Source organism: Mus musculus, chromosome 1, assembly GCF_000001635.26.
Source record: "Mus musculus strain C57BL/6J chromosome 1, GRCm38.p6 C57BL/6J".
Taxonomy (NCBI): domain Eukaryota; kingdom Metazoa; phylum Chordata; class Mammalia; order Rodentia; family Muridae; genus Mus; species Mus musculus.
In genome coordinates this window covers 171,511,446-171,629,095 of record NC_000067.6, presented here as the reverse complement: position 1 = coordinate 171,629,095, position 117,650 = coordinate 171,511,446, and the positions used below count along the sequence as shown (strand labels likewise).

General features: G+C 43.9%; 3 protein-coding genes, 1 long non-coding RNA gene and 1 pseudogene across 9 annotated transcripts; 3 read left to right on the top strand and 2 right to left on the bottom strand.

The window, feature by feature from the left end:
• The first annotated feature begins 21,685 nt into the window (after positions 1 to 21,685).
• Positions 21,686 to 40,483, top strand: Ly9 (lymphocyte antigen 9). Of its 3 annotated transcripts, none has more exons than NM_008534.3 (10): positions 21,686 to 21,896; positions 23,777 to 24,106; positions 27,034 to 27,309; positions 27,776 to 28,114; positions 29,180 to 29,449; positions 31,314 to 31,412; positions 32,553 to 32,606; positions 34,907 to 35,241; positions 35,602 to 35,673; positions 39,971 to 40,483. In NM_008534.3, exons 1-10 carry the CDS (start codon positions 21,773 to 21,775, stop codon positions 40,034 to 40,036), a joined length of 1,965 nt encoding a protein of 654 aa, NP_032560.2. In that variant the 5' UTR covers positions 21,686 to 21,772; the 3' UTR covers positions 40,037 to 40,483. The 3 variants fall into 3 exon arrangements, 2 of the variants coding, with proteins under 2 accessions (NP_032560.2, NP_001264897.1); NR_102726.1 differs by having other exon boundaries at positions 21,762 to 21,988; NM_001277968.1 differs by lacking the exon at positions 23,777 to 24,106.
• A 3,296-nt stretch (positions 40,484 to 43,779) lies between these two features.
• Positions 43,780 to 70,378, bottom strand: Cd244a (CD244 molecule A). Of its 2 annotated transcripts, NM_018729.2 has the most exons (9): positions 69,711 to 69,903; positions 55,092 to 55,415; positions 54,728 to 55,003; positions 51,749 to 51,853; positions 51,127 to 51,281; positions 49,926 to 49,997; positions 48,276 to 48,338; positions 47,397 to 47,453; positions 43,780 to 46,292 (listed from the first exon to the last, which is right to left on the bottom strand). In NM_018729.2, the coding sequence occupies exons 1-9, from the start codon at positions 69,769 to 69,771 to the stop codon at positions 46,212 to 46,214; spliced, it is 1,194 nt and encodes a 397-aa protein (NP_061199.2). In that variant the 5' UTR covers positions 69,772 to 69,903; the 3' UTR covers positions 43,780 to 46,211. The 2 variants fall into 2 exon arrangements, with proteins under 2 accessions (NP_061199.2, XP_006496758.1); XM_006496695.4 differs by lacking the exon at positions 49,926 to 49,997 and having other exon boundaries at positions 45,537 to 46,292; positions 69,711 to 70,378.
• Gm35200 lies at positions 67,023 to 75,570 on the top strand. Of its 2 annotated transcripts, XR_373705.3 has the most exons (5): positions 67,023 to 67,123; positions 67,740 to 67,807; positions 70,651 to 72,800; positions 72,929 to 73,145; positions 74,514 to 75,570. It is a non-coding gene; the product is annotated as a predicted gene, 35200 (long non-coding RNA). The 2 variants fall into 2 exon arrangements; XR_003948771.1 differs by having other exon boundaries at positions 70,651 to 73,145.
• Positions 75,571 to 87,209: 11,639 nt separating this feature from the next.
• On the bottom strand, positions 87,210 to 87,413 carry Gm37450 (annotated as a pseudogene).
• Positions 87,414 to 93,770: 6,357 nt separating this feature from the next.
• Positions 93,771 to 110,973, top strand: Itln1 (intelectin 1 (galactofuranose binding)). 2 transcript variants are annotated; one of them, XM_006496676.1, is made up of 9 exons: positions 93,771 to 93,875; positions 94,279 to 94,342; positions 95,632 to 95,730; positions 97,343 to 97,590; positions 97,904 to 98,062; positions 98,482 to 98,602; positions 99,872 to 99,975; positions 105,477 to 105,505; positions 110,703 to 110,973. In XM_006496676.1, exons 2-9 carry the CDS (start codon positions 94,285 to 94,287, stop codon positions 110,821 to 110,823), a joined length of 939 nt encoding a protein of 312 aa, XP_006496739.1. In that variant the 5' UTR covers positions 93,771 to 93,875; positions 94,279 to 94,284; the 3' UTR covers positions 110,824 to 110,973. The 2 variants fall into 2 exon arrangements, with proteins under 2 accessions (XP_006496739.1, NP_034714.1); NM_010584.3 differs by lacking the exon at positions 105,477 to 105,505 and having other exon boundaries at positions 93,802 to 93,875.
• Positions 110,974 to 117,650: the final 6,677 nt, after the last annotated feature.

The window sequence follows — 117,650 nt, the reverse complement described above, 5'->3', positions numbered from 1 at the left end:
ACCATTCAAATAACATGACTGAAGTCATGACTGCTAAGAATGAGAGGCATCCGGTGCTGTAGTCACCTATGACAGGGGGCTTTCCTAGGGTAAGGGAATATTCAGAGGATCTCCAATAACGACTGATCTGGCCCACCACAACATCTACTTGGTCTGTGAACTTCTGGAAGAGGTGAAGGGGCCAGTCCTGCAGATCCAAAGCTACAGGATCTCCATGACACAAGGCAACAACCAGGTTATCAAAGAGTCCCAGTAAGGATCCAGTATTGATAGTGCAGCAGAAACAAAGTCCTTGAACCAGACCAGTGACTTATAATGAACATGTTTGAGGCAAAAGGATACACTGTGCGACACACCATGACACATCACAACTTCCATGACAAGATGTGTTTTTAAATTTTTGTTTGTTTGTTTGTTTGTTTATTGTTTTCTTTTGGGGGAAGGTTGCAAGGGCAGAGGGGGCTGAGTGAGATTGGGGTGCATGATGTGAAATTTACAACGAACCAATAAAAAGTTTTTTAAAAAGTCTCCTCATGATAATTATTACAATAAAGCTTAAGGTACAACTACATTGACACTCCTTTAAATACCTACGACTTCTTCCACAAGAATAGATTCTATTGACTGAGAAGCAAGGCTGAGGAGTCTGAAGGATTTGGGTGAACCCTGGCCCCACAAAATAGCAAAGAGTGCCAGGCTATAAACAATATCCACTCAGGCCTTCTGTGTGGGGAAACAGGTATGAATCCTTTCCATGGAAGAGAAAAGCCTGTGTGTATAACATTCTGGTTTCTCTAGTGCTTCTCTATCAGCACAAAGACCTTGACTCCTTCTGCAACTTATATGCAGACATGGAGTAAGACTGTACACATATCCAGGAGGTGGGGCTAGGGAGAAAACTACAGTAGCATGAGAAAACCAACCTTGCTTTCTAAAAGCTCAGTCTTATGACCAGTTTAGTCTTGGGAGCTCTAACTCATCCACAAAAGGCAAAGATGAATGTCTTCCAAGGGTAGTACCCACAATGACTAAATCACTTCCCACGAGGCTCCCTTATTACTTGGTAATTCATTTACGCTGTAAAACAAGCCTCTAGAACATGAGCCTACGGAAGGCAAACCACATCCAAACCACAGAGAAGTTCTCTGGCTCAGCATAACCTAAATAGTTTAAGCTGGTGTACTAAGGTGTATCTGTAAAGTCAGCCATACAGCAAGAGGGCCACTGAGTCCAAGAGTTCAAGACTAGCCTGAGAATCATAACAAGACCCTAACTCATGAAAAGAGAAGGAGGATGGAGAGAAGGAAAAGAGTTGACAGTGAGCTGAGGGATGAGTAGAGTCGCTCCCATTTCCACCCTGAATCTAAGCTATGGAGAAACAGCAATCTACATTTGATATGGGTTCAGAGCATATACAACCTTCTGGAGAGCCTTAGCCTTGAAAGTTATTTGCTACAGTCTGTCCCTTAAAACTCACATGTTGAAATCCTGGCTTGCAACATGATGAAGTCAGGGGAAGTCTTTGAGAAGTAAGTAGGTCTTACATGTTCTCTTAAGTGAAATTTGTGCTCTTATCAAAGGGGTTGAGGGTGCCAGTTTGTCCCTTTTCACCATGTGACAACACAGCAGCCATGCTCCATCTGTATGTAAGAGAGATCCCTCATCAGACAGCACACTTTCCAACACCTTTCTTAGAGGTCCCAGTTACCAAGCTATGAGCAATAATTTTCTGATTACAAAGTGTTCGTCTTTTATAAAGTGTTAGTATTTTTGGTATAAAGTGTTAGTATTTTAGTTTGGTTTTATTGCTGTGAAGAGACACCATGACCAAGCCAACACTTATAAGGGACATCATTTAATTGGGGCTGGCTTACAGTTTCAGAGGTTCAGTCTGTCGCGCGCGCCCCCAACTCGCCAGCAAGAACGACGCCACAGCAGGATCCTTCTGCACACGTTTATTCAGTCCTATTTCTTCTTTCTCTATATATCTCCCTTGTTTATATCTCCCCTGTTTATATCTTCCTTGTTTATATCTCCCTCGAACCCTGGGCCTCTCACTCTTTTATACTCTCAGTTCCCATCCACGCACAGCAGGCCACGCCACCTCACCAGGCACGCAGCTTCAGCTAATCAGGGCAGCAGGGGCAAATCTCCACCAAATTGGATTCACCTGAATCCTGGTACACCTGCTCAGCACTCAAGATGTTTGTGGCTTATATGAGGAAGTCAGGTGCAAGTCATATGACTTAGCTGCAGTCTCTGGCGCCTTTGGGACTGCCGCCACACCCGCTCCCCACAATTCCCCCTTTTTTCTTTTTTGGCAGAGAGAATGTCTGTAGATAGCCCCCCACAGCCATGTCCCTTACCCGTCCTTGGGTGACAAACAGCATTGGTTTGATCCCTGTCTTAGGTTGGTGACATGCCCAGGGAGTCTTATCACTGACTATCTCTCAATCATGCCAAGCCACTCCTGGGGAGATTGTGTTTTGCTTGCAGCAGGTGCATCAAAAGGCCAGGATGTTAATTAACTTATGGCCAGATCTTAATTGCTGCAAGCAAGCCTCATGGGTGAAGGTAGAGGTCTGATCCCCAGTGTGCAAGCATAGGGGCCCTACACAAAACCATCCCTTAGGCTCATCACCCAGAGAGGTCTTGGCCAGCTCCCGTGTCGTTTTTCCTGGGGAAAGGGAACTAGGACACTGAACCTTCATGCAATCAGACGTGCCTTCCACAGGATGCCAACAGCAAGCTATCCTCTGTGCAGTGCTTAGCCTCGCACCCCACGGCATAACGCAGCATAATTTCTTTTAGAGCGGCAAACCGAATCTGAGGAGATTGTCCCGCCTCCACTGCAGCAAAAGCCTATGCTACCATGGCGAAAGTGCGGGCCGCACACTCTGCACCTAACACATGTGCCAAACACAAAAAACACACACACTATAACAAGCATACATCCCAGGGCTCTCATCCCCGCTCATCTTCCCTAAAGCAAGGGATAGATGGCCAGCGAGGCTATCTCTTTAAGGGGAATTCAGGGATCAAAAAGCGTGGAAAATTTTGAATGTCATGTCGAGCTGGTATCGGCTTCTGGAATACCGAAAGGATCTCCCATCTCTGCTCCATCGTTTGTGCTTGTGGGACCATCCACCACATCCACAGGGGCAACTGGATCAGGAGCCTCATTCTTGCAGCGTCTCACCAATCTCTCCGGCACCCAAAGAGGTTCCGTCTGGTCCTGTGGAAACACACAAACAGACCCTCTCGCCCACGTCAACACCAGATCTGGTCGATCCTCTCCAAATCTCCAGACAGAAGGTCCACCTACAGGTGGCTGCTGAGGAGGCATAGGGAGGCGGCGCAAAAGCTAATTCTCCTTCCTCCTCCGCCTCAGCTCTGTTGTCCTGTCCTTTCTGTCCACCTGATAACACCGTGTCTCCTTTCTTTTTCCTTTTTCTTTTTAAGCCCTTTTCCTCTTCCGACATACTTTCTTGTTGCTCTGTAAGGATTTTCTGACCTGTCTTGACTGCCTCTACACACAGTTTCAAACAGTAACAGAGTCCATATATCAGAACAAACAAGACCAAAACTATCAGACCTACCCACAAAGGGTCAATGGAAGAAAAAAGCATAACTACACAGCGAGGATCTATTGATCACTACACTGAGGTTATCATAGTTCCTTAACTTGTCCCCAAACCAGGAACCTTAACTTGTCCCAAAACCAGGAACCTTAACTTGTCCCAAAGCTGGGAACCTTTCGTTACCTTGTACCTGCTTCCTGGCAACGTTATATTCGCCTCTATTTTATCGGAGGTCCTTCCCAAACTCCTGGGTTACTTTGTGCCTACTTCCTGGCAACTTTATGCTCACCTCTATTTTATCCGAGGTCCTTCCCAAACTCCTGGGGTTGCAAGTTTCACTCACCGTGAACTTACCCTGCTGGCAACCACTGACTGCTGAAAGTTCTGAACTCGGTGGGGGAGTCGGTTCCCCGTACGGGCCACCAATTGTCGCGCCTGCTCTCGACCAGCAAGAACGATGCGACCACTAGTCCTTCTAACAGCAGTTTATTCAGTCTTCATCTTTCTTCTTTCTCTTCATCAGTACCGTTCCCCAGCTGAAGAGTTCTGAATCCACGCCGGATCCTTCTCAACAGTCTGTTTTACGGGAACACTTTATTAACCACTTCTTCCCCGTGATGCAGTTCTGAATCCTCCCTGTAGCAGGGGGTCTTCGCTCGTGCCTGAAGATGTTTCTTGTCCCGGGTTTCGGCACCAACTGTCGAGCGCGCCCCCAACTCGCCAGGAAGAACGACGCCACAGCAGGATCCTTCTGCACACGTTTATTCAGTCCTATTTCTTCTTTCTCTATATATCTCCCTTGTTTATATCTCCCCTGTTTATATCTTCCTTGTTTATATCTCCCTCGAACCCTGGGCCTCTCACTCTTTTATACTCTCAGTTCCCATCCACGCACAGCAGGCCACGCCACCTCACCAGGCACGCAGCTTCAGCTAATCAGGGCAGCAGGGGCAAATCTCCACCAAATTGGATTCACCTGAATCCTGGTACACCTGCTCAGCACTCAAGATGTTTGTGGCTTATATGAGGAAGTCAGGTGCAAGTCATATGACTTAGCTGCAGTCTCTGGCGCCTTTGGGACTGCCGCCACACCCGCTCCCCACATCAGTCCATTATCATCACGGAAGAAATCATGGCAGCGTGCAGGCAGACATGACGCTGGAGGAGCCCAGAGTTCTACAGTTTGATCTGAAGCAGCCAAGAGGAGAGTGGCTTCTCTTCCATTCTCTACACTAGGCAGAGCTTGAGCACTAGGAGCATCCCTCAAAGTCCACCTCCACAGTGACACACTTCCTCCAACAAGGCCATACCTCCCGATAGTATCACCCCCTGGGCCAAGCATATTTAAAGCACCACACTAGCAGAAGTAGACTATGTATTGTCAAGTCCTCAAAAACCATCCCACTGTTCGGTCAAGTCACCTGCTTCAAGATGGCATGGAACATAGACAGTGAGATAACTTGTACCCATTGTACAGCCAAGTAAGACTAACTGGTAGCACTCTATGGACAGCCATAACTGTGAAAGAGGCATTCTCTAGGTCCAAACATGATAGCATGTGTAGAATTATTGTGTCTACGAAAAGCACATTCATATCTAAATTGTATCTTCCAGCAAGAACACAGTGCTGCCCCTTCCATGGCTAAAGCTGCAAGGGCATCGGCCACCACAGGGCTGGCTTGTCAACTCAGAAAATGTCAGTTAGCTCATGTCCCACTCAACAAATCAAACTGCCAGAGACCTTTTGTTTGAACACGGAGTAGCCATGTTCAGTGCAGAATCTCAGTTTGTGCCACCGTCTCCTTACAGTTAACTTATCCAATTTCATTCTCCTTCCACAATTACCCTATATGTAGAGAGAATCTCTCATAAGCATCGCCTGCAATTAAAAAGCCAATATTTTCTACACGATCATAGAAGAAAATGATGCCTGACATCTGACAAACACATCAGAGAAACCTAAACAGAAATGCTACACTGGGACCAAAATGACTGCCAGAAACAACTCAAGGGAGAAAGATCTACTGGTCTCATGGTTTCAGAAACGTCGGTCCACTGCAAGGGATAGCATCATGTGATGGAGGAGAGTTATTCATAGCATGGCTCACCAGAAGCAGAGAGAATGGAGTTAGAACCAGGAGCCAAGCTATAAGCTCCAAAGGCCAGGCCATTGAGTGCAGCTTTCACCAGCTGTGCCCCACCACGTAAAGGTTCCACGGCCTCTGAGCTAAGGAAGCAATGCTCAAAACATGAGCCCATGGTCATGGGAGACCATTTCATGTTGAAATCATAATGCCCTCTCTTGTGTTCCTAGATCTTCTTACTGTCATGATTCGGTTGGTTTGGGGATTCTCCTTCACATTAGACCCTGTCCTCAAATACCTGCTGTTCTGGCTGTCCCTTTTTAAAAATATTTATTTATTTATTTGTTTGTTTGTTTATTATATGTAACTACACTGTAGCTGTCTTCAGACACTCCAGAAGAGGGAGTCAGATCTCATGACAGATGGTTGTGAGCCACCATGTGGTTGCTGGGATTTGAACTCTGGACCTTTGGAAGAGCAGTCTGGTGCTCTTACCCACTGAGCCATCTCACCATCTCACCCCTCTGTCTGTCCTTTTACATCTCAAAATAACCACCACTAAGTGCTGATTGGAAGTTTCCTGTGTAGTGGTAGATTATGTCAATTTTCATTTCAAGAAAAGTAGGAAAGAAGGGAGAGAGAGAGAGAGAGAGAGAGAGAGAGAGAGAGAGAGAGAGAGAGAGAGAGAGAGAGAGAGAGAGAGAGAAAGAGAGAGAGAATGAAAGAAGTTTCTCCCCGGCTGAATTTGCTTTGGGTTCAGTTGTTCCTGTAGGGCTTCAGTTCTAGAACAGCCTTGCCCTAAGCAAAAGGTTGTCAGTACAAAGCACAGATGACCACCTACTTATTGTAACCCTTCCTCAAAGTCTCTTCTTTTTTTTTTAAAGATTTATTTATTTTATGTATGTGAGTACACTGTAGCTGTACAGATGGTTGTAAGCCTTCATGTGGTTGTTGAGAATTGAATTTTAGGACCTCTACTTGCTCCTGTCAACCCTGCTTGCTCTGATCAGCCCTGCTCCCTCAGTCCCTGCTCACTCTGGCCCAAAGATTTATTTATTATTATATATAAGTACACTGTAGCTGTCTTCTGACACACCAGAAGAGGGTGTCAGACCTCATTACAGGTGGTTGTGAGCCACCGTGTGGTTGCTGGGATTTGAACTCAGGATCTTCGGAAGAGTAGTCAGTGTTCTCTTACCCATCTTGCTGAGCCATCTTGCCAGCCTCATTGTAACCAGTTACTCAGGTATTCAAGGAAACGTTAGAATAAAGTTTCTGTTCTATTCTTTCCTATCAAAAGCAGACATAGAAAACATACAATGGTTATGTCTTAGGTCTTCCTAAAACTCCAGATAGTCTTCAAACCTTAGGAAAGATAAATCTCAACTGCTACTCACCCAGTCATTCATTCTTGCAATATTGACATTTGACATCCCCAAGGGTTTGGCATTTGTATAAAACAAACAAAAAGTAACAAACTAGCAGTTCTTATCTTCTTGGAGCCAATAAAGGAGACAGACAGTAGTCATAACAACCAGTGTCTAGTCCACTTATGAATTGGGGCTTCAAAAGACATAAGCTGGCAACTGTGAAAAGATAAACGTTAACAAGATGATGTTTTAGAGCATGTATTTGAGTCAACAGTGATTTATGAGTTTGGCAATACCAGTCCTCAGTGATCCAGGGCATCCCAGAAGATAAAGGGGGAAAATATTTATAAGCTGCTAATAAAAGCAAGAAAAAACAGTTGATTGGTCAAAGTGGAGAGTTCCTAGGTAGAGCTTATTCTGTGATTTTTTTTTCATTAGTTAGAATCTGAGTTAGACTCTGTTTGCTTAGGTAAAAACCCATTTAGCCATTTCAGCCTAAATGCTCTCCTACCTAAAATTTTAAAACAGTACACTTATTAAGAATAAGAGCACAGGTCTATTTAAATGTGATAATTAAAGCTGCCCCCACCACAATGACATGTAAAGTGATTTGGGCCATTTGAAGTAAATCATTTACACAGTAACACAAATTAATGATGTAGGTGTATTATACTCAATGAGTTATTAATTTTATGTTTCAAACTATTTCATTTTTCTTAAACGAATACAATTCCTTTTCTGAGCTCTTTAAAAATAAGCAGGTTATGTTTAGAGGTAAGCTCTTCATGCGTTTCTTAGGCATTTTGAGCTCAGTTTGCTAATGAAATGGCTTTTATGCCCCAATCAAAGTCAATGTCCCTCTGTCACTCACACCAGGGCTCCCCTTACAGAGTTCCTCATTTCTGAGACCCCAGGGTGCCAGCTTGTATTCTTCTGATCTTCTCTAAAGTCACCAGTCAGATCAACTTAACCTCCAGAACTCCCAGGATGAAAAGGAAAAGAATTCCTGCCTCATCAGGATGCAGAGTAGGAAGGAAGGTGGATGAACAATGACACAGATTAGGAATTGGGCGAGAAGGAAACGGAAAAAAATGAGAAGATGGAGAAAGAGGGAAAGATATTGAAGACAGAAAAGCCAGAGGTATGAGCGAGTGGCAGGTCCCCTTAGAAAGAAGTGGATGCTCACAGTCATCTATTGGTTGGATCACAGGGCCCCCAATGGAGGAGCTAGAGAAAGTATCCAAGGAGCTAAAGGGATCTGCAACCCTATAGGTGGAACAACAATATGAACTAACCAGTACCCCCTGGAGCTCGTGTCTCTAGCTGCATATGTATCAGAAGATGGCCTAGTCGGCCATCAGTGGAAAGAGAGGTCCATTGGACTTGCAAACTTTATCTGCCTCAGTAAAGGGGGACACCAAGGCCAAGAAGTGGGAGTGGGTGGGTTGGGGAGTGGGTGGGGGAGCATGTGGGGGAGCGTGTGGGGGACTTTTGGGAAATGTAAATGAAATAAATAACCTAATAAAAAAATTAATTAATTAAAAAAATAAAAAAAATTTAAAAAGAAAGAGGAATCTGGGAACTGCAGATGCTCAGGAACTGGAATATGCAGGCTCCACAGAGAGGAAAAGAGAATGTGAATGCATGAAGTCAGTTACCATGTCTCCTCACATCCCATATACCCAGCACAGGCGCCCCATCAACACTTGCTGTCAGGCTAACCTTTGTTAGCTTAGGTATTACATGTTATGTATTGGAGCTGCAGAGAAAAGGAGACAGGCTTTGCTCACAAGAAAGCCCAACACTTGAGCCCGCAATGCAGCGCAGTCACTGCCGTACGTGGACAACACAGCATCCTGCTAAAGCTCAAATGAAAGACGAAGTGACCAATACACTCATGAGGAGCAGGTTGTAATGACTGTAACTGAGTTCCTGAAGGCATGGGCTCTCAGCCACACCTCTTCTGCACAGTGTCTGCACTAAAACTTATAGAATGTTAGGATATACTTAGTGTACATGTTTGCTAAAATGGATCAAAGATGCTAAAATCGTTACACCTCAGGCAGATACCACAAGGGGTTTCTAGTTTTTAAATTTTATTTCCAGTGAAGAAACTCAACACCGTGCCAAACCTGGCAGTCTGTCACTCGGCTACATCCCAGTCTTGATAATGTGGTTTTAGTTTCTATTATTTTCTGCTTCCTTTTATTTTTAGCCTCATTTTGATTGACACATAACTGTATACATTTAAGGGCTAAAATGTAATGTTGTATGCATGTGCAATCAGTGGTACATGATTAATTCAAATTAACATATCCCTTACCATGCTTACTATAATTTTCATAGAGGGACATCTGTGGATTATTATTAGTTGTTTTGAAATATTTTTCTATGTGGTCTCACACATGCTAGCCAACCAAGCCATGACCCTATACCACATTGCTATTGGCTATAGTCACACTGCTGTCTAATAGATCCCCAAACCCATACCCTCTTCTATCTGAAGTTTTACACCATTAGGTCTGCATCTCCCGTTTCCCTGCAGCATCGGGGGGTATTAAGCATGAAATTAGTGCATGCATATCTTCATTTAAAAGTACACCTCTGACAATTCAAGCTGGATAGAGACAAGTGAGTGTGGTTGACAGGCCATAATGGTGTCTTGAAACAGCAATAAAGAGAATGTAAGCAAGAGCAGGTAGAGGTGAGGACTGTACTGGTTTCCCCGTGTTTCTAACCATGCCAAATTGAAAGGAGAAGTCAAAGGAGTCCGCCCTTGGCAGTGCAGAAACGAAACCAACAAAGTGTTGCAAGCCTAGCTATGCAAGCCCGCCATCACTGTCTACTGAGTCCTATTTATACTCTCCCCAAACACCACGTGTCCTCCCACGGCTCTCGCCTCAGCAAGACACCATGTGAATCTGCATCACATGCCACTACCAGAAACTTCCACTTCAAGTCCCTGTCAGAAGCGGGGCAGGAGAATTCTGCAAGATGGAGTGAGGATGGGGAAGGGTCTCCTCTCACAGAGTCCCAGGAACCAGCAGGAGCCTAGTTGAGTCTGGGCAAGGGGAGGTTTGGCAGATCTGAGGCTAACAGAGAAGGATAGGCCCAGGCCCAGGGATGGTAGCTCCAGAGACTACATCTCTTGCTACCTTAAATACTCCTTGCTACAAACCAGTGTCCCCACTTTTCTTCAGCTGCTTTTGGATCCAAGAGGAAGGCAGGTCAAGGATAGATGGTGTAATATCCAAAATAAATTCAAGACTACCCTGTACCTTCCCCCTTCAAAAGGACTTTCCAAACTATACTAGCAGGCCAAGTACAGAGCCAGATAAAAAGCTGGCTAACTAAACAAATATAGAAACATAGTTTTAAAGGTTGAAATGACTTAGCTTCCAAAACAAGATTGACAATTCCCCTGCCCCACCTCACTCTAAAAAAAAAAAAAACCCACAAGGACAGACAAAATAAGAGTCACCCTATACAAACCAACCAATGTCTAAAAAGGTTATTGGCTACACCAATTAAAATAAGCCAGGCTACCCTGGTGCCTATATCTGGCCCTTACAAAGGTATACAAAGTGTGTTCTTTCTTTGTTCTGGGTCTCTCTTTCGGCTTGCGGCTGAGAGGGGGTTCCCCAACATGTTGGATAAGTAAAATCCTCATGCATTTTGCAACGATGGCGGTCTCTGTGCTCTTTGTGGGTGAGGGTCTTTTAACAAGCTACAACAATGGACCAAGAATGCCCAGAAATAAGAGAAACACAGGAAGAAGACATCACCTGAGCAGGAGAGGCTGGTGAGACCAGAGCTGGAGCTCTGGCTGACAGGATTCTTGGCAGTGCAGTGGTCACTGTCACCACATCTCCATAAAACATTGAGAGTAGTCCCCCCACGGGAGACAACTGCCCCCTGGCCATGGAGGTCCTAGTGGTACTAACATCCTCTCCAGCCTGCTCCAGAGAGCAGACTGGGGCAAGCATGAAGGTCCCATTCCTCACAATCTCTGAGCTGGCAGTGATACTGGGCTCTTCTTCAGCATCTCTGTATCGAGAAGTTTCAAGCTGTAAGGAAGCCTGGGATTGGCCAAGCAGAGCAGAGGTAAAGCAAAGGACCAAATGCTGGTCTCTCCACTCTCCTCACCATAGACTCGCTGATGTTCATCAGGGGACTACAGAGAGTTTCCCAGGCTCTGTAGGGCCTAGCATCCTTCAGCCCTAAGGGGTTGGGGTTGTTCTGAAGAGAATGGCCATGGTTTAATCAGTCCCTGTAGTGCTTGGGAATATCCCAGTCCTAGCTGCAGAACAACAACCAGCCCTTCGGAGCTCCAAGTAACATTTCCCACCTCCTACACTTCCTGGAGCTCCAGTAAGACAGGCCAACTCCCCCAGGGTGTCAATCACTGTCTCACCTTCTGTGGTTTGCAGTAGGGTTCTTGACCCTGAAGCCAGAGGAAGAAAAACAGAGCTTTTGTGTCCATTCCTCCTACGCACACGGGGAAGCCTCAAGCCCTGCTATTCCTGCCTACCTATGATCACACAGGCCCAGGCCCATCTGTCCCGACAGCACCTTGCTCTTGCAAAGGTGTTAAACCTCTTTCTCAGGCTTCCTTGGGGGTGGATTTGGGGAGGGGGGCAGGATTCCTTCTCCAGCATCTCTCTCCGTCCACACCAAAGCTGCTGTGAAAGGGGCATGCTCAGATTTCTGGGCAGCCAGGCACCCATGCAGGGGGTTGGCACAATGACAGGGTTGGCGCTACTGTTACTGACTAGATTCTTAACAGGACACGCAAAGCTCCAGCACCGTCCTCAGGACTCACACGGGGACACTGAGAACAGACCCTCTGTGGGACAATACAGTCCTGGCACTCAGCAGTGTCCAGCTGCCTCCTCTGCTTTCTGCCACACGTCAGGGTGACAGTGCAATGTCCCTTGTCACGGGTGCCAGATCTCGGGGTCACATCATGAGGCTGGGCCAACTTCTCTCTGTGGGCAAAGGGGAACAAGGCGGGGACTGGGGAAAGTTTTGGGGCCTCCACATACAGGAAAGATGGTGCAAGGAAGTGTCACTCAAGACCCTGCACATACACAAGGAACAAGGGGACGATCTGCCTACATCTTTTCTAGACCTTGGACCACTTGATCTTTTACCAGCCTATACCACTTAGTATCTCATTTGCATTCCATGGCTCATAAGCAGGGCATTTCCATTTCTCAAGCTCATACTGCTCCAGTAACTTGCCCAAGGTCTCATCTCTCTTAATGGTGAATGCCAAACTCAAAAGACATGGATCTGTTCCTATTCCCGGGTTTTGTTTGTTTGTTTGTTTGTTTGTGTGTTTTGTCCTGTTCTGTGGGGGGGTTTCTTGTTTTATTTTTATTTTTTTAATTAATCATTTTATTCATTTACATTTCAAATGGTGTCCCCCTTCTTGGTTACCCCTCCACATCCCTCTCATCTCCATCCCTTCCCCCTCCCCTTTGCTTCTTGAGGGTGCTCCTTCACCCACTCTCCCACTCCTGCCTTACTGCTCTAGCATCCCTCTATGCTGGGGTATCAAGCCTCCCCAAGACCAATCGCTTCCCCTCCCACTGATGTCACATAAGGTCATCCTCTGCTATATATGTATCTGGAGTGATGGGGCCCTTTGGAGCTCTGTGTGGTCCAGTTAGTTGATATTGTTTATCCCATGGGGTTGCAATCCCCTTCAGCTCCTTCAGTCCTTCCCATAACTCTTCCATTGGGGTCTCTGGACTCAATCCAATGGTTGGGAGTGATCATCTGCATCTGTACTGGTCAGGCGCTGGTAGAACCTCTCAGGGAACAGCCATACCAGGCTCCTGTCAGCAAGTGCTTCTTGGCACCAGCAATAGTGTCTAGGTCTGGTGTCTGCAGATGGGATGGATCCCTAGGATGGCCCTTCCTTCAGTCTCTGTTCGATTTTTTGTCCCTGGTTTTCCTTTGGGAAGGAACATTTCTGGATTAAAAATTTTGAAATGAGTGGGTGGCCCCATCCCTCAACTGGGAGCCGTGCCTATCTACTAGAAGTGGTCTTTACAGGTTCTATCTACCCTTGTTGGGTATTTCGGCTAATGTCATCCCTGTTGGGTCCTGGAAGCCTCTTGCTTCCCTTGCATGTCAGACTTTCTAGTAGCTACCCCAGTTCCTCATCACCTACTGCTACATATTTCTATTTGATTTCCTGACCCTCTGTACTTCTCTCCTGTCCCTTCCAATACCTGATCCTGGACTCCCTTTTTTACCCTCCCCCTCCTCTCTCTTTCCCAGCTCCCTCCCTCCCTCTATCTTATGTGATTATTTTGTTCCCCCTTCTAAGTAGGATTGAAGCATAAACACTTTCATTTTCTTTCTTTTTAAGCTTCATATGGTTTGTGGGTTGTATCATGGGTATTCTGAGCTTTAGGCTAATATCCTCTTATCAGTGGGTACATACCATGTCTGTTCTTTTGTGTCTGGGTTACCTCACTCAAGATGATATTTTCTAGATCCATCCATTTGCCTGCGAATTTCATGAAGCCATTGTTTTTAATAGCAGAGTAGCACCCATTGTGTAAATGTACCACATTTTCTGTATCCATTCTTCTGTTGGAGGACATCTAGCAATCTACAGATTCAATGCAATCCCCATCAAAATTCCAGCTCAATTCTTCACAGAGATGGAAAGAGCAATTCTCAAATTTATCTGGAATAACAAAAAACCCAGGCTAGAGAAAACTATTCTCAAAAATAAAAGAACTTCTAAGGGAATCACCATCCCTGACCTCAAGCTGTACTACAGAGCAATAGTGATAAAAAAAAAAAAACTATATGGTATTGATACAAAGACAGGCTGGTAGATCAATGGAATAGAATTGAAGACCCAGAAATGAACCACACAGTATGGTCACTTGATCTTTGACAAAGAAGACAAAACCATCCAGTGGGGAAAAAAAAAGAAAGCATCTTCAACAAATGGTGCTGGTTCAACTGGAGGTCAGCATGTAGAAGAATTCAATCTGTTCTTATATCCTTGTACAAAGCTCAAGTCCAAGTAGATCAAGGACCTCCACATAAAACCAGATATGCTGAACCTAATAGAAGAGACACTGGGGAAGACCCTCGAACACATCGGCACAGGAGAAAAATTCCTGGACAGAACACCAATAGGTCAGGCTCTAAGATCAACAATCGACAAATGGAACCTTATAAAATTGAAAAGCTTCTGTAAGGCAAAGGACACCGTCAATAGGACAAAACAGTAACCCACAACTTGGGAAAAGATCTTTACTAACCCTACATCTGATAGAGGGTTAATATCAAAAATATACAAAGAACTCAAGAAGTTAGACTCCAGAGAAACAAATAACTCTATTTTTAAAATGGGACACAGTGCTAAACAAAGAATTCTCAACTGAGGAATCCCAAATGGCTGAGAAGCACTTAAAGAAATGTTCAACATACTTAGTCATCAGGGAAATGCAAATCAAAACGACCCTGAGAGTCCACACCACACCAATCAGAATAGCTAAGTTCAAAAACGCAGGTGACAACAGATGTTGGTGAGGATGTGGAGAAAGGGAAACACTCCTCCACTGCTGGTGGGATTGCAAGCTGGTACAACCACTTTGGAAATCAATCTGGTAGTTCCTCAGAGAACTGGAAATAGTTCTACCCAAAGACCCAGCTATACCACTAATGGGCATATACCACCCCCCACAAAGATGCTCCAACATATAACAAGGATGCATGCTCTACTATGTTTATAGCAGCCTTATTTATAATAGCCAGAACCTGGAAACAACCCAGATATTCCCGGGTTCTTAATCCCTACCCAGATTATTTAATAAAAGCATGGAACTGTATTGTAATTATGCCTTTCTCCCAGCAGGGGGCTCTGTGTCATACCCTGGGCTTCAGTATAGTGACAGAGGTTTCTGGAGAACTTGACTGTGCAGTTTAGGTTTCTCCCCATCCTTTCCCTCCCTTTGACCTACCTGCCCTCTCTTCTTCCAGTTTCCATTTTCTCATTATTTATTAGAACCAGGAACGTTTTGGGAGGCAGCAAGAGCAGCTACAAAAATGAACCAACTAGGCTGGACAAAGCCAGCGCCTACAGAAGGCTGCTCTGCTGCCTACCCTGTAGCTTAGTCACCAGCAGGAGCAGATGGTCAGTTGCGCCCAATGTGTCCTCTGGCTGGACTTCTACTGCCAGGAAACTCTCCACTGCTTCTTCACAGGGGGAATCTTCTGTAAGATGGGTTCTGGAGAAAACCCTCTTTTTCTACTTCTTCAGTCCCCCTTCTCCGTGTCTTCACTGGGGCAGGTGGGCGTGTCAGCAACCCAGAAAAGCAAGCCATCCCAGAGTGCGGGGCTTTGAGGAAGATGCAGGGTATCCCAGAGTGCAGTGCGGCCTTTGAGGAAGCCAGACCCTGACTGGTCAGCAAGCTTGTCTATGCTACTAATGTTGTTATCCTTGAGTTCATCTTGTTGGGTCACCTATCAGCACGGCAAGAGGCCTCCTCTTCAGCTGCAACCTCACCCTAGATGAACAACCCTATCCAGGTTCCTGCAGCCTCAAGCCCAGCGCTTCAGGGATCTGACCATTAACAGCCTAGGCCAATTTCCCAATCAAAATGCTTTCCACCGTCATGTGCACCTGGAAGAGAGCTATCTCATCAGTGCCTTCATCTAGGGAGCATTTCCTGTCATATAACCCAGAGAAAATAAGAAGACTGGCTGTCTTCCCTCTCAGTATTAGTTTTCCCTCATCTATTTCCAACCTACTCCAGAAGACCTCTGCCGTGGCCCCTTGGGACCTTGCCCACCACCCTCAGGAAAAGCTGGAGCCACAGCCAACCTGAGTCACGACCATGGTCAAATCCCAGAACAAGAGAGGACAGGTGGGGAGGCCGATGAGACACTGCCTGGAGGCCATCTTCCTTGCTTCTCCGTCCCTTGGATGCTCTCCCAGACAGTTCCTCCTGGTTTGAGGCTCCTGAACCCCAAAGAGCATAGATGCAACGCATAAGCCATCCCTGACTCCCCATCAGTTCCATCCCAATCCCCTACATCCCTCCCCTCCCCCCAGCTGCAGCCTAGACCAGAATCCTCACAGGTGCATGTTCCTCCGTTTTCAGATCCATCGCCTGGGCCCATTTATTTCAGTACCATCTTTGCCCTTGCAGCCCTGGACCTTTGCCCCCCTTCCGTTCTATATAAGTGATAAACTAACTGATCCCGAAAGTGGTTCATGGCCTCCTTACTGGCCAGGTGAGTCCGGTTCTGGACTTTCCAAGTTAGTGTGTACTTTACACCACACCTAGAGTTTCCTTGGTAATTCCCCTGCTAAAGATTTCTAATTTTTCTTTGAAGAAATTAAGAGGCTCCCTCCATCTGCTTAGCCCATTTATTCTCAGAGAAAGCTATCGCTTCTGTTTTAGCAATGAGGAAGCACAGAGCCTCAGAAATAGGTTGTGGCAAAACCCAGTTCTCAGGTCCTGAAATCATCTGGTGTCTGCAGCCTACCTAGGAGTTCTGCTTAAGTTGGTTCAAAGCCGATTCTGGCCCTTCATGTCTTTTAACCACTCTTCTTTATAAATCTTTTACAGTAAGCGTATGTTAATCTTGTGATCAGAAAGAACATTGTAAATGTGACTAAACACTGTGGCAAGAACCATAATCTGACACTCCCCCACCTGCCTTCCCAGACACTCACCAATACCACTGGGTGGTACTTCCCAGGGGTGGGTGATAGGAGAGTCCCTCAGGTTAATGTGGTCCCCAAAGTCCCTGCGTCCTCTAGGCTTGGGCTGCTAACCTGCAGAGAGAAGTCAGGACTAACAGCACTTACTCAATCTCAGTATGGAGGTTTTGCCTGGTAAAAAGTGTCTAGCTCTCCAGGTTCTACCATGGCGATAGAGGCAACTGTCCTTGGTTCTGAAGAGGGTGTTCAGAAGGTACTGTCCAGACAGCAGCTGCAGGGGGAGAGTCCCTAGGACCACAGTTACTCCCAGGGATTCTGGGTCCTTTCTGGAAGCTCCCAGCCCATAAGCTTCAGGGCATCCTGAGTAAGCAGAAGGTCTCGGCATATCTGAGAGCAAACCAGGAACTTATTAGCTCTTATGAGTTGAAGAAAATACAGATCCAAAGGATGTAAGCAGTTATGGTATGCATTCACTGATTAGTGGATATTAGCCCAAAAGTTCGGAATACCCAAGATACAATTCACAGACCACATGAAGCGCAAGAAGAAGGGAGACCAAAGTGTAGGTGCTTCCGTGCTTCTTAGAAGGGGGAATAAAATACTCATGGGAGGAGATACAGAGACAAAGTGTGGAGCAGAGACTGAAGAAAAGGCCATCCAGAGACTGCACCCACCTGGGGATCCATCCAATATAAAGTCACCAAACCCAGACACTATTATGGATACCAAGAAGTGCTTGCTGACAGGAGCCGGATATAGCTGTCCCATAAGAGGCTCTGCAAGTGCCTGACAAATACAGAGGTGGATGCTCCCAGCCAACCATTGGGCTAGGCATGGGGTCCCCAGTGGAGGAGTTAGAGAAATGTCTGGAGGAGCTGAAGGGGTTTGCAGCCCCATAGGAGAAACAACAATATCAACCAACCAGACTCCCAGAGTTCCCAGGGACTAAACCACCAACCAAAGAGTAGGGACCCATAGCTCTAGTCACATATGTAGCAGAGGATGGCCTTGTCAGACATCAATGAGAGGAGAGACCCTTGGTCCTTTGAAGGCCCAATGCCCCAGTGTAGGGGAATGCCAGGCCAGGGAAGCGAGAGTGAGTGGGTAGGTGGGGGAACACCCTCATAGAAGCAGGGAGAGGGGGGATGGAATAGGGGGGTTTCCTGAGGGCAACCCAGGAAAGGTAAATAAAGAAAGTATTTATTTAAAGATAAGGAGGAGAAAGAGGAGGAGGAGGAGGAGGAGGAGGAGGAGGAGGAGGAGGAGGAGGAGGAGGAGGAGGAGGAGGAGGGAGGTAGATAGTTTGCTCAGTACCACACAGCTAGATGGTGAGTCACATAAGGGTGCAATTCCCATCATTCGCAGCAGAGGGCATTCTTCAACAGAGACTCAGAAAGAAACAGCTACCTGGATACAGACAGCTCTTGCAAGATACCTTAGCTACTTGCTGCCTTTGAGTCATTCCTGCTGACAGATGATTACTAAAGCCAGAATGCATTTGTAGGGGCTCTGGTCCTGCAGCATCCCTGAGCTGAGCTGCCTGCCCAAAACAGCTCTTCAAAGGCCTAGCCAGCCAGGATTCCTGGGGTCAAGATTAGCGCCCTGCTGCTTAGGCCATTTTAAAGAGATGTCAGAGGACGAGAATTTTAGTATTCTGCCTAGAGACATTTCTTGTGGTATTTTGGTGAAGAATGCAGCTGGATTTTTTGCCCTTGTCTGAAGAGTCTGCCCGAGGCAGGTTAAAAGATTCAGATTAATTGCACTGACAAAGGATGTCTCAAAAACAAACAAACAAACAAACAAAACCCAAAAAAACCCAAAAGCAGTCATCTTATAACATCTCACTCTTTCAAGTTCAGTTCTACTGATTAGTATAGTTTTGCCTACTGGGTTACCCCACCCCTGATGTCAGTCTTTTCCTAATATCCTCCCATCGCCTATATCAAAGCAGCAGCAACTTGGAAACTTGAGAAAAGTTCCCCAGACACCTTATGCTAGTCTGGTGCTAAGTTATCCATCTTCTAGTCTTCAGACTTGGGTCCTCCTGGTTTGGAGGCCTTTAGCTGTGAAGCAGGGCACTTCAACACCATCACCACCACTGGGTCTCTGTTGAAGAATGCCCTCTGCTGGGAATGATAGGAATTGCACCCTTACGTGACTCACCATCTATCTGTGTGGTACTGAGCAGACTACCTACCTACCTACCTACCTCCTCCTCCTCCTCCTCTTCCTCCTCCTTCTCTTTAAACAAATACTTTCTTTATTTACCTTTCCTGGGTTGCCCTCAGGAAACCCCCTATTCCACCCTCCCCTCCCTGCTTCTATGAGGGTGTTCCCCCACCTACCCACTCACTCCCGCTTCCCCGGCCTGGCGTTCCCCTACACTGGGGCATTGGACCTTCAAAGGACCAAGGGTCTCTCCTCTCATTGATGTCTGACAAGGTTATCACCATATCACCACCACACCTCCTAATTCGCAGGCCTTTAGATTTGGACTAGGATCAATACTATTAACTTCTATGGCTATCAGGCCCTTAGACTAAGCTATTCTACTGGTGAATTAGTTTGCTTCTTATGCTATAACAAACTCCATGACCAAGCACAACATGAAGAAGAAATGGTTTATTTTATTTTATGGGTCATTGTAAAGGGAAGCCAGGGCAGGAACTCATGCAAGCTGGGAACCAGGAAGCAGGAACTGCATCAGGAATGCCTGCTGCTGAGGCTATAGGTTGCTCTCTACAAACTAACAGTAAGACCCTAGATGAAGACAAAGCCTACACAGATCATTGAACATGGAGAAGTGGATCTGGTGCCTACCTAGAGCTTTCGCCCCTATGGTACTGGAAGGGTCTCTGGGTGCTACCAAAGGAGAAAGGTAAACACAAACCCAGCTACAAACCCTTTGATCTACATTCCTGACCTGCCTGCAAGATATGCAGGTGCCATAGTGGCACACAGATTCTGGGAGTAACCAACCAAGGCCCACCCCATAAGATGGAAGCCATACCCAAACACTGCATAGATGGCCAAGAATTTGAGACCAAATATGTCAGACTCCTAGGGGTGAACCAAATACTAGTGTTCTGCTAGAGGAATATAGCAATAAAATGACTCCTAACAGTGTTCTGTCATGGTTATAGATCAGTGCCTTATTCAGTCATCTTCAGAGAAGCTTCCTCCTGCAGAAGATGGGAACAAACACAGAGACCCACAGCCAAGCAATGTGTCGAGAGCAAGACAGCAGAAAACACTCAGCTCAAATTCGGTTGTCTTCATCCAATCCCTCTCCTCAGGACTCAGGCAACCCTGCAGAAGAAGAGGAGGCAGAGGAAGGCTTTGGAAACCCTTCTCCCAGCTTCCCTACCCATGGCTGTCTTAGACCTAACCAGGGGAAAATCCCCAGTGTGAGCCATAGAGAAGGAACACTACCCCCCAAAAGAACTTCCTGGAGCCTTTTCACGGATTCAAGGAACATCTAGAGCAATAGGCACTGCTGGTGTGGAATAATGGTGGAGGGAAGTTAAAGCTGGATCAAGCCAGATGTACCCAGTAAGCTGATTTCTCCATTGGACATTGATCAATTGATTGATTTACGAAATCTCTGTTGTTTGATTGGAAAACTCAAGAAAGGGTGACTTCACTGGGTATAAGTCATCTCACCCATCTCATACAGGCTAAGAGTCAAAAATCTCAACACAGCTCATGAAGCCACTTGTAAGATGGCCTGCAAAGGATTTATGTTCCCCTTTCTGAGAAAATACCACAACCAAGATTCTTAAGACAATTAATGAATCATGCTTACAGTCAAAATACAATGTTGACCTCTGTGCCACCCACACACAGAGGGAATTCCCTTGAGTCTTGTGGTCTATGTTCTTATCTTGTCAATATTCCTTTCTTATCTGGAAACCGACACAATGAAAGTTACACACCACCTCATAATCTCATCTACAAAAGGAAAATGTTTTATATAAAATATGCATACCAGAATATTTTTACTTACTCTTTAACCCCATGTATAGCCTGTATGGTTCAAACAATGTAACTCCAAAATCCACAAAATCAGATATGTATAGTTACTGCCAAGGTACTGAGGTACACATCACCCTGGATTCCATCTCTCTTAGAGTGCACATTCTTTTCTCATTTAAACTAACTTTGCTTCTGACTGACTTGTCCTGAAATTCTTTTCTGCATCATAAATCAAAATCCCTGTGCATAGGGCAGAGATATTCAGCCACATTTCTTGAGGCACTATTAACAATAACCAACTTAGGGACTCAGCCTAGATGTTCATCAATAGAGGAAAAATGACGTATACGAACAAAACAGCATTTTTCTTCAATTATAAAGAAAATGAGACATTCAAGAAAATCAACAGAACTAGAGATCATTATATTGAGGGAAATATTCCAGGTTCAGAAAGATATTCATAATTTCTTTCCTATGTAGAACCTACATTATATATATATATATATCATATACATACACACACACACACACACACACACACACATGACATGAATTAGAGGAAGGAGAGAAGAAAATGGGGGAATTGGAAATGGGAAAGAAAGAGATGGAAGCCACAGCCTTTCTCTTGTCCTGTATTCAGAAGTGACATATCACTAGCTCTGTCACATCTATTCACTATAAGAAGCCACTAATCTCAGCCTGAATCCAAGAAGAGGACAGTAATGTCCAGAAGTGAGGATACTTAGTAGACATCTTTAGATTCATGGTTAGAGCTCATCTTTGATACTGAAACAAGTGAAGCCCAGCACTGGTTTACAATTTCCTTGCAGGATCTGGATGTGCTTGGGACCTCTCCCTCAGTCTGAGCAGATGCAGGAGTCTGTCGTGCTCAATATAAACAGCTCTTCCTGGGACACACATGCACACATGCACACACTCACACACACACACGCCACAAACCGTGCACCACAAACCACGCATGCGCGTGCACTCACATACTTCAGGAAGTTGTGGTAAGTGCATCTCCTTTAATTTGAAATCTGGAAGTACACCATCATGGCGGATCTAAAGAGATATTGGTGTGACTGGGCTCTAGGTCCACTCTCTGAAAATCCAAGAATGAGTCAGCAGCAGATATTTTCTCCCATTCTTTGGATTCCTCTCCTCTTCCTACTCATGGGTAAGTTCTGCTTGCTACACGCGGTCTCTGAGGTTGGGCTTCTGCCCGGAAGATAGATTCTTGTGGTAAAATCAGGAAATTACCTTCCTTAGGTAAGTACTCTGCAACTATACTTTATTTTGAGAACTGTACATATGTAAGAGTATGTATGCAGTGTGTGTGTGTGTGTGTGTGTGTGTGTGTGTGAGAGAGAGAGAGAGAGAGAGAGAGAGAGAGAGAGAGAGAGAGAGAGAGAGAGAGAGAGAGAGAGAGAACAAACACATTGAATCACCATGAGGAGGTAATATTCTAGCCCAGTCTCAAACCATGTTTCCTTCATACTCACTGTCTCCGGTTTGTTTTCTGTGTAATGTATACAAATTCACAGAGCAATCAGAGCAAACCCTTCTGATGACAAGCCACCTTGCAGCCTCCGGGGGCACAAACACTGTTAGATTTTCTTTCTACTTCCTGTCTTAATTCTTGTATCCCCTGGACCATAGAAGCTTCATATGCCCAGGTGACCCTAGACAACGTGACTCCTCCTCCTCCTCCTCCTCCTCCTCCTCCTCCTCCTCCTCCTCCTCCTCCTCCTCCTCCTTCTCCTCCTCCTTCTCCTCCTTCTCCTTCTCCTTCTTCTCTTCCTTTCCCTTTAGGCTACAGCTACACTTCTTTTTTTTTTAAGATTTATTTATTTATTTTATGATATGACTACACCACCATTGCTCTCTTCAGACACACCAGAAGAGGGCATCAAAACCCGTTACAGATGGTTGTGAGCCACCATGTGGTTGCTGGGAATTGAACTCAGGACCTCTGGAACAGCAGTGCTCTTAACCACCGAGCCATCTCTCCAGCCCTACAGCTACACTTCTTTGTCTTCTTTTTATCTTATAATTTTTGCACCCAGAATTCTTGAAGTAGCCAGGATTCAGATCTTGTCTGATTTGATCTAAATTCCTAGAGTACTCTACAAAGCCTCAGGAGCCCTGGAATCGGGGGATCTAGACTGGGGTCATGCAACAGATACCGCAGAGTCTTCATAGGAAAATGAGTTGTGTTGACCAAACACCTGAGCTCTTAAAAGCTTTGATAACAATATTTATCAGAAATATGGACTGTACTTAAAACCAAAACAAAGCAAAACAAATGATACCATCTCTGCCCAACCCCAAGCTTGACATGACTAAGCCAAAGACAGTCTGGGATCTCCTAGATGATGGAAGGTAGGCTGATAAAGACATTTTCAAGCTTGAAAACAGTGAGAGAGTCATGCTTAGCACAGTGGCATGGAACAGTCCCTCGGAAATAACTGTTATTTCTCTAGACTCTTAGTGACAGCTTTCCCCCCATGCTGAGCATCTAGGTTCTACCAGGGAGTGACTTTATTTATTCTATCACTCACCTAGCCATCTCTCCACTCCTCTAAGCATCGTCCTATTCATCTTATTTTTAAAGAGATGATGTCATTTGCTTTTCTAGCTCTTTACAGTTTGCAACAACCTGCTTTCATTGAAGTTTTATCAGAATATCCCTTGTACATGACGTAGCTCTGATGAATCTATCAGTCTTACAGATCAATATGCTGACTCTCAGAAAACTTCAGAAATTCACCCAGTCATAGCCTGAGTAATTTCCCAATTAGAAAAGAAGTTTAGAAGAAACGGTTTATGGATTACTATAGCTACTTTCATGGAAGAGAGTTTGGTGAATGAGTGGGTGAATGCATAAGTGAATGAATGAATGGCTTTGCTAGCCAGTGGGCTTAGAAGGAGAATGTCTGGTCTCATTCATTTCTCAGTATATGGAATTTGTGATAAGTCCATGTTTATGGGGTGAATGAACGAAAGGTGGCTTGAAGAGTTCAGCTGTTCCTCCAAGTCCCTCTTCTGTTTCCACAGGGCTCGGAGCCTCTGGAAAGGAAACACCTCCAACAGTGATATCAGGGATGCTAGGGGGTTCTGTGACTTTCTCCCTAAACATCTCAAAGGATGCAGAGATTGAGCATATCATCTGGAATTGTCCCCCAAAGGCTCTTGCTTTAGTATTCTACAAAAAAGATATAACTATTCTGGACAAAGGATATAATGGCAGACTCAAAGTCAGCGAAGATGGCTACTCCTTGTACATGAGCAACCTAACCAAAAGTGATTCAGGATCCTACCATGCTCAGATAAACCAAAAGAATGTTATCCTCACCACAAATAAAGAGTTCACACTGCACATCTATGGTGAGTTCCAGAGAGCTTGGGGGATTTTCCACCCCCACACCACCACCAATCCCCTACTGATCTCTAAAAACTTTGTGACCATTAACCACAGGGGCAGATGGTTAGAAATGTGACCAAAATCAACAACAACAACAAACCTCGAGATGAGCGGTTGTTCCATGGGGCTAGCCATGGAAGCCACAAGATCACTGGGGTCAGAGTGTAGCTGGAGATAGCGTGAGGTGGTACATTTTTATATTCCACATGACACATGGTGACAGGGACAGCCCTGCCATTGGTGTCTTCTTCTCAATAGGTAACATGATCTTACAGTCCTGAAGCTCATTGTACTATCTTATAGACAGCCAAAAGGCTGACAACTCTCTTTCTACCCTAGTTTTGTTCCTTCAGCTTAAGTTTGTAGTGTTTAATCACTAGAGTCCATAAATCACATGTACTCTCTCCTCAGCAAACCTTGTCCACACACATTCTCCCTAGATGTGCTTACTTATGTTTTGCAATATAAATATTTATGTATGAGTAGATGTGTGTTTATGTGCATGTGGGTGCTGGTGAAGGACAGGGGAAGGTTCAAACCCCCTGGAACTCGAATCATAGGTGAATGTGAGCCACCCAATGTGAGTACAGGGAATCAAACTGTGGTCTTCTGCGAGGGCAGAAAGTGCTCCTAGCACTGATCCATCTTCCCAGCACCTTACCTTTAATGTTTTGCTTAGAAATACATTTTGTTACTTAAACATTCTACTTTCTACAAAACAGTAGAATACAATTCAGCCAAGTTCTATCCCACTTTATGCAAGCATTCACTTCTCTTCAATTTCTAATGGCATGTCCATAATTTCTGAAACATTATCAGAGAGATGTTAAATGTCTTCATTTCTATCACTACATATATATATATATAATATTAGAATTCCAAAAGGCTGTCAGATTTATTTCTACCATATATATATGTGTGTGTGTGTGTGTGTATGTATATATATATGATTAGATATATATATTAGATTTCCTTACAATGCCTGTTTTCTTTCTGAGTCTATGTATTTCATTCTAATATACATATGTTAGATTTCTCTACAGTGTCCCTAATTTTTTTCTGTGTCTTCAGAAACTGCCTTTACCATCATATTTCTACCAAAAGCATCTTGATGTCAACATGGGCTCTTACTAGCATACTACTCAAAATTCTTCCAACCTCAAGCTGGGCCATGGTGACTTACACCGTTAATACCAGCACTCGTGAGGCAGGCAGACTTCTTGAGTTCAAGGTCAGCCCGGTCTACAGAATGAATTCCAGGATAGCCAGGGTATCACAGTGAAACTCTGTCTCAATTTTTTTTCTAACATCTATTCACTAGCCATTTCTAAAGACACCTTCCATATTTTTAGACATTTGTTACAACACCTCACTTTTGGTATCAAAATCTCTGTTGGTTTGCTAAGGTTGCCGTAATAAAATATTACTGGCTGATGGGGCTGGAAAGATGGTTCAGTGGTTAAGAGCACTGGCTGGGCATCCAGACGATCCAGATTCAACTCCCAGCACCCACAAGGCCATTAACAGGTGTCAGTAACTCCAGTTCCAAAGGGGAACTGATGCTCTCTTCTGACCCCCATGTACACTGTATGCATGCAGCACAGGCAGAAGTGTGCAGGCAAAACACCCATGCACATAGATTTTAAAAATATATATTATTCGCTGAGTAGACTAAACAATAGAAGTGTGTTCTCTTACAACTTTACAGACTGATCAAGATACCTGTAGGTTTGGTGTCTTCTGAAGTCTTTGGACTGAAAATGGCTATCTTCTCTCTAGGTCCTCAGATGTGAGTCTACATAGTTGGTATCCTATTTCTCTTCTTCTTATAAGAATAATAGATGGAATTTGGGCCTACTCTAACAGATTCACCCCTATCTCCAAACACAAGCCTGTCTCCAAGGTCACATTCTGCAAAATTGTAGGTTAGGGTTGAATAGAAGAAGTTTCAAGAAAAAGTATTTATTTCATAATGTCATCTTTCTACTGAACAGGTAGTTTGACATCTCTGTTGATTTGTAGGGTGTTCTGTATCTATTAAGGAAATTTTGTGCAGCTGTTAAACTTAGAGTTGATTATTAACATGTAGTGATGGTTCATATGTATTGCTAATGTTTAATGAGTTCTACACAATATGAATAGTATGCTATCACATATGTATATCTAGAAGGATCAGTATGAAACTCTTAGTGTAAGCATTATTGTGCCACTTAGAGTGAATATGACCAAAATACACACTACAAAATTCTCAGGTAATTAGTAAAACTATTACTTTAAAAGGAAACTCTTAGTGGTAATGGACTCTGGAAATCTAATGGGGGGAAGAAATAGGTGTTTGGGGTAGTAATGATTACTTTCTAAAATCACACACCCTTTTTCTTATTTTCATTTTTGTGCGTGTAACTAACACCTGTTCAAGAAAAATTCAACCCAAGGTTGAACAGAGGAGATGGAATAAAAAGGAAGGTGAAGGAAAAAGGACAAAAGGAAGGGAAGCAGCGGGTCACTGCCTAGGTCATTCCACAATTACTCAGTGGCCAGGAGGTCCCAAACAGGGGTTGTGGAGGAAGGAGGGAGGGGAGGGAGGGGAGGGAGGGGAGGGAGGGAGAGGATGGAGGGAGGGGAAACAGAGGGGGAAATATGAATCACACTGCTATGAACTTTGAGCTGTTGTGATAATAAGACCTATGGAGAATGTTTTAGAAACACAGTGGAGAGGCTCTCACCCTGATTTGCAGACTCCCCTAGAACAGGGAGAGAATAGGGAATGAACAGGGAATGCTGATCTTCCTCCATGTCTAGCTTCCCTACCATCACCTTCTTCTTCAGGGAGCCTTTTCCTGATAAGGAAGAAATCTGAGAGTCTTCTCGATGTTGTTATCCCCCTCAGAGAAGCTCCAGAAGCCTCAGATCATCGTGGAATCTGTGACCCCATCCGATACTGATTCCTGCACCTTCACCCTAATCTGCACTGTAAAGGGGACAAAGGACAGTGTCCAGTACAGCTGGACCCGAGAGGACACCCATTTAAATACATACGATGGAAGCCACACCCTCAGGGTTTCCCAGAGTGTCTGTGACCCCGACCTACCCTATACCTGCAAAGCCTGGAATCCAGTCAGCCAAAACAGCTCCCAACCTGTCCGCATCTGGCAATTCTGCACAGGCAAGTGACTCTGCTCAGTTCTTCCAAGGGGACTCTAGAAACATCCTGAGCACCCATGGGGTTTAAAGTTCAGGTTTCGGTGAGACAGAGGATGGAGAAAAGAAAGAGAACAAGTTGCCCAGGGGCCTAAGAGAGGCTGGCCAGACTTGAAAACCCCAGGCACTGTGGCACCCCAAGGGAGGAAAGAAGGTCCTGAGGCAAAAGTCCAAATTGAATTTAACTTGAGTGATGGTGTCTCTCAGGATCACCTCAAAGTAGGGAAGACTGGACAGGCTAAGAAGGAAATGAAAATAACCAAATAAAACAGGTGGCTTCGGGGGTGCCTCACTGAGGGGATATGGGAAGGGGAAAGGGGGTTCCAGTGTCCTTCAGTGTGGCTTGGGTGGGGATGGGGGCGGGGAGGGGGTCAAGGGAGAGAGGAACAGAGGCAGAAGCTGCAATGTCTCATCTCTGACTTCAAACTCAGGAGCCTCCAGAAGAAAAACAGCAGCGGGGAAGACTGTGGTAGGAATCCTGGGAGAGCCAGTGACCCTGCCCTTGGAATTTCGGGCCACTCGGGCCACAAAGAATGTTGTCTGGGTGTTTAACACGTCGGTTATCAGCCAAGAACGGAGAGGAGCAGCAACAGCGGATTCTCGCCGTAAGCCCAAAGGTTCTGAAGAACGGAGGGTGAGGACCTCTGACCAGGACCAATCCCTGAAGATCAGCCAGCTGAAGATGGAGGACGCGGGCCCCTACCATGCCTATGTGTGCTCAGAGGCCTCCCGAGACCCCAGTGTGAGACATTTCACCTTGCTTGTCTACAGTGAGTACCCCTCGCCAGCTTCCTCCCTATCACAGCTAGTCAGCTCACACAGGGGTACCCAGGAAGGAAACATTAGAACCAGCGGATGAGCAGACCCTACCTGCCAAGGTGTTCCTTGATCTAGGCTTCAGACACCTAACTTTCATCTATCTGCGCGCTCGCGTTCCATCATCGTTTATAACGAGGACAGGGATAAGTCGGGTGGAAGCAGAGTAGTCTGGAGGGAAGCGCTTGATCTGTCAGAGCACTCTGAGGGTGGGCCACTCGGAGATCCAGAGTGTGAGACAAAGAATTTGCATTCTTCCTCCTCAACCTTGGGCTTTCCGGGAGTTGGGCTTGATATTTTGTGTAGTTTAAGCCTGCCGGCTCTCTTCCCTGTCTACATCCAAGGCTACACAGCAGGTTGGAAGTCAGCCTGGACTACATGAAACCCTGTCTCTAAACAAACAAATGTAGAATAATTTTGTTTAACTGATCAAAAAAAAAATGAATGAATGTGGTATTTAAGTACTAATTTTACTTTTTAAAAATTCTTGGTAAAGTTTAAGACATTGTGTTCAAAAGAACTGAACTTGTTGGTGTTGATTAACTGGCAAACTTTTCACTGCAAGACAGTGTTTGAATCAAATTGTTCACCTGAGTATCAAGGTCCACGGAGGTTAAGGATGCTCATGACTGAGGAAAAGACCTCCACTGGGCGTATGACTCCTGCGGGGCACCACACACAGTCTTCATGGTTGTAGTCGTTCTTTTTTACTTTTCTTTTTAATTGTGTGTGAGCGTGAGTGTGTGTGGATGTGTGTGTTTGTCTGTGTGTGGGGTGTCCTCTCTCTCTCTCTCTCTCTCTCTCTCTCTCTCTGTGTGTGTGTGTGGTGTGTGTGTGTGTGTGTGTGTGTGTGTGTGTGTGTGTGTGTGTGTGTGTGTGTAGAAGATAGTATTTAGGGACTGGCTTTTTCATTCCACTATGTAGGTCTTAGGACTCAAACTCAGGATATCAACCTTGGCAGCCAGCCAGTTCACTGACAGGTCTGGTTCCATGCTGGCTCTGTCTTTCCCCCCACATAGAGAGACTGGAGAAGCCCAGTGTCACCAAGAGTCCTGTGCACATGATGAACGGAATCTGCGAGGTTGTCCTGACCTGTTCAGTGGACGGTGGTGGAAACAATGTGACATACACATGGATGCCTCTACAAAACAAAGCTGTCATGTCCCAAGGGAAGTCGCACCTCAACGTCTCCTGGGAAAGTGGTGAACACCTGCCCAACTTCACATGCACAGCCCATAACCCTGTCAGCAACAGCTCCAGCCAGTTTTCTTCTGGGACCATCTGTTCAGGTCTGTCCCTCCCCCTCCTTCTCCCCCTCCCCTTCCATCCAGGCTATAGAAGCTGGGACTTTGATGTCCAGTGTTTGTGTTCTAAGCTGTTTATAAAAGCCAGTGAGAGACTATAGGACAGAATCCTATAGAGCATCATTTCAGTGCAATGGGATCCAGATATATAATTCTAAGGTTCTGAGAGCTGTGTTGTTAAAAGCAAAAAGAGATAGATGTGTTCGTAACTACCTGTATCCAAATACTTCAGCGGCTGAGGCATAAGAATTACAAATTTGAAGTCACCCTGAGCTGCTACAAAATTAGAATTTGTCACACACACACACACACACACACACACACACATACACACACACACACACAAAGTGGTGGATTTAATTCAGTTGGTAGAATACTTCCCAGTACATGTGAAATCCTGACTGTAATCCATAGCATTGCAAAAAACTGAATATAGAGGAACAAGTCTATAATAACTATAATCCCAGAAACTGAGAGATGCAGAAAGATCAAGGAGTCTGAGTACATCCTTGGCTACAAAGAGAGTTTGATATCAGCCTGAGCTAACAAGAGATCCTGTCCAAAGAAGTTAAAAAAGAGGAAGTGATACAGGAAAATAATTACTTTTTATAATACATTTTATTTCATCTAAAAGATTCAAAATATCAGTAGTTCATATGAATTTTGTATAAAATACTTATCAACATTTTAAAGGTCAGCGTGTGCTTTATACTTAAGCCATATCTTAATTCAGATAATAAATTCTTATTAAAAGCTAATTTTATTCAGATTCCATAAAATATACAGCTCAAAAATAAATGTATATATCCAAGTCTTTTTCAAACTAACTCCAGTGTTTCAAAAAGAAACTGAATCACCCACCGTTTGCCACTCAAATTTAAATAAAAATAAGCATTTAGTTTCTAAGCCAAACCAGCTGTGTGTCAAAAGCTATGGTCTACTGGACAATGCAGAATTCAAGGTTTGTAGTGTAGAGTTATGTGAAGTGTATGGAAAGGGATGCCAACTGTAGGAGAACGTGGGCTGAGTGTGCAGAGGAAGCTTTTCCTTTCTGTTTTGCTTTGCTTGTTTTGGGTTTTGCAACTGAGTATAGCCTTAGCTGGTCTGGAGCTCTGCCCATCGGTAGGCTAGCCTCCAACTCACAGGGGTTCATCTGTCACTGCTAAGTGCTGGGAGTAAAGGTGTGTGCCACCATGCCTGGCTCTGGTGGTTCCTAATAGATGTGAGCCACTACTCTAGAGCTCTGTGCGTTTTCACACAATTAATTTTCACAGCAATCCAATACATGGAAGCCTTTTACCGTTTTCCCCATTCTATAAAGATACTGACAGAAGTATGGGGGACTTATCAAAGTCCCCTATACTTATACAGCAAAGACAGTATTTGTAACTTAAGGCTGGCGTTCTGTTTCTCCCCAGAAAATGTAAGAGAAAGGTAAAGTCTATCTGGGATGCAGTGTCGCTGGGGCAGGCTGAGCCTGGCTTCATAGGAATCTGAGCCCTTTCTTCCTTGAGCTTATAACTTCTGTCTCACTTAGAGAAGAAGGCAGTAGTGCAGTGGCCTGCTCTGAGCCTGGTGGAGCTTAACCAAATCTCATGTTAAAACTCTAGAGTCTGGGTAAGCCATACATCTCGCTGTGGAGTCTGTGTCTGCCTGTGTACTCTGGTAACCTCTTGCCTAGCAGGCTTGGTGAAAAATGGTTGTAGAATGAATAAATGAACGTATGTATTTTTAGATTGTCACAGGATTTTGAAAGCCAATTAGGATGGTCACTGTGTTCTGTCAGTCATTCTCTCTGATTTCTCTGTCAGTATTTGCATTAATATCCTCATTTTTTTTTCTCTTCAAGGCCCTGAGAGAAACAAGAGGTTTTGGCTCCTGCTCCTCCTGGTTTTGCTCTTGTTGATGCTCATTGGCGGTTACTTCATTTTGAGGAAAAAGAAGCAGTGTAAATGTGCTAAATTCACTTTACCCACCCTTAGGAGCCTCTCTGTTTCGAACCTGGGAGGTTCCTCAACCTTCTCCTAAACCCCTGCTACTTCTCTGCTAGACCTAGTTTCTTCTCAGGGTGATGAAGAGGCTAGGTATTACTTGAGGGTCTTTAGTTAAAAATAATTGTACCCCAACTGGATTAGTTCAGATTTTGTAATTTTTATTATTCTATGTGTATGTGTGTTTTACCTGTGTGTACAGACATCACGTGTGCACTTGGTACCTTTGAGGGCCAGAAGAGGACATCAGAGTCCTTGGAAGTGGAGTGACAGATGGTTGAGCGACAGCACATAAGTGCTGGGAATAAAACTCTGTCCTCTGGAAGAGTAGCCAGTCCTCTTAACCACTGAGCCATTTCTCCAACCCTAGCTTAGACTTTTGTAGAGTATGGAGCAAGAATGGGGACATGATTTATTATTTTATGACCCAGTGGCCTTAATGGACAAATGTCAACAGAGGCCTGGAAACCACCAGATCTCCCCATATCTTATTTGTGTGATTCTCTGCAAGCCAGCTTGACTCTCCTCCTGCAGTATAGCTGAGGGTCAAGGGGAGGGGTGTACTTCAGCACAGAAACCTGCATCTTCAGACATACACACACGAATGGCTCTCTAAAAGCTGGAGAGAGAGGCTGTCTCCCTCCAACTTCAATTTGAAAAATGTAAGAAATATCTCTGATTACCCAAGTTGAAGTCATGTGGTTGCTGTTGGACCAATCACTGCAGACAAGGAGATAAATACTCATAATTGGCATCTCCCTCTAGAATCTTAATATTGGAGTGATAATGGAGAATTTTCCCCAAAGAGCAGGCAGGCTAAAAGACACATGGCCCTGGAAGAATCACTTCTAGAAGAGTCAGAATTCTCTCTTCCAGGGAGATGCCAGGAAGTCCCATAGCATTCTTGGCAGATGATGATGACCCTGGGCTCTGGATACTGCTTCCCTTGGCCCTATGCCCACCTCAGGGTCCCCTCCTTGTCCATAGTCTCCCCCGAATCTCTCTTCAGAAGCCTCTCCCCCTCTCCTTTGAGTCTCACAAACTCAAGACACCTCCCTACTCTCAGTCTCAGTGACTTCTTCTACTTGGTTTCTCAGGTTCGTCTTTGGCCACCAGGTACAGACAAGCGGAGGTCCCAGCTGAAATACCAGGTAATATCATTAGTAACTCTGAATATGGATTATTTGTGCCAGATATAAGTCCCAAAGCCTAGCTTCTCAAAGTGTAGTCAGCTGACCAGCCATGTGGGTTACTTAGCACCTTGTTAAAAATGCAGAATCTTGATCACTGCCACTGGAATACTGAATCCAAAGCTGTATTTAGGGGACCCACATACCTGCTAAAGTTTGAAAATGCAGTATGCTGGAAGAAAGTAGTTTGGGAACAAAAGCTCCAGAAAGATGGATCCCTTAGAGTTAGTTTCTGGAACCAGGAGGTGTGGTCTGTCTGCTGGAGCCTCCTGGGTGCCTTGGATGTTGGTTGTCACCACTTGAATGTGACCTTGGGTTATTTTCTTAATTTTGTGAATAGAGAAACAAAGGCCAAGTGACACAATAAAGCTGTGACAGGAGCAAAGTCAGAAGCTTAATTAAAATTAGGCTCAAGACTCTTAACACTCAAGAATGGCCGTTCTCCAGCCATGGGTCATGGCCCCCACAGAGGTCACATTTTAGATATCCTGCATTTCAGATATTTACATTATGACTCATAACTAGCAACATTACAGTTGTGAAGTAGCAACGAGAACATTTTATGGTTGGGGTCACCACAACATGAGGGACTACATTAAAGGATCACAGCCTTCAGAAGGTTGAGAACTACTGTTCTAGAGCCTCCTCAGTGTGTTTGCAAGATGACCCAAGCTAAGGGGTGTGTTCTTGAAACAAACTCTTATTCAACACTCAATGGCACAAAACATATAAAAGCGGGATTGTCCCAGTGGGTGTTGGGGTGCAGAGCTGAGATGCTTGCTTTGACTTCCTCATGCCCATGCCATGCCACCCTAAATTACCACCTTGAACATCAGAGCTCTGGTATGCTAAAGAGCCCCTTATCCTGCCTCCTCAACCCACACCATGCTTCTAAAAACTCTCTGTTGTATCTCATGGAGGAGATCTATCAAGGAGACAGGGTCAGAGGAAGGCCTGGGGCTGAAGTCATTATACAATGTAGAGTTTCTGAGAGAGAAATGCAAACCCCCAAAAAATGGGAATGGAAAAAAAGAACCCATCAATGACTCCTCGTGGCTTTGTTGTGTTCTAAAGACAACACGTAGGAGTCAGATGTATGGATTCAGGTCAGGCAATCCCATTTAGACCCAACTTCTCTTCCCTACCAATGATAGCATCTCGGGTAATGCAAGCTCTAACTTTTATTTTCCTTATCAGGAAAAATGGGGATGCTTCATTTACTGTGAGGAGCAAAGTGGAATGATGTGCACGGTGGCCACTCGGTGACAATCATTACTGTTGTTCACTATTAGACCAACTCATACAAAGCCAGAGAAAGCACTAGGTAGTGGCAAGAACACCAGGACTAAGCCACTGCATTCAAATCTTGGCTCTACCATGTAGATGAGGACACACTTAACCTTTTATATGATCCAGCTTCATTTCTGTGCTTCATGATGTTATAGCAGACCAAAGGCACTTGGAGCATTGCATGACACATCAGATACTTAGTGAATGGTAGGCATGTTTATTCTACATTTGGGTCAAATGAGCTACTTTATTTACCCCAAAGCAAGGTTGGTACCCAGAAGGTATGCCATGTAAGTTCCTTGAGACGGGCACCTGTACTGACTGCACTACACCCAGGCCATTGCACTTGTTAAGTATTATAAGTGGATCCCTTTCTCAAGGGAGTAGGCTCCATGTTTCTGCTGAATGCCTTAATGGTGCTGCTCCCCCCACAAGATATGCCCTGTCACTCATCAAAGCTTGCCTTTACTTTAAAGCCCACTTCAGTTCTGCCACTTTCAAGGTCTTCCTTGTTCTAACGAGTAGCATGTCCTCCCACCTCAGCACTTTCCTTACACCATCCACGTGATACCTACCAGAGACCACCTTATACTAATAAGTAATAAATATTCATGTATATGACTCCTCTTCCCCAGCTAGACAGTGAACTCCAGGACCAGATCTAATTTATCTTTGTGTTTCCCCAGAATCCCTGCCTGTGTCCTTGTTAGTTCTGTTCACTTAAGGTTGCTGGGAAGACCATAACACATTATATGAAGTGAACATGTATGTGTCAGATAAATAAATCATTTGGTGTTTGAAAAGGAGGAAGGAAGCACATAAAGGAACTCCCTAATGGGAAACAGATGTAAATTCCCCCAGCCTTGTGATCTGATCTAGGACAGAAGTTGGAGTAAGTTGGGTCCTTATAGCAGATCAAGAAAGATGTGGGAGTTGACACACTTTTGTTAACCCTGCACAATGTGTTCTAGAAACCCCAACTGGCCATGGACAATTTTCTGTGCTCTCCCAACGGTATGAGAAACTAGACATGTCTGCTAAGACCACCAGGCATCAGCCTACACCCACCTCAGATACCAGCTCTGAGAGCAGCGCAACAACAGAAGAGGATGACGAAAAGACCAGAATGCACAGCACTGCTAATAGTAGAAATCAGGTGTATGACTTGGTCACCCATCAGGACATTGCACATGCCTTGGCCTATGAGGGGCAAGTAGAATATGAAGCAATCACTCCATATGATAAAGTGGATGGGTCTATGGATGAAGAGGACATGGCATATATACAAGTGTCCCTGAATGTGCAGGTGAGCATTTCTAACTAGCACATCTTCATCCTCCTTCTATTTCTAGGACTCTCTAGTGGCCTGGAGAAGTTCTTACAAACTGGGGGTCTGTCTAAGAATAGGTCAAGGACCATACAGACTGATGCCATACAGTTCAGCCATGATTACCAAACCATGAGAACCTTTGAAATGGAGGAACTCACTTTTGGGTCATCACTATGGGGAGCAAGAGAGTCGGAGATACTGTCCCCAGCACAAAAGCAACTCCCAGCTTCTGAGACCAGAACACAGTGGGTGTACTCTAGCCTCAACAGCTATGGGCTAAAAAGGAAAGGGGAAGCTCTCATTCAATGGGTAATGCTAATCTGATACCTGTTACAGGGAGAGACCCCACTTCCTCAGAAGAAAGAAGACTCAAATACAATCTACTGCTCTGTGCAGAAGCCTAAAAAGGTGAGAACAATTTTCTTTTTCCCAAGAAAAAGAAGTAAGAAGGTGTTCCCAGTATTTTTAACTGAAAGTCCTAGATTCCCATAGCTGAGGAACTCAGAACTGCTCAGTATTATACAGATCTGACACATTCTATGGTCAACAGAGGTGTCTGATGCACCTCTGTGTGACAGAAGATTGAACATTTAATAATCAATTTAATATCTAATGGGGGTTAAATTGAATGTTAACATGTTTGTGGGCTTTTTTTTTATTTTTAGGGGGAAGCATTTTCTGTTTGGTTCATTATCCTAAGTATCAACTGGGTTGTAAGTTTTGCTGCTGCTGCTGCTGCTGCTGCTGCTGTTGTATTAATGGGGATTTTTTTTTCAGTTCTGTTATAGTCTAGATTATCAGTCTTCTGCCAGATGTAGAGATTGCAATAATGCTTTCCGGATCTGTTGGCTCTCTGCACTCATTTAATTGTTGTCTTTGCTATACTGAGTCCCATTTGTTGATTGTTGGCCTTAGCTTCTGAACAACTAGGGTACTATTCAAGAGTCTTTTGTTACGTATACATCTTGAATCATTTCTCCTTTTTTTTCCTCTAGAAGTTTTAAAGTTTCAGGTCTTTTACATTATGGCCTTTAATGCACTGGGGTTGGTTTTGTGCAGAATGAGAAATAGGAATCTAGTTTTACTTTATACATGTAGGCATGCTGCTCACCATCACTATTTGCTGAAGAGAAATAGTCTCCAGTGTGTGTTGTTGACATATTTGTAAAATCAAGTGGCTAGCTATGTGACTATATCTGGGTCCCCTACTTGGTTCTGTTAATCTGTGTGTATGTTTTGTGCCATTGCCATGCTGTTTTTGACACTGTGTGACTTGGCTGGACTATAACTTGAAATTAGGGATTGTGATATCAGCCTAAGTGCTTTTGCTTGGGATGATTTGGCTGTGTTTGTGCTTCCATGTGAACTTTAAGATTGTGTGTGTGTGTGTGTGTGTGTGTGTGTGTGTGTGTGTGTGTGTGTGTATGATTGCATTGAGTCTATATATTAGTCTATAAACCGCTTTGTGTTAGATGGTCATCTTTACAATATTGATTCTCTCAATCCATGAGCATAGAAAGTCTTTCTATCTTCTACCATCTTCAATTTGTTTAGTTGATGTTAATTTCCATTGTGTATTCCTCTCACTTCCTTGGCTTTATTCCAAGGCTTTACATTGTTGGACCTGCTTGTTTGTTTCATTTTATAATTGTAGCAATTGTAAATGGCATTTTTCTCCTAATTTCTCTCTCAGCATATTTCCCACTGGTCTGTAAGAAAGCTACTGACTTCGTATGTCAAATTTCTCTCTTGTCTGTTTGTTAAAAGTAGTTATCAATCTTAAGTGGGTTTTTTTTTCTTAAATATGCATCAGCAATGATTTTTGCTCTGAATCTGGATGATTACTTCATCCTTTCATCCTCACTTTCCTAAAAACGTTGAGTCCTCAACACTTTTGCTGTTGAATCTACCCCCAAATTTCACCCAACCCCTATAAAACATTCAGTAAGAATATTTTTAACTCTAATTTTTTTCAAACACGCTACTTGTCTGTAATTAATGGTCCAGTCAGTAACATTTATTGAATGCTTTTTATTCACAATCAGGTGGTGCTGTGATGATCCAGATGTGTTTGCAGCAGCACCCTGACCTTGAGGCTGTGTCTTTAATCAGTCATTTGATAAAAGAAGTTAAAGTGAATTTGTCAGTGAGAGAAGGAGAAACACTATGTGATTACTTAATAAGTTGTTTGTGAAATTCCACAGGTTTTATTCAGATGCAAATAGTAGCACTTGTCACTGCACTGAGGAACAGAGAATCTGTCACTGTACTCGACAATAAAGTAGCTGTCACTGCACTGAGAGATAAACCAGCTGTCACGCACTAAGAGATTAAACCAGCTGTCACTGCACTGGGTGATAGAGCAGCTGTCGCTGCACTGGGGGATAGAGCAGCTGTCACTGCACTGGGGGATAGAGCAGCTGTCACTGCACTGGGGGATAGAGCAGCTGTCACTACACTGAGTGATAGAGCAGCTGTCGCTGCACTGGGGGATAGAGCAGCTGTCACTGCACTGGGGGATAGAGCAGCTGTCACTGCACTGGGGGATAGAGCAGCTGTCACTACACTGGGTGATAGAGCAGCTGTCACTGCACTGGGGGATAGAGCAGCTGTCAATGTACTGGGGGATAGAGCAGCTGTCACTGCACTGGGTGATAGAGCAGCTGTCACTGCACTGGGTGATAGAGCAGCTGTCACTACACTGGGTGATAGAGCAGCTGTCACTGCACTGGGGGATAGAGCAGCTGTCACTGCACTGGGGGATAGAGCAGCTGTCACTGCACTGAGGGATAGAGCAGCTGTCACTGCACTGGGTGATAGAGCAGCTGTCACTGCACTGGGTGATAGAGCAGCTGTCACTGCACTGGGAGATAGAGCAGCTGTCACTGCACTGGGGAATAGAGCAGCTGTCACTGCACTGGGGGATAGAGCAGCTGTCACTGCACTGAGGGGTAGAGCAGCTGTCACTGCACTGGAGGATAGAGCAGCTGTCACTGCACTGGGGGGATAGAGCAGCTGTCACTGCACTGAGGGATAGAGCAGCTGTCACTGCACTGAGGGATAGAGCAGCTGTCACTGCATGGAGGATAGAGCAGCTGTCACTGCATGGGGGATAGAGCAGCTGTCACTGCACTGGAGGATAGAGCAGCTGTCACTGCACTGGGGGATAGAGCAGCTGTCACTGCACTGGGGGATAGAGCAGCTGTCACTGCACTGGGGGATAGAGCAGCTGTCACTGCACTGAGGGATAGAGCAGCTGTCACTGCACTGAGGGATAGAGCAGCTGTCACTGCATGGAGGATAGAGCAGCTGTCACTGCATGGGGGATAGAGCAGCTGTCACTGCACTGGGGGATAGAGCAGCTGTCACTGCACTGGGGGATAGAGCAGCTGTCACTGCACTGGGGATAGAGCAGCTGTCACTGCACTGAGGGATAGAGCAGCTGTCACTGCACTGGGAGATAGAGCAGCTGTCACTGCACTGGGGGATAGAGCAGTTGTCACTGCACTGGGGGATAGAGCAGCTGTCACTGCACTGAGGGGTAGAGCAGCTGTCACTGCACTGGGAGATAGAGCAGCTGTCACTGCACTGGGGGATAGAGCAGTTGTCACTGCACTGAGGCATAGAGTGGCTGTCACTGCACTGAGGGATAGAGCAGATACAACTTCAGGAGGAAAAAGTTGAGTTGGGCTTTGGAAGATGGATCCTCTGCCAGGTATGGAGTCATACAGAGCCTTAGATGTTTGAAGCTGGAGAGTTGCAAGTTTTAGGCCAACTGATCTATACAGCAAGACCTTGTGAGGAGAAGGAGGAAGAAGCAGAACTTCTCAATAAACAGAACTCAATAAAAACCTACTCAGAGAGCAGATTAGTTCGTCATCTTCTGCTTCCTCCTGACTTCAAGCTCATGGTTGAATGTTTAGGGATTTCTCTGTTGACCTTGAGAATTAATCTATAAAATTTACTACATTGCATAGCTGCTTTCCTCTGCAGTCTAATTCTTCGGGCCAAATTTACAGGTATGAATATTGATTATTCTTTGCTCCAACTTTTAATGTGGCCCCAAGCCACCACATGCAGGGCTGCACAGCACCCCCACCGTACCCTACAGTAAGTAGAAACTAGTGTATTTCCTCAGCTATGTTCCTCACAAAATTTATCTGAGTTCAGGATTTAGAGGAACAGGAGGTCTAGTTCTGGGTCCAAGGCCATCACGATTTGATCAGGAATTTCTCAAACCTATATTAATCATTTTCTAACACACATCTCTAGACAGTGTCTTGACACCTAACCTCCCCTACCCACCCATCATCAGTTCAGATTTCATCTTCTCTGTAGAGTATTTGCTATATAGTCTCTAGAACTGAGGTCTAATTGGAGCCTAACCTCTTTCATCTAAGTTATTATATACATGTTTGCCTCTTTCCTCTAGTACAGGCAGAGACTCGGATCACTTAGTGGTAGCTTATAAAATGGAAAGTATTTTATTGTCATTTTTAAACTTGTAGATTTGCTTCACTTAACCAACAAGTACTCCCCTACAGAGAGTCCAGCACATGGTCCTTAGCACTGGGACTCTTTCCATAAACTATAAGATGGATGAGCCTTGTCCTGGTCTTGCATCTTACCAGCACCGCCTGAGGAGAGTCGGATTCTCCAAGGCTTTGTTAACCTTATTCTTGCATGTTCTTTTTAACTCATCCAGACGGCACAAACACCACAGCAAGATGCTGAGTCTCCTGAAACCCCTACCTATGAAAATTTCACCTGAAGGGAAAAGCGGCTGCTACTTCCGGGGTGAGGATTTGGAGAAAAACAGACATCATAAATCCTCCTGTTTCTGCAGAAAGAACACATCAGAATTTCCTGCCATGGCTTAGACTAGCCTGAATTTGATGCCTTCCTCTTCTTGTCATCCTCCTTACCCCATGAGCCCATTCACAGGTCAGGCAGAGTCTCCTTGGAGCCTACAGGCTTTGAACACCCTGCCTTTGGATCTCTTTTTCTTATCTGGACTGCCTTGTCTGCCTCAGTGGGGGAGGATGCACTTAGTCCTGTTGGGACTTGATGTGCCAGGGTGGGTTGGTACCGTCTCTGAGGAGAAGGGGAGATGGGAATTGGGGGAGGGATGTGAGGGAGGGATGGGAGGCCTGTGGTCAATATGTAAAGTGAATAAATAAACTAATAAAGAAAAAAATTAAAAAAAATAAAGCCCCTCATAAGTTCATATACTTGAATGCTTCAAGGCCTTGTTGGAAGTGTGTCACTGGGGGATGGACTTTAAGTTTTCAAAAGCCCAGCCAGGCCCAGTGTATTTCTCTTCCTGCTGCTCATGAATCAAGATGTAGAACTCTCAGCTACTTCTTCAGCACCATGTCTGCCTGTGTGCCACCATGCTCCCCATCGTGATGTTAATGGATGAAACTGTAAGCAAGTCCCAGTTAAATGCTTTCTCTCATAAGAGTTGCCGTAGTCATGGCGTCTCTTCACGGCACTAGAACACTGACTACGACAGCCAGTTTGTCAGGTCATTGAAAGTATCATTGTCTTAGCGTAGCATCATGGGAAAAGCTCAGCAGTCAGAAACACAATTATGAGAGTGTGGTACACAGAACCCCCCAGAACAGGGCATTCCTAAAAGACTCCTTGCACAGGGATTCTTCTGGTCAACTGATATTGAAAGAGACCAGGACTGACCATCCTTCATACCCTCTTCTAAACAGCCATTCCTCCCCCTTTTCACACATAAGCACATGGGTCTATGTGAAACAATGCTCACTCTAGCATTACTTAAAATAGAGAGTGAAAAATAACCTAAAAGCCATTTGCTGAGACTCTGCTTAAATACATGGTAGCATCTCCAAGCAGTGGCGACTTATAAAGAAAGCAAAGGCTAACACGCCATATGGAATACACTGTCAAGTGTGAAGAACAAAGTCCAGAGCAGTATATATGGTGTGGCATCAGATGGACTGGAAAATTGTAAGTCTATATGCTTATATAAGGCATGGCAACGTCTAAATGAAAATATAAAACCAGTGGCTGCTCCCAGAGGAGGGACCAAGAATCTTAGATTGAGGGGACATTTTTATTGAATACTTTTTTGTATTGCTTGGTTGAAAAAAAAATACTTTAAAAATTAGTGTTTGGGGCTGTAGAGATGGCTCAGTGGTTAAGAGACTGACTGCTCTTCCAGAAGTCCTGAGTCAATTCCCAGCAACCACATGGTGGCTCACAACCATCTATAATGAGATCCAATGCCCTCTTCTGGTGTGTCTGAAGATAGCTACAGTGTACTCATATACACAAAATAAATAACTCTTTTTAAATAAATAAATAAATAAATAAATAAATAAATAAATAAATAAATAGTGCTTTTACAACCCTTTTAAAAATACTTATTTTATTTTATAATTATGTGTATATGTGTGTGTTTGTGTTGGGGTATTTGCAGGTACCTGCAGAGGCTTACTGATTTGACTAGACTAGTCACCTGTATTGCTAGCCAATGAAATCCAAGGATACATCTGTCTTGGCCTCTCCTGTCTCCCACTCCCATCTCGCATCTCCCATATCTCATCTCCCCTCTTCCTGTCCCACAAGTGGGACTATCATGTGCACTGACACATCCAGCTTTTTAAGCAGGGTGGCGGGAATACAAACTCAAGTCTTCATGCTTGTGTGGTAGGCACTTCACCAGCTGAGCCATCTCCCCAACGCCTATCTTAATCGCTCCTTAAAATGTTTAAGCCAGGCACAGTATTGCATGCTTGTAATCTTTACATAGGAACTGGGGCAAAGGGATCACAAGTTTGAAGCCAGCTTGTGATGCACAGTATGATTCTGTCTCAAAAATGAAAAAAAAAATACTTAAAATACCTCTGTCATATAAGATACCAGGATTCACCCAAAAGAGCTCCATCTTTATTACCAGACTGAATACAGGACAGACAGAATAGCTCTCCTCTCCTCAAATTTTGTCTGCAACCTTACCCTTATTGTAAGATGAAGTGTGTGTAACTTCAGTAACATTCATGTTACTGTAGTATACACTCACATCTTGTGCATCTCGCAGCCCTCTGCCCTTTAACGTTACGAATCTGCTCACCTGCATATGGCCTTGAGATCCACATGGCTGTGTGCTGTAGTAGGTACTTTCATGATCCTAGACATTCAGATTGTGTTTCATACTCCAGATCTTAATTACTAGCTGTTCATTAGTTAGTTGTATGGCTCACTGTCTTTGTGAGGCACTTCTACAAGGGCTCAACCATCAGACATACAATACAGTGGTGATATACACAGCACATGTCACAACACAGCCTTCCAAAAAGCCTGGGCCTTGGAGTTTCCTTGGCTCTCAAGAAGAAACTCCTTGGAGTTTCTTCTTCCTGAAGCAGCCCATGGCATACTTCAAAGACTAGGAAAAAAGCAATGATAGTGTTGGCAAGGTGGATTAATGGGTAAAAGTCTGGGCTGCACAGCCTGGAGACCTGAGCTTGATCCTCAAACTCATGAAAAGGTGGGAAGAGGGAACCAGCTCTGCAAACAGCTAGTAATTAAGATATTGAGCAGGAAGACTCTCTGAATGTCTAAGAGTACCCATGGACCTACCTACTCCCAGGCACAACCATGTGGATTTCAAGGCCATAGGCAGATATCTGAGCAAATACGCAGCATTAAGGGTCAAAGGGCTGCAAGACCTCCACAGGCATGCCATCCACCCCAATACACACTACTGTTTGATTTCTGACCCCAGGACAAGGAACTGGGGTGCATATTTTACACACCAAAGCAGACCTGGCTCCAGGTTCTCCCAGCATCCCTCAGTCTCTACCTGGCATACCCTACCCCCAACCCTGGACTTTCCAGCCCAGGGGCTGGGCTGCCCTTCCCCCAGAGGCTTTTCCCCATATAATTCAGGAAATTTTGATCTCTCTCTTCTTCTATTCTTCCCTATATAATCCAGACATTTTGGTCTCTCTCTTCTTCTATTCTCATCTCCTTTCTCTTCACCTGCTCCCTTTCTCTCTTTCTCTTCTCACCCCCAACTCATGACAACTCCCCTGGCCTCAATCTTTGGGCCATTGAACTCAAGTGCAGGTGCCTTTAACTTAGTATAATCTAATCTGGTTTGAATTGGCTCAATTCACTGGCGGTGAAGAAATAACCTATCCACTGCTGCTGCTGCTGCTGCTGCTGCTGCTGCTGCTGCTGCTGCTACTACTACTACTACTACTACTACTACTACTACTACTACTACTACTACTGTAGAAAAAAGTAAGCCAATGGTAGTATCTTCAGCATTCATTTGGACTATTATTTTTCAAGATTTATGTTATGTGTATGATCATTTTGCTTGCATGTATGCAGTACCACCTGTGGAGGTTCAAAGAGAGCATTGGATCACCTAGAGGCCCAGGAATTACAGGAATTAAGCCATCTCATATAGGTTTAGGGGGCTGAACTTGGGTCTTCTGGAAAAGCAGCAAGTACTCTTAACCACTGAGCCATCTCTCCATCATTTCTTTTATTTTTCTGGGGTTAGGGATTGAGACAGGGTTTCTCTGTGCAGCATTATCTGTCCTGGAACTCACTCTATAGACTATGCTGGCCTCCAACTCACAGAAGTCCACCTGCCTCTGCCTCCTGGATGCTGGAATTGAAGACATGTGCCAGCACCACCCAGCTTCTCCATCATCTCTTATTGTCTCTGCTTACCAATCACCTTGACTCCACTCCCAGTAACTGCCTCAAGACCACAGACTCTTTTTGAATATACTCATTACTTGGCACGTGCTTTAAGATGTGCTCTGTCTGTATTTCTACCTAGGAGGATGCCAGCCTGCTAGGCATGTACAGGGATGAAGGATTAGGTGAAGCATAAATGAGCCCATGGCTTGAATGCCCTTCATGAGGCGGAGTAGGCCTCGTCTTCTGGCTCTCTGCTATCTCTGTGTGAACAAGACTGACATCTGGCCAGAGAGTCTGCTCCACTTCCAGCAGAATTTAAACAGCCATGCTAGTGAATATTAATCAGTGACCCATACACACTGAGTATAGAGAAGCTTATCAGTTTGCTCCAGGCAAAGGACTGGCATTGCCTCTGAGTGAGAATAAGGTTTCATGTCACATTCCCATGATAAGCACAGGATGACACTCTTGAAGAACAAGACTGAGACTCTGAGCCAGGAATGGTGCTGTTTGCCTTTCATTCCAGCAGAGACAAGAGGATCTCTGTGAGTTTGAAGGCAGCGTGGTTTACACAGTGAGAATCAGGAAAGCCAGGGTGGGATAGTGAGACCCTCTCTTCAAAAAAAAAAAACACTTTTGGAGTGAGTCCTCTCTCAGTTCATACTTGTTGCTTTCCAGAGCTCATCCAGCCTTGGGCTTGCTAATCCTACACTGCTGAAGGAGCTAGTCTAAAGAGAGAGAGCATGGTATGCAGTAGTTGACTGCCTCATCTTCAGCAATCAACTATTTGAGCCCTTCCTTCAGGGTATATCATGGGAAACACTTCTCAGAACTCTGAACTTGGATACCTATGGTGTGAGCCCTTTCTCCAGATGTATCACAGGGACCACTGCTCGGGATTCTAGATTTGGAAGGCTATGGTTTCTGAGAGATGTCTACAAAGAAGACAAAATCGGCTGGGTGTGGTAGTACACGGCACTGATGCTGGCATTTGGAAGGCACAAGCAGGTGGATCACTCTAGGCTTGAGGCCAGTCTGGTCTGCATAGTGAGTTTCAGACCATCCAGAGCTATACAGTGAAAAACTGTCATGAAGAAGGTAAGGCTGAAGACAAAGATGTCAATGACAAGATAGATTTCTGTGATAGGACTTTGTAAGCCAACCATCATACTGTGGGCAACACTGGTGTTAACCACCTCTTATCAGGATGATGTACACACTGGGTGATTCTTGGATCCAGAGATCTGTTTGAACTGCACCATCTAATTTCACTTCTTTGCACTTTCCCTTGTGAACAACCGGTCAGAAACAACGATGTGGGGTGATCAGGGGTTCCTGCCTCTGTGGGAGAACTGCCAGCCAGCTCACAGCCAGACATCACAGCTTCAAAGAGGACCTGTGCTTCCTTTTCCTCTGAATCACCATCATCTCTCACTGTACTTGCTTTGGAAGGTGGGCAGGGTCTAGAATACAGGCATCCCATAATGGTCTTGGAGGTGGTGGGGTGGTGGTAGATAACATATTAGAGAACCAGAAGAAGGGGATCTTCCTCTACCTCACATTTATACAGCACCATACTATTTTAAATTATATAATTGATAATAAAAATAAAATAAAACATAAATCATAGATTACAATGGCTCAAAATCTGGCCAATACAACCTATCTACCCATTCCTATCTGATCTATAAGCTTGGGTGATATTTTTTAATGACCTTGATCATACAGTGGCTGTTAGAAATTTTTTCCAAGCTATACACAGTGTTACATGACTGTGATTCCAAACCCTAGGAAGTGTAGGCAGGAGGACCAAAGGTTTAAAGTCATTCTTGGCTACTCAGCAAATTCAGGCCATGCCAAGCTATGTCAGATCCTGTCTAAAAAGAAAGATAATAAAATATAAAATATAAACCACGAATAAACTACATCATCTCCAGCCTAGAAGCTGGTCCACAGACATATACAGACTCAGCATTCTTCAATGTTAATAAACTACATTCTCTTCAGCCTAGAAGCTGGTCCACAGACACATACAGACTCAGCATCCTTCAATGTTAATAAACTACATTCTCTTCAGCCTAAAAGCTGGTCCACAGACACATACAGACTCAGCATCCTTCAATGTTAATAAACTACATTCTCTCCAGCCTAGAAGCTGGTCTACGGACACATACGGACTTAAGCATCCTTCAGTGTGCTTCCTTCCAAAGTCAATGATGCTGCATGACACAGGATGAGGCCACTGCTAACAACTAGGAGTAGACATCAAAGTTCTCCAGCTCTCTGCGGCTCAGCCTGGCAGGGTTGTGAGCTTTGAGCCATGGGTTTCCAACCTGCAGGGAAAGGGGAGAATCTTCAAACCTCCACCTAAACTATTCTTAAAACAACCTCATAGGGTGTGGTTGTCTATCCCCATGTTACAGACTAATGAAAAAAAAATAACATCAGAGTGGTAAAACATGTCCCTCAAGGCCAGTGATGAGTGTGAAATGGAGGCGGGACTTGAATCCATCCTACTGCTCAGTTCTGATACTTTTTCCCATGATTCTTTGCAGCCCCCAGCTTGCCTTGGCGATAGAGTCTTCCTTGTAACTCTTAGCTTTATATCACTGTAGAGCTAAGATATCCTCCTGTATTCCCATAGGCAACCACACAACTTCTCCCTTGTGACTAAAGACAACGTTTATATTAGACCTTGGGTGTTTTGATTATAATATGAGGCTAATACTTAGGGTGTGCTTTGTGCCATAATTTCTCTGGATATAAACTGTAAGCATAGAGACAAGGCTATAACTCGGTGGTAGAGTACGTATGTAGCACACCCAAGGCTGTGAATTTTATACCTAGCACTAAGAACAGCAGAAGGGTATGGTTATATTATACCTACCTTTCAGCATAAAGTGATTTGTGCACAGGCACTGGCAATTTGTCTTATACCATAGGGAAAAACCCTAATAAATGTTAGATCCCTCTTTCTTCCTTCCATGTAGGATTGATGGGTATCAGGTAGCTACAGGATCCACTTTTGAATGATATTCTCTGCAGACGTCTGAGATCACCCACATTCTGAAATGGTTCCCAATAACTTCCTAGTCTTAGGAAATGATTTAGAGTCATTTATCCATTACCCCCACCCCCACCCCCCACAGATTCTCCTCTGTAGGCCCCACAGGTATCCTTTAACATTAACACACAACCAGGGAACCAGCTTACGGACAGCCCTAGTTTAGAACCCATACCTCACAGTCTTAAACGCATGATATGACTTTGAGTTAGACATTCAGACTTCTGGTGACTCAGTGTTTTCATGCAGGATCCCTGAAATCCCAGCGACTATGAGGTCGTATGGACGGCCTTCTTATAAGTTTATCCCCTTGGCTGGATCTCAAGAGTCCACAGACACTAAACCCAACGAGAAGGAGAGTTCTGAATCTTACCTCCTCGTACACGGTACAACTTAAGGAAGAGTTCTGGTTCCTCTTCTTGGATCCAGACTAGAAATTGAGGTTTGAGAGGGTTTGAGTTTAGGATAAGAGATGCCCTACTCCTCCTGACTCTCATGCAAGATCCTGAAGAGAAAACCCTCCACCCAGAGTCAACAGTGGTACTTAATGGTATCCAAAGAAGCACAATGCATTCTAGCCTATGATATGACCCACACAGCCCTCCAGTCCAAAAACACACATTCTTCCTGTTCACACATATAAACGCATGTCCTTCAGGCAGTCCTAATGTAAATACCACCTGAACCTGTGCATCATTGCAATACACCTTCTAATGCAAACAGCTCAGGCATATACATGTATGCTAACCTTAGCACATACATGAACACAGTGGTTTTATGAATCACTAGCTATGCTTTGAGTAATATGTGGCATGTTTTATTATTGTGCATATGTTGTTTGTATTGGCATTTGTGCTGTTGAGGTGTACGTGCAAGCCCCTACCTTGGAAACCTCTTCAATATCTCTCACCATAACCTCAGGTGCCCTAGTACCAGCTCTGGGGTCCTTCTGTACGCTGCTTTTCTGTTCCTATCCTTTACCTACCACAAAAAGGCTAAGAAAGTTCTACATTCCGCTGTTCTCTGGACTTCAGAACTGATATTTTTTCTCCAGGCAGAACTGGAAAGACATTTCTCCCTGTTAGTCCCTTAACATTCAGATAGAATCATTTAACAGAGGCTACCCAGCTACACAGAATGAGACACAATTCACTGGGGTATACACACATGCTCTGCAAGCACACACCTGCAAACACACTAGAGCACACACATGTAAAATGCCCAGAACCCTCCAGAAAAGTAGACTCCTCACCTTCCTGGAAGGCTGGACTACTGAATATACTGTACATTTTTCTTGTGATGTGGAATCAGAAGGCTAATGAGGAAAAAAAGTATTTCAGAAATATTGATCAAGTATAACTTTGCCTCAACTGTGCTTAAATGGGAGCTGTGAACTCTGCTCATCAAAGAGAAGAAGCCTGGGACAGCTGGGGAGCAGGGACTGGAATTGGTCCCACTGTTACTGTCAGTAACCATCACCGCTATTTGTTATATGCTTAGTCTATTTATACATTTTATTTCCTAACCTTTATGTTATTCCTTAAAAAAAAAAAAAAAGGAACGTCCTTCTGCCACAAACAAGGATACAGATTCAGGAGAAGGAGGGAAAGATAAAAAGGACGAATGAAGAGAAAGAGGAGGCAAAAGAAGACAATGATGACCCCAGTACACAGTAGAGGAGAATTCAAACCCAAAACTTTCCAGGGTTTCCTTAACAGTTCAATGGCTCCATCTGGGAAAGTCTTCCTTCTCTAGACCTGAGATACATGCTCATCATGGCAGCAACCAACCATCCCGTGTAAGATGCTCTAAAGGAGGAAGCTCACTCTCACCCAGCACCCAGATCAACAGTTCCTCCTTAGATGTATTCAGACTATTTTCTCAGGAGCCCAACGCGATCCACTGCTAAAGCCAGCGGACAGGCAGATGTTGGTCACTCTTAGGAGGGATTTCTTTGTGATACGACTTTGCTAACAAGCTGAGAGTTTGACTGTTCCTGAACTTGGTCCTTAAAGAGGTGAGGGGAGGGGAGGGGAGGGGAGGGGAGGGGAGGGGAAGGGAGGGGAGGGGAGGGGAGGGGAGAGGAGGGGAGGGGAGAGGAGAGGAAAATCAAATGAGAAGTGAAGAACAGAGATGGAGAAGAAGAGAAGGGAGGAGAGGAGAGAGGGGAGAGTAGATGGCAGGGAGAGCCAGTTTTTATCAGAAACTTTCCAGTGCCGTCCATCACTAAGCCTTTTCCCTTGGAAGGGAAACACCTGACACTGGTTAGCAATGAAGTCATGCGATCTGCCAATATTACAGAATGTCTTTCTAACCCATGCATGAACATCTGTACCATCAGGAGTTAGAGGCATGGCAGGAAGAGGAAGGATGGAAATTGAGAAACTGTTTGGCTCAACATTCTTACTATTCAGCTATGTGGCCTTGAACACATCAGTTAACCCTAGTCTTAGTTTCCTCATTTGTAGACATCAGAAGAGAGTCAAGTGAGATTTATTAAGAAAATGGCCATTACTATTAATTCCAAATAAGTTTTTTTTACAAGACTAATCCACATCTATTCTTTGCTTAATAGAGATAATGATTAATGTTACCATTAGGATAATTAGTACCAGGACTCCAGTTTTTTGAATCAGAGGAAAAACATAAGCTGAATTCTATAAAGGTTCATTCTCCTGTAGACAACCTGGTCTAGATTTCTGCTAGGTTTGAAAGAGTGATAATCACTGTCAAAACACTCCAAGTGTACTGATCATTTCAAACAATTTGCTGAAGCACTGTGACTGTGTTCTGGGCCCCAGGGAATACCAATGTTTCATTCTCCATTCAATGGTGTGTTTTAAGTGAGGCTTAAGAAGTCCTGTTGACCGGAATAGGATGGGTTAAAGAGGCTGGAGGTTACCTTGCACTGTATCATAGAGTACATGGTGCCTCTATCTCCAGGGAAAGTCTGCTGTGGCAACTGCTCCAGCACCTGCTCTTGCACAGAAAAGAGTAAAGGGACATAAAATAATTTCTGTCTAGGCTCAGGCCGAGCACTGACAGATATCACAAAAGAAGAGGTCTCCATGAGTAGAGGGGTGTGAAACTGGGAGAACTTCATTATCAAACAGCCCAGAATGAGAGTAGATGAGAAGTATGTTTGGCAGTGGACCTGCAGCAAGGAACATCCCAGGAACCAACAACCTGACAGGTTCCCTGTCTCTTCCTTCACTTTAGTAACAGAGAACTTCCTTGCCTTTGCTGACTTCTGGTTGAAAGTTGCCAGCATAAGCACTGACAGTGGGCAGAGCTCTCTTCAGACTTGTGGTCTGAACCTTTCCTCTTTAGGGCACTGAAATTCAGAGGGTTCAACTATTCTAAAGATGTGGCCATCATAAGGCTCATCTCTAGATCCAGGCTTCATGGTCGGCTTACCCTTGCCCTCAATCTAACTCCAGAGCAGAGTGAGAACCTGGGTTCTCTGACCCCAACAAAGTCAGAGAGCACGTGGCCCTTCCTTCTTCCCTCCCCTCATGTCTGCTCAGCAGAGAATTACAGATAGAAGTATTGCATCTTGCATGCCCCCACGTACATAGTGCCAAGTGAGGCTCTCATGGGGGTCAGGAAGGCCAGGAGAGTTCAGTAGCTGAACTCTCCAGAAGAAGCAGAAAAGCAGAGAAACACTGGCCCTTGTTGGCAGCTAGAAGTCAGCAGGAGATTGTTGCTTTGTTCTTCTGTCTAAACCAATGTGAATTGTCTCCAGAAATATCTTCTAATATTGCCCCATCCTCTCCCTCATTTTCCTACTCCTTTTCTTTTCTTTCTTTCTTTTTTTTTTTTTTGAAAAAGTTCTTAAATAATAGGGTAGAACCAGCTGTGGATAATGCACAAAGGAAAGCTGGCCCTGAACGGTTTCTATAAGGGAAGGCAGTGGTAGACACACTCTGCCCTTTGCTATGGATTTCTACTGAGTTCCTCCCCTTGGCAGATCTAGTACAGCACCATGTGACCCCTTCTGCCTATTTCCCATTTTCTCTGCTCTCTCTCTTTTCTCCTTTTCCTCTTTGGGTAGAGCCAGGAAACTGGTGGAGAAGAAAAGCTAGAAGGGAGCTGAACATCACCTCAGAAACACGCCTGTCCAATTCTCTTTGTCCCCTCCCATCTTCCTGGACAGCCGAGGGAGATCCAGAGGCCCTAGAGCATCCTTGTTGATCCCTGCTGGCTCGTGAGTCCTTGACATATTCATATATTGTCAAAGGTTCCTTAGGGCTGAACTCTGTGTGAGGAAGAAAATAAATACTAGAACTTCAGAAAACTTCAGAAGATTTCCTACCCAGGATTCCACTTTGCAACTCACACCTCTACCAAAAATGGTCACTATTTTTAAAATGGCTCTAGAAAACAGGCAGGTTAATGCTCTTGCCAAGATACATAAAGAGCACAAGAGCAATTACCCATGATATAAATCCTCCACCAAGCTAGGAAGTCACCGACCAAACCCAGCACCTTAGATAAATCAACATATTGGGGAACCATGCTGTAAATATAGTCGGCCCACCATAGATAGTGTGAACAGGGGGTTGTAGACTTTGGTTGCCCTTCCCAACCTGTATTCACACATATCCCAACACCTCTCCCAGGAAAAGAAGATGCTGTGTTTAGAGTATAGTCTATAGACACAGGGTCAACCCACTACACCTGAAACCTCAAGCAACAGCATCCGTTCATGAGCCTTCTACTTACGTAACTGCTTCCTCTTCTTAGTCCACACACAGAAACAAATGATGGCCCCGAGAAATAATGTAACTAGAATCACGATGATCACCCCAAAGGGCAGAAATCTGAAATCTGAGGGACACAGACGTTAGGAAGACTGAGCACCCACTGTCCCATATGTTAACTTCAGGAACTATCCCGAACCCACTGTCCTCTCTCAATGGCCTGTCTGCTCACATCCTAGGGACTCCTCACCCTTGTCACTCTTCCTCAGTTGGGTGACAAACTGGTCCAACTTATAAATTCCAGAAGACTGGTGCTGCTTACTCACCTTGCCTGAACAAAGGAGATGTTTCCTGCTTCTGAGAGCTAATTACACGATCTGGTACCTGTAAAACATCTTGTAGTGCAGCTGCTATATCTATCTACTGTTCTAACTCAGCAAATATTCACCACAGACCTACTACTATAAGCCTCCCACTTTTCCTTCCTGTTTCTTCCTTTTTTGAACTTCTACATTCACCATCTGTGTTAGACATGGATACTGATCTGTAATCCACCCAACAAGAAGAGAACAGTAAAGAATTTCACATTACAGGTGCCTGCTAATGAGATTTTCATAAACATTATCTCATTTGATCTTAACAGGAATCTTGTGAGATGCCTCTGACTATCAATCACTCCTGCTACCTAACAGAGTTGGAAACTCATAGAAACTAATTAACCTGCCTACAATCAGAGAATTACAGAAATGATGAAGCAAAGATGGCAGAGGCTCCCAATGTTCCTGTTACTATGCCTTCCCTGACTCCTGTTTGATTATTTGCTGCCCATAAAGAACTTAGTTTTGTTCCCCACCACTTGAAGAAAAGTTCATGAATAATAGGGTTGAACCAGTTCTGGCTAACACACAACGGGGAACTGGTTCTGGTCAGAGATCCTTCACAGTTTATATAGTTTCTAACCATAACACTGTATTTTTACACAAGCTTTAACCTGCAAAACTCTTTTAGGTCCCAGAAACTTGGAACAATTAAACGTGATTTACAGAAACAGAAACTGAAAGTTTGGCTCTTTGGGGACATTTCCGATGAAAAGATATTTTTAGGTATCTTGAGATAGGCCAGACATGATTTTCCGGGGCAGATGTTAACCATGGTCACCTTGCCTGGCAGAAGTGTGCTTCTCCTGATAAAAGGCAGAGAGAGGGCTTAAAAAGCAACTATCAGCCAGGGTCATCTTCTCTAAACCTCCCCTGCTCCATTTGGTATGGGAAAGAATCCTAAGGGGTAGCTGGAAGAGGCAGAGTCTTCTCCTTTGAACTTCCCAGTGACAGTGGCCCTTCCACTGCATTCTCTTTTGTGTAACTTCAAGTTTTTAAGCAAATATATTGGCAGGGAGATACTTTATAATGTTAGCTTATTACTTCAGTTTTCTCCTTCAGTATCTATACTTTGAGTTAATCCTATTCGGAACTGTAATTCCACAGAGGGGTCCTAGCATTCCTGCAGGATTCCTGCAGAAGGGACTCCTGGTTTTCTTAGCAGCAATCTTCTGGGGGCAAAGAATTCTTCCTGGGTGTTTTGATCTGGCTGCTTGCTAAGAAGTTGGAAACTACACTCACTTGGGGGCCTGTCACTGAAGAAAGGAGGCTCAGAGGCACAGGCTACTGGGTGGATTAGTGGCTCAGGGCACTATCATGATGGGGCTGCACTTCCTAGCCAGCTCTGCCCACAGCCATGCAATTTTCCTTAGGACTAAAGTGACTGATGGGAGACCTGCATGCAGAGTCCAGGCCTGAAGGTGGCACCTGGAATACTTCAGGTCCAGTCCTGTGGGAACCTAAGTGTGTTCCAGGGAAAGCTTCTGAGAACCGACTCCTTGTGCTTTCTCAGTGTTTCTCTCCTCTGAGAAAAAGGAGACGTACCTGACCACAAGATAAGAAAATGCACTTTATGAAGCCAAACTTAGCATGGTAGAAACCTGAGCCCAAAGTAAGAAGCTATGCGTATTTTCTGCTGCAAATTTAAGGATAGAGACTCTGAGGGTTGGGTTGGGTTGGGCTGAGTAGGTTGGGTTGGATTTGATGAAATGGGTTGAGTGTATAGGATTGGGTTGGGTGGGTTGAGTAGGTTAGGTTGGCTTAGGTTTGAAGGGTTGGGTTGGGTGGTCAGGATAATATTGAGTGGGCTGGGTAGGTTGAGTTAAGCTGGGTGGGGTAGGAAAAGTGGGTTGGATTGGGTTGAGTGGGTTGGGTGGGTTTAATTGGGTTGAGTGGCTTGAGTAGGTTGAGATGGGTTGGGATGGATTGGCTTGGGTTGGGTTGAGTTGGGTTGAGTTAGGTGAGTAGGATTGGGTGGACTGGCCTGGGTAGGTTGGCTTGGGTTGAATAGGTTGGGTTGGGTTTGGTGAGATACTTAGATGGGTAGAATTATGTTGAGTAGGTTTGGTAGTTGGGTAAGATGAGGTCGGTGAAGTAGGATAGGTGGATTGGGTTGGGTTGGGTTTATAGGTAAACTTGATCGGTTTACCTTTTAGTGCATGCTGATAGCACATTAAGCCTTTATCTAATAAGAAGTGATACAACTTTAACTCAGGATAAGCAATAAATGCAGGAGTCTGCTAACTACCTTGGCATTTTCCTGCTGTTCAACTCACAAGGTACAGTGTTATTACCCCCCCACACACCCCCACCCCCAGGAAACTCTCTAGCTTGAGGTAAGTTATCACTCAGGATATGACAAGAGAAACTGGGTCTCCAATCTCTCAAATTAGGACGACAATGTTCAGGGCATCACAGTGGTCACTATACAGCTAGCTTTTTCCTGTAAAGAAGGAAACTACTATTTCCAATAGAAGAAGAAGATATAAATTCTCCCAGGCTAAGACAGGCCAGTGCCCCACTGAGGAAAGGCCCAAGTCATTGGGCCAGAAAGCCATGTGACCTGGGTCTCATGTGAATCTGGTTGTGGGAACCCTGCTGTGGGCCAAAGTGCCCCCACTTACTCGAAGGGACACTTTGACAGCCATGGGTGAAGTTCAGGGTGTGGTTTGCCCAGCTGGCTCTGTTGCTAACGTTGCAGGTGTATGTGTGCAGGCTGCTGGCGTCAATCTGGTTCTCCCAGTGGGTACTATTCCTTTGATTGGAGATCAGAGTGCTCCCTCTGTACAAAGCGTAGCTCACATTGTCATCCTTGGTCACCAAGCAGGACAAAAACAGTTGACAAGTCCCATTAGTCCAGGGCTTCCACTGGGCCTTCAGGTTAGGGGTCTCAACATGATCTGGAAGCAGAGGTTCTGGTCAGAGAGTTCTGGAAATGCAAGTCCTACAGGAATCAGAGGGACAGAGTGGGCAGTGCTAAAAACTCACCAAGTATAAGAAGCTGGAAGTTCTTATTGCACACTTTTCCGCCTGTGTTGGTGATCTCCAGCAGGTAGTGACCACTGTCTTGCAGCTTAGCTGACTTGATACTAAGAGCAAAATCCCCATAATCAAAACCATAGATATCACTAAAAGATACATTTGACCAACTGGGACCATCATTATACCAATTCAGGATCTCAATTTTTCTGTGTGAGCCCTGTTCTGTCTTCTTCCATTGAACAGAAACATCTTTTGTCTGTATGTTGGAAGGCCTCAGCTGGACAGGCTTTCCTGAGACACCAACCACTTCTTCAGAAGAATCTGGGCAGTCTAGAAAAAAAGAAAAGAAAAGAAAACCTTGTCTGAAGATAACTGAAAGAGTATGAGACCTGAGCAGTGTGGGCAGCTGCCTGTCTCTTCCTTAAGCTTCAGGACCTGGAGCAAGTGTGAGGTGGAGCCCAGAGACCCATCTGTTCCTCCTTGTCCCCAGGCTTCACCCTCCAGTTGGAAGGAACTCACAGACCAACAATGACAGCTAAAATCTCTTTTGAAGATTCATTTTTTAAATGTGTGCGTGTGTGTGTGTGTGTGTGTGTCTGTGTGTGTCTGTGTGTGTCTGTGTGTGTCTGTGTGTGTCTGTGTATTAATTGTACAGGTGAGGGCAGTGCCCAGGAGACCAACAAAGTGCACTGGATTCCTTAGAGTTAGTGTTTACAGTTGTGAGCTGTCTTACATGAGTGCTAGGCACTGAACTCAGGTTGTCTAGAAGAGCAGTGTGCTCTCTGGAGGGCTACACCATTTCTCCAGCCCCAAACTAAAATCCCCTGATTCTACATGACAGACAAGTTTCAAATGTGTTGCCCGTACTTAACTTCATTTTTTATAATCTCATTTAAAATGAGATCATTCTCATTTTTATAAGTAGGGAATTGAGTTACAAAATAAGTAGTGGCCGGGCGGTGGTGGCGCACACCTTTAATCCCAGCACTTGGGAAGCAGAGGCAGGCTGATTTCTGAGTTCGAGGCCAGCCTGGTCTACAAAGTGAGTTCCTGGACAGCCAGGGCTACACAGAGAAACCCTGTATCGAAAAACAAAAACAAAACAAAACAAAACAAAACAAAACAAAAAAATAGTGGCTAGAGAGATGGTTCAGTGGTTAAGAGCACTGGCTGCTCTTCAGGAGAACCTGGGTTCAATTCCCAGCATCCACATGGCAGCTCACACCTGTCTCTAACTCCAGTCCCAGGGGATCTGACACTCTCACACAGGCATATATCCAGGCAAAACACCAATGAATATAAAATAAAAATAGATTATATATATTTAAAAAATAACACTTACTTAACTAACCCCAGGCACACAGCAAACTGATGAGCAACTGATCTGGCTTTAGAGAGAGATTTTGTTCAGGTTTTTCCTAATATAATTTACTGTGGAGTATATGTACATGCGTATACAAGTACATGCACTTGTGGTGTGGAGAGCAGAGATGTCAGACTCCAGCTTCGACACAGGATTGGAGTTCCCATCTAGAAGCAGGGATATCTGGAAGGCGCATAATAAATATACACAGACTACTTTTTTGGGTACAAGCTGACAGGTAAGTTTTCAAAGTTTCTCTCTTCTCTCTCACTCTCTGCTCTCTTTCTCTCTAGCTCATTGGCTCGCAGCTTGAGGCTGCACACACTCTGCATTCTCTTGTGCTTTCTGCTTTTCTCCTGTGTGTTTTTCTTTTCTTGAACTCTCACCCTCACACACACCTCTGTGGGTTCCCCTTTCACTCTCTCACACACACTTCACACATATTTCACACACACACACACCACATGCACTCTCCTTTCACTCACACACACACTCTCCATACACACCTCACATTCTCTCTTCACTCACTCTTCACCTGCTCTTCTCATGCTCTCTCTCTCTCTGTCTCTTTCTGTCTCTGTCTCTGTCTCTGTCTCTGTCTCTCTCTCTCTCTCTCTCTCATTCTTCATTCACTCTCCACATTCCCCTCATATACTCCTCACTTGATCTCTTTGCTCTCTCCTTTCTCTTACCCCAGTCTTTTATTGATACTCCAAAAGCAGGTTTCTAAAAAAAAGCAGGTTTTAAAAAAAGACATTGTATAATCACTATCAAATCAAATTCAAAAGAATAACCACGTCCCACAAAGAATCAAGAATTACAATTGTTTACCAAAGTTTCAAGCTTCCCTGCTCCTAGGCCTGTAGCCAAAATAATAGTAATTGCAAACTTAGCATTATTTAAGCTTTAATTTATCTTACTTCAGAGCTCAGAGCTCTGAGACCAGCTACTTGCATTTTCTTGTGAAGCTCTAATGATAAATGACATGGGCAAAGCTGCCAGGCAGTGGCCAGAAAGAATCAAGTTAACCCTTAACTCAGTAGTTCCCTTAGCTTTCTGCTTCTACACATTGCACACAATGACTCTCCTAAGAGTCCCAGTGTTTTGAATTAATTTTACTAATATAACATTTTACATATTCTATACTTGCTTATCGAGGAACCACTCTCAAATGTTAGGCAAAACTTATTTCATAACTATAATGATTGTTTTCCTTTCTTGGGGTCCCAATGTTGGCTCTATTTCATTTTCTAACAATGTCTTCAAACTTTCTTTGCAAGTCAAGCATTAATCTGGAATGACCATTGTGCAGTTATTGCAATGTTTCCAAGATGAGAACACACAGCATGAACCTGGACCATTAGAACTGGGCTGTGCTGTGCCCCATGCCTCAATTTTTAATTGTTTAAGAATCATTACATCAAGGAACATGTAGTTTCACAGAATTCATCAGAGAAGAAGGAGAAGTAAATAAGAAAGTCAGATAGAATAGAATAATTTTGCACACCAAGGCCAACTGAAAAAAAGTCATGCACAAATGAAATCTATACAGCCTTTGTCCAGGGCTAAGGTTAGGAGAAGTGCGAACAACTGTTTTGTTGTTGTTGTTGTTTTGTTTTGTTTTGTTTTTTACAAAGAGCTTCTGTGGGCTACTGAGATGTCTCCATCCCGGCCTACTGCAGGCAGTCCTTTATTTCAGATGGCAGGTCCCCTGGAGGATGTGTCTCCTGCTTCTCAGGGTCCCAGACACCATCCTTGTCTACAAGGACCTGCCATGGACTTCTGAGATGTCTCCATCCCAGCCTTCTGCAGGCAGTCCCTGTCACTGTATGCTGTCCCCAGCACAGAGATGGATGTTAAGCATCTTTATCTTTTCCACATTATGTGTATGAGGGGGTAGGGGCACACTCAGGCTGCAGCACACATATGGAAGCCAAAGAAGAACTTTCAGAATTTGAATCTCTCTCTCGCGCGCGCCCCCAACTCGCCAGCAAGAACGACGCTGCTACAGGATCCTTCTGCACACGTTTATTCAGTCCTATTTCTTCTTTCTCTATATCTCCCTTGTTTATATCTCCCCTGTTTATATCTTCCTTGTTTATATCTCCCCTGTTTGTATCTCTCCCTCGTTTATATCTCCCAATAATAACAATCCTCTCTCGAATAATAATCCTCCCTCTAACCCGGGCCTCTCACTCTTATATACTCTCAGTTCCCATCCACGCACAGCAGGCCACACCACTTCACCAGGCAAGCAGCTTCAGCTAATCAGGGCAGCAGGGGCAAATCTCCACCAAATTGGATTCACCTGAATCCTGGTACACCTGCGCAGCACCCAAGATGTTTGTGTCTTATATGAGGAAGTCAGGTGCAAGTCATATGACTTAGCTGCAGTCTCTGGCGCCTTTGGGACTGCCGCCACACCTGCTCCCCACATCTCTCCTTTCATCTTTTTGAGGCAGGGTTTCTCTTGTCCTGTCTCCTGCTCTATGGACTCCAGGCTAGCCTGTGAGCTTCTTCTGTAAGGTGATTCTCCTGTCTCTGCCTCCCATTTCCCCTCAGGAGTGCTAGTATTACGGATGCTAGCTACCACATTGGTTTTTGTGTATGTTCCAGGGATCAAACTTGGGTTGTTAGAATTGTGCAGCAAGTGTTTTGACCTACTGAGCCAGCCTGCTGGCCCTCTGCAGACAGGATCTCTCACTGAACCTGAACCTCATTGGTTGATCTAGGCTGGCTTTTTAATGGGTTCTGGGGACTTGAACTCAGGTGTTCTTGCTTTCAGATCAAGTGCTATTACTATCCACTAAGCCATTTACCCAGACACTTCCTTTTGGATTTTGAGATGGGGTCTCACTAAATAGCCCAGGCTGGCTGTGAACTCACTATCCTACTGAGTATCTGGAATGACAGACTTGTTCCTCCATGCTCAGTTCCTAGAGGATAATTTTATAACCACCTCGTTAATGGTGTGACTCACTCCATTGTAATTTGGCTGTCAAGCCCACCCCCCCCCCATGTTCATATTCTGTAGGATTGGTCCTCAGCTGATAACATCATTGAGAGGTAGTTAGCTCATGGACCTCATCAATCAACTACACAAAGATGGGGCTTGGTCAGTGGGTCACTATGGACACATCTCCCAAGGCAACGTCTTTCCCATTCCTGACTGTGTCTCTCAGCTGCCCAGCTGCTAGAAGGTGAGCACCTTTGTTTTGTTAGATCTTCCCACCATGACACCCCACAGTCCACAGCACAGGAGTAAGCCAACCATTGACTAAGACCTCTGAAATAAGGCTGGAGACATTACCTAGCATGCACGAGGCCCTAGATTCATCCTCAACACTGCTTAATGCCAGGAATCAGTGGCATACAACAGTACTCTCAGCACTCAGAAGGGAGAGGCAGAAGAATCAGAAATTTAAGGCCATCCTCAGCTACATGGCAAATCAGACGCCAGCCTGGGCTACATGAGATCTCACCTCAAAACAAAAGGGCAAATAAAAACTCTTAAATAAGCTGAATATAAATTTATCCCATTTTAAATTTGTTCCTCCAGGTATTTGTCACAGTGGCAAAAAAGTCTGACTCGCAGGACACTGAGGGAAGCATGCATGGCCAGCAGTGATGGCCAGAAATCCTGAACCGTCAGACCCAGTAAAAACAATGCTGAAACGCATAGCTTGTCTTGGGCTCTAAAATAGAGCTGGACTCACAGTCCTCTCAAAACACTTAGTGCATTGCACTGTGGGCAGTGCTCACTAAGGCTTATTGTTTACTGTTGTTTTAGGAACCAGAAGGTCTCTGCAAGACTACTCTCTAAAATGTTAAAGCTGGGCCTTCCAGGTATGTCCGCACTTCCCTGCCTAGGGATCAAGATGTGAGTTAATTAACATGGTGGTGGTAGACTATAACATAGTGATGGTAGACTGTAACATAGTAGCAGACTTTAGATAGCTACCTCAGGCAACCCAGAGCAGTAATTGACGCCCTTAGGTAAGGAAGCCATGTGGTGCCACCCAGAGGCTGTAGACAATAAGAAAGATAATCTTGCCTTAAAGAGACTGCAGTGTGCAGGAGCAGGGGGTCAGAGAGTGAGGTAAGAGAGAGAGAGAGATGGTTACACACAGGGTTCTTAACAATGTAGCACAATAAGAAGAAAGGCAGTGTGAGGAGAACAAGATGGTGGCTAAGTAAGATCCTCCAGGATCTTCCCACACCTAATTACCTTGATAAAACGTAAGAAGATCTAGCGGGGACCACAGTGCCCAACCATAACAAAATACAAATATGGGAAGAAACTGTCCATGCCTCATGCACCCCAACTCCAACCAGTCCAGTGTAAGGCGTGATGTCACCACTTTGGGAGTGTGAATGAGTTAAATTCGAGCTTTAGGCTTGAAACCATGTACCAGGCCTGATGTGGTGAAACCCACATGCAACTCCTACCACCAACCCAATACCCACAGACTGAGTTACCAGACAACATTAGCACAAGAGGCTGAATGGTCCACCTCTCTCTTGTAACTTAGGGTCACAGGGCAGGAACTAAGACTCCAATAACTGGAGGAGGCAGTAGGCTTGTCATAGAGCTCAGTGACAGGACTGTCATAGTAATGCCAGACCCGAGGAGAAACTGCACCTTCAGGACAAAGCACACACAAACAGACTCTGCATCAGATGAATGAGCCAGATGTGTGTCTTAGCCCACATCACCTCCAGATGTGGCATGGTCCTCACGAATCCCTGAAGCTGTGAAACTCAAGCATGACCCAGGTTAGCTCTCATATGACCCAGGTTAGCTCTCACAGACTGACACAAGGTTTCAAAGGCTTTGCCAGTTTCTCCTGGGTCTTACACATGGCCAGCTCACATCAAGCAATACACATTCACTAAGAACTTGACTCAGTCGGGACTTCACTGGCTCCCCACACTCTGACCCTACATAAAATGTGGATCCCAGTACGAAGGAGGTTGTGACTGGAGGATCAGAAATTCAAGGTCACCCTTGGTTACATAACAAGTTTGAGGCCAGCCTCAGACACATGAGATCTTGTCAGAGAGAGAGAGAGAGAGAGAGACAGATGAAAGGAAGGGAGGAAGGAAGAATATGAGGAAGAGACAGAGAGAGGGGGAGGAAGGGAGGGAGGGAGGGAGGGGGCGAGAGGGGAGAGAGACAGAGTGAGAGAGACAGAGGGGGGGGGAATAAAGGAAACACACCTTATAGCTAAGGACATGCATTACCTGGAAAATGAAAGATTAGAACAAAATTTTTCATGAAAATGGAATCAAGAAGAGAGTAATCACCTTTCTATCAAAAAACAAGCTTTAAGTATTTACCAAAAAAAAAAAAAATCTAGGTATAAATAGATCTAAAGAAGTGAAAGACTTCCATAAGGAAATCTACAAAATGTAATGGAAGACGTTGGAAAGAACAAAGGAATAGATAGACATACCACATGCTTGGATTTGAAGAACGATTAAAAGCCATATCAAAATATCAATGATATTCTCCACAGAAATAGAAAGAAAACTATGCGAATGCATACATAATCTACATGCGGGTCTGGGCATATGAATGTAGTTATGCCGAGAAACCAGAAGGGGGCGGCAAATTCCCTCTTTATGCTGGGCGTTACTCTAGAAAAGGGTTTCCTGACTTCAGCCCTAAATATTAAGGGCCCAAGAATACCTGGGTATTGGGATAGAGTTTGTGCTATGCATCACTTAGCAGCATCCCTGGCGTCTGCCCACTAGATGCAAGTGGTACCCTAGCCTCAGTCATGACAAACAAAAATGTCTTCAGACCTTGACAAATGTCCCCTGAGGAAAAACTGTCCTCATTGAGAAGCACAATTCTGGGCACTGCGGTGTACCATGAGGAAGAGCGTCAAGACCCCATCCCCACCCCACCCCACTCCCGTAAAGCTCACATTCCGGTTGGAGTGCATGCCGTAAACAAGCAGAAAAATAAAACAAGACTTCTCAGAGAAGCCTGAGTGCCATGATTTTATATTTAAAAATTTTTTTTCTTTAAAGCATTTTAATTTGAAAGGTGACAGCAGAGCATCTGAGGATTTCTTTAGATTGAGAAAACCTCCGTGCTATCATGCGCCTGAGTGAGAAAGCTCTGTAGCCAAGGCAGAGGCTATCAGAAGAGAATTTCAAGGACATGAATCAACTAGTTCAAACCCTCTCCAGTAAAGAACCCAAGCAGAGGGCACGAAACTATTGCAGACTTTTTTTTTTCAACCTTGGGAATTAAACCCCAGTCCTCATGTCGGGGGTGGGGGTGGGGGCAAGCTCTCCTCCCCTATGTAGAACATCAGAGATAAAAGAGCCAGGACTAGGGAGAGACATCTGGTCGTGGGATTGGCAGCATTGGTAAAGAAATAGACACGGGTCTTAAAGCTTCAACTCCTAGAAATGTGGCAATACCCTGTAAACTATGGAAGGAAGAGGGCAAGGAAGCAGATAACACTGTAGAGACAATCTAAGTGAGTGGGTTGGAGGAGAGCTTTTGATTGGCTGATCCACAGGAAGTTAGATGTGTTCCTCTCAGATAACAGGTGGTGACGGGGAAGATCTGAGGCACCAGGGCTGATAATCGATCAGCAGTACCAGCTACAGGAAGAGTCAAGAGTAAGGTCCAGTCAAATAGAAGTTGTGTCAATGACATGTAATTCATCAGCCTTGTGCTGAGCTGAAAGCTCTGGGGGCCAAACTCCATCCCACACAAGGCTGAGATGATAGATGGATCCTGGGTATTTCACAGGAAAAGATGGCATGAGCAGCCAGCAGTGCCAAATCTAAAGACTCTGACAAAAGACCCAGACAGCTTGTCACAGAATCAAACTCTACGGAGCACGGCAGGATTTCAGATAAGGAAAGGAATTCTGATGAAGGAAAGGGGTGCGATTAACACAGAAGGATACAAGAGGAGTGACTGGAAGGCAGGACCACCCAGCACTGTTGGCTGGTGCACGGATGCATCTTACTTGCTCAAAGGCAAGGTTGGAAGTTCAGCCACTGTGCCATTCAATGAGGATGCCTGGGTTGCTCAGTGCTGGCTGGTATGATTGTCTCCCTATACCTGTAGGTAGTGTTTTTATCATTTTTATTTTTAAGAATGGAGTTATCAGGAGCATTGGGTCATGGTTTCCTTAGGGTTACTATTGCTGTGACATAACACCATGCCCAAAAGCAGAGGGAAAGGTGTATTTCACTCCACAGTTCCTTAATAATAGTCCATTATCAAAAGCACTGAGGGCAGGAGCTCAAGCAGTACTGGAACCTAAACACAGGAGCTGGCGCAGAGACCATAAAGGGGTGTTGCTTACTGGCTTGCTCCAAAGGGCCTGTCCAGCCTGCTTTCTTATAGAACCAAGGACCACCAGCCCAGGGATGGTGCCAACTCACAATGAGCTGGAAACTCTGGGATCCATCACTAGTTAAGACAGTGCCTGACAAGCTTGCCTACAGCTGGATCTCATGGAGGCAGTTTCCCAATCGGGACTCCCTCTTCTCTCATGACTCTAGGTTGTGTCAAGTTGACCTAAAAGTAGCTATTATAACTGACCCCTTGTCAACCTTATACGTAAGCACATTACTTTTCAATTAGAGTCGTTCTCATTCATTCCCAGGATGGCATATTAATATTAGTATCACAATAATTAGTATTACAATATTAGTATCATAATAACTCTAAAGATCCCACCGTCCTTACAAATTCAAATATGTTAAAAGTTCACTCTCTTTAAAATATTCAATCTCTGCAATAATCCAAAATCTCTTTTAAAGGTTTCACCTTTCAGCTGTGTGCTCCTAAAAAAATTGAAATAAAGTTAAATATTTTCTTCAAAACTGAAGAATCTGGGCACAGTCACAATCTGAATAAGCAAAGACAAACTCCAACAGTGTAGATAACTAAACGTACAGTTATCTGGATCCACTCACGATCTTCTGGGTTCTTCCAAGGGGCTTGGTCACTTCTCCAGCTCCGCCCTCTGCAGCACACACAGCTTGATTTCTAGGCTCTGGCAGGCTCCACTCCACTACTATAGCTGTTCCTGCTGATCACCCCATGGCACTGCCATCTCCAAAACTCCTGGTGTCTCTTGCTACAACTGAGCTGCGCTTTCACCAATAGCCTCTAGGGGCTCACCAATAGCCTCTAGGGGGCTCTCTTCAGGGACTCCAGCCCTGCCACACAGTGCTGAGCCTCCATAGCTCTGTCATAGCCCTTCATGCCTTCAAAAACCAGTACCACCTGGTGACTCCTAGGCTACCAAGCTTGGTTACCAGAACAAAGTACAACCTCTGCTGCTTCAGCTGGTACAGGTCGGGACATAAAGGTATAATGATGTTGGCGCACAAGAAGACTGTGCCTTCCTCTGCACCAGGGTATTAGAAGTGTCTGCTCAGAGCAAGTGGTTAGATGCTGCCATTAGAAGAAAACCTCAGAATCAGCCTAGTAGATGGAGAAAAGAGAGGGCGTTACAGGCAAAGCAACAGCACGGACCGGGTGCCAACACTGGTCTAGGAAGAATTTTAGCAAAGCTTTCTCCAACATGTTTAGAAAGTGGAGTAGTAAACATGAGTTTAATTTTTAGGTATCTGAAAAAACTGTGAGAGGTAGCACAAATATCTAAGGATGATAATCTAAAAATATACACACAGTACAATAAATAATAATAAGTAGAGCACTGTGTAACCAACAGCAGATCAGAGACCCACAGAGAACACAGTTCTCTGCTATCACACAACTAAATACTGACAATACAGAAGAAGCAGTATCCTTAACTACACTGTTAGTTCTTCAAAGTCAAGAGTGGGGCCAGGTGGTGATGGCTCACATCTTATTAATCCCAGCAGTTGGGAGAAAGAAGCAGGTAGATCGTTGAGTTCAAGGCCAGCCTGGTCTACAGAGTGAGTTTCCAGGACAACCATGGCTACACAGAGAAACTGTCTCAAAAACAATCAAACAAATAAACAAACAAAAAGAACAGAAAATAAAACAAAATTTTAATAACTAAACAAAGTGTGGGATCTGTAACCCTCATTGCTGCTACACTGTACCAAGGGCACTTACTAAATTATACCGCTATATTTTATTTCCAGGTAAATAAAGTGAATGAGTTTATATACCTAATATGGCTTTGTCTATAAATAAAAGAAGGCTAAGGGGGCTAGCCAGATCACTCAGAAGATAAAGGTGTAAGCTGCCAAGGCTACAGCCTGAGTTCAACGACCTGGACCCAGGAAGGAAATAACCAACTCTCAAAGATTGACTTCTAACCTCTACTTGAGCACCATGGCTCAGGAACACACACACACACACACACACACACACTAAAGTAATTAATTAAAATATATTTTAAAAAAAAAAGAGGAACTAGGCTGAGGATGTAGCTCAGTTAGCAGAGTGTTTGCACCGAAGCCCTGGGTTGGACTCCCAGCATCACATAACACAGGCATGGTGGCTCACATTAATAATCCCAGTACTTAAGAGTTGAAGGTAAGAGGATCAGAAGTTCAAAGCCATCCTCAGACACATAGCAAGTCTGAGATCAGCCTGGGCTGGTGAGACCCTGTCTAAAGGGTGGGAAGGTTAGGCAACCCCACAGATATCTTGACAGGTGTTGGTTTGGCTTTTTTCAGATGGGAGAAAACTAAGAGTGGGAAGTAGGACTGGCCCAAACCAGAACAATGGGAGGCAGGAACCATTCTCTCCATGTGACTGTGTGCAGGAACAGACAAGGTGGGAGACACTGGGAATTGTGGGTAGGATAGAAAAAAATCCCTAACCAGGCTTCCATTTTGTGAAAGGTTTTGAGCCATCAGCAGCTGAACAGCAACCTTGGAAAGATGATTACCGTTTACTATCACCTATGGGATGATAAAGTCACTACAGACCAGGACAAAGAAGGCAGAGGGACTTGGGCCCAGGTCCCATCAATAGCTAAGAAGCTATTCACAATTGATAGCTACCAGGAAAGGGTATGTTAACCACATCCCAGAATAGGACCAGTGTTCAAGAGTAGCCGACCAACACTGTGTGTGTGTGTGTGTGTGTGTGTGTGTGTGTGTGTGTGTGTGTGTGTGTGTTGTTATTGTTGTTTTCTCGAGAGAGAGGGTATGTTGGCAAGTACAGGAGACTCTGGGAGGAGGTGGGAAAGAAGAAAGAACTTGATCAAAGTATATTGTATGAAATTCTCAAAGAATAAATTAATAAATAAATAACTTCAAAGGGAGAAAAGAACTCAGCTGAGCTCAGAGGCTGTGAATCTTTCTGTGCCTGCTTTCTGCTGGGTTTTCTCCTCCAGGTCTCCACATTGAGTTGGTGCGCACTTCCTGCAGGAGCCTAACAGGGGCATCTGAGCAGAAGACAGGAACTGTGAGAGACAGAAAACCCTCCCATCCCAGGGAGGTAGACATTTTAAGGGAGCTTTTTAAAATGCTAATATGAAGAGATAATGAGAGAAAGGAAGAATAACTTCTCAAGTTCTTACATGCTCCCAGTGAGAAAGGGAACAAGGCAAAGAGTATACAGATGATTTGCAGTTCAGAAGGGAGTGGCCACAGCCAGTTCCGGCGGTCAGGGACTCCACAGCCAAGGCAGTTGCTGCTGCTCACAGCCTTGGGGGCTCTTTTCCGGTGGTTTAGACAGGATGAGGTAAAATATTAAGTCTATAGAAGAAGAACGGGGGGGGGCAATTTGATGGACTCTACTGCAGTTTCGGTGGGGGGGCGGGGAATGAGGACAGTTGATGAACTCCAGTACAGCTTGGCAGGGTGCTGGGTGTGCACCAAGGAGAAAGAATGGTCAATGGGTATGACTGACTCACTTAGCAGGGGGTCACCCGTGCTCCCACACCACAGCCAAGATTCAGCCCAGCTTTTTCCAACCAAGACTTACAGCTCACCGGAAGCTGGGAGGCCTGAGTCCGGCGGGGGGGGGGGGGGGAGGCTCCGGGGGGGGGGGAAGGGGAAAGTCTCAGATGGCTGAAGCTTGGGGTGGAGCAGGGGTGGGAGCAGGGGTATAATCCCACCAGCCTGCAAAAGAATGTTGAGGTTTTTTTCTCAGTTGGGCTTGTGCAAAAAGGTTTGGGAGTGCGGGGGGTGGGGGGTGGACAACAGATTAGGTCAATGCTGAGAAAGGAATAGAGCCTTGTGAGCTCTTGGCATGACCAGCTAAGGCAAACTCACAAAATAATGAGTATCCTGCAGAAGCCACAGCCCACTTCCTCATTAGCTCTGTCCTGACTGACCACAGCCTCTTCTGTCTGCAGGCAAGCTGATTGTCTCTGTCTGTCAAAACTGGCCTGGCTGTGTCCCTTCCCATTCCCAGTCCACTCAGGTATTTGCTTTCTCCAAGACAACTTCAGTACTATGCCTCTCACTCTAACTCCTGGTTTTCTTGCTTTTCTTCAGGCTATTTCTGTGCCTGGATTGGTTCACTTTCTTCGTTTTTCTGAGCTCTTACCACACCAAGACAGTCCCCTGTCTCCCCTCCTAGAAGAATCCTCTCAGATTCCCTTTCAATGCACCCTGACTGACAGTGCCAGGGCCTCTTCTGCCTTCCCTTGGAGTTGGCATTGTACACACCTATTTTCCTGACTGGAAGATTTTCATGGGTATAATCTGGGTGTGGGATGTAGTTTAGTTAGTAGGGCCCTTGCCTCCCATGACCAAAGCTCGGTCTTATACGACAGCCTAGAATATGAGAGATTCTATCTTTAAAAACAAAAAATTGACCTCAGCTCAACTGTTTCCTTGCTAAATTTTGCCTAGTTCTCATAATATAGAAAAGTCATTGTAAATATGATAATTAATTCATGACTGGCTCTGCTATAGGGGTTGCATGCAAAATGTCAAAGAAGTTATCAAGCCATGGCTTTGGCCTTTTGCTTTGTGGGCTCTACATCATTGCAATTTCATTTCCTGTTCACAGGCACACAGAACAAAATGCCAGTTGCCTTGTGACAACTTGAAATCCCATGTACTAGATGGCTCAAACATTCCTGAAACAGTTTGACAACACCCACTAAGAATATAGACACTTAGACCCCATGATGTGACCTTGAAGGTGTATTGCTGTGTGACAGAAAGGCTCATGGCACTACTGTAAAACCATTTTAAAGATCAGGTGCTCACCCTCAAGAGAGTGAGCAGAGGATGGTGTAAGCCTGGGATGGAGTTGTCTTATCTCACCCAGATGCATGGCATGCAGGGACTGGAAACTCCCATCAAAGAGATAAGATACATAGACAAACGTCATAGAAGTGTCAAGTAAAAGAAGTCAGGAACCCATACCATGGGATGCCACGTACATCCAGGCAAAACTAATCTGTGAGATTTGGAGTGAGAATATTGCTTATGTTTATGGGAAAGACAGTAGACAATGAGTGGACATAAACGCACGATTGTCCCAAAGTCATCAGAAAAGTGACTCACTGACACGTACACTGATATGCAGATATCACACTTTAGTAAGAAAGGTTTGTCATCATCATCTGGCTGCCCCTGGGGTGACTTCTACTGAACCAGAGTCTCTTTGAGTCCTGAGCCAAAATCTCTTCCTCAGGAAGAGATTCCTCCATTCATGCCTCATTTGAGAGGAGGTAAGGTGACCAGAAGCTGAATGCAAATGAGTTGGGCCTGCTAGAGGGACTCCCGGGGTCCCCTCCAGCACAGTGACAACTAGAAAACAGTCCCTGAGAAATGCAAGGCTCAACCCAACCCACCCAAAGTGGAGCAGTCTCTGTGCTGACTCGTGAGACCCTGCCTGTCCTACCTTCTTTTCTCTACCTTACCTCACCCAGACCCAAAGCATCCAGGGACTCCTCACAACTCCCAGACCATCCTTTTCTTCAGAATGGACACGAATTCTGTGGGGAAGGTGACAATGACAAGGTGGTGTTTGTGTGAAACTGTGTCGGAATGAAGGAAAAAGCTATGGCTGGTGATGAATCCACTCCCAGAGCGAGAAAAGGGAAAGCTAATGCACACATTGCTCCAGAGAAGGCTTGTACACACATCGCTCCAGTTTTCCACAGTTTTCATACAGACTAAACTCCACCCACTTTACAATAGCCCTAAGGACCTGGACCACCTTCTCTAACCTCTCCTCTGGCTTTCTGTGTTCCAGGTGACTATCGAAATGGCATAATCAGAGGCTCTAACTTCTGATCTCCCTCACACACTCAGGCACCCATGGGTGTATGCCAGGCCCCATCCCACACCAACACAAAAATCCTTACCTTGGCCCTGATGAGCCCTGAGGAGCAGAAAGGTTGTGAACAGGACAGCTTGCCCCAACATCACCACAGGACAGAGCAGACTACGGGGGCCCTGTCTTCTCCAGGTGCTCAGATGTCAATAGGCTCGCAGCTAACTGTCAGCAGGACACAGCAGAACTACCTCACTGCCTGTCCAGCCACAATTTCCTCAACTGAAGGCTGTTCACTTCTGCTGTGCACTGACAAGGCTACCGAGAAAGCCTCAGTCCCTCCACGTGGGTTCCCACAAGCTAAGATGCCTCCAGTGGGTGGGTACTCAGAGTGCACAGTGACTCACAAAAAACCAGTTGCAAAATCCCAGCCCTTGGTCCTCCTCAGCCTGGTGCTGAATTCTTAGTGGCTCCCACAGGGTGGGAAAGAAAACCAACAGTCATTATTCCAGGCTGCCCCAAACCAGCATACACCGTGGAAGCAGAAGTCTGAAGGAACTTAGGGGTAGGGTGGCCTGAGAAGAAGAACCCTGAGTAAGTAGGTACTAACGTGGAAGAGGAAGAGCATATGGGGTGATTAAGGAAGAGACATAACATTTAGACTTGCTGGGAAAAATCTCATGAGCCCAGGAAGTCTGATCTCAAATGTTCAACATATGCAAACTGTGTTCCTCCTTTCACCCCTCCACAACCAAAGGATGTGAAACGCTTTGTGGTGCTCACCCCCTTCCGTGGCTGGATTCATCCTGTAGAAGAGCAGGCAGCAGAGATCCTTTGAACTCCAAGGAGGGGTGGAGTCAGTGGTACCCACCCCACCCCACCCCGAACCCCACTCCCTCAGGACCCTTTACTTCAAGGCCATATCCAGAAGCCAGGCCTCTTGCTCTTTTCCTCTTCTTTTCCCCTTAGCAACAAACACGTGTGGTTCTCCCAAGCCCATCCTCTCATTCCATTCTTTGATCTGTTTCTAGCCCGACCAACACTGAGCAAGAGCGGCCTTTATAGGACAGGTGGCTGCCAGTGGTGGCAAGCAACGGATGCTCTGGACCAGACAGACAGTCAATTTGGAGTCAAAGACCTGGACTTGAACTCCAGCTCATCAACTTGCAACCTGTGTAGTGCTGACCAAATTGCTTTCTGAGTCCTCACAGTCAACAGCAGTTGGGTAAGCGAGATGGCTCAGTGGGTTAAGGTGCTCATCATCAGGCCTGCCAGCCGGAGCATAATCGCCAGAATCCTCCTGATGAAGAGGGAGGATGGACTCCACCCCTGACTTCCACACATGCCCAAGTGAACACACACACACACACACACACACACACACACACACACACACACACACACACACAAACACAAATCTATGATCTTCCCCCTGAAGGTAAGCAATACATGGAAATGGAAACTTGGCTTCCCTTCAAGATAGTTTTCAGCACCAAATTAATAGCTATCCTTGAGAGCTTGAATAGAAAGCTCTGGAATATACTGGTGTGAAAATGCCATAATAAGTGCTGGAGAGATGGCTTAAGAGCACTGACTGCTCTTCTGAAGTTCCTGAGTTCAGTTCCCAGCAACCACATAGTGGCTCACAACCATCTGTTATTGTATCTGATTACCCTCTTCTGCTGTGTCTGAAGAGAGCAATAGAGTACTCATATACATAAAATAAATAAATAAATTTAAAAAAAAGAAAAAAGAAAGTGCTATAATAAAACCCCTTACTTTGTATGGTAATCTTTTTGTTTATTTTTATTTCATTGCATTGGTGTTCTGCCTACATTTATGTCTGTGTGAAGGCATCAGATCTCCTGGCACTGAAAATTACAGACCAGCTGCCCTTGGGTGCTGGGAGTTGAACCAGGGTTCTCTGGAACAGTAGTCAGTACTCTAAATTGCTGAACAATCTCTCCAGCCCAAAGAGATTTTTGGTTTTATTTTTTATTTGTTATTGTTTTTGTTTTTAAGACAGGGTTACTTTATAACTCTGCCTGTCCTTGAATTATCTCTGTGGACTAGGCTGGCCTTGAACTCAGAGATCTGTCTATCTATGCCTTCTGAGAGCTAGGATCAAACATTCTGATTTGTTTGTTTGTTTATTATTTATTATTGACATAAAAGATCAATAAATAAATGAATCTGAATGTTTGTGCCCACCCTTCTAGTTCATATCTTAAAATGTAACCAACTGTATGGTAGTATTAGAAAGTAGAATGTTGGGCTGGAAAGATGGCTCAGTGGGTAAGAGCATTGACTGCTCTTCCAAAGGTCCTGAGTTCAAATCCCAGCAACCACATGGTGGCTCACAACCACCTATAATTAGATCTGTCACCCTCTTCTGGTGCGTCTGAAGTCAGCTACAATGTACCTACATATAATGATAATTAAATCTTAAAAAGAAGAAGAAAAAGTGGAGAGTTTGTGGAAGTGATCAGAGCTCTCCTGAATTGAATTAATGTTTTTATTTTCTAAGCAGGATCAGGAGACCCAGCAGACTCCAAAAATCCTGTCAGTGCTCATTCCTTCTCCCATGGGTGGAAGAAAAAAAAAAAAAGCCTTCCCAGAACCTGACTATGAGGGCATCCCGATCTTGGCGTGTCTAGCTTTCAGACCCATGAAAGACAAAGGTATAAGCTATGAGGTATAAGTTCGTGTATAGTGTTTGAACAACCCAAGCAGACTTCTGTGAGGTTCTACTTTTTATCCTCAGCCTGCATAGTTTTTCCCATGTCTCATCCTAAGATAGAGCCCTCAACCCCTGGAGCTCCCTCACAGTTGCCTACCAGTGTCCTTGACTTTGAGAGGTAGTGTCGATGATGTAATATAATGGACTAATTTCCTCACATGACAGACGGAAGACAAGGTCCAGCTTTTGGAAGCAATAATGAATAACAGTGAATGGAAAAGCTGCCTTTCACTGGAGGAGGAGGCAGAACATTGCCTTCAGCCAGAGTCCAGCTTGTAATACACATTGAGTAACAGGCTGGCACAGCAATATAAGCAAGACATTGTCTCCAGAAAGGAAAATTTGCTTCACTAATCCTGATCCCAAGACCAGCTCCATCCTTCCTTCCAAACATAGATGACCCACCACCTCCTGGAAACTGATCTGGAGGAAGCGCCATATGTATCCTTCTATCCTATGGTCCTGACAAGTCCTATCACATACATAGAATTGCTATTTCTTTCTATACACTGCCCTGTCCAGCCCTGAGTCTTCAACATAAATGTTCTCCTTAGCTAAACGTTTTGGAGCCTGCTTTTTCCAGGTGGTTCAACATTGCTTGGTGCAGAAGAGATGAATGAGTTCCCTAAAGAAGGCATTCTCATTCCCACGGAGACACAGTGGTGAGCGACTCCATCCTAGTCTCTTCCCTGGTGACAGTTATACCTGCTCTGCCAAGTTCTAGGATGGGAAGTTTCTAAGATCTAGCCACTTTATGATAAGGATCCAAGACCGGACAAAATTCATGTAAGCTCTGAGGCTGCTCTAACTCTATGTTTCAGCATGGGTCAATGGATGGATGGATGGATAGATGGGTGGATGGATAGATATACATACAGAGAGATAGACAGACAGAGATTCCCCAGGTCTCTGAAATCTGAGATAGAGCCTTATCCAGGGCTTTGAAAATGAGCCGCCAGCAAGAGATCAAAGGTTCCTCAAGCCCTACCTCTTGTGCCTTGGCTACTTCAGAGACTCAGTTGGTCCTAAGGAATTCCCACTCTCAGGACTACCCACCTCCAAGACACTTTGCAAACTTGGGAGCCCCAAGCCTAACTTGAAATTTGTTAATTCAGTAGAAAAACCTCAAAGAATCCATTAAAAGCTACTTCTAGCTGATTCATAGCACAAATAAGACTACAGAGAAAAATATGAAGTGAGGGAAGAAGAACATAGTGCCACGTGCAAACAATTCCAATGAACAGAGTTCTGGTCCTCAGAGAGGTAGGCAGACAGAGCCTAAGTTTCAAAACAAGGTTGCTGCACATTGTACATGTGTACAAAACTGTCCCCAAACTGATGTTAAATTCAACCAAATGTCTATCAGTAACAATATTATTTAACAATATAACTGAAGTTACTGGTTTTAAAAGTCGTTTAAGGGACTGGAGCGATGGCTCAGTAGTTAAGGGCACTGACTGCTCTTTCAGAGGTCCTGAGTTCAATTTCCAGCAACCACATGGTGGTTCACAACCATCTATAATGGGATCTAAAATGCCCTCTTCTGATGTGTCTGTAGACAGCTACAGTGTACTCATATACATAAAATAAATAAATCATTTTTTTAAAAAGGTCATTTAAAATCTACTAGAATAAATAAATTAAAAAGAAAAGAAAAAATTTACTTCTAGAAATTGTATGTGACAATATGTATGGAGTATTGTCACCAGAAAAGCTCACAAGCCTGTGGCTAGACTTTTTGTAGTTGGTCACATGCATATAGGGTCACCATGAGCAGAGCTGCCCTTACTCTTTGACCCCTTCAAAGGCTGATGTGATGCTAAGGGGACCAAGTCCTCCACAGGAAATCACTGTTGGAGCAGACTATCTGTCATAGTTCAAGGTCCTATAAATGAAGATATTCTTGGTCAACAAGATTCCAAGGCTTAGAAATTAACTCTTGAGAGCCAAGGGGAAGGGCCAAAGCCTTTTTTTGGGCAAGGTTAATCCTTTTCTGTACATCTCAAAAGAAACAATTTTTCAGGCAGTTAAAGATGAGCCTTTCAAAACGGACTCAGCTGGCTTTACAGGTATATTTGGTCAGTTTTTAAATACTTCCAGTTAGGCTTTATTTATATCGATCTGATTACTGTCCATGTTCTGCTTGAATGTCAGGATGACATCACAGTGACAGGAGGCCCAAGAGAATAAGCAACCACATCAGAGAAAGAAAGCCAGAGAACTACTCAGGAGTCAGGCCCAGCTCAGAAGTCCAATGAGACATATTGGTTTTCCATTGTTGTTGTTTGTTTGTTTTGTTTTGTATTGTTCTATGCTGGTTTTGTGGGGTTTTGGTTGTTTTGTTTTGTTTTGTTTTGCTTTGATAAAGGGTTTCATTCTATAAATTCCAGAATACATTATGTAGCGCAGCAGGCCTAAAACTCACAGTGATCCTCCTGCCTCAGCTTCCCATGTGCTGGGATTATCGGCATAAGCTACCATACTAGGTCCCTGATGATGTATTTTGATTCCTTCTGTGTGTAGTTTCCCCATATAAACTCAGAACCTCTCACTGGGCTCTTCCTCCTGCTGGCCCAATCACCTCTCAGCACACCATGAACCATGCTCCAGAAATATAAATACTTGGGGGAACACAAACAAACCACATCCACCTAGTATCATGACTAAGCTTTCAACAGGAAACTATTCTTTTTTCCTTGTTATTTCTCAACAGAGCTATAAAAGTGTTTCCGCGTGTGTGCGTGTGCGTGTGCGTGTGCGTGTGTGTGTGTGTGTACAGCTTCTGCACATTGTAAACGTTCACACTAAGACCTGAGAAAGGCTTTGCCTTCCCTCTGAGCCTCACCCAGAGAAGACTTTGCCAGTCACATGATGCTCAGATGTTGGGATCCCTGATGTTGCTGTGTCCATGGCAACAACACACATTCACTCAGGACTGAAGCAGTCCCTAGAAATTAGCCCATTGTTATTTATTTCTGCTTATGGTGACTTGTGGGGCATTGGGCTATGCACTGACAGGCTAGTCTCCAGTCTAGCTGAGGTCTGAATCCCCAGAATTGTGATAATTCACCTACGTTGCCTCGTGGTCCTGGAACTCTGGCTCCTGTCCAAGTTACAGCCCTCTCAGCCCCCACAAGAAAAGCATGGCTAGAGTCAAGTAGGCAATGTCCCAAACTTCTGACCTTCATGCTAGACTCCTCCCCAGTTACCTAGCAACAGAAAAGATAGCAGCTCACTTTAAAAGGTTTGTTCTCTTGCTCTTACTCTCCTCTCCTCTCACTCTCTCCCTCTTACTCTCTCTTTCTCTCTAGCCTTTCCTCTCTCTCTCTCTCTCTCTCTCTCTCTCTCTCTCTCTCTCTCTCTCTCTCTCTCTCTCTTCTGCCTTCTCTCTTTCCCCCTGCCTTTCTATAATAAAGCTCTAAAACCATACACAGTCTCTGCTCATCAAGGCTGCGCTACTCTTGAATGCTTGGGAACCTCTCTTCCCACAGTGACTTTTAGCTCCAGGTTAAAGGAATGTAACTGTCTCATAAGGAAGGTGAAACTGAAAGAAATGAAATTTCAAAACCTGTAAGTCATATAAAGTGCTCAGAAATTGCTGGTTGTTTGTGAGCCTAGAAGCTGCCTGGGGCTAAGAAAAAAGAAAAACAAACCCGAGTATGCCCCATAGTTAAAACATTCCTGGGAACAGCTTAATCTTAAAGATAAAGAGGAATGTGAGGACATAACAGGGCTATCTAAACTGAGTCAACAACTCACAGAACTCTGACACCCTGCACGTACATGTAATTTTTCTGCTGATGTTTGAATAAGCCAATAGTGTATTGCTATGCTGAATTCCACACCCCTAAGCCCCTTAACCCATAAAAACCCCTAGCTTCCTAGCCTCGTGGCCGATATCCATTATCTCCTGTGGGGGATGCATGTCGGTCCGGAGCTCTGTCATTAAACGACCTCATGTAATTACATCAAGGCCTTTTCGTGATTCTTTGGGTGCCCGCCGAATCAGGAATTGAGTGTGGGGTTCCCCACTAGGTTCTATCAAAACAGAGTGTCTTCAAGCAATACTTGGGGCAGCAAGTAGCCTAGAGCAACTGCATCTGGGCCTGGGAGCACTAATCCTGGGAGCATCTCTGCCTGTGCCTGTGCCTGCACCTGGGAGGGAAACACAGAGTGCAGCTCACAGCATGGCTCATCTTAGAATTCTGACCTGGGAAACTTGCCACTCCTAGCTCCAGCCAAGAAGCAGCCCTGAATATTCAGAACTCATGATCCATGGATGGCACTAGCAGCATGGGGTAAAAATGAGATGAATAGCTGTATGTTAGAATCACACAAAAGTCGAATAAAAGACCTGTGTCAAATGTCAAGAAAAAATGTATCAATAAAGTACCTTGTACAGGTTAAAGACAATAAAGTAGCTGGAGAGATGGCTCTTCAGGTCAAGACTGCTGCCTCCAAGCCGAGTTACCTGAGTTTGATTCTAGGAGCCACTAAGTTGAAATCCGACCTTTACTCACAAGCCTTAGTACGCCCACACACCAAAAACGTAACTTTAAAAATAAATAAGACAAATATAAATTTGTTTTACACATTTGTACTCTTATACTTTATGGACTCAAATTTGATTTAGTAACATCATATTCTCAAGTTTCTATATTCTGAGATTGACATATTATTAATATACCAAAGCACTTTCAAAGATCCACACATATACAACACACACACACTGACTTCTGGGTACTTGATTGCCTGCTTTGTAAATTATATGGACTTTCAAAGTTCTAAGTATAATTGAACAAGTGAAGTTTTAATAATAAAGTAACTTGTATGGGCCCTTGTTCCCTTCAGCTCTTTCCACTGTGCCTCCCCAGAGCCCTAAAACACACGTACACACAACCAGAGTTCAGTATCATCGTCCCCTACAAACCATCGACTTAGATCATTGTAATGAGGGACAGTCACAGTTGACCATAAATGAAACCGACTTTACACAATGCAGCTACCTTCTGGAAGATTTAACTCTGTTTCGTGTTTTTGCTTCTCTCTCTTGTAAAATCCATAACAGAGCTGACAGATTCCCTGACTGCAAGCTGCCCAGAGCACCACCCAAGGTGTGTCTAAACGCCCACACAAGATCATAAACAATTAAGAGACTAGATCTCACTTCTTCTTCCTGTACCGCTGGGTTCCTCTTTTCTGTCCCATCATTGCTCCACTGCCACCTTTCCACTTCATTTTGATGAGCAGTTCTCCGTGTTTTCTGGCACGTCTTGTCCTTCCAGCTGCCTCTGATCATGAACCATAGCACATCTGTGAAGACCGTTACCTCCCCTTGCTCAGCTCTCCGCCAGGGCTTCCTTCCTGCCTTCCTTCCCTTCTGGGCAGAGCAACAGCACTCACAGATTTATAAATCCTGATCAGAGACTTTGGATGCCTCATGTTTACATTTGGAGACTCCTTTCCAGCCTATATAAGCCCAACGATGAGGTCTTGAGTCCTAGTCCCTTCCCTGGATCTGTAAAGCCTCATCTCTGCCTCTCATATCTATACCTTCCCCCCCCCCCACTGTCTGCACATTTGTACCTCCTGCTTTCTTGAAGGTTCAAGGTAAGGTGAGGAGATGACTCCCTTTCTCTACTCTATGATTCTAAGTGTGTGTCAACATTTCTTTAAATGCATTTAGTGTATTTTTGTTGCCAAGAGATTTTTTCAAACTTAGCTCTCTGGGTCATCAGAATTACGTGGAATTTACAGTGAATCTCTCTGATAAACCAAAGTCATTCATAGAAGAACCAGGTGACTTTTTTAGTAAAAGAGCTCATTCAAAAAAAAATATATATATATATTAGCAGCTGTTAGATGTAATCTTGGCATGAAAGAAAATAAAACTTGATTCCTGTGAGTCATGTAATTTATGTCAAATAGCCCAGGTTGAAACTGAGAACATAGCAGAACAGGCCAGGACATGCCCGGGCAGGCCCGTCGTTAAGACATTCCTGAGGCTGCTTAGCCATAAAGATAAAGAGAATGACATGGCCAGACTGGCCCGGTGCCTCCCTATCTCCCACCCTTCTGACCTAAGTTAAATGTTATCTGCATGTATAGTCTGCTGATGTTTAAATGAACCAATCATGTGAAACCTCACCAATTCCTCCCCCAGCCCCTTTTCTATAAAAACCCCTAGCTTGCAAGCCTCCTGGTCGAATCCACTGTCTCCTGCATGAGACACATTTCAACCCGGAGCCATTAAACTACCTCATGTATTTACATCAAGATGCTCTGTTTGTTCTTGATTCTTGGGTGCATGCCGAATCAGGAGTTGAGTGGGGGTTTCCCCACTAGGTTCTTTCAGGCACTCAGGAGACAAAGGCAAGTTCAAGGCCAGCCATGTCTATACAACAAGTTCTAGGTTAGCCTAAAGAGAATAACATATGTATATGCTACACACACACACACACACACACATACACATTCAGACACAGAAAGATTCAGTCTCCCTAAAGATTAGAGATATGCAAATTAAGAACATTTAATTGGCAAAAATAATGAAGTCTGATGACACCAAGTATTTGAGAGGATAGAAATTAGTTATATAATGAAAACCTATCCAAAACAAAAAAACAAAAAAACAACAACAACAAAAAAACAAGCAACCAGGGAACTGGAAAGATAGCTCAGTGAGTAAGAGCATTGACTGCTCTTCTAAGGGTCCTGAGATCAAATCCCAGCAACCACATAGTGGCTCACAACCATCTGTACTGAGATCTGACACCCTCTTCTTGTGTGTTTAAAGACAGCTACCGTGTACTTACATATAATAATAAATAAACCTTAAAAAAAATCAATGAGCATAAGCTATAACATCTTATATCCTAAAGATGTGCTAATCACAAAAGACGAAAAACAATCTTTAACACTAAGAAGTTCTACATCTCAAAACTTCAAAAGAAACTATCAATAAAATTAAAGCTATAAGGAGAACATGTTTTGACATGCATATCAAAGGATCAATAACAAGTAATATTTGTTTATAAATAATTTCTATTAATCAACAAATAAGACCATAGGAAATAACAATCTAACAAAAAAAACTTTGCATAAATAGATGAGAATTGTACATGAAAAAAAAATAGCCAATAAACCATGAGGAGCTATTCAATCTCAGAATTGAGGAGATGATTCAGTGGGCAAAGTGCTTGATGAACTGCCATGAGGGCCTCAATTTGGAACCCAGAACCCACATTTTCAAAGTCAGGTGGCCAGGTGTATCACAATGTCCTTGTAGCTCTAATGCTGGGTTGGGGGCAGATACCAGGGGCTTTCTGGCCAGCCAGCCTTCCTCTTCGTTCAATGAGGAAACCCTGTTCACTGGGCAGACTTGCCAAAATCAACCTCTGGCCTCCTCAAGCACGTGTATCAGTGAGCACATCCCACCTATCCCACACATTGGCTGACACATATGCATATACTACCCAACACACACACAAAGAGATATTCAGTCTCACTGAGAATTAGAGACATGCAAATGAAGAACATTTAATCAGCAAAAACAATGAAGTCTGAGAACATCAAATATTTGATAGGATAAGAGTTAATTGAATCAATAATATACTGGCAAGGGGAGTGTTAATTGGTGCATTTTTTTTTGGAAATAAGTTAAAACTACCTTATTCACAAATCTAATAATATTCTAATACATGAAATATTCACAAAACTAGTGGCCCACCTATTTGTCTTCTAGTTATAGATCCTATATCCAAATGAAATTTAGACACATCTGTATCTAGAATGTACCTAGAAACACACACAACAATGTTTGTAGCACATTGCTCAGAATTAAAAAAAAAAAAAGAAATAGAGGTTTTGAAAGATTGCTCAGTGGTTCAGACCACTTGTTGCTCTTGAAGAGGACCTGAGTTCAATCCCCAGAACCCACATGGTGGCTTACACTCATCAGTAACTCCAGTTCCAGAGGATCCAATGCCCTCCTCTAGCCTTCATGGGTACATAGATATATGTGCAGGTGAACACCCATACACATAGAATAAAACAAAATGAAGTTTTAAAGTGCCAGAGTCCAACCCAGGGTAACTCAGTTGGAAGAAGGATTGCCTAGAATGTAAGAGAGCCTGGGTTCAACCTTCAGCACTGGGCAATGCTGTACAATGATAGTGGGACACGTCTCTAATCCAAGTTCAAGGTCATCCTTAGCTACATAACAAGTTTGAGGACAGCCTGGGATACATGAGATCCTGTCTCAATCATAATAATAATTTACAAGTAACAACAACTACTAGAATCACCGAGCATGGTGGCATATGCCATTAATCCCAGGACCTGAGAATCACAGCACCTTAGTTTAGGGTTAACCATGCTGAGATGAAACACCAGGACCAAAAGCTATTTGAAAAACCAGCTGAAGCTGGGAAGAGAGAAGGCAGTTGGCACAGAAAAGGTTGTTAGGAGTCAGCTGAGCTGAAAGATGGGCTAAAACAATAGTTATGGTTTGGAGCTGCTAGTACTGGGGAAACTGGGAAGAGGGATGGCGTAAGCAGACTCTGGGGGAACTGAGGGAGGAAGGGTTGGGGGAAATGTTTGAAGGGGCTCGGCTGGAAACTGGGAGGAACAGATCTCTCTCTCCATTGCCCATCTTTCTTCCCCTCCTATCTAGTGTTAGGAGATTAAACTAGGGAGATAACAGGTAGAAAAAAAAAGAACCAACAAAGTAGCAAAAAACCAGCTACACATAAACGTATTATAAACAACAGAATAGCTACAAATTGAGACAAAGACAATGCCTGGGTGTCAAAGCACCAGGTGATGAGCCTAGGACACTGGGCAGGTGTAGGTTATAGTAATGACAATTCTTGGTTTTAAATTTGACTACATCAGTAATTAACCAAAACCCAAAGATGAAACAAGGACCACACATAGGGAGGATTTTGCTTAATCTGAAGTAGGAAGATCCACTTCTAATTCGGATCTTTGAGGTGGGAAGACACACCTTTAATCTGTATCTTTTGAGCAGGGAAAACATCTGGGCCATACCTTCCATGGGCAGCCTATACAGGATCATGAAAGACAGACACTCTCTTTTTCTGCCTCCTTGCTTTGCCCTCACTAGCTAGGCCATTGCATCATTCATATCAGAGCTTAGTTCTTCGCAATGTCTCCATGTACTGAAGACCATCTGAGACACCCAGCTATTGGCTATACAGGCCATTCAAGAGGCAGGGAAAGCCTTCCCAGCCCTGGACTCCCTTTGTAAACTTTGTAAACTTATACTTCATATACTTTGAAAACTTTTTAAACCCTCAATACAGAAAAGTGGTCAGAGCTCACACACACACACACACACACACACACACACACACACACACCTCCTGAGGTACTCCAGCAGCCAGGCCTCTCCCCTAGGCCTCACCTGTCATAATGATGTTCCAGCCTTGTAACGGTTAAAAAGGTCCTCAAAGGTCCTTGTAACGTTACAAAGGTCCTCAATAGGACCTTTGTAACGGTTACAAAGGTCCTCAATAGGACCCTCTCTATATTATGCTAATTTTAGGTGAAAAGTCTGAACAGGAAAACCCACCAATCCCTGAACTCCCCCAAGCTCAGAACTTGAAATCTCACCAATCTTCACCATGGAAATCTCCACCCTAGAAAGCTCTGCACCACGCCCCAAGTCCTATATAAAGGCTGCTTCTGCTCAGTTCCCTGCTGTCTGCTTCCAGGAGCAGAGGCAGCCACCCCTGGATTCATGCCTCCACACCCTGGACCTTCCCCAATAAATCTCTTTCATGAAATTTGCTGCCTGGTGTAACCGTCATCAGAAGAAGCCAAGCAACAATGAAGAGAAGAAGTGGAACAGGGCTGAGGCTCCTGAGCACCTCAGCTCAGCGCCTCAGCTCAACTAAAGATCCCCTGGGAACTGCAACCCCTCTGCTGAGGAGGCTTCCTCTCAGAGCTATGGAGTTCCTGGGCTCCTATGTCTCAGGATTCTCTTCTACTGGAACACTGCCCCACCACAGATCTGTGTGGTTCCTAGGCTTCTGACTCCCAGGACACCTTCCCATCTGACCAGGAAGGACAATGCCATCCTCATAGACTGAACAACTAGTAGATTCCTGGGCTTTCTGTTCATAGACAGCTATTGTTGGATTTGCTGGACCAAAGACTGTAAATTATTCTAATAAATCCCCTTCCGATGTAAAGAAAGATTCACTCTCTACATTCTCTTACTCTAGAGATCCCTGACTAATACAGTTACTAGTAGCATTCTAGTTCTTTTGGTTATGACATGGCTTATAAGTATGGTAGGAAGGAAAGAAGGAGGAAAGGAAGAAAGGAAGGAAGGAAGGAAGGAAGGATGGAAGAAAGAAAGAAAGAAAGAAAGAAAGAAAGAAAGAAAGAAAGAAAGAAAGAAAGAAAGAAAGAAAGAAAGAAAGAAAGAAAGAAGGAAGGAAAGAAAGGGGAAGGAAGAAAGGAAGGGAGAGAGGAAGAAAGGAAGGAAGGAAGGTAAGAAGGGAGGGAGGGAGAGAGGTTCTATCATGCATCTCTAAAATTTTTTTCAGCCATGATAAATATTACCTCACCATAAATCATCTCAGATAATCATTAATATTCAGTTCTTCTCCTAGAAGAAAACTGCTTCATTTCTTTGAAGTTAAACTGAATGGTGCAATTGCTCTAGACACAAAATATGAGCAGAGTCACTTTGAAGCTGGAGCCTTTGAGGAAGGCTAGGCGTCTATCAGCCTCTTTTCCAAACTGAGTATATTCCTAAAACATATAGCATTTGTAGTGTTACTGACCTTTCTGTCACTGTGACAGTATACCTGAGATAGTCAATTGCTAAGGAAGCAAAGTTTATTTTGGCTGCAGTTTTGATCAGTAGTGAATTGGCACTGTTGCTTAGGCCTGTGGAGAAAACATGTGGTAGTCATGGTGAACACAAAGCAAAGGGAGGAAAAGGAACCAGGACAGGCCCCCCCCCAACACCTCCTTCAAGGTACACCCTTGTGCCCTAACTTCCTCCTCCTATACTTCATTTCTGAAGGGTTCCTCCCCCTCCTGCCAATAGCACCTTAGATTAGCAACAGAGCCTTTGGGAGATGCAAAACTGTAGCAGTCATCTTAATGATATGTTTATAAGTGATAGAGAAATGTTGGACCAGCACGCCTTAAGGGTTCTTTGGAAAGTCAGTTAGTTGGATGGTGTTTTGTTGCGGTGACCACCTGAAGGAACAGTTTGTTAGCTAAAGTAAGCATGTGAAAGGACATGTGATGAAGGATTCTTTGCTAATGACAGGCATGTATTGGTCTGCCTTACCTTTTGTAATTGAGATGCATTTGTCCGGACTCTGAGGACCCAGGCTGATTGGATGCACGTGCTGAGGCAAGACCCATGCTAAGGCAAGGCATATGGGGGACAGGTGATGTTTGTAGAGTGTCAGTAGGACTCCACAGAGTGATGCAGACAGAGCTCGGCTTGCTGGTACTGCTAGCTGTGCAACAGTTGTGGTTCTCAGGTCTTCACTGAGACAGGCACAGGTGAGAACTTCTTCTGGTGATCCTCTGAAAGAAAGAAAACTAAATTCAAGACTTCAAAGCCCTAGCCAGAAGGTTTATTCAAGGTCCATGACTCATGCGGCTTGCTAGTTAGGAGGGCTTTTTGGGCCTAGAGCAAAGAACAAAGGCTGTAAAGTCATCCCAGGAACCAAATAGCCATTGAGATATGAAAGGCACACAAGGACAATACCAGACAAGCTCAGATGAGTAATGGGCCACCTGCTGATATGGTTTGGGCTTAGCCAGATGTCCTGCCGACCAAGATAAACACCCTCCCTTTAGAGTTACTATCACTTACTGCTCTTTGATGATTAAACTGCCCAATTGTGTGAAGCTGTGCCAATTCTTCCCGTACCCCCACTCTTTTCCTATATGAACCCCTAACTTTTGAGCCTCAAGGCCAACTACTGCTATCCCCTATGGGAGATATGTATCGACCCAGAGCTCCATCATTAAACTAGCTCATGTGTTTTCATCAAGACAGTCTCTCGTAATTCTTTGGGTGCTCGCCAAATCGGGAATTGAGTGGGGGTTTCCCCACTAGGTTCTTTCACCTCCTGGTCCCTGCTGCTAACTTGAGCTGAAGCTGAGGCCTGGCTCTCTCTGCTAGGTCATGTCACTGCTGTTGCTAAGCCAGCTTAACCAAACTGGACTGCTGGTGTACCCCTGAGGTGTTTGCAAGTGGATCAAACTACCACTGCCTGTTAACCCGTGAACTGAATTGCTGATTTCAAGACAACACAGATGGGTATTGCTCCAAATAACCTTTCTAAACAGGTTCCCATTCCCCATATCCTTTCTTTTCCACTACCTCTGGTGGGTGGTGGGCTACAGAGGGGTTAAAGTGTTTAAGAACCAAAAACAAAAAAAGACAATAATTAAAAAACCTGCTGAACTAAACCAGCCTGTTTATTTTAAGGATGTTCTGATATCAGAATGGAAAACAGGAAAGGTGTTACACTGGGTGAGGGGTTATACCTATATTTTCACAGGGGAAAAAAAAGCTATGGGTTCCTTCCAAATTGATAAAAATCGGACATGACAAAGGAAGACCCCCCTAAAGATCTTGGCTACAAGAACAAGATGGCAATAGACAAGAAGAAGGAGAGTAATGAAATCAACAAGATGGATGATGTATATATGGTGATATATATGTCTCTGTACACTAAGACTGGTGAGACTTAAATGTCTATATACAGCCAATAGCATGTATAGGGTAAAAACTTCTCATGGCTTGTTATACATACCATGCTTTAAGATGGCATGAATGGAAATTTATATTGTAGTTTTATTATGTAATCAATCAAACTAACCTCTGAAGAAAGACAATTGTCTTTATTTATTGATCTTTATTAACCAATCTGTGTACCCTGCATGCTCCACAATAATGTCTTTAAGCAGCTATATGTTACTTGTAAGGTTTGTAGATTGGAGAATGGAAGAGGAGATAGACATCCCTGACAAGATTAACACTCAGATGCTGAGATTCTGGGACCTTCCATTCCAGCTCCTTGTTTGACTCTACCTCAACCACATCGAAGCTGTTTCCTCTAAAGACTTGCTTTCAGGACTTTTCCAGAACAGCTAGCTCACCATCCATCCAGCCTTTCAAACTGTTATAGTCTAGAATGTCTGCTAAACCATGAACTTTCTCAGGACAGAGAGACTAAAAGGCAAATGATGCCAGCTAGTCCTGCTTTGACAAATGAATTTTCCCATTTTCCTTTGGGCCCCAGAAGGGAATTTTTTGACCCAATTCAGCTACAAATAGACAAAAGAAGATCCTTGTCCAAGTCTAATAGGTTGGGGTGAATGTTTCCAGATATTTTGTAAATTGTAGATATATTGTCACTTTAAGGGATAATTTACAAATATTGTAGCTTTGGACAGGAAGGAAACTAGATAGCTTAGTCTCAGGAATTTTTTATTTTTTCTTTCCTCTTCTCTATTTTTCCTTCTTAGGTAAAGGAAAGGGAAGTGGAGGAGAAAAGGGTGGATATAGTAATGCAGAAATTAGAGGAATAGACAAATAGAAATAGGCTATCAAATTTACCCTTAAAACATTACCTTACATTGGTATCTTACATTGGTAGAAATCTTTATAATTAATACAAATTAAAGTTATAATTTTACATTGTAATGGAATTTATAGATTGATACAGGTTTAAATATTTCATTAGTGTGAATTTCTTATATTGATACAAAATTTAAAAGTAACATTGTTACTCTTTGATAGGCATTGTGCCTATACAACCCATCTAAGAATACAAGGCTTAGACCCAATCCTTCTAACAACTGCCATTACAAACTGTTTAGGAAAATTAAGTAATACAAGTTAAGGGCCAGATAGTAAACCCGTGGTTATATTAGATTCTGATTTAATTATAATAAAGTGCTTTTAATTTATTCAACTAAAATGACTAAGAATAGTTAAGGGGTAACATTTCAGATATACTTTACGTAAATAAATCGTCTGCAAAAGTGTCAAAAGTCCACAGCATATGATATTTAAGGCCATTTCATTTTTAAAGATCATTGGACTAGAGACGTGCCTGTTCCTGACAGCAGCCTCTTCTTGGCTCAGAAACGAAATTGAGCATCAGTGTGGTTGCTCCAGTTGTGGTGAGACAGCCACTAGGTAAGAAATGCCTCAATTCATTTAAAGACAAAAATACTGTCCAAGAAAAGGATACACTATGCATAATAGTTTACTGATAGCTCTGTCAAGACAGGGTAAGCCGTCCTTCACAGCTCTGCTTTACAAAGGTCTGTCAGACAATCCTGGACCAGAAGGCTGAAGACTTATGCTCCAACATTTTGAGAAATGAGCGGGTAGTCAGCTGTCTCTACAAACTGATTAAGTTTTGGAAGCTATGTTCTGTGCTTCCTATATTTTCAGGTAATATTTAAGTCATTCTCACATTTCTGATGGTTTTGAAGTCTATTTATAGTCTCATAGACAGTTCAAATTGTTTAACATTGAGAGAGATGAGATAGATTTGAAAACATGGTTTTCAGATGGTAATACAAGCTAAAACCAGAACATAATTCAGATATAAAATTTTAAGCTCTTTAAGTTAGGATAGATGGTAGAGTGCTTCATCTAAATTGATAAATATGATCAACTGAGTGTTAAGTATATCTTATACTTTATAATTTATGTAATTGTAAGGTTATGCTCAATTTATTTATTTTTTATTTTTTATTTTTTTAAAGTTCTTCACATTTTTATTCTCTGTACACAAAGACCAGCATGATCAGTTCCACTTGGTAGACAGTCATACAATCCATTCAAGCTCGTTTAGTCCAACTTAATGAAGCCTATGTCCTTTGAGTACTGCTGGAAGCACTGGCGGCACATGTTCAGCTTGTATTTATGGATCAGACCGTGGCAGTTAGAGCAGACGCGGCAAGAGTAGGAACCTTGGCCGAACTTCCACCGTGACTCCAGTAGAGCTACTGGTGACCCATCTTGTCTTCAGATGCCTGACGAGGAAAAAGGCTATGCTTAATTTATAACTGAAAGAAAACAGCCTTTTAATTGGACAAAAAGGGGGAAATGTTGGGGGTTTCCCTTGTGCTGTTTATATTCTGATTTTAATTCTGCTTCCTCAAGAGGGGCTGCCTTGACAAGGAGTAGATCATGTACTCAGGTGATTTCATGTGAACCTTCTCCCCATTTTAACTGGTCAAATAAAGGCTAGAGCCTATGGTTGGACAATGGAAGGGAAAGGTGGGGGTGGAGTTTTAGAAAGTTGGAGAGAGCCCTGAATGAGAGAAGAAGAAAAAGGAAAGGTGTTTGCCAGGAGAGAGGAGAGGAGGTGGACATGACTACAGGCCTGGAAGGTATAGCTGGGGAATATAGCTGGATATATACATATGGCTGTGTGGGGCTAGATGATCCTGTTAATGTATATGAGCCAGTAGAGAGTCTGCCCAGCTAAGGCCTAAGCTCTGAAATATTAAAAGGTCTCTGTGTGGTTATTTGGAGGCAACAGCCACTAGGTGGTTAAGGTGGTTAAGGTGGTTAAGATGGTTAAGGTGGTTAAGCCACTTATTATTTTCCAGCCTGAATTAATATACAGAATATTATTATTCATTTTACAGTAGTATTTATGTATATTTATTTGTGTGTATTCATATGCACCTGTGGAGGTCAGGACAATTTGTAAGAGTTGGTTCTCTCCATCCACCATTTGGGCTGCAGGAATGAAACAACATCTTAACTGGCTTAGCCAACATGCTGGGCCAAGGTCATCTTCCTAATGGAAATTTGCATGCTTTCACTTCCTGCTCTTTTTCTCTCACTCCTCACTGCTCTCACTTAGGTAGAGTTTGTTGTAAATGTTTGGTGTGAATAGTGAGGTTCAAAGAGATGAAACAAAAGGAGAAATCCGTTCTTTTCTCCAGGTGATAGAATGCTTAGGTAGAAAAATCTAAACTACAGCTGAAGATCAATTATCAGACTGGATGACAGAGATACTGGATACAAAGCTAATGTGGAAATCAGTTCTTTCTAAGTAGTATCAAATCCTGGGCTTGAGCTGTCTTTAGCTTGTAGAAAGTTCTCTCCATTCTAGCAACTTGCTGCATTCTTCATAAAATCTAAGACCTGTGGATAAGCTGTATTATGCAGCATGAATCACAAATTACAGTATGCCACTGAATAAACATGAACCATCATTTAGAGACAGTGAAGTGCTAAGTCTAGTGTTACAGGAAGTATACATTTCATTTGAACACTGGTCTTAGACCCAGATGCAGTTAATATCTCTTTTGTGATAGATTATGGAACTATGTAAATATACAAAGAAAACATTGGCTTAACAAATACAGCCTCATGAAAGTTTCCTAGTAACTTCAAAGGAGCCATGTAAACACTGCAACAGCCATGCTATTGCACTGAGATAACCCTGTGCACAAGGATGAAGCAACACCTAGGAGGAAGGGATCCATTCCACTGAGGGGACATAGCAGTGATGCTCAAAAGATGCAGGAATGATACTGGGGCAGGAGAGATGGTGCAGGGAATAGCACCAGGGGGATGGTGCAGGGAATGGAGCACCAGGGAGATGGACCAGGGAATGGAGCACCAGTGGTATTGAGCAGGGGATGGAGCACCAGGGAAATGGAGCACCAGGGAGATGGAACAGTGCCATGGACCAGCCCAGTCAGCCTCTCTCAATCCTTGGGAAATCAGGGTTTCACACAGATGGGTAAAGAGTTGGCAAGAAATGACAAACAGACACAGACACAAGGGAGTGCTGAATCTGAATGTATTTTTTTTCCAAGCAAACACCAGACTTTTAATACAGAAGAAAAACAAGAAAGCCAGGTGAACACATCCCCCAAGTTACATTGACACAAAACAAAAAAGAATGCATACATTTAAAGATGGTGGGATCCAGGCTGTTTTTACAACTGAGGATAGGAACAACCCTAATTAAGATCAGCTAAACACATGACTCAGGTAAATGCTCTGATACAATGCTAGTCTATTGTTAAACCCATCACCAGGGGTTCTTTGGTAAATACCTGAGTAGGCTATTCCTCTCGGCCTAGTGAAAAAACCTGCACCAGGGGAATTCCCTTCTACTAACCATTTCATGCAACAACCTACCTATTTCCTAGGCCATTGTGTATTCCTGTGTTTGGGTATGACTTGGCTGTTGTTCTAAGTAATTACTACACAGACTAGCCCTGAGCTTTTCTAGCTCTGTTCAAATAAATAGTAATGCCTAATTAGTTTCACTGTCTCTATAAGAAGTGAATTTGAATGTTACTGAATAGGTAACATTCTTACTGAATTCCAAGATCAGGGTCAGCTTCAAGGACTTTCTAGGAACCATTGGAACACTGGCAAAGGCTTAGCTATATGTCAAAATCAATCCTTAATGGCACTTATACTAAAACAATATTGAAAGAGAGCACACGGATTCATACACCAGATTAACGCGGGGACAGGGTTTGAGTATATGGGCTATGGGAATGCCAAGGTTTCAGGAGACTAAGATTCCGTGAAAGGCTTTGCCTCGTGACTGCTTCCAGGCTTTCATGCCTATCATGTTTGTCACTACTGGAGTGTATGTAGCAGAACAGGGAATGGATTACCAGGGAGATGAAGCAGGGAATGGAACTCCAGGTGGATGGTACAGGGAATGGAACACCAGTGTAAGTATGCACTGGTCAGTGTCTAGATATGCATGCTGGGGACCAGTGTCACTTGAGGATGAGTCAGTTAAACTGCTCAGCCACCTTCTTATTCACTTTTGAGGTGATACTTCTTTTCCAATGTTGCTGGGCACCATTGAGTTCTGTGTCCTTCTCTGCTAGGAGGAAACCAAACACATTATATCTAATAGTGTGTCTCCTCTGTGGTGGGGAAGAAGGCAGGGGTGGGGTGGGTATTGTCCAGGAACACTCAGAACTCTGGTGTCTCCAGCTGGAGTTGCAGAGTCTAGAGGCAGGACTGTTCTCAGCTTTAGCACGGGAGAGCAATGGAGATGAAGCTTCCATGCGGCACCAGAGAAGCACCTCCAAGCAAGGGCTCCTGAGGTGGCAGAACCACAGGTGGGTGGTGATAGGAGGTGGGGAGGGGTTGTGGGAAGAACAGTTATTTTTCAGGCTGAGCAGGAACTGTGTTCCCATCAGACAGGTGTTGTAGGAAATATCTAATCTCAATCATGTGTTTATACAATGCCATTGATCATCCAGGTCCCTGATAAAAGACACACAACTTTAATTGTTGTAATAAGCCTTAATCAGCACTAGAGCAGGGAACATATCTGCCCTCTATGCTTTAGAATCTATTTCCCCCGCATTAACACCATTTAATAATTTGTCATGTTCCATTTTGGCAGCTCCTAAATCCAATTGGCTAGTCCCCCATGACCATATTTTTATGACTCAACTACTCTATGGTGGCATCTTCCTCTGTCCACCTTCTTCTCTCTCCTTATGGTCTCCTCACACCCCCAGCCCTGGAACCCAAGAGCCCTGCCTCTCTCCTCTGCCCAATTGCTGGCTTTAGGCATCCATATTTACCAATAAGGGATTACTTGGGAGCAAGGTTATATAAGGTCTCCTGGGCATGTGCACACTCTCTCATCTCTAGGGCCAATTGGGGGCCAGTATTTACCATTACAGTATAAGCAAACGATCAGACAGACACTGGTAATGGAAGGGCTTCCTGCATTGTGGCCCTGAGTTTTCCCTGAAGTGAACTTGAGGTTGCTCAGGTCATCGCCTGGGGGTTTTTGGTCCATGGCCTGCTGCAAGATCACTGAAGTTCTGGATCTTGCAGGTAGAAAGTAAAAACAGACTGTTTGTTGTTGCATGGCAAAGTAGTGATAAATGAAAAGTGAGAGGAAAGATAATGTCATCATTTGATAGATCTGAAAGGGTGTGTGTGCAATCTGAATTCACTCACTATCAAAAGTGAACTCCCAGGGCCCGGGAGATGGCTCACTTGGTAAAGGGCTTGCTGCACAAGCATGAGTTTGGATCCCCAGGACCTGTACAAAAATCTGGGCACAGAGGCATGTTCCCGTACCCAGGGGTAGGAAGGCAGAGATGGGTAGATTCCCAGGGCTTGTCAAATTGGTTCCAGTCACTGGCTCAAATGTGAGATTCTGTCTCAAAAAAAAGAAAAAGTGTACTACTCAGCTATTAAAAAGAATGAATTTATGAAATTCCTAGCCAAATGGATGGATCTGGAGGGCATCATCCTGAGTGAGGTAACACATTCACAAAGGAACTCACACAATATGTACTCACTGATAAGTGGATATTAGCCCAAAACCTAGGATACCCAAGATATAAGATACAATTTCCTAAACACATGAAACTCAAAAAAAATGAAGACTGAAGTGTGGACACTATGCCCCTCCTTAGAAGTGGGAACAAAACACCCTTGGAAGGAGTTACAGAGACAAAGTTTGGAGCTGAGATGAAAGGATGGACCATGTAGAGACTGCCATATCCAGGGATCCACCCCATAATCAGCATCCAAACGCTGACACCATTGCATACACTAGCAAGATTTTATCGAAAGGACCCAGATGTAGCTGTCTCTTATGAGACTATGCCGGGGCCTAGCAAACACAGAAGTGGATGCTCACAGTCAGCTAATGGATGGATCACAGGGCTCCCAATGGAGGAGCTAGAGAAAGTACCCAAGGAGCTAAAGGGATCTGCAACCCTATAGGTGGAACAACATTATGAAGTAACCAGTACCCCGGAGCTCTTGACTCTAGCTGCATATGTATCAAAAGATGGCCTAGTCGACCATCACTGGAAAGAGAGGTCCATTGGACACGCAAACTTTATATGCCCCAGTACAGAGGAATTCCAGGGCCAAAAAGGGGGAGTGGGTGGGTAGGGGAGTGGGGGTGGGTGGCTATGGGGGACTTTTGGTATAGCATTGGAAATGTAAATGAGCTAAATACCTAATAAAAAATGGAAAAGAAAAAAAAAGGTGGAAAATGATTGAAGAAGATAGCCCATGCCAGCCTTTGGTCACTAAGTGTGTGGATACATATGCACTCAGGAACAAGTGGACACAACCCATAGGCACAAATTCATTAATTAAAAAAAAAATGACCTTTTCTTTTGTAAAAACTCAAATAAGAAACTTTCAAAACCCAATAAAGGTTATTTATAACAAAATATGCAACATGGGGTAGAGAGATGGTTCAGTCCTTAAGAACTGGAATTCGGTTCCTAACATCCTTTTCAGCTGTCTTACACCTGCCTGTAACCCCAGCTTGTTGGGATGTGATAGCTTCTGGACTTTGGGGTACCTGCACATACATGCACATAATCTTACATACATACATGCATGTATACATGCATGCATAACCTTAAAATAAATCTTAAAAATAAATAAAAACCATTATATTTACCTGCACAGCACTGAAATATTTCCTTGTATGATGAGAAAGGATGTCATTTCCTTCTGCTATTCAACATGGTACTGGAGACATTTACGAGGTGATACTTGTAACAGGAGAGAAAGAAAGGCTTAGGGATTGATAAGGAAGAAACAATAGTTATTGTTTTCCTATAAGATATCTGTTGTATAGGAAATCTGAAATTACCTGCAGATAATGAACAACAGAATATTTTTGCTAGCTATAAAGTCTATAGGAAAACCGGTGTGTTTCTCCATGTGCACGCATCAAACAATATGAAACTGAAATTTAAAAAGGAGCCAGGCAGTTGCAGTGCATGCCTTTAATCTCAGCACTTAGGAAGCAGAGGCAGTCAGATCTCTGTGAGTTCAAGGCCAGCCTGGTCTACAGAATGAGTTCCAGGACATCCAGGGCTACACAGAGAAACCCTGTCTTGGAAAAGTAGTCCTCCGTGCTCTGACTCTCCATGGCACACCCATTGTGATTGTGCTAACAGGTAGGCTGAACCCGAGTTCTAAAGCTGTTTTGCTGTTCCTCTGGCATGGTTCCAGACAGTGGACTACATGAGACCCAATCTCAAAACCCACCACCACCACCACCACCACCACCAGCAGCACTGGCAAATATTTCCTTTTCCTATGAATGACCACCACCACCACCAGCACTCGCAAATATTTCCTTTTCCTATGAATGATGATTATGGTAGATGTTAGGATTTTTTTAAGAGAAATATATAATTTACAGGAAAGATACAAGCTGAAAACTAACACCCAACATCACCTCTTAGAATATGGAACAATATGGGTAGACCACACTGAATATTTGTCTTTTAGGGCCCACTAATCTCAGAATTACCCTGTAATAAGATGCTGTATCTACATAGGGCATCTTGCCAAGAGGAAAGTTTGTGCCTCACTGGGCTTTCCCCATAAAAGGACCAAAGTCTCACACATGCAGGAGCCTCAGCAGAGAAAGGTTCCTGCCATTACTCAGCTAGCAACTCTCAGCTCCTGCCTGGTGCAGAGGGAAGGTGACTGCTGTTTGTGGAATATGGAGGTGGGGGTAGTGGTGTGAGAGAATTTTGGCTCAAGTCACAGGTAAATCCAGAAGGTACTGAGTTTAAAACCACAAAGGGGCCGGGCGTGCTGGCGCACGCCTTTAGTCCCAGCACTCGGGAGGCAGAGGCAGGCGGATTTCTGAGTTCGAGGCCAGCCTGGTCTACAAAGTGAGGTCCAGGACAGCCAGGGCTATACAGAGAAACCCTGTCTCGAAAAACCAAAAGAAAAAAATAAAAATAAAAATAAAAATAATAAAAAAAAATAAAATAAAAACCACAAAGGGACCTTTGAGTAGTTGAAGGAGAAGCTAGGAGCTGAGACAGGAATAATGGGAAAATGTCAGAATAAAGTGACTTTCATCTTGCTTTTCTCTAGACCACCATGACCCAACTGGGATTCCTGCTGTTTATCATGGTTGCTACCAGAGGTTGCAGTGCAGGTGAGTCTTGCCTCAGGTACCCACTTTTGAAGTCACCTCTAGCTTTAGAGGCAAACCACACTAGACTGGGCTGCTCCCAGGATCTGGGTCTCTGAGGCCCAGAAATCATGCTCACCAACAATAGGATATGTCTGTGTAGCCCTGGATGTCCTAGAACTCATTCTGTGGACAGGGCTGGCTTCAAACTGAGAGATCTGCCTGCCTCAGCCTCTTGTGTGGTGCTGGACTTAAAGACATCGCAGACCAGCTGATCATGCCTTTTAAATTTTCTTTTAAATTAAAAACAATTGTATTAATTTTCCACTCATTTTATCATCCCTTCCAGCCCTTCCCAACTACGCCAAACCCCTACTCTCAGCAAAGTATGCCTCTTTTCCTTAATTGTGGATATATACTCTATATTCCTGAACATACAAATACAACCATCCCCATTGAGATGATGCCTTTGAGATGTAGGGTGGGTGCTTAATGCCTCTGGAAGAAACCGTCCTGAGGCAGTGAGATTGAGACCCTGAGTCCTGGTCCAGTCTCTGTGCCTGTCTGTGGCTCATGGGAAACATCTACAAAACTGTGTCTTTTCCCTGTCAGTTAGCAAGCTTAGCAAGAATTGTGTTCTGTCCCAATCACTCCTCAAGCTTAGGACTGTAGCTTTAGGGTTTCAGAGCCAAAATCATGGTCTAGTTTGTGCCCAGACAACATTTTCTTCAGGCCTACTCTCTACAAGAACTCAGTGGTATTTTACAAATGTATAATTCATCTTCACTACTTTTTTAGTATTTTTAAGGAAAAAGGCAAGTCCTCAAATGCTGTCTTATCTTCACAGGATAGTCTTGTGAAGTCTTTCTCAGCTTGACGTTAGGCACCAGGGAATACGGTGACTACAGCCCAGAAGGACTTGACTTGTGAACGTGGAGATTTACCCCAGAGTACTTCTGACCCCAAAGTCTGTTTCTGCCCTTCTAGGACTTTGAAGAGTCCAGGCTATTTTGCAAAGCTCTTCCTTCTATGGTCTCTTGGTCAAGTCTCTGCACTGCAGACCTCAGTACCCATGCTTCAGGCTCATTAGGCATTTCTTCTACCTGCAAAGCTGGACTTCACTTTACTCGGGACATTGAACACAGTGCTCCCCTCAGGACTTAGGACTCAGTGCTCCCCTGCTGTCAAGTCTCTTGTCTTTCTTCCTTGTGGATTCTCAGAGTGAAGCTTTCAGGTGTCACGGAAGGAGATTAGGATGAATGACAAGGGGAGCCTGGGTGTCACATAACAGTGAACCTCTGCATCTTCCCTAGCTGAAGAGAACCTGGACACCAACAGGTGGGGCAATTCTTTCTTTTCCTCTCTGCCCAGAAGCTGCAAGGAAATCAAGCAGGAGCACACAAAGGCACAAGGTGAGTGAGGAAGCATTTAAGAGTACACTGTAATCCTAAAACTTGGGAGCTGAGGGCAAAGGATTGTAAGCTCTAAGCCAGCCTGGGGAAACCCTAACTCAAAAGTGCAAACAAAACCCAGTTAGGAAATCAGGCTTTTGTCCCCTGGAACAGTTATTTTTTTGTCTATCTATCTATCTATCTATCTATCTATCTATCTATCTATCTATCTATCTATCTACCTACCTACCTACCTACCTACCTACCTACCTACCTACCTATCTATATCTGTTAATCAATCATGTATACAGTGTTCTGCACCTATGCTCGCATGCCAGAAGAGGGCACCAGATTCGATTGCAGATGGATGTGAGCCACCATGTGGTTGTAGGAATTGATCTCAGGCCCTCTGGAAGAAGAGCAAGTGCTGCTCTTTATCTTGGAAACATCTGTCCAGCTCCAGCCTTTATCATTATTTTTTGCTTTATTTTTTTAATATGGAAAATGTGCTAACATATACAAGAGTAGATAAAAATTGCTGCTTAAACCATTTTAAAGTGTTTCAGAAGTAAGAATACCGTTCACAATGGTATGGACCACCACTGTCCATCTCCAGAACATTAAATAGTAACTCTGTAGTCACCAAGCAATGCCTTCCTGTAGTCCCTGGGAACTTCTGTTCTGTTTCCTCTATCTATGAATCTGTTCATTCTTGTTACCTCATATGAGTAGTCTGCCTTATTTCAGTACTATGCTTCAAGGCTCATACATGTTCTGCAGAGTTCAGAAGAGGGGGCATCTATAGGACACTTAATTTATATAAATTATTATTAGTTACATGTTTGTGGACAGGAAGGTGTACGTGTGTGCATCCTGAAGAGGGCATCCAGTCTTCTGGAGCTGGGGGAACAGGCACTTGTACACTGACTACCGAGTATCAATGCCAGGAAGCTAAGTCAAGTCCTCTGATAGAGCAGTGCTTGCTCTTAACCGCTGACTATTTCTCCAATCCACTTCACTCTTCTTGATCTATTGGATATACAGGAATGGACACAGTACTTACTGCATATAATGTACAGCACAGTAATTTTCTTCTTCTTCTTCTTCTTCTTCTTCTTCTTCTTCTTCTTCTTCTTCTTCTTCTTCTTCTTCTTCTTCTTCTTCTTTCTTCTTCTTCTTCTTCTTCTTCTTCTTCTTCTTCTTCTTATTCTTATTCTTATTCTTATTCTTATTCTTATTCTTATTCTTCTATTTAAATAGAGAGAAATCCTTGGGTTGTTTCTGCCTTTCAGGTCTTGTGACCAGAGCTGTAAGGAACATGAATGTATGTAACTGAGTCCCTGTTCCCAGTACTTTGTACATATTAAGTGTAGTTGCTAAATCCTTTGATAATACTGTGTTTAACTTTAGGAGAAACATCACTGTCATTTTGAGTAACTCTGTTCTGCCTCAGTCAAGAAACATGGCTTAGTGAACTCAGGTGGAACCCAGTATCCCCAGAAACACATGTGGTAGGACACTCAGGGGATGAGGAATTAGCCATTTTTGTAGATCCTAGAGCCATCTGGCTTCTGGAGCTGAGATGGTAACTGAGCCTGCACAGAGGAAGACTGTGGACCGGTTCTCTCCACAGATGGTCTCTATTTCCTGCGCACGAAGAATGGTGTCATCTACCAGACCTTCTGTGACATGACCACTGCAGGTGGTGGCTGGACCCTGGTGGCTAGTGTGCATGAGAACAACATGCGTGGGAAGTGCACTGTGGGTGATCGCTGGTCCAGTCAGCAAGGCAACAGAGCTGACTACCCAGAGGGGGATGGCAACTGGGCCAACTACAACACCTTTGGGTCTGCAGAGGCTGCCACAAGTGATGACTACAAGGTTGGTGCCCTCTGTGGTCCATGCTGGGAAAGTGTGAGGATGTGAGTGTGGCTCAAGCATGCCAGGGAGAGGGCTGGAAGGTCACCCCTTGACATAGGGATGAAGAAGTGAAAAGTACTGATCCTGAATCCCAAACTCACCCATCTAGGCTCAAAGGTAAGTAGGTGGTAGTGGGACCATTATCCTTGGAACTGGGGGTATCTGAGCATGGCTGGAGCCCAGAGAAGTCAGCTCTGCTGAGCACTGTGCATATGGGTCTTTTGCTCAGTGAACTCTCCTGCACTGGTCAGGCTCATTGTTGCTTGCTTTCCAGAACCCTGGCTACTTTGACATCCAGGCTGAGAACCTGGGCATCTGGCACGTGCCCAACAAAAGCCCCCTGCACAACTGGAGGAAGAGCTCCCTGCTGAGGTACCGCACCTTCACTGGCTTCCTGCAGCACTTGGGACATAATCTGTTTGGCCTCTACAAGGTACTCAAAACAACTGGCTGAGGCTTCTTCTCATGGGTGTGGAGAGAGGCAGGTGTTTGAGGTTGGGCGCGATCTATCACCCCACAGGCTTGTGACCCATATTTCCCTAACTCTAAAGAATAATGATGGTTCTCTTAGAACATTTGAGCCAAGGAAGGCAAAGGGAAGGGATATGTAGAAAGCAGAGTAGAGGGAGGGGGAGGAGGGGGGAGGGAGAGGGGCGAGGGAGAGGGGCGAGGGGCAAGGGGCTAGGGGTGAGGGGAGAGGGGAGAGGGGAGAGGGAAGGAATCTTTCTTGTCTGGCTGGTTTGGAAACAGTCTCAGTTACTGGGCCAGTGCAATGCTTCTCCAGGCAGGGCAGCAATCATGGAAGTTCCAATGCTGTAGTCCTTACCCAGTACCTTCTTTTCTTCTTTGTAGAAGTACCCAGTGAAATACGGAGAAGGAAAGTGTTGGACTGACAATGGCCCAGCATTACCTGTGGTCTATGACTTTGGTGATGCTCGGAAGACAGCCTCTTATTACTCCCCCTCTGGCCAGAGTGAGTCTATTAATGCTCCTCTGAACTCTCTGCAGGACATGGGTGATCAATTCAGTTATGATAAGTAGCAGTCATTTACCAACCATTGCAGCCTGCTCTTCTTGTGTGAATGTTTGTGTTTTGTTTCACTTTATTCTCATGATTACCCTTGAGCTCTGAACTATAACTAACCCAGTTTACAGACCAGGAGATTGGAGCACTGAAGGTTCAGGAACTTGGCTGAGAGCACAAGGGATAAGCAGGAGAGTTGGCATTTGCACTGGGGAAGTTTAGCTCTAGAATCGACTTCTAGCAATCCTTATACCATCCAGTGCTTTCTCAGGGATAGGCCAGGTCGATGTTCATGCTGCAAAACAGCAGCAGCAGCAGCAACAGCAACAACAAAAACAAAAACAACAAAAAACCGAGAACAACAGAAACAAAATGGAGTTTGATTTCTGTTGTAAGGGGTGACTATTGTGTTATTTAATATAAATGCAAAGGTGGCTCTTACCCCTCAGAGAGGTTGAGCCTATGCTGTATAATTTCAAGCTCTTATTACTTATGGTTGGTATATAAAAGTTTAAAATGAGCAGAGTCAATATACTGGCTAGCTGCTGTGACTGTCCCTCGGAGGTCAGTGTTCTCTTCCTTTGTTTATCTTCATAGAAGCCTTCAGCAGTTTGGGGTCTTTTGAATACTAACTTCTGGGCTCTGGGGTTTGGAACAGGCTCCTCCTGGCTATGTTTGCTGGTGGGATGCTTCAGCAATGTGTCACAGAGGTGTCACATTCCACCAGTCAGTCAATTATTCTCTCTGTCTCTTTTATTCTCTCTTTCTTTCTCTTTCTTTCTTTCTTTCTTTCTTTCTTTCTTTCTTTCTTTCTTTCTTTCTTTCTTTCTTTCTCCCTTTCCTTCCTTCCTTTAATTTTTTCTCTCTTTCTTCTCTCTTCCTGCTCTCACTCCCTCCCTGCCTCCTTCTCTCTCTCTCCCTCCCTCCCCCTGTCTCTTCCTCCTTTCTTTCTTTTCAGTTTTTGAAACAGTGTTTTTATGTGTAGCTTTGGTTGTTCTGGAACTCATTCTGTAGAACAGGCTGGCCTTGAACTCTGAGATCAGCCTACCTCTGCCTTCCAAATGCTGGGACTAAAGCTGTACACCACCACCTAGCTGTAACCAGTGTTTCTAATGTGTTGAAGTAGAATCTGTGTCTTGCACTTACACTCTCTATATTGACCTTAAGACAACTATTTCTGGACCCTTTCTTAAGCGCTTTTTTTCCTTTTCTTTTCAGGGGAATTTACTGCAGGATATGTTCAGTTCAGAGTGTTTAATAATGAGAGAGCGGCCAGTGCCTTGTGTGCTGGCGTGAGGGTCACTGGATGTAATACTGAACATGTGAGTCTTTTAAAAAATACTATTTATTTTATTATTTTAAATTATGTATATACCTGTGTGTTTTTGTGTATGTATATGCATGTGTGTGCAAGTACCCTTGGAATCCCCAAGAAGGTGTTAGATTCCCTGGAAATGGAGTTATATGTGCTTGTGACATGCCTGACATAGGTGCTTGGGAACAGAACTGAGATCCTCTGCAAAAGCAGAAAGTGGTCTGAATTGTTGAGCCATTTCTCATGAGTCCTATTAGGGACCAAAGGAGTCTGTGAGTAAGACTGAGTTTTTCAGTGTGTGTTGAGCTTGGCAGATTGTCACAGTAGTGTGAGCATGTGTGTGAGCTCAGGGATCAGAACTTCTGTCTAGAAACAAATATTCAATCTGTAGAAGGCCAAAGTCAACATTACAAATTTCTAATGTACTGCTGCTGTTTGGTTAGATTTTATGATAAAACACCTGCTACATAGACCTAGAGTGACATTGTGTTTAGGAAGACCTGTAGAAGCCTTTGGGGTCTTAAGGTCAATACAGACATTGTCAATGCCTTTGGGGTTAAAGAGATAACACGTGTTGCTCTCCACCCAGGGTTTAGCTTTAGCTTTCACAGTGAAATGTATCCTTTCCAGGGCTTGTACAGATACTCATTGTGTTGAGAAGTTACTAGAAGAGGTCAGACATCTGGTAGACCTCACTCACACTATTCTCCTCCATAACACAGGAGCTTTCTCTGGTTAGAGATCAGCATATATACTGATTGTGAGGTCAGGTACACTTAGTTCCACTGCAGCTATCTGATATTTCCCTAAGCCTGGGATCATTAGATTCTCGCTGTTTGTTTGTTTGTTTGTTTGTTTGTTTGTTTGTTTTTCTAGTTTGTAGCAGAAAAGCAGAATGCCGAGAAAATCTCTGGGTAGTCAACAGTAGGAATTACCAAGAATACCAGGTTCTCTTGGAACCCAGACCTCCTCAAAGTAACAGTCTGAGAAAAGGATCCTTAGCTCCAGACAGGCAGCTCTGTTTCATGGTTTCATGGTTATCAAAGAATTCATTCTCCAGAAAGGATGTGGAAGCTTTTCTGACAAGGAGGTCCCTGTAATGGAGGGTGATGAGTATGGACGGACAGAGATAAGAAAGGGCCGGTCTCTGGGAAATCCTGGATCCTAGTCTCCTTTAAGTCATGTCAAAGATTAGGAAATGTAGTACTCACAGGCGTTAGTGTGTATTCAGCATAGCTTGCTTTGCGCATCTAGACTGTAACAATATAGGAGATATGAAACACCATGTACCTTCCTAGCACTTTGGCATTCATACAAATGTATAATTGTTTTCTGACATGTTTGAAGTGTAATAGGAATAAAAATTAAGGCGTTTGGGTATGGCTTAGTGATAAAACATTTGCCTAATGTGCAGAAGGTCCTAGGTTTTGGGTTTTAGTGACATAAAACAAAAGAAAGCAAAAAAAAAAAAAAAAGGAAAACAAAAAATTCTAGGGCTTACAATGAGAACTGGAAATGGGAGAGTACCCTGACTGCAGGAGAGACTTTTTGGTTTTGAGACAGGTCTCATATCTCAGGTTAGTCCTCAACTCGCTGTGTATTAAAGGCATGTGACAACACACCCAGTCGATAGGAATGGTAGTTTTTGAGTTGAGTCTTGGGAGAGTGTCAGAAGCTTATGATGCAGGCCAATATAGGGTGAGTGAATAGTGTGTTTAAGTTTACCCGTGTTTCAGCTGGCATGTGGTATTGAGGCAGAGCAAGCTGTGCTTTAGTTTTGGTGTATGGAGTGGATATAGAGTAGAGGTAGGAGCTGATTTAGAAAGTGTTTACAGGAACTAGATGAGGAAGAGCCTTTTACATTACCCTAGTGAGTTTGTACTGTAGATGTCAATGATGGGCACCATGAACACACAGTAAAGGGAGGACTTGCTTGATTATCTGTGTGAAACAAAGGTGACACTGATAACACAGGAGGGCAGAATTCAGTGGGGGAGTGACTAAGCACAAAGAGTGATGGTTTCCATGGTCCAAATGAAAACATAAAGTAGGGCAGTATCCATCCACATATGGGGCTAATGAACACCAATGATTGAAAATATAAGACCAATTGAATACATAGCATGGGAAGATATGTCTAGGAAAACATTACAGTTTTCACTTGGGGAGTGAATACCATTTAGAATTTTTATTATAATTAAGTTTACTTAACTGGTAACACAAAGTTATATGTTAATAAGTTACATTGTGATGGTTCGATACATGAAAAGGTCATGCAATGTATTTGCCTAATGTGCAGCCTGTATCCTCAAACATGCATTTCCTTATGGTGAAAACATTTCAACTACTTTCCTCTTATACTAGTAAATTTACGGGGTGTTTCTGTCCTACTCTATCCTGTTTAGCTCCCAAGTAAAAGACATAGAGACATTAGATTTTATTAACAAGCTGTTGGTACCATACTTGCCATTTTCTGAGCTATTCTAACCCAACTAGTCTATCAATAACCAGATAAATGGCCCAGTACTTGCCAACTGAGTCTTGCTCTGTTTCCTGCATGTCCTCAGGGCTAACTTCTCTTAGCAGTGTGCTTATGATGCATCCTGCCTCACAATGACCTCCTTCTTTCCCTCTCCATTGTCTTTCCTCTTATGGGCCTTACCTAAGATCCCTTCACTCAATTCGAAGTTCCAATTTTTCTCTCTCCTGCCCAGTCAGCAGTTCTAGCTTTTTATTTACCAATCAGAGATTGTTGGAGACCATTCTTTATACCACACTGGTTAGTACAATGCTCATGTCCAGACTGCACCTGATCTTGGGGCATAGAATTCAGCATCTAAATATACAGTGCACTAGACCAACTCCAACACTCTAGCTTTTGAATGTTGCAACAACTATCATTATCTATAACCATCCTTCTCTGCAACAGCACACTAGTATTTCTTGTTCCTATTTAACTGTAATTTAGTGCTCATTCAATCTCTTTCCTTCCCTTGTTTTTAGGATAGTGTAGCTGAACATTAGGAGGTTGAGGCATGGAATAAGCAAGTTCAAAGCCACTGAACTTGATTTATTAAGTCACAGTGTCTGCAAGAAGACAGGTTTGGAGTCAAGGAGGGATTTACACACATGCTGCTGCATGCTTTGGTCAAAGATTGATTATTTATATGACAGTGGTCCATGGGTAATATTGCCTAAGAATGCTATAGCGATTTTAGATTGTTTGAGGACACCCTATGATGTTCACACTCTGGCAGAGCAGCCAATGAATTTCTCACAATAAGTCCCGATTGCTAAGTGGCACATGGCTGTTAACTAACTCTGTTTTTTTCACCCATGTGAAACTTGAGATGCTAAAATAGCAATCCAAGTAGCAGATGAACTTAAGATCTCTAACCCAAGAAACATCAAGGCTGTAGATAAACAGTTTGAGCCATTTGTGAGTATTTGGTTAATTGGAGGCACAGGAGTAGCAAAGTATAGGGAGAGTAAAAAAATGTGTCCTACCTGGGAAGTGCCACTTAAGGAATTCATGAAGGAAATGTCTAACCAGGGAACCTGAGAACAGAGATTCAGAGAAGTTGAAGGAAAGGGAGGAAGAGACAATCACACCACTAAGGATGGGCGTTTATGGATCAAATAGATCAATGCTACCAGTGGAGAGGCTGCTGAGGTACAAAGAGTTCACTGAATTTGGCTATTATAGTGTCTTTAGACTCATTAGCTATAGCAGTCAGTCTTTTGCCTCTGTGATATATACTCAAGAGAAACAGGTTAAAGAAGAAAGTCTTATTTAGTTTCATAGATGTTAGCCTAGGGTGAATTGGTTCCTCTGTTGTTAGATCAAGGGGGAGACAGAATCATCATACAGAAAGGGCATATTAGAAGTGTGGCTTACCGAATGGTGACCAGGAAAGTGAGAGCCAGCATAAAAGGCCAGAGAAAATCATCTCCAAAAACATGCTCCTCTGTGGCTGAGGAGATAGATGACTTAGCAGGTAAAAGTCCTTGGGGTGAAAGTCTGGAGACCAAAGTTCACATCTCTAGTATCCATATGTCAGCAACACATAGTAATTCCAGTGTTCGCTAGGGAGGAATGAGCAACAGAGACAGGAGCCTCTCCAGAAGCTGGTAGATCAGCTTCACACAGTGGTGATGAGAACCAGCTCATGTAAGGTGGAAAGGCAAGGCCCAAAATCTGAAGACTGCCCTCTAACGACTGCATTGACATAGGTACATTTGTGTCATGTGGATGTGTGTGAACCCCAAATCACTTCTTTTTTTTTTCCATTTTTTATTAGGTATTTAGCTCATTTACATTTCCAATGCTATACCAAAAGTCCCCCATACCCACCCACCCCCACTCCCCTACCCACCCACTCCCCCTTTTTGGCCCTGGCGTTCCCCTGTACTGAGGCATATAAAGTTTGCGTGTCCAATGGGCCTCTCTTTCCAGTGATGGCCGACTAGGCCATCTTTTGATACATATGCAGCTAGAGTCAAGAGCTCCGGGGTACTGGTTAGTTCATAATGTTGTTCCACCTATAGGGTTGCAGATCCCTTTAGCTCCTTGGGTTCTTTCTCTAGCTCCTCCATTGGGAGACCTGTGATCCATCCATTAGCTGACTGTGAGCATCCACTTCTGTGTTTGCTAGGCCCCAGCATAGTCTCACAAGAGACAGCTACATCTGGGTCCTTTCGATAAAATCTTGCTAGTGTATGCAATGGTGTCAGCGTTTGGATGCTGATTATGGGGTGGATCCCTGGATATGGCAGTCTCTGCATGGTCCATCCTTTCATCTCAGCTCCAAACTTTGTCTCTGTAACTCCTTCCATGGGTGTTTTGTTCCCAATTCTAAGGAGGGGCATAGTGTCCACACTTCAGTCTTCATTCTTCTTGAGTTTCATGTGTTTAGCAAATTGTATCTTATATCTTGGGAATCCTAGGTTTGGGGCTAATATCCACTTATCAGTGAGTACATATTGTGTGAGTTCCTTTGTGAATGTGTTACCTCACTCAGGATGATGCCCTCCAGGTCCATCCATTTGGCTAGGAATTTCATAAATTCATTCTTTTTAATAGCTGAGTAGTACTCCATTGTGTAGATGTACCACATTTTCTGTATCCATTCCTCTGTTGAGGGGCATCTGGGTTCTTTCCAGCTTCTGGCTATTATAAATAAGGCTGCTATGAACATAGTGGAGCATGTGTCCTTCTTACCAGTTGGGGCATCTTCTGGATATATGCCCAGGGGAGGTATTGCTGGATCCTCCGGTAGTACTATGTCCAATTTTCTGAGGAACCGCCAGACTGATTTCCAGAGTGGTTGTACAAGCCTGCAATCCCACCAACAATGGAGGAGTGTTCCTCTTTCTCCACATCCACGCCAGCATCTGTTGTCAACTGAATTTTTGATCTTAGCCATTCTGACTGGTGTGAGGTGGAATCCCAGGGTTGTTTTGATTTGCATTTCCCTGATGATTAAGGATGTTGAACATTTTTTTCAGGTGCTTCTCTGCCATTCGGTATTCCTCAGGTGAGAATTCTTTGTTCAGTTCTGAGCCCCATTTTTTAATGGGATTATTCGATTTTCTGAAGTCCACCTTCTTCAGTTCTTTATATATGTTGGATATTAGTCCCCTATCTGATTTAGGATAGGTAAAGATCCTTTCCCAATCTGTTGGTGGTCTTTTTGTCTTATTGACGGTGTCTTTTGCCTTGCAGAAACTTTGGAGTTTCATTAGGTCCCATTTGTTAATTCTCGATCTTACAGCACAAGCCATTGCTGTTCTGTTCAGGAATTTTTCCCCTGTGCCCATATCTTCAAGGCTTTTCCCCACTTTCTCCTCTATAAGTTTCAGTGTCTCTGGTTTTATGTGAAGTTCCTTGATCCACTTAGATTTGACCTTAGTACAAGGAGATAAGTATGGATCGATTCGCATTCTTCTACATGATAACAACCAGTTGTGTCAGCACCAATTGTTGAAAATGCTGTCTTTCTTCCACTGGATGGTTTTAGCTCCCTTGTCAAAGATCAAGTGACCATAGGTGTGTGGGTTCATTTCTGGGTCTTCAATTCTATTCCATTGGTCTACTTGTCTGTCTCTATACCAGAACCATGCTGTTTTTATCACAATTGCTCTGTAGTAAAGCTTTAGGTCAAGCATGGTGATTCCACCAGAGGTTCTTTTATCCTTGAGAAGACTTTTTGCAATCCTAGGTTTTTTGTTATTCCAGATGAATTTGCAAATTGCTCCTTCTAATTCGTTGAAGAATTGAGTTGGAATTTTGATGGGGATTGCATTGAATCTGTAGATTGATTTTGGTAAGATAGCCATTTTTACAATGTTGATCCTGCCAATCCATGAGCATGGGAGATCTTTCCATCTTCTGAGATCTTCTTTAATTTCTTTCTTCAGAGATTTGAAGTTTTTATCATACAGATCTTTCACCTCCTTAATTAGGGTCATGCCAAGATATTTTATATTATTTGTGACTATTGAGAAGGGTGTTGTTTCCCTAATTTCTTTCTCAGCCTGTTTATTCTCTGTATAGAGAAAGGCCATTGACTTGTTTGAGTTAATTTTATATCCAGCTACTTCACCGAAGCTGTTTATCAGGTTTAGGAGTTCTCTGGTGGAATTTTTAGGGGCACTTATATATACTATCATATCATCTGCAAAAAGTGATATTTTGACTTCCTCTTTTCCAATTTGTATCCCCTTGATCTCCTTTTGTTGTCGAATTGCTCTGGCTAATACTTCAAGTACTATGTTGAAAAGGTAGGGAGAAAGTGGGCAGCCTTGTCTAGTCCCTGATTTTAGTGGGATTGCTTCCAGCTTCTCTCCATTTACTTTGATGTTGGCTACTGGTTTGCTGTAGATTGCTTTTATCATGTTTAGGTATGGGCCTTGAATTCCTGATCTTTCCAAGACTTTTATCATGAATGGGTGTTGAATCTTGTCAAATGCTTTTTCTGCATCTAATGAGATGATCATGTGGTTTTTGTCTTTGAGTTTGTTTATATAATGGATTACATTGATGGATTTTCGTATATTAAACCATCTCTGCATCCCTGGAATAAAACCTACTTGGTCAGGATGGATGATTGCTTTAATGTGTTCTTGGATTCGGTTAGCAAGAATTTTATTGAGGATTTTTGCATCGATATTCATAAGACAAATTGGTCTGAAGTTCTCTATCTTTGTTGGGTCTTTCTGTGGTTTAGGTATCAGAGTAATAGTGGCTTCCTAAAATGAGTTGGGTAGAGTACCTTCTACTTCTATTTTGTGAAATAGTTTGTGCAGAACTGGAATTAGATCTTCTTTGAAGGTCTGATAGAACTCTGCACTAAACCCGTCTGGTCCTGGGCTTTTTTTGGCTGGGAGCACTATTAATAACTGCTTCTATTTCTTTAGGTGATATGGGACTGTTTAGATGGTCAACTTGATCCTGACTCAACTTTGGTACCTGGTATCTGTCCAGAAATTTGTCCATTTCGTCCAGGTTTTCCAGTTTTGTTGAGTATAACCTTTTGTAGAAGGATCTGATGGTGTTTTGGATTTCTTCAGGATCTGTTGTTATGTCTCCCTTTTCATTTCTGATTTTGTTAATTAGGATTTTGTCCCTGTGCCCTTTAGTGAGTCTAGCTAAGGGTTTATCTATCTTGTTGATTTTCTCAAAGAACCAACTCCTCGTTTGGTTAATTCTTTGAATAGTTCTTCTTGTTTCCACTTGGTTGATTTCACCCCAGAGTTTGATTATTTCCTGCCGTCTACTCCTCTTGGGTGAATTTGCTTCCTTTTTTTCTAGAGCTTTTAGATGTGTTGTCAAGCTGCTAGTATGTGCTCTCTCCCGTTTCTTCTTGGAGGCACTCAGAGCTATGAGTTTCCCTCTTAGAAATGCTTTCATTGTGTCCCATAGGTTTGGGTAAGTTGTGGCTTCATTTTCATTAAACTCTAAAAAGTCTTTAATTTCTTTCTTTATTCCTTCCTTGACCAAGGTATCATTGAGAAGAGTGTTATTCAGTTTCCACGTGAATGTTGGCTTGCCATTATTTATGTTGTTATTGAAGATCAGTCTTAGGCCATGGTGGTCTGATAGGATACATGGGACAATTTCAATATTTTTGTATCTGTTGAGGCCTGTTTTGTGACCAATTATATGGTCAATTTTGGAGAAGGTCCCGTGAGGTGCTGAAAAGAAGGTATATCCTTTTGTTTTAGGATAAAATGTTCTGTAGATATCTGTCAGGTCCATTTGTTTCATAACTTCTGTTAGTTTCACTGTGTCCCTGTTTAGTTTTTGTTTCCACAATCTGTCCATTTTGAAAGTGGTGTGTTGAAGTCTCCCACTATTATTGTGTGAGGTGCAATGTGTGCTTTGAGCTTTACTAAAGTATCTTTAATAAATGTGGCTACCCTTGCATTTGGAGCGTAGATATTCAGAATTGAGAGTTCCTCTTGGAGGATTTTACCTTTGATGAGTATGAAGTGCCCCTCCTTGTCTTTTTTGATAACTTTGGGTTGGAAGTCGATTTTATCAGATATTAGAATGGCTACTCCAGCTTGTTTCTTCAGACCATTTGCTTGGAAAATTGTTTTCCAGCCTTTCACTCTGAGGTAGTGTCTTTCTTTTTCCCTGAGATGGTTTTCCTGTAAGCAGCAGAATGTTGGGTCCTGTTTGTGTAGCCAGTCTGTTAGTCTATGTCTTTTTATTGGGGAATTGAGTCCATTGATATTAAGAGATATTAAGGAAAAGTAATTGTTGCTTCCTTTTATTTTTGTTGTTAGAGTTGGCATTCTGTTTTTGTGGCTGTCTTCTTTTTGGTTTGTTGAGGGATTACTTTCTTGCTTGTTCTAGGGCGTGATTTCCGTCCTTGTATTGCTTCTTTTCTGTTATTATCCTTTGAAGGGCTGGATTCGTGGAAAGATATTGTGTGAATTTGTTTTTGTCGTGGAATACTTTGGTTTCTCCATCTATGGTAATTGAGAGTTTGGCCGGGTATATTAGCCTGAGCTGGCATTTGTGTTCTCTTAGTGTCTGTATAACATCTGTCCAGGCTCTTCTGGCTTTCATAGTCTCTGGTGAAAAGTCTGGTGTAATTCTGATAGGCCTTCCTTTATATGTTACTTGACCTTTCTCCCTTACTGCTTTTAATATTCTATCTTTATTTAGTGCATTTGTTGTTCTGATTATTATGTGTCGGGAGGAATTTCTTTTCTGGTCCAGTCTATTTGGAGTTCTGTAGGCTTCTTGTATGATCATAGGCATCTCTTTCTTTATGTTTGGGAAGTTTTCTTCTATTATTTTGTTGAAGATATTAGCTGGCCCTTTAAGTTGAAAATCTTCATTCTCATCAATTCCTATTATCTGTAGGTTTGGTCTTCTCATTGTTTCCTGGATTTCCTGGATGTTTTGAGTTAGGATCCTTTTGCATTTTGTATTTTCTTTGACTGTTGTGTCGATGTTCTCTATGGAATCTTCTGCACCTGAGATTCTCTCTTCCATTTCTTGTATTTTGTTGCTGATGCTCGCATCTATGGTTCCAGATCTCTTTCCTAGGGTTTCTATCTCCAGCGTTGCCTCGCTTTGGGTTTTCTTTACTGTGTCTACTTCCCTTTTTAGTTTTAGTATGGTTTTGTTCATTTCCATTACCTGTTTGGATGTGTTTTCCTGTTTTTCTTTAAGGACTTCTACCTGTTTGGCTGTGTTTTCCTGCTTTTCTTTAAGGGCCTGTAACTCTTTAGCAGTGCTCTCCTGTAATTCTTTAAGTGACTTATGAAAGTCCTTCTTGATGTCCTCTATCATCATCATGAGAAATGTTTTTAAATCTGGGTCTAGATTTTCAGTTGTGTTGGGGTGCCCAGGACTAGGTGGGGTGGGAGTGCTGCGTTCTGATGATGGTGAGTGGTCTTGATTTCTGTTAGTAGGATTCTTACGTTTGCCTTTCGCCATCTAGTAATCTCTGAAGCTAGCTGTTATAGTTGTCTCTGTTAAGAGCTTGTTCTTCAGGTGACTCTGTTAGCCTCTATAAACAGACCTGGGAGGGTAGCACTCTCCTTAGTTTCAGTGGGTAGAGTATTCTCTGCAGGAAAGCTCTCTTCTTGCAGGGAAGGTACCCAGATATCTGGTGTTCGAACCGGACTCCTGGCAGAAGTTGTGTTCCACTCACTAGAGGTCTTAGGATCCCTTGTGGAATCCTGTGTGGGCCCTTGCGGGTGTCAGGCGACTCCGCTGGCAAGATAGCCCGGGGCTCGAGTGGAGCGGAAGGGGCTTGTGCCCCAGGTCAGGCCCGGGTAGTCTGCTTCCCTATGTACTGCAGTCTCAGGTTCCACGCGATTGGCTTGGGGCTGGCGCTGTGTTCCACTCACCAGAGGTCTTAGGATCCCGTGGGGAATCCTGTGTGGGCCCTTGCGGGTGTCAGGCGACTCCGCTGGCAAGATAGCCCGGGGCTCAAGTCCCCAAATCACTTCTTTTCCTGTGACCTATATCTAAGCAGACTCCAACTGCCACAGCTCCACCACCTCCCAGTAGTCAATTCAAAGTCATGAACACACCTATGACTAACCAATTGATGTTGTAGGCAGGGTCTCCATATTCAATCTTGTTCACTGCCTCTGAATATTACTTACCCTAGGAACCCTGTCTTCAGGACACCCACTTTTGGGAGGGCACTTCATATCCCAGTCATCTCACTGTCTTACCTGTCCTGGCTTCTCCATGTTTTCCAGCACTGCATCGGTGGAGGAGGATTCTTCCCAGAAGGTAACCCCGTGCAGTGTGGAGACTTTGCGTCATTTGATTGGGATGGATATGGAACTCACAATGGGTACAGCAGTAGCCGGAAGATAACTGAAGCAGCTGTGCTTCTGTTTTATCGCTGAGAACTCTGCGGGATTGGCCCTGACTTCTCCATTGTGGGCTCCAAGGCATGAGAAACACTGACTTAGTAACTGGAATGCTAATGAGCAATAAAGCAGGATAAATCATGTTCCTTGCAAACTTGGTGTCTGTATGAATTCTTTCTGTGCATGAGCGGGAGATTTCAAGAGTTTCTGGTCCCCGAGATGGTTGTTTTGGGACATGAGCACTGGGAATCCTGATACAACAATACCCTTTTAAGTAGCCTCTCAAACATCCTGAAGGGTTCAGGGAGGGGAGGGGGGCACTTTACTCCCCAACTTTCTCATCTTGTTTTTAAAGATTAAAGTAAAATTTATTTATTTATTCTGTGTGTCACAGAATTATGTGCTGGGTGGGAGTGGCTGCTCATGCCTTTAATTCCGGTTCTTGGAATTAAATATCAGACACACTGAGAAACCCTTACCTATTCCCATCCCCAGACCCAAGGGCCAGGCCTTAAAAAAAAGGTCCTTAGCTTCCAGAGCTTGAATGGAGAAATTTATAATTCAGGAAGGTCTCTATTGAATATCTCCAAGGGCTTGTCACAGCAGTTAGCAAATGCGTTCACTCTTGTCCCGTTCATATTTAACTTCTTTTTTTTTAAGATTTATTTATTTATTATATGTAATATAATAAGTGTAGCTGTCTTCAGACACTCCAGAAGATGGAGTCAGATCTCATTACGGATGGTTGTGAGCCACCATGTGGTTGCTGGGATTTGAACTCCAGACCTTCAGAAAGCCACCATCAGAAAAGCAGTCGGGTGCTCTTACCTACTGAGCCATCTCACCAGCCCCCATATTTAACTTCTAACTTTTCTTTTAAATCCTTAAATCCCAAGCATATGAAGAGCTTTGAATCACACAGCATAGGCTTAGCATTTATATGTGCAATCGTTGCATTTATTTTAAACAATACAACAATCACCCTTCATGAGAGAAATAAAACTTCATTTGCTTTCTATTGTTCTGCCCTGTGCACACAAACCTGGCCTGGTCCTAAAACACCTGATTGATATTGAAATTCTAAAGCCAAGCTTCCCCAGTGCAAAAGCCAACTCTCCTGCTTATCCCCAGCGCTCTCAGCCAAGTTCCTGAACCTTCAATGCTCCAATCTTCTGGTCTGTAAACTGGGTTAGTTATAGTTCAGAGCTCAAGGGTAATCATGAGAAAGAAGTGAAAGAAAACACAAACATTCACACAAGGAGAGCAGGCTGCAATGGTTGGTAAATGACTGCTACTTATCATAACTGAATTGATCACCCATGTCCTGCAGAGAGTTCAGAGGAGCATTAATAGACTCACTCTGGCCATAGGGGGAGTAATAAGAGGCTGTCTTCTGAGCATCACCAAAGTCATAGACCACAGGTAATGCTGGGCCACGGTAAGTCCAACACTGCCCTCCTTCGTATTTCACCGGGTACTTCCTCAAGGAATAAAAGAAGGTACTGGGTGAGGACTACAGCACTGGCATTCCCATGATCGTTACCCTGCATGGAGGAGCACAGTATTGGCCCAGTAACTGAGGTTGTTTCCAAACCAGTCGGGGAAGAAAGAATGCTTTCCGTTGTTAATGCCTTTCTTGGTTCAAAACTCCTAAGGGACCCATCTTTTGTTGCAGGACATTTGATCACACTATGAAACCCATTATTGTGTTCTTTACTGGAAAAACTGCCTCTAGTTGTGGTGTGGTTCAGCCTTAGCAAACGCCTTTAATCCCTCTGGCTGGAATGCTGACAAATCTTTAGTGTACACCTTTAATCCCAAACAATGAAGGTAGACTTTGTTTGTAGAAGAACCCAGGTTTGAAAGTGATGTCTGACTAAGTGGCAGACAAAAGTGATGAGTCAGAGAAAGATTTTACAGAATAGTGTTCACCCATCTTTCAGGAGAGCAGAGAAGAAAGAGGCATCGTAAGAGAGAAAGAGAGAAAAAGGAGGGAGTTTTACTGGAACAGTTGTACAGAGACAAGGTGAAGAGAGATAACAAGCTAGAGAGAGATGAGGAAAGAACAAGCCAGAGAATGAGAAGGACCCAGAAGATTAGAACATGTTGTCAAAGTTAGTATGAGGCCGAGCAGAATTCAGAAAAGGCTGAGAGAAGCCAGATTGAATCAGGCAGTGTGGAAGGAGGCTTTGAGCCAGAACAGCTCAGTTGAATTAGCTGACCAGAGATCAGAAAGAACCAGGAAAGGGTGAGCCTATTCAGCAGTCTGTCTCAATGGCTGAACACATTCTAGGCCTAGATGAGATTGTACAGAGGCTAGAAGCTTCCAGAACTAAGCCTAGGATAGCAGATGGAGGCAGCAAAGTAGGTGACAGTTACTTGAGGCAAATAAAAGTTACTTTTATGTTCATTACACTTTAGAGTTAGGGAAACATGGAACACAGGTCCGTGGAATGATGGTTCCCGCCCAACCTCAAACACCTGCCTCTCTCCACACCCAGAAGAAGGAGCCTCAGCCAGTAGTCTTGAGTACCTGGTAGAGGCCAAACAGGTTATGGCTCAAGTGCTGCAGGAAGCCAGTGAAGGTGCGGTACCTCAGCAGGGAGCTCTTCCTCCAGTTTTTCAGGGGGCTTTTGTTGGGCACATGCCAGATGCCCAGGTTCTCAGCCTGGATGTCGAAGTAGCCAGGGTTCTGGAAAGCAAGCAATACTGAGCCTGACCAGAGCAGGAGAGTTCACTGAGCAAAAGACCCACATGCACAGTGCTCAGCAGAGCTGACCTCTCTGGGCTCCAGCCATGATCAGATACCCTGAGTTCCAAGGATAATGGTCCCACTGCCACCACCTACTTACCTTTGAGCCTAGATGGGTAAGTTTGGGATTCAGGATCAGTACTTTTCACTTCTTCATCCCTATGTCAAGGGATGACCTTCCAGCCCTCACCCTGGCATGCTTGAGCCACACTCACATCCTCACACTTTCCCAGCATGGACCATAGAGGGCACCAACCTTAAAGTCATCACTTGTGGCGCCCTCTGCAGACCCAGGCTACACAGTGATCATCTCTACTGCAACCTTATCCCTCCCCCATAGCTCCACCTCCCAGCCCTGTCACCATCCAAGAGCTCTTGCTTAGAGTTACATCTCTGGTGCTACACAGAACACCTAATTCCTGAGGCCCCTGGCTGCAGAGGCTGGGTAACCTCTCAGTTACTACCATCCTACACCTCTAGCTAGAGACATCATAGAATTCTGAGTGCTATGGACACACCCTTCTGCACCTTCTTCCCCATGCAGAGGAGACAAGTAATGACCCCAAGGGAACATGGCACTTGTTTGTCCTCCTAACAAAAAGACAGTGAGCTCAGTGGAGTCCTGAGAGGGGTGGGTACTATTTGGGAAGAGAAATATCACCATAAGTGAATAAAAAGTTTGGAGTAGTTCAACTAATCTTCAAATGACAATGGTGTTGGGAGGTGACTCTCCAGAGAACACACGGACTCCTATAGCCAATAGAAAGCCTTTATTCATGGCTGGTGGGCTACACAGGGAATCAACCATGCAGAACAAATCATGCAGCCATGAGCTTTATTGTTCTTGGCTTTTACGCACAAAAAAAAAAAAAAAATGTATCCCGGTTGACAGACTTTAATTACCAAAAACAGATAGCAATTGGCATAGCTACAGAAGCCAAAAAGTAAGGTTAGTCCATTTAGGGACTTTCTCAGAACTATGAACTATGATTTAAGTCTTTGTTCTCTCTCTCTCTCTCTCTCTCTCTCTCTCTCTCTCTCTCTCTCTCTCTCTCTCTCTCTCTCTGTCTCTCTCTCTCTCTTTTTGAGAGACAGGGTTTCTCTGTGTAGCCTTGGCTGTCCTGAAACTCATTTTGTAGACCAGGCTGGCCTCAAACTCAGAAATCTGCCTTCCTCTACCTCCCAAGTGCTGGAATTAAAGGTGTGCGCCACCAAGCCCGGCATTTGTTCTCATTTTTGCAGGTGTAGGGGCCTATGTGGTCCGGATGGTGTCTTGGAGCATCTAACATGATTTCAGTTGTGTTGAGGTCTGAGAGTCTGTTACAATGGCCCCCAGATTCAGTGCATAGTCAGTACACACTTCCCTGGTGTTCCATTCCCTGCTCCATCTCCCTGGTGCTCCATTCCAAGCACCATCTCTCCTGCCCCAGTGTCATTCCTGCATCTTCTGAGCATCACTGCTATGTCCCCTCAGTGGAATGGATCCCTTCCTCCTAGGTGTTGCTCCAACCTTGTGCACAGGGTTATCTCAGTGTGATAGCATGGCTGTTGCATTGTTTACATGGCTCCTTTGGCAGTTCCTAGGAAAGTTTTATGAGGTTGTACTTGTTAAGCCAATATTTTCTTTGCATATTTACATAACTCCATTGACTCTGGGTCTAAGACCGGTGTTCAAATAAAATGTATACTTCCTATAACTTAGCACATTACTCTTTCTAATGATGGTTCATGTTCATCCAGTGGCATATCATACTGTGGGATTTATCCTGCATAATACATAAAGCAATGTGCAGTTCACCCCTGAAGTCTTAGATTTGGTGCATGGTAATTCTGACATCAGCAGAGAGTTACTATAATGGGAAAAAGAACTTCGTGCAAGCCTGAAAACTGGAGCTCCAATCCAGGGCCCAGTACTAATTAAATACAATTGGTTTCCATGTTGACTTTATATCCAGTGAAAAACATTCCACCTGCAGTTATTCTGATAGTTGGTTGGCAGATCTTAGGTTTTCTCTTTTTAAGACTTATTTGTATTGTTTGTGTGTATGTGCCTGTGTGCATCACATGTGCATATGCCCAAGGAGGCCAGAAGGGGGCAATAGATACTCTGGAACCGAAGGAGCCGATCCCCATACAACACCCCCACTACCAGCCCATAATATATGCAGATGGGCTAAGTTTATCAATTGGATGTTGTAGCCCAGAATTTTGACCCTTGATATAGAAAGGCAAAGTATTTCAGTTTGAAAACTAAGTGTCCAACACAGCTTATGTGTTGTATGCTAGTAACACCATTTGGGGTGGTTCTGGAAATTTTAGGAAGTGAGGTCTTTTTTTTGTTTGTTTTGTTTTGTTTTGTTTTTCGAGACAGGGTTTCTCTGTGTAGCCTTGGCTGTCCTGGAACTCACTTTGTAGATCAAGCTGGCCTCAAACTCAGAAATCCACCTGTCTCTGTCTCCCAAGTGCTACAAAAAGTTTTTATTCAATAAATAACACAACCTCGGGAGATCACAGTGTGATCAAATATCCTGCAGCAGGGTCTAGTTAAAGAAAGCAGGAAGAGCAGCAGCTGGGGATTCTCATGTCTAACCTGAGGAGATTGGTTCCCTGGACCAGTCATGTGCTCATCCTCCCTGTGTATGTGTCTGTGTTTCCTCTGATTTCTTATAAGGATATAAATCATATTGGAATTAGACCCCACCCTAATCTAGCATAGTCCTATTTTAAAGAATTACATCTCCAAATCCATGTTTCTAATAAAATTGCATCATTACATATTTAGGATAAGGACTAGGACATATCTTATTGGAGACCATAATTCAACCCACAATAACAATCATCATCAAGTCTCTTCAAGATTTTTTAAATATATGTATGTGGGAATGTATGGGTTTGGGAATGTATATAGGTGAGTGCAGGTGCCAATGGAATCCAGAAGAGGGCATTGAACTCTCTGGATCTGGAGTAATGAGTTATATAAAATGGGGCTTTCTTTGGCCTGACAGCTCCCAAATAAAGACAGAGACATATCTATTTATGAATGCTTAGGCCATATAGCTAGGATTGTTCCCAACTAGCTCATAACTCAATTAACCCATTTATACTAATCTAATTTCTGCCTTGAGTCCCATTAGTTACCCCTCCTTCAGCCCCAGCCTGCTTCTTCTTCTGCATCTGGCTGACTCCTCCTATGCCTGACTCTTTTTCCCAGAGTTTTGGCTCTCCTGGAGATCCCAGTTTCCTTTCTTATTGGCCATCTGATCTTTATTAAAACCAATCAGAAGAGGAGAGAGAGAGAGAGAGAGAGAGAGAGAGAGAGAGAGAGAGAGAGAGAGAGAGAGAGAGAGAGAGAATATGAGAGAGTGTTTACAAAATATGATGCAGGTGCTAAGCAATTGGAATAACAATACCAAAGTCAGGCCTGGCCTGTAGTCAGATCTCTGCTGGAACAGAAATCAGCATTTATATAATACAGAGACAATCTTTCACAGTGCACAATAATATTGTCCCAACAGTTGTGAGCTGTTAAACATGGGTGCTGGGAACTAAACTTTGGTCCTCTGCAAGAGCAGTACTGATCTTAACATTTGAGCCATCTCTGTAGTCCCTGTATCTTAAATCCTGTCTATATATTTCTTTATGTGTATTTATTTATCTACTTGCAAGCCAGAACTATTTCCTCTAATTGAAATTCCTTCCTGGAAAGACAAGAGTGGCTCTTAAGACTCTAGAAGTGCAAGCAGTGGTTGGGCACACCTTTAATCCCAGCACTTGGGAGGCAGAGGCAGGCAGATTTCTGAGTTCAAGGTCAGTTATGTCAAATAATGGTTTGCTGGGATATACAAGTGAAAGGATATTTTGCTAAAGCAGACAGGTGAAAGGCGAGATGTGATGTTTAAAAAGATGCTCGAGCATTGGTTTGCTTTGATGTTTGCTAGTGGACTGGACTCTTACCCGCGTTCTCGCGACCGGCCAGGAAAGAACACAACAAACCAGAATCTTCTGCGGCAAAACTTTATTGCTTACATCTTCAGGAGCAGGAGCGCAAAACCCCAAGCCCCAAAAACGAAAGCCCCCTT

Excerpts from the sequence above, each read along its gene's own strand:
- Ly9 (NM_008534.3), top strand. The coding sequence starts at position 21,773 with ATGGCGGATCTAAAGAGATATTGGTGTGACTGGGCTCTAGGTCCACTC. Across the intron at positions 29,450-31,313 it reads TTCTGGGACCATCTGTTCAG|GCCCTGAGAGAAACAAGAGG; the intron begins GTCTGTCCCTCC and ends TTTCTCTTCAAG. Across the intron at positions 35,242-35,601 it reads AAGTGTCCCTGAATGTGCAG|GGAGAGACCCCACTTCCTCA; the intron begins GTGAGCATTTCT and ends TACCTGTTACAG.
- Cd244a (NM_018729.2), bottom strand. The coding sequence starts at position 69,771 with ATGTTGGGGCAAGCTGTCCTGTTCACAACCTTTCTGCTCCTCAGGGCT. Across the intron at positions 55,004-55,091 it reads CTTCCAGCTTCTTATACTTG|ATCATGTTGAGACCCCTAAC; the intron begins GTGAGTTTTTAG and ends CTCTGCTTCCAG. Across the intron at positions 51,282-51,748 it reads TAAGAAGAGGAAGCAGTTAC|AGTTCAGCCCTAAGGAACCT; the intron begins GTAAGTAGAAGG and ends TTCCTCACACAG.
- Itln1 (NM_010584.3), top strand. The coding sequence starts at position 94,285 with ATGACCCAACTGGGATTCCTGCTGTTTATCATGGTTGCTACCAGAGGT. Across the intron at positions 94,343-95,631 it reads TACCAGAGGTTGCAGTGCAG|CTGAAGAGAACCTGGACACC; the intron begins GTGAGTCTTGCC and ends CATCTTCCCTAG. Across the intron at positions 98,603-99,871 it reads TTACTCCCCCTCTGGCCAGA|GGGAATTTACTGCAGGATAT; the intron begins GTGAGTCTATTA and ends TTTTCTTTTCAG.